General features: G+C 36.6%; 14 protein-coding genes, 1 long non-coding RNA gene and 1 pseudogene across 24 annotated transcripts; 9 read left to right on the top strand and 7 right to left on the bottom strand.

Annotated features, from left to right (window-relative positions):
* Positions 1–916: 916 nt before the first annotated feature.
* Positions 917–1,942, top strand: LOC110759324 (uncharacterized). The gene is made up of 2 exons (XM_088248665.1): positions 917–1,282; positions 1,394–1,942. Exons 1-2 carry the CDS (start codon positions 1,004–1,006, stop codon positions 1,940–1,942), a joined length of 828 nt encoding a protein of 275 aa, XP_088104791.1. The 5' UTR covers positions 917–1,003.
* A 31,287-nt stretch (positions 1,943–33,229) lies between these two features.
* On the top strand, positions 33,230–34,047 carry LOC110759351 (BON1-associated protein 2-like). The gene has a single exon (XM_021961402.2). It carries the CDS (start codon positions 33,306–33,308, stop codon positions 33,840–33,842), a length of 537 nt encoding a protein of 178 aa, XP_021817094.1. The 5' UTR covers positions 33,230–33,305; the 3' UTR covers positions 33,843–34,047.
* A 3,802-nt stretch (positions 34,048–37,849) lies between these two features.
* On the top strand, positions 37,850–38,608 carry LOC110759287 (BON1-associated protein 2 pseudogene; annotated as a pseudogene).
* Positions 38,609–44,816: 6,208 nt separating this feature from the next.
* Positions 44,817–48,821, bottom strand: LOC110759347 (E3 ubiquitin-protein ligase At4g11680). Its single transcript, XM_021961400.2, has 5 exons — positions 47,855–48,821; positions 47,018–47,137; positions 46,782–46,914; positions 45,596–45,757; positions 44,817–45,213 (listed from the first exon to the last, which is right to left on the bottom strand). Exons 1-5 carry the CDS (start codon positions 48,358–48,360, stop codon positions 45,037–45,039), a joined length of 1,098 nt encoding a protein of 365 aa, XP_021817092.1. The 5' UTR covers positions 48,361–48,821; the 3' UTR covers positions 44,817–45,036.
* A 2,394-nt stretch (positions 48,822–51,215) lies between these two features.
* On the top strand, positions 51,216–54,920 carry LOC110759325 (Tetratricopeptide repeat (TPR)-like superfamily protein). The gene is made up of 3 exons (XM_088248373.1): positions 51,216–53,898; positions 54,001–54,079; positions 54,533–54,920. The coding sequence occupies exon 1, from the start codon at positions 51,393–51,395 to the stop codon at positions 53,823–53,825; it is 2,433 nt and encodes an 810-aa protein (XP_088104499.1). The 5' UTR covers positions 51,216–51,392; the 3' UTR covers positions 53,826–53,898; positions 54,001–54,079; positions 54,533–54,920.
* Positions 54,921–55,062: 142 nt separating this feature from the next.
* Positions 55,063–59,988, bottom strand: SK32 (shaggy-like protein kinase 32). The gene is made up of 13 exons (XM_021961386.2): positions 59,650–59,988; positions 58,239–58,505; positions 58,028–58,120; positions 57,726–57,785; positions 57,340–57,612; positions 57,156–57,230; positions 56,784–56,840; positions 56,538–56,678; positions 56,230–56,280; positions 56,048–56,143; positions 55,854–55,937; positions 55,664–55,766; positions 55,063–55,576 (listed from the first exon to the last, which is right to left on the bottom strand). The coding sequence occupies exons 1-13, from the start codon at positions 59,710–59,712 to the stop codon at positions 55,515–55,517; spliced, it is 1,425 nt and encodes a 474-aa protein (XP_021817078.1). The 5' UTR covers positions 59,713–59,988; the 3' UTR covers positions 55,063–55,514.
* A 6,054-nt stretch (positions 59,989–66,042) lies between these two features.
* On the bottom strand, positions 66,043–72,424 carry ANL2 (Homeobox-leucine zipper family protein / lipid-binding START domain-containing protein). 2 transcript variants are annotated; one of them, XM_021961413.2, is made up of 9 exons: positions 71,555–72,424; positions 71,213–71,430; positions 70,982–71,099; positions 70,208–70,891; positions 69,965–70,066; positions 69,642–69,854; positions 68,001–68,175; positions 67,525–67,892; positions 66,043–67,060 (listed from the first exon to the last, which is right to left on the bottom strand). In XM_021961413.2, the coding sequence occupies exons 1-9, from the start codon at positions 71,750–71,752 to the stop codon at positions 66,650–66,652; spliced, it is 2,487 nt and encodes an 828-aa protein (XP_021817105.1). In that variant the 5' UTR covers positions 71,753–72,424; the 3' UTR covers positions 66,043–66,649. The 2 variants fall into 2 exon arrangements, with proteins under 2 accessions (XP_021817105.1, XP_021817103.1); XM_021961411.2 differs by having other exon boundaries at positions 71,213–71,433; positions 71,555–72,423.
* A 5,238-nt stretch (positions 72,425–77,662) lies between these two features.
* QUA3 (S-adenosyl-L-methionine-dependent methyltransferases superfamily protein) lies at positions 77,663–82,253 on the bottom strand. The gene is made up of 7 exons (XM_021961353.2): positions 81,412–82,253; positions 80,377–80,580; positions 80,090–80,300; positions 79,735–79,996; positions 79,107–79,481; positions 78,357–78,452; positions 77,663–78,163 (listed from the first exon to the last, which is right to left on the bottom strand). The coding sequence occupies exons 1-7, from the start codon at positions 81,838–81,840 to the stop codon at positions 77,941–77,943; spliced, it is 1,800 nt and encodes a 599-aa protein (XP_021817045.1). The 5' UTR covers positions 81,841–82,253; the 3' UTR covers positions 77,663–77,940.
* A 903-nt stretch (positions 82,254–83,156) lies between these two features.
* Positions 83,157–87,133, bottom strand: FUS6 (COP9 signalosome complex subunit 1). Its single transcript, XM_021961354.2, has 6 exons — positions 86,527–87,133; positions 85,320–85,640; positions 84,721–84,837; positions 84,532–84,617; positions 83,806–84,040; positions 83,157–83,563 (listed from the first exon to the last, which is right to left on the bottom strand). Exons 1-6 carry the CDS (start codon positions 86,926–86,928, stop codon positions 83,387–83,389), a joined length of 1,338 nt encoding a protein of 445 aa, XP_021817046.1. The 5' UTR covers positions 86,929–87,133; the 3' UTR covers positions 83,157–83,386.
* Positions 87,134–89,880: 2,747 nt separating this feature from the next.
* On the top strand, positions 89,881–94,836 carry LOC110759300 (UBX domain-containing protein). Its single transcript, XM_021961355.2, has 11 exons — positions 89,881–90,229; positions 91,124–91,185; positions 91,314–91,779; positions 91,862–91,948; positions 92,045–92,113; positions 92,497–92,619; positions 92,710–92,895; positions 92,971–93,090; positions 93,807–93,950; positions 94,029–94,085; positions 94,236–94,836. The coding sequence occupies exons 1-11, from the start codon at positions 90,146–90,148 to the stop codon at positions 94,341–94,343; spliced, it is 1,506 nt and encodes a 501-aa protein (XP_021817047.1). The 5' UTR covers positions 89,881–90,145; the 3' UTR covers positions 94,344–94,836.
* A 179-nt stretch (positions 94,837–95,015) lies between these two features.
* Positions 95,016–99,726, bottom strand: LOC110759301 (S-adenosyl-L-methionine-dependent methyltransferases superfamily protein). Its single transcript, XM_021961356.2, has 6 exons — positions 98,855–99,726; positions 96,991–97,201; positions 96,606–96,903; positions 95,833–96,225; positions 95,578–95,655; positions 95,016–95,357 (listed from the first exon to the last, which is right to left on the bottom strand). Exons 1-6 carry the CDS (start codon positions 99,518–99,520, stop codon positions 95,108–95,110), a joined length of 1,896 nt encoding a protein of 631 aa, XP_021817048.1. The 5' UTR covers positions 99,521–99,726; the 3' UTR covers positions 95,016–95,107.
* A 9,411-nt stretch (positions 99,727–109,137) lies between these two features.
* On the top strand, positions 109,138–110,545 carry LOC148296893 (uncharacterized). The gene is made up of 2 exons (XR_015833996.1): positions 109,138–109,310; positions 109,792–110,545. It is a non-coding gene; the product is annotated as an uncharacterized LOC148296893 (long non-coding RNA).
* A 4,184-nt stretch (positions 110,546–114,729) lies between these two features.
* LOC110759331 (dehydrodolichyl diphosphate synthase CPT3) lies at positions 114,730–120,214 on the top strand. Of its 6 annotated transcripts, none has more exons than XM_021961380.2 (5): positions 114,730–115,126; positions 115,223–115,284; positions 115,670–115,730; positions 116,542–117,461; positions 119,066–120,214. In XM_021961380.2, the coding sequence occupies exon 5, from the start codon at positions 119,112–119,114 to the stop codon at positions 119,982–119,984; it is 873 nt and encodes a 290-aa protein (XP_021817072.1). In that variant the 5' UTR covers positions 114,730–115,126; positions 115,223–115,284; positions 115,670–115,730; positions 116,542–117,461; positions 119,066–119,111; the 3' UTR covers positions 119,985–120,214. The 6 variants fall into 6 exon arrangements, with proteins under 6 accessions (XP_021817072.1, XP_021817075.1, XP_021817074.1 ...); XM_021961383.2 differs by having other exon boundaries at positions 115,661–115,730; XM_021961382.2 differs by having other exon boundaries at positions 115,658–115,730.
* A 6,545-nt stretch (positions 120,215–126,759) lies between these two features.
* PP2-A13 (phloem protein 2-A13) lies at positions 126,760–128,854 on the top strand. Of its 2 annotated transcripts, none has more exons than XM_021961375.2 (3): positions 126,760–127,770; positions 127,884–127,969; positions 128,202–128,854. In XM_021961375.2, exons 1-3 carry the CDS (start codon positions 127,456–127,458, stop codon positions 128,611–128,613), a joined length of 813 nt encoding a protein of 270 aa, XP_021817067.1. In that variant the 5' UTR covers positions 126,760–127,455; the 3' UTR covers positions 128,614–128,854. The 2 variants fall into 2 exon arrangements, with proteins under 2 accessions (XP_021817067.1, XP_021817066.1); XM_021961374.2 differs by having other exon boundaries at positions 126,861–127,770; positions 127,884–128,002.
* A 2,293-nt stretch (positions 128,855–131,147) lies between these two features.
* On the top strand, positions 131,148–135,855 carry LOC110759334 (F-box family protein). The gene is made up of 6 exons (XM_021961387.2): positions 131,148–131,301; positions 131,883–132,056; positions 132,526–132,939; positions 133,051–133,214; positions 133,659–133,777; positions 135,310–135,855. The coding sequence occupies exons 2-6, from the start codon at positions 131,930–131,932 to the stop codon at positions 135,593–135,595; spliced, it is 1,110 nt and encodes a 369-aa protein (XP_021817079.1). The 5' UTR covers positions 131,148–131,301; positions 131,883–131,929; the 3' UTR covers positions 135,596–135,855.
* A 529-nt stretch (positions 135,856–136,384) lies between these two features.
* On the bottom strand, positions 136,385–139,431 carry LOC110759335 (peroxisomal membrane protein 11D). 3 transcript variants are annotated; one of them, XM_021961388.2, is made up of 8 exons: positions 139,274–139,431; positions 137,890–138,096; positions 137,553–137,627; positions 137,385–137,459; positions 137,206–137,286; positions 137,030–137,104; positions 136,750–136,923; positions 136,385–136,599 (listed from the first exon to the last, which is right to left on the bottom strand). In XM_021961388.2, exons 2-8 carry the CDS (start codon positions 138,079–138,081, stop codon positions 136,564–136,566), a joined length of 708 nt encoding a protein of 235 aa, XP_021817080.1. In that variant the 5' UTR covers positions 138,082–138,096; positions 139,274–139,431; the 3' UTR covers positions 136,385–136,563. The 3 variants fall into 3 exon arrangements, with proteins under 3 accessions (XP_021817080.1, XP_088105761.1, XP_021817081.1); XM_088249635.1 differs by having other exon boundaries at positions 139,250–139,408; XM_021961389.2 differs by having other exon boundaries at positions 139,151–139,289.
* Between the last annotated feature and the right edge of the window lie 1,540 nt (positions 139,432–140,971).

Below are 140,971 nucleotides of genomic sequence, written 5' to 3'. Positions count from 1 at the left end.
AGAAGTAAGAAGCATCATAAAAAAACTGTGAGTCTCTGTTCTTCCTGTCTCTGATCTTCTGCTTCTTCCTGTCTCTGATCTTCTGCTCTTCTGCTCTTCTGCTTTCTCCGACTCTGTATGCGTCTCTGTTCTTTCAGGTTCATGCATATCCATATACTAAACAACTCTATATATGTATTTATTTGTTATAGAAGAGAAAGGGTTCTGCTTTTTGGGTTCAATTCTATGTAGTTGTTGTTTTGCGTCACTGTATGCGTCACTGTAGTTGTTTTGTGCTTTTTGGGGTCAATTCTATATATGTATACTAAACAACTCTGTATGCGTCACTGTAGTTGTTTTGTGTTTTTGTGTTTTTGTCTTCTCTGATTTCTATATCGTTTCCTGCTCTGTAGTTGTTTAATTCAGACATATAAACAGGTATGGCTACTGTTAATATTGATAACATGTTAACGAGGTTAAGACAGAAGCGTGCTATAGTGAAGAGAAGGAAAATTATTGTCTGTACAATGATCTCTTTTATGGTTACACTAGTACAATGGTATTATGATAATTTTCGTGTTAAAGAGCCTTCACTTTCGAGACACATTGGCAGTAGAGATGTTCCATAATTATCAAGTGCAACGAGGCATCATTAATTCTTGATTTATTGTTCACACTTGGACCTTTGTTTATCTTGTTTCACATACTTCATGGTTTTTTTTTTGTTTTTTTGTTTAGAAAAAGTTAATCAGAATGATCATTAATTCTTATGTTATTTGTTTCTATGAGTACTTGACTATTCTATCACATGTTGTCATGCTTACTGATGTCCAATGTTGGGATTCTCTACCTAATTTCCTTTCTAATTGTATTTTAAACGTGCAAAAGTGAACAAGCAGGGGCTAACATCATGAATGGATTTGGAGGAAAAGAGGCTTGCAAGGGAAAGTCAAGGAAAAGGAAAGACAAACAAGGAGTTGAGCCTGAAGGAGAAGACAAAAACTATTTTCGGTGGAATATAGCTATGGAACGTGAATTAGCTGATATACTTCGGGAGGAGCGCAGCTTAGGTCACAAAGGAGATGATGGATGGAAGGCAGTTGCTTGCAATACTGCTGCAAATATATTAGCTGCACAATTTAATCTCCAGATAAGTGCTGATAATATTAGAAATCGTGTTAAGTCATGGAAAAATTTCTATGGAGTAGTGAGTGATATATTAAGTCAAAGTGGATTCAGTTGGGATTCAACAAAAAAGATGATAAGCATAGATGAAGATCATGTTTGGGAAGAATACGTGAAGGTAAACATATTAATTAAAAGTTTTTTTTATTTTTATCATGTGCTCTGTTTTTTTCTGTTGTTAAAGAGTACTTATAAGATTCTTATTTGACTTTGATTATTTGTTTGGTAGTCTCATGACGATGCTAGAGGTTTTCGATTTAAAGTTATAGAAAATTGGGATGATATAGTAGATTTGTATGGCAAAGATAGAGCCACTGGAGAGGGCGCTGAAACAGGTGCAGATGCAACTGAGGTTATGACTCCTACTGATGAAGTTGATCATGTTGATTTGGATGGTGATACACAAGATTTAGAAGATATTCATGTTATTCATGATATTTCACCAACCTCAACAAATGGTCAAAAGAGAAGAAATCGTGCATCAAATTCTTCTGATATTCTTCCTACAAAGAAAAGAGGTGCTGTCAAAGATGTTATTGCTGATTCGATTGCTAGAATGGCTTTATCATTTGAAGAGTTTATCCGTGCTGATACTAAGAACCTTGATCCAGCAAAGGTATATGCTGAAGTACAAGCAGTACCAGGTCTTAGTGAAAATGAACAACTCAAAGCATGTGCTTGGCTGATAGAAAATGACACACAATTTCAGATGCTGAAGGCACTCCCAATTGAGAAAAAAAAGAGTATGTTGCTGATGTTTATTGCACGTGGGGAGTGATTTGGTTTGCTAATATATTCTATTTGTTTAAGTTGAGTTATTTAGTTCATCAAACGATATGTTATTTTATACTTCGAGGAATACCTTCTATGTCGGTTATCAGTTTTTTTTTTCTTTCGAAATATTTAATTTCTATCATTTATAATTTACATGAGATATCCAAACATTGAAATTTTCAATTTCTGTCATTTACGAAATCCGACATGCATAAATCCAAACACTGAAATCTTCAATTGCTAGAAATTGAAATGACGGAATCTAATTTCCGTCATTTTAGAATTCTATGTAATTAGCAATTCCTTCATCCAAACGGATGCTGAGGGAAACCTAAATTCTGTCATTTTAGAAGAGTGGTAATTTCCCCACTCCAATTTTATCCACTTACACTCCATTTTATAACTAAAAAACGAGTGTAAGTGGATAAAATTGGAGTGGGGAAATCATTACCCTTTTAGAATTCAATGTAATTTGCAATTCCTTCATCCAAACAGAGCGCCGGAAATTAAACTCAGGAATTTGATGCTCCAATTTCCACGATTTTTTCCATGCGTCATTTAATAAATTCCGCGCTTAATAACTTGCCAAACAAGGGAATTGCCAATTTCTCCCCTTAAATTTTCGACTTTTAGCTAAATTCCGAGTTGTTTTCCCTCATCCAAACGAAGGATAAGATTTTATTTATCTCAATTTTGTAGAATTATTTATATTATATGAACAGAACATTGAACTTTATGCTGTGAAAAGAACAAGACGATTGGTACTTTGGTTTCTCGGGCAGAAGGAAAACAAAGAAGAAAAAGGAAGAAGAGGAAGAAGAAAGAAGAATCCAACCCAACCTAACCTTCTTCACGAAGGAACACTGCGCGCAGCACCAACCACCAGGTCCAAGAACTCCAGCTTTCTTCTTCTTCTCTGCTGCTCGACAAGATACTTTTTTATTTTTAATTAACGGGTGAAATGGTCGTGTCATGTAATTCGCGAATTTTAATGGGTCGTGTTCATGTTTGATATTTTTCACCTCTTAACTAAACAGGTCATGTCGTTTCAACCCGCTTTGCTTAATGCGTTAACAAGAACACGACCCATTTGCAAAGAAGACTATTATAGTTTATTTTAAGAAGAATAATAAAGATGAAAGTAAAGAATCCATAACAGCATTAGACAATTTTACACATCACAATCCATAACAGCAAATCACTCATTAATTTCTCAATTCCAATTCCAATATGTGATTTGCTCAGTAAAAAGGAAACATAATAAAATAGGCCGGCGACAGAATTGCCACTCTATGCAGCAATCATGGGTCCCCTCCCTATGACCCTCGGGTGCTAACTGATGTCGATGATGTTCCTGTTCAAATGGAGTCGAAGATGACAGACTGATGAATGTCGTAAATGAGTCTGTCAAGCTTGTGATGGAACAGGTAGGTTATAATTTCTACAAGTTTCCAATTGAAAGAACTACTGCAAGTACTAATCTTAGGGAAAAAGGAAAATTCAATTTTAGAAGATTTCTGTGGAAAAACTATTACAATTCTGCTGTTCTGTTTCCAAACCTCTCCTTGTTCTGTTGGTAGAATAAGTTGTTGCAACTTTATTTGGGTGTTACTTTCTCCAAATCTCGACTCTCATACATCGTCGGATTTGAGGGGGAGTGACACCGCTGCTCATCTATTCTGCTGCAATTTAACCACCTATCTGTCATGGCTAATTCTGCTACATCTCAGTGTTCGTCAGTGCATGTTTCTCAAGTACCATTGATCATATGGCTCCATCGACCCCTTCTCTTCAAGGGGAGAGGGGGAGTGAAGAGAAGTTGTCTCTGCTGTTGTTGGTGCCAATGCCTTGTATTGCTGTTGATGATGCATGTTATGTCTCTGCCTTGTTGCTCTTGTTGGTGCCAGTATTGTTGCTCTTGTTGGTGCCAGTATTTTTGCTCCTGCCTGTTATGGTGCCAGTATTGTTGCTCATGCCTTTGCTGGTGTGTTTCCGCTGTGGTCATGCCCGTTGACCTTGCCTTTGCTCTTGACTTTCTTTGCCTTGCCTTACCCTATTTGTTAGGGTTTGGCTTTGCCTTGCCATGCCTTGCCTTACCCTATTTTTAGGGTAAGGCTTTACCTTTGTCGTGCCTTACCCTATGGGGGCACTGTTAAATAATTTGGTACACTTATAGTAATGCCCAGTTGACTGAAAACTGGGGGAATTTCTCCTTTTTAATCGCTTATGATTATATATCACCAGTTTTGTACTTCTCTGTTTGGTAGAGATGAATATTATGCTCAGCTAGCTTGATAACTCTGAGACCACCTTTTGCCATTTGCCTAGGTTATTTTCTAAAGTTGAAGTTTTTAATCTGAATTCACCAAATCTTGATAGATCCCTGTTCTTTTTCATTGTTTCTAAATTGTTAGTGTAACATGATGTGCTTCAAAAGCTTACCCTGGACTGAGTTTGAGCAGCAATTAGTTCAACTACAATATGTTCATTGCGCATGACATGTAGTTATATCCCTTTTATAACCTTGAAAACTTTACCATTGTGACACAATTGCTTGCAATTTTTAAATATTTTGAAACTCATTGTTTTTTAGAAGTGTACGTTGAAGCTGAGCTGGTACAATTCATAATTCTTAGATGTGTAGTACCCTGCCTGCAGTATGATGCCATTTTAGTCAAATAATATGGGTAGAATATTTTCAGATATATTTCATTCTCCGAAAAGAGGTATTTATAATACAGGTTACAAACCTAATATGGTTTTAATTAGGAAATAAGTGGAATCCTAATTACATAATATCTACACAAAAGGAAAAATAAATAAAACCCAAATAGAATAGGACTCGCCAACACTCCCCCTTAAGTTGGAGTAAAGACGTCACGCATGCCCAACTTGTCAAGCGAGTTGAGAAAGATACTTGTAGAAACAGCTTTCGTAAGAACATCAGCTAACTGATACTCTGAACGGATGAAGGGGAAGGACACAATCTTCGCATCCAACTTTTCCTTAATGAAATTTCGATCAACCTCCACATGCTTTGTACGGTCATGTTGTACAGGATTATGAGCAATTGCAATCGGAGCCGTATTGTCACAATATAACTCCATGGGTTTATTAGGCCCAAAACCAAGGTCTTTCAACAATCTTCTCAACCATAGTAACTCAGATACACTATGGGCCATTCCCCGTTACTCGGCCTCAGCACTAGATCTAGACACCACCTTTTGTTTCTTGCTCCTCCACGTAACAAGATTGCCACCCACAAACATAAAATACCCAGATGTCGAACGCCTATCTGTGGCTGAACCTGCCCAATCAGCATCTGCATACCCTTCTACATTTGAATGGCCATACTTGGAGAAAATTAACCCCTTGCCAGGAGTTACTTTCAGATACCTTAAAATACTAGTCACAGCCCCCATATGATCTACACTAGGAGAGTGCATAAACTGACTCACTATATTTACAGCATACGCAATATCTGGACGAGTATGAGCCAAATAAATCAACTTCCCCACAAGTCGTTGATAACGTTCTTTATCAGTTGGAACTTGATCGGGATATATCCCCAACTTATGATTCTGCTCACTAGGGGTATCAATCGGTTTACAATCCAACATTCCAGTTTCTGCAAGTAAATCCAAAACATACTTTCTTTGGGATAGAAAAATACCATGTTTAGATCTGGCAACTTCAATCCCAAGAAAATACTTTAAATCACCCAATGATTTCATCTCGAACTCAGAAGCCAGATACTTCTGAAGACTCTGTATCTCTACATGATCATCTCCAGTCACAATCATATCATCAACATAAATAATTAAAGCCGTCAATTTACCTTTATGACGCTTCAGAAACAAAGTATGATCAGAGTTACTTTGCACATATCCAAACTTCTTCATAGATGCAGCAAATCTTCCAAACCACGCTCTTGGAGACTGCTTTAATCCATACAAGGATTTCCGTAGCTTGCACACCACTCCCTCATTAGAAGTCACAGGGATACTGATCGGTTCATAATTGTATATCATTTTGTACCCTTCTAGCTTATGATTTGGTTATGTTTTTGAGTTAAACTTGTGCTTTTAATCCTTTTTGTGTTTATCTTTCAGTTCATTGAGCTTTAGGTAATAATGATGGCTTTGGATAGTAAATGATGCAATCCATGCATGTTAGGGCCTAATTTGGATGAATGGATGAAGAGCTTAAAGACAAACTCAATTTTGGCTACAGTCCCCTGCCAGCCCAATTTCGTAGGTCATATTGCAAGCTTTGTTTCAGCAACCTACATAGCTCGGATGAGGCCACATTCTTCATGAAAGTTGTTCCAATGGGTGTATACTATAACATATCCGAAATTCAGCCCCATTGGATAATTTTGGAGTCTGTTACCTAGCAAACACAGAGCCATGCTCAGGATGGATTTTATCAGCGCGCAAAATGAGTTAGCAATTTGTTTTGGCCTTAACTTCCTCCTCCGACCTTGGATTGGCCCAAATGATATATGGATGGAAAGAAGACATTCTGAACTTCAAGTTTGAGTGCTTAAAGTCTTAATTTGCTTAAGGGAAGCCCAATTCGTAAGCCCTTGAAGTTGCTGGTCATGCTGACCTCAGGATGAGCTATTATTTCTGGTTGGAAGCTTGGTCATGGTGACATGAAGATGAGCTAGGGCTGCTGGTGGGATTTATTAGTGAAGTGCATCAACCATTTCAGATTTTATAATGCAAGTGTTGTATGCATTAGTGAAGTGCATCAACCATTTCAGATTTTATAAAACAAGTGTTGTATGCATTAGCCATACTTAATTCAGATTTTCAGCTTCCTTAGGCCTATATATAGTGAGGTTTCCCAAGCTTGTAAACACACCCCAAGGGGGGGAGCTCTCAAACACTTCTCTAGAGCTCCCTTCCCTTCTCTCCCTCAAATTCTCTTAATTTCTCTTTCTAGTTTTCAATTGTTATAATGAGATCTTTGTGCTGAAATTCTCCTTAAGTTTTTCCAAGTTCTACTTAATTTTCATTGTTATGTAAATTCTTTTCTTTAGTTTCAAGTTTGATTCGTTTCCAAGTTTCAATTATGATTTTTGTTCTTATTCATTATGCTTATAAGTTAATATGCTAGTTTGAATGATTGATCACCATTTAGGCTTGCATGTTAGCTATCTTGGTTTGAATTAAGAGTAGACACCATGCTTTAATTCGAATTGAACTATGAATAAGAAGAGTATGTATGGACATTCGACAACAGGGATTAGATACATGCTTGGTTGTTTAAATTGTTCTTCTATGCTTAATGGGTTCCTAATGCTTAATTTTAGGTTAGACAACAAATGATCAAATTAGGGAATTAGGAACACAAGGTTATGACCACACACCATGGCTTAATCATACTTTAGCTAGAATCAATCCATTAATCTAAATTGAACTTGGGAACTTATCTACTTGAGTTAGTTATTTTCTTTCTTCCTTGTTTTATTTATTTCCTTTCTTTTTCATTTCTGTTTTGTGTAGGAGAAATGAATTGGATCATTCAATCACCAATCCTCGTGGGATCGACCTCGCACTTACATACGCTATACTACCGAACGGCTCGTGCACTTGCGAGTATCACAAGTTGAGGATGCAGCTTAATCCATTTTGGTGGAGCTGAATCTACGCAACAAGTTTTTGGCGCCGTTGCCGGGGATCGGTAACATTGTTTGATTCTATTTGGCTTTCCTACTTTATTATTATTATTTTTTTCTTAACTGGACAATTTCTTGTTTTAAAGTTAATGACGTTAATGGACAAGTTGTGTTTGTAGTCCAACAGAAAAGGACAATTGCCCAACAAGCAAGAGAACTGGGTTTAAGTCCCAGCTTACACAACCCATTGGTGCTTGTTGCTTTGAAGCATGGAATTGGATGTGTGTTGATTTTCCTTTTCATTTTAGTTTTTATTTCCTAATCCTTTTAATTCCATTTCAAGTTTGTGTGTTTGTTTTAGCAATTTATGACAGCTCAATAAAAATGGAGAGAGATGGCAACTTTAAAGATAGGAAGTGTGGAGTAGTGGGAGAAGTCGCGACCTCCAAGTGCATCCATGCTCGACCTAATCGCTTCAAGGGGGAGCATTTCAATCCTTTCTCTTCTTTGAATTCTGTTTATTTTCGTAGTTGTTTTTACCTTTTGGTCCGCGTTGAGTTCTTTGTTTTTCTATGCTGAATCCAACCATATAAAGAACGTAAAATTTGGACTTACGGTTGGAAAGTTATAGCCTAAAAACTGAACAGAGGTCGAAGCTGAAAAACATAGAAACGAATCTGTCCAAATGGTGATAAATAGGTGATAGAAAGTGCTGTTTGTTTTTTTTCTTTGGTTTCTTGGTTTGTTTCTTTTAGTACAATAATTTATATTGTTTGTTTGAGTTTGTTTAGAGTACTTAGTTCATTTTCGTTTATGGTTTGTTGTTTCATTTTATCTTAATTTGTTTTTTTTTTTTTCTATCTTAAAAAATTTTTTAAAAAGATTTTTCATATGAGCTGACTTATGGTAACCCCAGTGAGCACTTCCGTTAATACAGTGTCTAGGAGTTCTTTAGGCGACACCATCGGTGTCTAAGAAGTTTGGGTTTTAAGCGGGACCATTGTGACCCCTCCAACCTTCCCGGATCCCCTGGCTGTGTTTTTTGAGGCCCTTAACTGGTCATCCATGAGTTGCTTGTATATTCGTGTGTTTTTAAATTAAGTTTTTTTTTTTTTTTTTTTTATTTTCTTTGTTTTCTTTTCTGTTAAGTCTTTGTTTTTGTTTTGTTTTTGTTTTTGTTTTGTTAAGTTAGTTTATGTATTTATTTACGTGGTATGGTTAGTTAGTTTTTTTTTTCTCTGAGTGTTAAAAACAAACTTTATTTCAATTCAAACATTGCAAAAAAAACAAAAAAATAAAACAAAAAAATAAAAATAAAAAAACAATAAAAATAAAAAACAACATCATCATCATCTTCTTCATCATCTTCTTCATCTTCTTCATCTCCATCATCATCATGGCTTGCCTCTATTTTCTCGCACTTGTAGAATCTGCAGCAGCTCCACATGGTCCTCATTTTTTCTCTGCAGTGCTTCCATGTGCTGATTGGCACAATAGAGCCGCTTCTGCAAGTCCGCCACCATAGCCTTCAAGGAAGCTATTTCCTCGCTCATCGCGGCACACTCCCTTGTCCTCGCCAGTAATCGCATGCCCAAATTGGTAGTGGAGACCGCGTGGAGCACAGTTAAATTGTGGGACTCCTCTACCGCTGCCTTATCAGACCTCTGTGCCACATGCAGATGATCTGTCGGGGTGAGCTTGCTGCTAATCATGCCTCCTAGCCGCACTGCTCTGTTCGACAGTGCCTCAGAAAAATTCGGTATTGCCTCAGCAAAGTTTGAGGCCGTGCCGTGATGATATGTGGAGTTTGGAAAGACAGTGTTTGGAGGAGCCCTTGTCTGGGCATTCGGTGGTGCAAGTGAGAGCTCAAGGTTGAGATCATCAAGGTGAGTGCATGAGGATGCCATTTGTTTTGCTTCTGAATTTTTTGATGTTTTTCCTTGAGTTTGCAGGAAGAAATGCTGGGTATCATCCGCTTGTAGAGGCGTGCTTTAAATAGACATATGCTAATGAAGGTGCCAACACCATTTCGGATTTCCCGGGCATGCTCGACCTAATCGCTTCAAGGGGGAGCACCTTTACTTTCACTTTACTTTTCTTTTTTCCGTGTTTTCTGGTGTTTTATTGTTTTGCCCATTACTTTCATTTTCTAGAGCTTTGTGTTTTTGCCTTTCCCTTTCGGCTATCATCTTTATTTTATTTTAGTTAGGGAACTGTGCTTCCATTTCCGTTTGTCGTCTTCGTTTGATTTAAGTTTGGAAAGTGTGCTTTCTTTTCCGTTTTCTTTTTCCTTCTGCAAATTTACTCTTTTATTTCCAAAACAAAATAAAGACAAAAACAACCAAAAAAATAAAATAAATTAAAATAAAAACATCAATAATGCAGTAGAAGTCATTTCTTCATAGTGCTCGGTGTCTCGACCATTGGAGCTTTGAGTTTGGCCCTCTGGCTGTCCTCTTCCTGGGCTTCATGCACAGCCTCTTGGGGCTCACCACTTGAGCTCCCAAAGATCGCAATCTTAGCTTGAGCGTAACTACTCTCACGATCTGCTTGCTTGCGTTTACCCGGTCGGTCTAGGTCTTCCAGCTGTTTTCGCATGTCGCGAGAGTACAACTCTACCATCTTTGATAGGTTTCTATTCTCGTCCCGCAATACTTCTAGCTGGTGTCGATTCACCTCCACTATCCTTGACCTCTCCCTTTTCAAGCTTTTTATAGCAGTCTGACACTCCTCAACCATACTTCGCTCCGCCGCCAACTGACCTTTCAGCACCTCTACCTCATGGGACTTCGCAAGTAGGCGATGACCCAAACTTGCGACTGTTGCCGTACTCTGCACGCTCAGTGCCAGGGCATCGCTCACGACCCGGTTGTCATCCCTTGTCCCCAGAACACGTATATCTTTAGGAGTCACCAGATTTCTGCCCACTCCAATGGCAACATCGTTGTCCAGGAGTATTGAGTCAGTTACTGTCACAGGCCCCCGTGCGGAAGCAAAGTAGGGCATCCATACTGGTGCCGCTGCTTGGCCTCGTGTCTGAGTCGGTGGAGCTAGGTTGAGATCCAACGAAAAGGGGTAGGAAGAGGCCATTTGATTTCTCACTTCTTATCTTCTTCCTTTCTTTTCTCTTTTGTGTGTTTCTGAGTTTGTGTTTTTTACCCTTTCTTTTTTTTACCTTTTATAGACTTAGTCTGCTAAACCCTAGCCGCTGCGGTTCTGAGTTCTGTGCGGCCCTTACCGCTTATCTCTATATGTCGCCGCACCCGTTTCCCAACCCCCTTAATTGCATTTTCACCTTTCACCACCTTCTAGTAAAAGAGTCGTCCCGCTTCACCCAAGAAGCCAATAATTCTGGCTTGGGGGATGTGACAGCTGCTTCTGCGTGGCGACACGTCCCTCACCCCTTTCACCCGTGACTTCCCAGAAACCAAGGCATCAAGGACCACGCTCTTCCCTTTCAGAAATCACACTCTTTGCGCTCCCATTGCACGTTTTTTTAAAAAAAAATAATAATAAAATAAAATAAAATAATAATAATAATAATAATAATAATAATAAATAAATAAATAAAAATAATAACAAACGTGTGGGCTTCAGATTTCATTGTGGGTTAGGTTTCAAGGTGAGCTAACTTTCTTTTGGGTTGGGCTTTCAATTGTTTGGGTTTTGGTTTGCGTAAGACTGTCTGTTTAGGGCTTACTGTTTTGTCTGTTTAGGGGTTTCTGTTTCGAGTGTTTTACTGTTTCATTTTTTTTTTCTTTTTTGTTTATTTGTTTGTTTGTTTTGTAATTTTTATTTTTGTAATTATTTTATTTTATTTGTTTTTTTTTATTTTTTTTTATTTGTGGTTTATATTTACTTTAGTACCTTTCATTTCTTGTTATGACATTGCTTGTTCCTAATTTTTAAACATTGAGGACAATGTTCATTTCTAGGTTTGGGGGTATTGGAGTTTAGCATGTAAAATTGGTTTTTCCTTAATTTAATTTAAATTTTTTTTATTTGCTTGTTTTTATTTTTACTTTATTTTGTTTAAGTCTTGCTTTTATTTTTATTTTTATTTTTATTTTATTTTGATTTTGATTTTATTCACTTTCCGAACACATTTGATGAGATTGTGATAAATGTTTGCATGACTTAAATGAAAATTGAATTTTATTTTTTTTTTCCTTGTAAATTTTTATTATAAAAATATATATATATATATATATATATAATTAATTTGGCATCGTTATAGCATGATATGTTCGAAACCTTCTTTGCACTTGCCATTTGTTTCATAATTCTCCAATTAAAGGATTTGCATGACCCAAAGAATTGTATCAAGCATAAATTAGACTTATATAACCATAAATGTGAGCTTTTGAGCCTTGTGCTTCATTTCATGAGTGTTATACACATACTCTTATTTTCTTGTCATCAAAGTTGTTGTTTGATCTCATTATTCATTGATTTGGTTGAATACTTAAAAGTCATTCATTCTTTTGCAATTCGATTTCATGACATTTAAGAAATGATATTAAGGCCCTCTTTGGATCGTTTGTACCTTTCAAGCTAACCTTATGCATGCTTAAGCATGATTTTCCATTGTTAACCATTTTGAGCCTACATGTAAACCTTTTTCTTTCATTTACCAATTATATTTCCTCGCCTTAGCCTGAAAAACAAATCTTTACCTTTCTAAGGAACTCATGAGCTTTAATTGGGATGTGTTTTTCATACTAAGTTTGGGAATTTCGAAGAAAAAAAAAATCACACAATTAGTGAAAGAAAAGAAAAAGTTGTGATTAAGTGGCGGTTGTTTGAAAATTCATTTTTGGGCCTTCAAAATAATTTGGTGTTTGGAAAGGAGTTTGAATCAATGTAAATGAAGGTATAAGGAGTTTTGATCATGTAAAAGAAAAAAAAATCTAATCGTGATGATTCGAAGTCTTGTAAACAATTGTTTTATGCTCTTACATTGCGAGTTCCTTGGACTTTGTATTATCCATACCTTTCATTTCTCACTCACCTTACACCCTTGGCCCCATTACAACCTATAATAAAGACCTAAATTGATCTTAAATGTCATGTGGTTGAATTGCATTTATTTTTCTACTTTTAAGTGTTTGGCATCCTTCTTGAGATCATATTAATGCAAGTTCTTCATCTTCCTATTTTTGAGTTAAGTACCTTATGATTTAACTCTAATCCCATGTCTATAACTGAGTGTTGCATTGTAGCCCTCTTCTGAGTGATTCATTTGTGAGAGGACAACTTTGGTGAGATTTGAAGTTGCATTTGTGCTTGGTATGATTTTTGAAATTGTGTGGAAACTAAGATTGGGGAATTTGTTGCATTTGGCTATCACACTACTACACTTTGAGCATATTATGTTTTGAACTTTGCCGCTTTGTGAATAATGTCTAAAATTGAGCTTTTATTGTCAAAACGTTTAAGTCATGTGCATGAGTCATTTCTCTTCACAAAATGTTCGGAAAGATTGTTTTGAGTTTTTATTTTGATTTTGATTTTTTGTGTTTTTTTGTGTTTTGTGTTTTGTTTTTATTTTTATGTTTGTTTTTGGTTTTGGTTTTGCTTAAGAACTAACAAATCTAATAAGTTTTCTAACCATTTTGTTTTGTAGAGTTAGAAAAACGTTTGTGGGTATCGTAACTGTTAAACCCTCAGGAGACACAACTCCTCCTACTAGGGATGCCTAGAGGTTTAAAGGCTTGTTGCATTCGCTCAATGCAATCGAGTTACCTACGAAAGTGGTCTAGTTAACTTCTTGTTTTGTTTTTAACTTTGTTTTGTGTTGTTTTGCTCGAGGACTAGCAAAATCTAGGTTTGGGGGTATTTGATCGGTTCATAATTGTATATCATTTTGTACCCTTCTAGCTTATGATTTGGTTATGTTTTTGAGTTAAACTTGTGCTTTTAATCCTTTTTGTGTTTATCTTTCAGTTCATTGAGCTTTAGGTAATAATGATGGCTTTGGATAGTAAATGATGCAATCCATGCATGTTAGGGCCTAATTTGGATGAATGGATGAAGAGCTTAAAGACAAACTCAATTTTGGCTACAGTCCCCTGCCAGCCCAATTTCGTAGGTCATATTGTAAGCTTTGTTTCAGCAACCTACATAGCTCGGATGAGGCCACATTCTTCATGAAAGTTGTTCCAATGGGTGTATACTATAACATATCCGAAATTCAGCCCCATTGGATAATTGTGGAGTCTGTTACCTAGCAAACACAGAGCCATGCTCAGGATGGATTTTATCAGCGCGCAAAATGAGTTAGCAATTTGTTTTGGCCTTAACTTCCTCCTCCGACCTTGGATTGGCCCAAATGATATATGGATGGAAAGAAGACATTCTGAACTTCAAGTTTGAGTGCTTAAAGTCTTAATTTGCTTAAGGGAAGCCCAATTCGTAAGCCCTTGAAGTTGCTGGTCATGCTGACCTCAGGATGAGCTATTATTTCTGGTTGGAAGCTTGGTCATGGTGACATGAAGATGAGCTAGGGCTGCTGGTGGGATTTATTAGTGAAGTGCATCAACCATTTCAGATTTTATAATGCAAGTGTTGTATGCATTAGTGAAGTGCATCAACCATTTCAGATTTTATAAAACAAGTGTTGTATGCATTAGCCATACTTAATTCAGATTTTCAGCTTCCTTAGGCCTATATATAGTGAGGTTTCCCAAGCTTGTAAACACACCCCAAGGGGGGGAGCTCTCAAACACTTCTCTAGAGCTCCCTTCCCTTCTCTCCCTCAAATTCTCTTAGTTTCTCTTTCTAGTTTTCAATTGTTATAATGAGATCTTTGTGCTGAAATTCTCCTTAAGTTTTTCCAAGTTCTACTTAATTTTCATTGTTATGTAAATTCTTTTCTTTAGTTTCAAGTTTGATTCGTTTCCAAGTTTCAATTATGATTTTTGTTCTTATTCATTATGCTTATAAGTTAATATGCTAGTTTGAATGATTGATCACCATTTAGGCTTGCATGTTAGCTATCTTGGTTTGAATTAAGAGTAGACACCATGCTTTAATTCGAATTGAACTATGAATAGGAAGAGTATGTATGGACATTCGACAACAGGGATTAGATACATGCTTGGTTGTTTAAATTGTTCTTCTATGCTTAATGGGTTCCTAATGCTTAATTTTAGGTTAGACAACAAATGATCAAATTAGGGAATTAGGAACACAAGGTTATGACCACACACCATGGCTTAATCATACTTTAGCTAGAATCAATCCATTAATCTAAATTGAACTTGGGAACTTATCTACTTGAGTTAGTTATTTTCTTTCTTCCTTGTTTTATTTATTTCCTTTCTTTTTCATTTCTGTTTTGTGTAGGAGAAATGAATTGGATCATTCAATCACCAATCCTCGTGGGATCGACCTCGCACTTACATACGCTATACTACCGAACGGCTCGTGCACTTGCGAGTATCACAAGTTGAGGATGCAGCTTAATCCATTTTGGTGGAGCTGAATCTACGCAACAGATACCTGGCGGAGGATCCATATATATTTCTTCCTTGAGATCCCCATGGAGGAATGCATTTTTGACATCAAATTGTAGCAGCGGCCAGTCACGGTTAGCAGCTAAGGATAAGAGTACGCGTACAGTGTTGAGCTTAGCTACTAGAGCAAAAGTCTCTGTGTAATCCACTCCATATGTCTGAGTATACCCTTTTGCTATCAATCTTGCCTTGTAACGGTCAATGGAACCATCAGCCTTGTGCTTCAAAGTAAACACCCATCTGCACCCAACTGCCTTTTTTCCTTTTGGTAAAGGAACTAACTCCTAAGTAGCATTCTTGTTCAAGGCTTCCATCTCAACATGCATTGCATCTACCCAGTTTTGATCAGATAGAGCATCCTGCAACTTAGTTGGCACACATACACTAGATAATTGACACAAATATGATGCATATGACTTAGATAAACGATGAGTTGACATATAATGGTTAATGAGATATTTAGACTTGGCATGTATATCAGGAGAATATTGTACTTTAGGTTTCCCACGGGTAGTACGTGGGGGCAAAGAATAGGTAGGCATATCACTAGAAAGTACCTCATTATCACAACTTGATTGAGGCAATGGCAGGGCAGAGGGGGGTATATTATCAATTTCATCTGTACGAGAGTCGCCAATATCACTGTTATGTCCTTCTGAGAGAGGCTCGAAAACACCATAATTTTCGTCTGGCGACCGGTCGTGGCTTTCCTCGCGACCGGTCGCGTTACTCGTATCGGTACTGTTATCGCTCGTCGACGCGGGCGACCGGTCGTTTCCTATGTGCGACCGGTCGTTTTCAGGCAGATTCGTTAGCGACCGGTCGTTCACTTCTATGCGACCGGTCGTATCTAGGCAGATTCGTTCACGACCGGTCGCTTCCTCCATGCGACCGGTCGCTTCCTGTTCTTCAAAAAATCCTTCTTCATGTTCTTCAGAAATTCCTTCTTCAGGTCCAACATCTTCCATATTTTTCACTCCGAAACTCTTCAATTCACTCCCCTTCTCCCCCTGAATTGGAGAGGATGGAGATACATAATAAGGCACTTCTTCATGGAAAGTCACATCCAAAGTAACATGCACCTTCTGGGTAGGTGGATGATAACACTTATAACCCTTCTGAGTAGAAGAATAACCAATAAAGACACATCGCAGAGCACAAGGATCAAGTTTACTCCGTTGATGAGAGTAGACATGAACATAAGCAACACACCCAAAAACTTTAGGGGGCAACTTGGAAACGGAGACAGGGGAAACATGGTCACCAAACACATCATGCGGAGTCTTGAAATCAAGAACCCGACTAGGAGTACGATTAATCAAATAGGCAGCAGACAGAACAGCATGCCCCCAAAGGTGATGGGGAACAGACATATCCAACATGAGTGAGCGGGCAACTTCAAGCAAGTGTCGGTTCTTTCTTTCAGACACACCATTTTGTTGAGGAGTAAAAGGGGTTGTCGTTTGGTGAATAATCCCTTGAGTACGGAAGAAAGACGCTAAAGTATTATTCACATATTCACCTCCGTTGTCTGTCCGAAATACTTTGACCCGAGCATGAAACTGAGTAGACACCATAGTACAAAACTCTGGAAGGAGGGAAACAACATCATGTTTATTTTTCAGCAAGAAAACCCAAGTAAGTCGGGTACAATCATCAATAAATGTGACGAACCAACGAAATCCGTTCGAAGTAACGCGAGCCGGACCCCACACATCAAAATGCACTAAATCAAAAGGCTTTGCAGCTTTACTGTCACTTAAAGGAAATACAGTGCGATGGCTCTTGGCCAAAATACATGTCTCACACTTAAAACTGGACTCATCACAGGAGCGGAATAAAGATGGAAACAGACGCTTAAGGTAGCCAAATGACGGGTGTCCCAAGCGACGATGCCATAACCAAATTTGTTGTTTGTCTTTGACACTGCAACTTTGAACAGTATTAACGACACGATCACGAACTGGTGCAGAAGGCAACGTCCAATAATATAACCCCCCCTATCCGTTTACCATGCCCAATCATCTCGTGAGTCCTAAGATCCTGAAAAGAGCAATGGGTAGGATAGAAAGTAGCAGAAGCATTAAGTGTATCAAGTAAGCGACCAACAGATAACAAGTTACAATGGATATTGGGAACTAATAACGCATGAGACAAGGACAGAGTTGGGGTGAGAGAAATGGTGCCCTCGCCAATAATTGGAGAGGGCAAGCCATTAGCACTAGTTATGTATGGGTTACGGGTGTTACTAGACAACTCATCAAAAAATTTAGCATCATAAGTCATATGATCAGAAGCACCAGTGTCAATTATCCAAGTATTAGAGCCAGTACCTGGAATAGAGTCAGAAACACGCAAATTCGCAGAAGCAGCAGCACCACCAACAATGAAATTACCACCCATGATTGTAGCAGAAACCCAACAAATCACGCAGAGTATACAACAGAACACAGCACAAACACAAATCCGGCAGATGTACGAAGACAGTAGAGGCACACAGTAGGGGCACGAACACAGTAGAGGCAGATGCACACAGCGGAACACGGCAAAAACACAGGAAATATAGGCACGAACACGACAGAGCACACAGCGGAACACGACAAAGGCACAGGCACAAGAACCCTAAAGAAATTAGGGCACACAGTAGAACACGGGTGGGCACAACACACACAGGTCACCAGAAAGTCGGCTCTGATACCAAGTCAAATAATATGGGTAGAATATTTTCAGATACATTTCATTCTCCGAAAGGAGGTATTTATAATACAGGTTACAAACCCTAATAGGGTTTTAATTAGGAAATAAGTGGAATCCTAATTACATAATATCTACACAAAAGGAAAAATAAATAAAACCCAAATAGAATAGGACTCGCCAACAATTTTCTGGCCTCAGATTTGAACACTTCAGGGATCCTTTGCCATATGTGAGGATTCCTTATAGTACCTCTTTTATCATCAAATATATATATATATATATATGCTAGCCTTTATAGCTGCAATCTCAACTTTTTGTGCTTTCTTCCTGGTGCGTGGATTTTTGAAACTGGGCAAAACATTCCATCAAAGAAACATGGGCACACTAAATATCATATTGAAATTCAAACTCAAAGTGGTATACTATACTGTGATGCATTACTTTGAAGATGCCAATAAAAATGAAAACTCAGTTGCCAGTCAAGCTAGTGATGGAACAGGTAGGTTATAATTTCTAGAAGTTTCCAATTGAAAAAACTGCTGCAACTATTGATCTTAGGGAAAAAGAAAAAAGCAATTTTAGAAGATTTCTGTGGAAAAACTATTACAATTCTGCTGTTCTGTTTCCAAACCTCTCCTTGTTCTGTTGGTAGAATAAGTTGGGGGCACTGTTAAATAATTTGGTACACTTATAGTCATGCCCAATTGACTGAAAATTGTGGAAATTTCTCCTTTTTAATCGCTTATTTGCTGCAGGTTTATGGTTATATATCACCAGTTTTGCACTTCTCTGTTTTGGTAGAGATGAATATTATGCTTGGCTAGCTTGATAACTCTGAACTCTGAGACCACCTTTTGCCATTTGCCTAGGTTATTTTCTAAAGTGTTTTTTTTTTCAACCTGAATTCACCAAATTGCAATAGAACCCTATTCTTTTTCCTTGTTTCTAAATTGTTAGTGTAACTTGATGTGCTTCAAATGCTTACCCTGGACTGAGTTTGAGTAGCAATCAGTTCAACTACAATATGTTCATTGTTCATGACATGCAGTCGTATCCCTTTTATAACTTTGAAAACTTTACCAGAGTGACACAATCGCTTGCAATTTTAAAATTCTTTGAAACTCATTTTTTTAGAAGTGTACTTTGAGCTGGTACAATTCATAATGCTTAGATGTATAGTACTCTGCCTGCAGTATGATGCCATTTTCAGGCCTCAGATTTGAACACTTTAGAAAACTTCGGGGGCATTTGGTATCCTATTCAAATAGGGAACTCAAAAACTTTGATTTTTCTTAAAAACAAGGAGTTCTTAAATCTATTTTTAAGATTCAAAAACTTGTTTGGTATGCAACTTGAAAACTGTTTTCAAATCTTAAAATTTTGAGAACTTGTGAGATGTTAGAAAAAAAACTGAAAAAACAGATATTTTTTGTTTTTAATTATTGGGGTGTTTTTTAGTTGTTCTTGAGTTCGAGTTTTTAAAAATAGGGCTACCAAACACGTTTTCTTTGTTGTAGACTCAAATTCTGTTCATTGTGCATTGCTGGACTCAGAACTGAGACTCCGTTGTACTGATTATAAGTTATAACTACACTTTTCAGAAATATAAAATTCTTCTCAACAAGATTCTAAATTTGAAATGTTCATGAAATAATCATTAGTTCATTGGAATACTTTTGAGTTTGTGTCATTATTCACTGGGAATTGTCATTTTTGTGAAATGTTAAATTCAATGCAGATGGCGTTTAGCCAATATCTCATAGAGGATTACTTTGCAAAAGAGAGCGAAAAATACTTCATCCGTTAAATTGCCGAAGTTGTCAAACTAAAACCCATGATTTCCTCCTTTCTTTATTGAAGTTTTCAACTGCTATGAAAGTGGAAACTGGTTAGGAGTTACCACTTTGTTGGAGATCCTACTGCCAATTTGTTTTGTGCTTTCCTCCTGGTGCATGGATTTTTGAAACTGGGCAAAACATTCCATCAGAGAAACATGGGCACACTTAATATCATATTGAAATTCAAATCATAGTGGTATATGTTGGCGAGTCCTTACTTAGTTAGGATTTTGGTTCCCTTACTATGTTAGGATTTTAGTTACTTACCTATTTGTCTAGTCCAATTATAATTAAGATTTATTTCCTATTGTAATTTAGATTTATTTTCTATTGTAATTTAGATTTATTTTCTATTTTATTTAGGGTTGTACTTATATAAATACATCCATATTGGAGAAGAATAAAAATATGAGCGTATCTGAGCATAACTAAATATTTACCCTACGTTGTTTGACATGGTATAAGAGTCAGGTTTTCTTGTGACCTGTGTTTGCGTTCTCCTTGCAATTTAAGTGCTTTCCTCCCCTCCTCTTCAGGGGGGGAGGGGGAGTGAAAAGGATATGTTTATTGACGTATCCCCATTAGCTTGACATATTCCCATGAAGATGTTGCTTATTTCTTGACTCCGACGACCTCTTCTCTTCAGGAGGAGAGGAGGAGTTAAGAGAAGTTGTGTCTGCATGAATTAGCTAAAGTTGATATGGAAGAACTGTTGTTGTTGCCGTTGCTATTGCCTCTACTACTGTCGTTGATGTTACCGTTGCCGCTATTGTTGCCGTTCATGTTGCTGTTGTTATGGTCATTGTCGATGATGTGCTATGGTCATTGTTGATGATGTTACTGTGTTTTGATCTGTCTCTACCCTAACCCTAGAGACTACCTATTTCCGTTGCACTATACATCTAGCTTATAATCCTAGTCTGCCGCCGCCGCCATCTATCTTGCTACCGTCATCGCTGCCTACCTTGCTATTGTCACCGTTGCTCATCTATTCCGCTGCAATTTAACCACCTATCTGCCATGGCTAATTCTGCTACATCTCAGTGTTAGTCAGTGCATGATCATATGGCTCCATCGACCCCTTCTCTTTAGGGGAGATGGGGAGTGAAGAGAAGTTGTCTCTGCTGTTGCTGGTGCCAATGCCTTGTATCGATGTTGATGATGCATGTTATGTCTCTGCCTTGTTGCTCCTGCCTGTTATGGTGCCAGTATTGTTGCTCATGAGTCATGCCTTTACTGGTGTGTTTGCCTTGCCTTACCCTATTTTTTAGGATTTGGTTTCTGCCTTATCTTCTGGCGTGCTCACAGGGCTTCTGTGTTCTGTCTTATATGCTGCCGTGCTCACAGGATTTTTGTGTTCTGCTATCTGCCTTATCTTCTGCCGTGCTCACAGGGCTTCTGTGTTCTGCCTTATCTGCTGCCGTGCTCACAGGGTTTCTATGTTCTGCTATCTGCCTTATCTTCTGCCATGCTCACAGGGCTTCTGTGTTCTGCCTTATCTATTGTCGTGCTCACAAGGCTTCTGTGTTCTGCCTTATCTGCTGCCGTGCTCACAGGGTTTCTGTGTTCTACTATGTGCCCTATTTTTTAGGGTTTGCTCTTGTGTTTCCGCTGCGAACTTTGCTTTAGTTTGTCACTTGTTTCACTTGTGGTTGACGAAAAGACCTTCTCTACAATTGGTGCTTCTCAAGTATGGTGTTCTGTGACTCGCTTGTCAAGTTGGGCATGCGAAATATCTTTGCCCAACTTGAGGGGGAGTGTTGGCGAGTCCTTACTTAGTTAGGATTTTGGTTCCCTTACTATGTTAGGATTTTAGTTACTTACCTATTTGTCTAGTCCAATTATAATTAAGATTTATTTCCTATTGTAATTTAGATTTATTTTCTATTGTAATTTAGATTTATTTTCTATTTTATTTAGGGTTGTACTTATATAAATACATCCATATTGGAGAAGAATAAAAATATGAGCGTATCTGAGCATAACTAAATATATGCCCTACTTTGTTTGACAGTATACTATACTGTGATGCATTACTTTGAAGATGTCAAAGAATAATGAAACGTCGGTTGCCATCAGCGGGCAGCACGAATGTCCTGATGTCTTGAGTTATTTTGAATCTTCCATGACCCTAGCAGATATTTCGTTGAACTTCATTCTGGAAAATGATCCAGGATATGTTCTTGTTTGCACAATTCGTTTCCTGGAAAGCTTCACAGTTATATTGATGATAAATGTTGTCCTTATTTGGTCGAGACTTTTCATTCCAATGAGTATATGCATACACCGGCTACCTTTAGGATTTTTTGGAAGAACCTTTATAGGCCCTTTTCGGATCCACTGCGCCCATTCGTGTTAGGTGGCGACCACTCAATTTCTTATTGAAAGAGCTGTCTCCAAGAAGCTTGGGCTACCTGCGGATATTCTTCATCTTGATGCCCATCCTGATATCTATAACACCTTTGAAGGTAATGAATATTCACATGCTGGTAAATTCTTATCTGTAAATACACTTTCCCACTTAATTAGGAAATGAGAATTTCCCCAAATTGATGAAATGAGATTATTCACAGCCTTGTGATATCTTTTTTAGTTTCACATAACCTGTCTATCTATATGTACCATTGCTGATTTTCTGTAAAGTATCTCATAGGATTTTGACATCACTTGTGGGAAAATTTGTAAATATTCTCAGCTGATAATATTCGCAGTTTCGTCTCGGCATTCAAAGATTAGAATCTTTGTGCACCGCGGCAATGTGGCTCATGAACAGTATTCAGATGAGCACAGATAGTCCTACGCTTTGTGGATAAGATTTTAGAAGCATTTTCGGCTTTGGTATTTCTAATCTTGGCATCAAGTATGGCTTAATCACCTTAATGTGACTTTCCAAACATGAGCTTTGCCGTTAGCAGAAGTAGCATTTTTTATGTGGGCTTCTGTCTAAAGTATAGATGAAATCTTAGTTAGTACGAGTGTGCTGTCACGTACTATAACAAGTTCCATTCGACATGTATTTGTCATTCTATGACCCTTGCTAAATTTTGGTCTTCTCCTTTATATCTATTCAGCATTTAACCTAATGTGTGTCGTTCTGTTTACATGTATGTCTATATGTACATATGAGAGTACTGAGAGTAACTGTTTAAAAAAATTTGTTTGACAGAAATTAGGGGAAGGTGTGAAGGGCGTGTACATCTCGATATAATTCAACCCGGGGCGTGACACTGTTGATGGGATATGACTGCAAATGGTAGCTGCTAAGCTGGTGAGAGTGTTGACTGCAATGTGCCCTCCTTTGGTACACCTGGAGACTAAATCCTTCCAGCATAACACAGGATTTTTGCAGTTTTATCATCTGAAAGTGTTAAACATATAGCTGCAGTATTTAGCTGAGAATTCAGTTGCAGCATGATATTTCAGTCGAGGCATCGCGTTGTGCTTAATCTGATACCAAATATGATGTATTTGTTAAGCTCAGTCTTGTCACTCTATGTTTAATTAGAATAATATACAGTTTGCAGAATTTGATTACATTCAACAAGCAGTTAGAAGTTGATGGTGGATCCCATTCCCATGTGTTATTTGCTAATTTTGGTTTTCAGTATTTTTGGTTTATTTGCGGCTTATTTTCAGTAGTACCAATTGTAAATTAATATAAATTACAGTTTATGTAAAAATATGATGCAAAACATGTAATCTTTAATGAATATCTGTTCTAGAAGTTTTTTAAAACTCCTATACACATTTAGAAAAGAAGCCTACTATGAGAACTACGTCTATATTTTTCTTTATGTAGTGGACTTTCTAGTTAGATAGTGTTTTCCCATATAATGTCAACAGGCTGGGTTTAGTAGTAGCAGATGCAAAGTAAAAGAAACCACCATCCATTGGTAAAGGGAAGGATTTGGAGACCGTCCGCCTGAAGCTAAGTGCACCACCTGCATCTTCTTGGAGACCACGTTTCTTATTGTCTTGTTTATTCAATTCATTCATTAATTGTGACCAGATTAACATGAGAATTATAATCTGTTTAAGGCATAAATGCCCAAATCAATTCAACTAGTTTTTGCCTGAATCATCATCATGACCTCCCAACTAGTTTTATATTCATGAAAGGCCTACAATTCAGTGGCGCCTGACATGTAGTCATATTCCTTTCATAACCTTGAAATTTTATCAGTTTGACACAATTTCTTATAATATTCTTGTACTTTGAAACTCGCGGTGACCATTGAATAAGTTTCTTCAGCTTGAGCTTGAGTTGGGTTAAAAACACAGAATGTATTTGCACCATCACCATCTTCAAATAAAGTATTTTTTAGGGTAGCACCATGAATAGCGCATAACAAAGCAGCGCCCAACACCCCAGCAACTCCCACCATATGTTTTTAGAAGTACACTTTGAAGCTGAGCTGGTTGAATTCGTATTTAAATGCTTAGATGTCAGCAGTAAGTTTTCCACGTGTCATTGTATTTTTGGTCGAGGATAGCAAAACAGTACTATTTCTGTTAGATGTAAGTTTTTTTGCATTTTAGGCCTCAGATCCTATACTTCCTTTTCAATTAGAGACTTTACTAGTTTAGTGCGAACTATTATCCAGCCAATTTGCCTTTACCGTCAAGCAATTTAAGATTTATCCTTGATCTTTGGAGTGATTATCAATCAATGGATAATTTTCCCAATTGGAGGCATTTAAACTGGCCTGGGACCTCAATATTTACCCAGAGCCATGAGCCCAAGCCATATATTGGCCCATTTACTCCATTACTTGCGACGGGTTGAAGACAAGCCCAAACAAATGTTGACATCCTTGCGTTGGGGTGCCTTCCATTGATGCTTCGAAGACGAAATCAACAATTGCTATAGATAGAGAGTGTAGAAGAAAGTATGAAGAAGCACTAGGGTCGTATTGTGCATACCATACCATGTGAAAAACATTACATAGGTCACATTTCGGGAGAAGTTCCTAAATGATAAAGAGTCATTGGAGAGATAGATAAATAGTCTTTTAATTGTAGAAAAGGACTACTTGCCACGAATGACCTAGTCATCACTTATGTCATCAATGGCCAAGAACACTTGATGAGTTGATGATACCTTATGTAGGAAAACAACTTGCATCAAGTGTAATCTCGGTCTATACTATTTTCTTTTCTTCCTGACATAATAAGAAAACGAAACACGTGAGAAGAGAAATAGAAAGAAGAAGTATAAAACTCGTTACATGTAAGTTTCTCTGCTTATATAGACATTGCATTCTAAAGGATGTAGATATAAGATGTTATGAACTCAAAATTCAGTGAAATTAAGTTGCAGATAGATTGGAAAATGGTCTCTTTTTATAAAATAAAATAAAATTTTTGGTTGACTACTGGTTATGGTTTTCATTCTTAAATGCGATTACGCAATCAAGCTGACGACACAATGCAATTGTAATTTTTAAGGTGTGGCCAAAAGCCCAAGGTAATTGTACGTGATGTAACCCAAAAAGCTCAAGGAAATTATCCAAAGTTGACTTGGTCATCACATCAAGAGTTTGTCCACCCAACGACTACAACTACACGAGAAACGCCAATATTCACAGGTGCTCCCACAAAGAAAAGACGATGCCACGGACTTATTATTAGCTTTTTTTCCAACCTTTTCCTGCCTGCCTGCATTAATATTACTAGTAAAGAGTAGCTTTGTGCTTCAAACCTTTTTCTAAAGAGAGCAAAGGGGAGATGAATGAATCTGATGAACATACCACGCAAAACGGCTCTGAACGACAAACTTTTGGAACATTATAATGGGAAATGGGAAAAACCAAGAGGGAAATTGGACCGGGGCACCCCTTTCCCTTTTTTCTTACTTTCTTTTTTTAATTTTATATAAGGCGATATAATTTTATTAGAACAATAGGAAAAAGAGTAGATATACTGTAAAGGAGTCATCTCAATAACAATATGGCAGATATGGGTAAAAACTTCCCCAATGACATAGTTTCCCCTAATACATCGTCCTATGACATCAAACACATAACTGGCCACTAACGGACACGACTCTCCTAAAGTGTCTAGGGTTTAGGACTCATAGAGTTTTTGGACTTTATTGACAAACAAAAAAAAAACTAAATATCTAAAACAACACCTACAAAAGGAAGAACAAAAGCCACTAATCTTCCTCACAGACATGACATAGAGAGCATCAACTAATCACTTCATGGCCCCAATGCGCCAATCAACAGGAGATCTACTGTGACCAAACAACAACCCCTCAAAGAGTAGCCCTACAAAATAAGGCACATATGATCTATGCCGATATGATCTTACTTTTTAATGAGTGTAATGATAGTGGGGTGCATTAAATATTATGCAAGGAAACTGTTATGGTACTCAAAAAAAGGTCACATTGCGTCTCAAACTAAATCATATTAACATTTTCCCTTGCTGATTAGGGAAAAAAATTAAGAACCGATTGGCTTTATAGGAAAACAACCTCCAAGTATAGTCATTGTAGTGTAACGCATGTGTATACATTTTTCCTCTCGGTCTCTCTCTTTTGGCAGAGAGAAACGGACACATAAGAAAAGAGAGAAATAGCATATACAAGACGCAAATAAGTTTTTCTCCTTATAATAAAATTAGGTAAATTATGATATAAATAAACTGGAGGAGAATGGTCTTATTCTCTCTTTCTTTTTTGTTGGTTGACTGGTTATGGTTTAATTCTTAAATTTGATTACGCAATCAAGCTGACGACGCAATGCAATTGTAATTTGTAAGCTATGGCCAAAAGCTCAATGAAATTGTATGTGATGTAACCCAAAAAGCTCAAGGAAATTATCCAAAGTTGACATGGTCATCAAGAGTTTGTTCACGCAACGACTACAACGACACTTGCTTGGTGTGTAAAAGCACACAAGAAACGACATTGGACATTAACAGGTGCCAAACCCACAAAGAAAAGACGTTGCCACGTGCTTATTATTAACTCTATTTTCAACCTTTTCCGGCCTGCCACATCAGTATTACTAGTAAAAAGTAGCTTTGTGCTTCAAACCTTTTTCTAAAGAGAGCAAAGGAGATGAATGATGAATGACATGCAAGGGCTCTGACTCTGAACGACAAACTGTTTGGAATATATTATAAAATGAGAAAAGCCAAGAGGAAAATTGAAAGGAAAAAAACCTCTTCATCTATAGTTTTGATCATAGCTGAATGATAATAGCGGGGTGCATGAAATATTTTAAATTATGCAAGGAAGTTGCTACTTACAAAAAAAATCATAATACTCATATTCTGAATGCAAATAATAGCTCGAGTCTTGAAAACGTTTTTTCCGAGAGGGCCCTTAATGAATTTTTGTTCCCCCGCCCTCATATTTTGATACGAGGTGGCATTGACCAGTTGATATGCTGAGTTGGATGAGCTATTAGCTGGAAATCCTCAGCTTATGAGCTGTACCATTATATTGTAGAGGTTGTGTTGTAAGAATCTCGAACCTCCGCATTTAGAATTTACGCATTTTCTCTTATTTCATTTCATCTTAGTTGTTGTAATAATCTAACAACCTATAACATAACACGTTAACTACCATCAATTTAGTTAAATTTTAACACTCTAAAAGTCCAGTTTTACCCTTCCAATAAAATCAAAAAAATAATAATTCACTTTTAAGCAATAGCCTAATTTTCACCTCCACCGTCTCCAGCACAAACCCATTTTCCAGTGTCATGTCTGCCATATCTCCAATGGTCCAACCCCAACCCCTCCTCCCTCCTCAGTGTTGGTTCAGTGCATCATTTGCATCCAATCTCTACCCAACTCTTTGACCTTCTTTGCCTATCTGGTCCTCAAGCATCCATATTCCAGGACGTTTGATAAATTGAAAAACAACGTAAGGGACATGACAACCTGATTTGGAATTTTTGGTTTCTTATATATCTTTCTTTCATATTGTCATAGGAAAACGTGTGTTGATGTAGAAGAAAAGGCCACCAGTTACCAATGCCCACGGTGGGAGGGTGGGGTAGTGGGTCGTCAATACGGAACTTTGTGCTGGGTTTATTTATTTATTTTTTAAGTTTAAATTGGACTTTTATGGGTCATTTAATTTTATTAGAGTGTTAAAACTAAACTTAAATTCATGAGTCGTTAGATTATTACAATGACTAAGATTAAGTGAAATACGGGAAAATGCATAAATTTTAATTGCAGAGACTCGGAATTCGTGTTGTAATTGATCAGTTTCTCAATAAAGAATTGTTTAACTACCGTATGAGTAAAGGTTGAAGGGGATTCTATCAAATTTTAAGTTTTTTTCATGCTAATTTCAAACTTCTATATTTTTTTTTAAATAATGCTACTCTTACCACATTCTCATACCACCTTATATGTGACCGATGAGGTGGACAACGACAACGACATCAATTAAAATTAATTGAACATTTTCTTTTCATTTATGATTTATTGACACTTTTTAATTGATGTTATTATCTACTTCATCTGTCACATCAAATGATATGAGGATATGGTATACAAATATGGTAAGAGCAGCATTATTCTATATTTTTCCCAGCATCCAGACACACCATAAATAAATGGCATGATACTTGCATAAATTTCGTTAATGATATACATTAAACTCAGCTAGAAAATGATCCCTTAAATTTGAGATTTTTACCATTTAAATTGCATGAATTTGATATTTTAAATTTCTTTTTGTGTGTTGAGGTTTAATTTTAGAATGATAAAAGAAATTAAATATGCATAAAACTACTATTTAAAGATTGTATAAGATGTCTACATGGTCTAATTCAGTGGAAAATGACGTTGACTCGCAAACTAGTGATCTCAGGTAAGGTTTGAATTCTAATGACATCTTTGTAGTTTGTGTGAGAAACTCACCCTAGTAGTTTAACCTATCACTTGAATTTTTTTTTAAATGTATAAGAGGAATAATTAATATATTTATGTTATTTGTGTAGATTCACACAATTTTCCTCATTCGTTAATGGATTAGATTAATGGTGTGTTTACCAATTAGGAATTTGAATTCTCATCAGGAAATGAATTCCACCTATGGAGGATTCCGGCGTTTACTTCACATCAAGGAATTGAAAAGTGAGTGGAACCCACACAAAATTAGGAATTCTTGGGTGGAAGGTGATATTCTATTTTCAGGATAACTAACTCATTAGGAATTTATCTTTTTTACCCATTATATCCTCACACAATTTTCAAAATTCCAAATTTGCTATCTACTTTAATCCAACAACAAGGACATTTTAGTAATAAGGACCACTCATACCCCAATTCCATATGGTTTAGTAAACAAATTGAATAGGAATCCGGAATCTAACTCCACTCAATCCATATGATTTCGTAAACAACTTCAATAGGAATTCGGAATCTAATTTTCCTCAATCCAACTCCTCCTCAATTCAATTCCTCCTAATCCAATTACGGATTACTAAACATGCCATAAAAGGAATGTTATAACTTTTATATTTTCCGAGTCAATAACCACGTGTTGAAACCAACTATATAATAAAATAAATTTCCACAAAGACCCTTGTGGTATCGTTTCTTAACAAAATCTGGGATTCCACCAATTCCAAAGCATGACTTGGGTTGAAAACAACCCCAAACAAATGTTAACATCGTTGCGTTGGGCGCCTTCCATTGATGCTTCGACCTTCGAAGACGAAATCAACAATTTCTATAGATAGAAAATATGAAGAAGCACTAGTGTCGTATTGTGCATGCCATACCATGTGAAAAACATTACATAGGTCGCATTTCGGGAGAAGTTCCTAAATTATAAAGAGTCATTGGAGAGATAAATAATTGAAGAAAAGGACTACTTGCCACGAATGACCTAGTCATCACTTATGTCATCAATGGCTGAGAACACTTAAATCATTCACCATTCTACACTGTGCCAAGAGTAGTTCTAAGGCAATTCTATCTTGTCACACACGGCATCTTAACTGATTAGGGAAGAATTTAACAACCAATTCCCTTCATGAGGTCATGATACCTTATGTAGGAAAACAACTTTCATGAAGTGTAATCTCGGTGTATACTACTCTCTCTCTCTCTTGGCATAATAAGAAAACAAGGCACGTGAGAAGATAAAAAATATACACCCCGTTACATATAAGTTTCTCTGCTTACATAAACATTGCATTCTAAAGGATGCGTAGATATAAAATGCTATGAATTCAAAATTGCAAAATTTTTGGTTGACTGGTTATATGTTTTCATTCTTAAATGTGATTACGCAATCAAGCTGACGACACAATGCAATTGTTATTTGTAAGCTATGGCCAAAAGCTCAAGGAAATTGTATGTGATGTAACCCAAAAAACTCAAGGAAATTATCCAAAGTTGACTTGACCTGGTCATCAAGAATTTGTCCACCCAACGAGTACAATTATACTTGCTTGGTGTGTAAAAGCACACAAGAAACGACATTGGACACTCACGGGTGCCAACCCCACAAAGAAAAGACGTTGTCACAGACTGATTATTGTTAACTCTTTTTCCAACCTTTCCTGCCTGTCTACATTAATATTACTAGTAAAAAGTAGCTTTGTGCTTCAAATTGGATCCAAGAGGGAAATTGGATCGGGACTCCCTTTTCCTTTTACCTTTTTGTTTTCACCTTTTTTTTAATAGAAAATCCAGTGTGTATTCGCATAAAATTACGGAACTTGTAAAGTTTCTTATTTAGTTAACTGAACAAAATAACAAAATTTAAACATAAATTTTATACTTTCTTATTTGGATACATTAATTTATAAAAGGTAGATTCACTATTATACCCAATATAGGAGCCCAAATTATAAAAAAAAAACCCTATATTAAATGCACTTTAGAAACGCACCTGAAATCCATTTATAACATAACAAAAAGGCTTTTACTTCTTTTAAATTACAAAATTGCCATTGATTTTTTTTAAACAAACCCAACCTCAAAACCTCATAAAAAAAAGCTCAAAACACTCAATAGGGCATCAAAGTAATTTAATAATCAAAATTAAATTCAATATAGTCAGCTGTCATTTTTTGGGTGTTTTTTAGGTTTGTTTATAGAAATTAAATGGTGTAGGGTTTATTTATAGTTTTAGTATTAAGAATGGGTATATGACTAAATATCTCTTTATGTAAAATAGTGATAGTCGAGTTTGCATAACAAAAAATGTGATTGTGGTAGTGTATGTGAGTGATAAAGGGTGGTAGTGATTGTGGAAGATTGTTGGAAAAACGTATTATAGGTGATTTCGGTGGTGATAGTGATGGTGGTATATTAGATTTTGAGCATCCAACTTAAAGCCAGTTGTCAATGCGTAGTGAGATTCAAAATCTTTTTAAATATTATAATGAAAAAATTTCATCATTCAATGTGGAATACTCTAAATATGGTGACGATGGGGCAATAATGGTAGGGGTTCTGACTAGGGTTGTGGCAAGGTGGTGATGCGTTGGCAACATGGCAATCGTGGAATTTTTACAATGACCCAAACTTTTAGATATAATTTAGTTTAGTTCCCTTAACAACTGATAATATATGTTTGTGAGGAGCACTTCAAAAATCAAAATATAGAAAGAAAAAAAAAAACATCTTCACCTATAGTTTCGATCATAGATGAATGTAATAATAGGGTGCATGAAATATTTTTTTATTATGCAAGGAAGCTGCTATTGAAACTCAAAAAAGGTCATAACTCATATATATCTTATATTTTTCCAAAGAACGAGCAATACATAATGACTTTTTAAAAGTGCAAATAATAGTTCGAGCCTTTGAACTATTATTTGCGAGAGGCCTCTTAATGAATTCTTCCCCCCCTCCCTCCTCTCCCGCTTCTCTCTTTCTCTGGCATTGACTAGTTGATATGCTGAGTTGGACAAATTGGCAATTCCTCAAGGGTTAGCGCCACCAATTGTGGATGATTAGTTAGTAAGTTAGGCTATTAGCTGGAAATTAACAGCTTATAAGCTGTACCATTGTATTGTAGCCTTGTAGGGGTTGTGTTGTAATTGATCAGTTTCTCAATAAAGAATTGTTTAACTACTAGGTTTGAAGGGGATTCTATCAAATTTGAAGTTTTCCCTGCATTTACAAACTTCTATCTTTTTTTCCCTGCATCCAGACACACCATAAATGAATGGCATGATACTTGCATAAATTTCATTAATGATATACAATAAACTCGGCTAGAAAATAATCCCTTAAACTTGACATTCTTACTATTCAAATTGCATTAATTTAATATTTAAATTTCTTGTGGCATGTTGAGGTTTAATTTTAGAATGATAAAAGAAATTAAATCTTCATAAAACTAAGCTATTTAAAGCTTGTATAAGAGGCTGACGGGGTCTAGTCGAATGAAAAATGGCCTTGATTTGCAAACCAGTGATTTTAGGTTTGAACCTCAATAACATCTTGGATGTTTGTGTGAGAAACCCCCCTCATCCTTATATTTTTGTTAATTGTGTAGACTCTCGCACGATTTTCCTCATTCATTAAGGGATTAGATTTAAAAGAATGTTATAACTTTTATATTTCCCGAGTCAATAACCACATGTCCAAACCAATGTATATTGTGAATCGTATATATTTTAATGTGTTTGATAAGAGAAGGTATATTATGTTGTTAGTATAATAGGGCAAGTATACAAATTAATAAAATATGTTTAGAAAAGCGAACACGATTATCATTCCACTTTAAAATACACAATTAGGAGACTGCAGATTAATTTACTCATAGAAGCTTCAATGCCATTAGGTGCCAATTTCCATTCAATGCCTAGAAATGAAACAAACAATTTATTACTTTTCAACTATATAATAAAATAAATTTCCGCAAAGACCCTCTTGGTATCGTTTTTTAACAAAATCTGGGATTCCAATTCCAAAGCATGACTTGAGAAAATTCTACAACCACGCCACACGCCAGAATTGAATTTACTCCGCAGTTGCAAGTTTGCAATTTCTCCTCCTCCACCACATCATCACCTAATAAATCATACAAGTCACGTTATGACGGAGAAACAGAGAGTATATAGCCGTTGCAAAGAAGTTTAGGCATGTGGAGGGAATCGTCCCTATAGATATAATCCCCACCACTCTTTGTTTTCTTTCATCCAAAAAAAACTCTTTGTTTTCTAATTTTCTGTGACTTATCTCACCTATTTAATTTTAAATGTTTGAAGGTCGATAAGAGTTTGAGAGTGGATAAGTCACGCAAATACGGATGTATTCTTGGTACATGGAAGTTTTCTTACAAAAATGTCACGTAATAATAGGATTTAAAAGCGAATAAGTCACGCAAATACGGATATATTCCTACTACAGGGAAGTTTCCTTGCAAGTGAGTCACGTGATAAAAGAGAAAAAGATAAAAATATATCTGTTGCATGGAAGTTTCCCAAACACTCAAATCCTAACAGCCTAGTAAAAGCCCAAGGTCAACGCACCCACAAGTTGGTAACCTATATTAATTGGGCGCGTCTTTGTTTGAGTCCAAATTTGGAACGGAGAAAATCAGAAGCCACGTCCCTGTTTCACACTCCTTTCCTCACAACCTTCCTTCCAGATACCCTTATAAAAGCATTACCCCACCACCCTATTTCTCATCACAATAACATTAACACAAGCAATTCACCAAACACCTAACGTCCACTTTTCATAACCATGGCAACAACGTCCCGAAAGCTAGAAATCACAGTCATATCCGCCGAGAACTTGCAATTAGACCGAAAACCCATAAAGAAAAACGCCTCTGCTACCGTCCGAGCCGAAAAGGACAGCCAGTTTCGCACCACGGACATGGACACCGAAGGCGGCGCCTACCCCAAATGGAACGAGAAGCTTGTGCTCGACTTGCCATTGCATGCGAGGTCCTTGACGGTGGAGATTCATTGCAAGACTTCTTACGGAGTCAGGACGATCGGAACGGCAAAGATTCCTGTGTCGGATTTCGTGGGCGGGTTTGTGCCTGAGGGCTACCTGCATTTTTTGAGTTACAGACTGAGAAATAACAGGGGAGAGAGAAACGGGATTGTTAATATTTCGGTGAGGATGCAGGCGCCAGAGTTGCAAGCGTGTGCTACGACGTCGTCTCATTCGAGCGTGGGATTTCCAGTGGCAGTGGGAGATAGCAGCTTTGGCGGCGGTGCCGTGGCGACTGGAGTTCCCGTTTGGTACGGGGCGTATCCGAAAAATTATTGAAGAAAAAGGGTTTGATTAGTTGGTTTATTAGTCACAAATCACCAAAAAATTTGTGCGTAAATATTGGAGTAAACTTGTCGAACTACAAACTCCCAATGTTCATGAAAATTTATGCAACAATTTAATTCATTGTTACTACTTACATTCCCTGTTTTTTTATGTTATCCCATGTGCTTAAACAATCTTTGCATCGTCTTTTGAATGACATCCACACTAATCTTTGCATTGTCAATCGATTGGCATTCATATTTCCAGATGACGGGTAGGTCAAAAATTTAATTAGCTGGATGATGAATTGTTTACTGCATTTATTCTCCACGTGTATCATAATATATATTTTTTTTCCTAACTTACAATCTCTTTCAATTATGCGAAAGAGATATTTTGCCTACCATACTAGAAACACTTGAGCGAAACAAAAATAACATTTTTCGCTATCCCTGACCAATCATGTTATACCACGCGTGATAACTTTTTCACATGATAGTCTATAATTGACTGAAGATAGCCCCGGTTACACACAAGTTTTTCTGCTATTGTATGTAAACCTAGAGCTACATGGAAAAATATCATCTTCTCCCGCCGCCTTAAACCACCCCATAGAGCTTGCTCACCATGGGCACATCATTAATCAAGCAAGACCATGTTGTATGACCTATCAATCATTAGAGTATTATGATAATAATCAAGAATAATATGAGTTATATCCGTATAGTATTATTAAAAGATGTGTCAAATTTGAATTATGCATCCCTTCCAAATAAAAAAAGAAAAGAACTATTGCAAATGAATTAGAGTAATAGTCCAACATCATATTGTATTACACGAGGAAACACTCTGGTAAACCAGTCAATACATATCTCCTGCCGTCTAGTCTAGAAAATTGGCACAGAAATGTCCATCCTTTTCACTTTCTCTAACGCTTAAACAACAATTTTTTTTGTTGGAAAGAACAACACATTCACAATGTGGCATAACGTCATAGTCAAGATGAGATTCATCAAAAGAAAAAGTATGCAAAAATACTTGTAAACAATGAGGCGATAGAAAACCAACATGCATTCCAACTGCAATACAATATTTTAACCAGGAAAGTTGTGGTCGCACTTCTTCACTTTATCCCTAATTTATATATACAAAGCAAAAGAAAGAGAATGATGAAACATTCAAAATACCAAAAAAATGTCTTGGTTAATGCAAATATTAAGAATTAAAATTATTAATTAAATCTCTAATTTATCTATATATATAAAGCAAAAGGCAAAGAATAGTGAAACATTCAAAATACCAGAAAATGCCCTTGGTTAATGCAAATATTAAGAATTGAAATTATTAATTAAATGAGGATAATACGGTTAATTCACACTTTTTCATATTAAAAAAAATTAAAAATAAAAGAAAAATCAGATAATAGATCCTCTTTTTATGGAACACAACTACTCATTATCTTTTAAAATTCTAAAATAAATTTAATTTTTTTTAAAAAAAGCCTCTTGCATGCGCGGAAGCGCATGCAGAGAGGCTAGTATATACAAAGCAAAAGAAAAAAAATGATGAAACATTCAAAATACCAAAAAAAATGCCTTGGTTAATGCAAATATTAAGAATTGAAATTATTAATTAAATGATAATAATATAGTAAATTCACACTTTTTCATATTAAAAAAAATTAAATTTAAAAAAAATCAGATAATGGATCCTATTTTTATGGAACACAACTACCCATTATCTTTATAGTTCTAAAATTTAAAAAAAAGCCTCTCGCATGCACAGATGCGTAGAGGCCAGTAATATAACAACCAATGACGTGAAATTTGGGGAAACTGTGGGGTTAACGTCATTGAAACCGCAGCCGCAACGGTCGAATAAGGCAGACCACAATTGACTTAATTATCCAATGACTTTGAGAACGTCATTCTTTGTGTCACTATTAACTATAGAAAGGGAGAGAGCTTTCGTAGAAGCACAAGTGATTCAGTATCAAAGCCGCCACATGGCCGAGTGGCTATCCCACGTTAATGCAAGTGAATCCTAAGTGCGCAACACGTGACGTTCACCCATATGCATACGGGGGACCCAACTCAGCTAAATCAATTGATTTTATGCCTACTGCCGGATGATACTTGAAATTGGTCGCCAAGAATCTCAATCCTTCACATAATGACCTTTTTTTTTTCTTCTTAATTCACAAAATGACCATTGTAACCATCTACTATATTTTGTTTTTCAGCATTACAACATTTTCCCAACACACTACCAAATCCTTACAGTTAAGCAATTGTTCTCTATGTTTTGTGTTTCGAGGACAATGTTGCGGTCCATCATTTAGCTCGATTTATTTTATTCTTAATTGAGACTATCATTTGGTATGGAACTCTCTTTTCAACCGAAAAAAGGGTAAATTTCACTTTATTACCCGGAAGCAAGGTCTAAAATATCGATGGTATCAGATATATCGGTAGTCCAAAAACACAGAAATTTTGATGGAAATATCGGGATATTATTGATATCGATAAAAATTGAATAAAAACCATAGAAATTGTGATAAAAACTTGAATTTTTTTATTAAAACTTTGGAGGATATTTATTTAGTCAATTATCTACTAGTTTATCACAAAAAATTGAAAGGAAATGCATTGCATGATGGGTTTAACTTATTTAAGTTGATTATATAGCGAGCTGACAAACACTATGAGTGTAGAAAATATGTAGTAATTAATGAAAGAAGATTAACCACACCATAATCATTTATATACAATGATTTTGTACAATATTTTACACTGTATACATTGCATGGTAAGATATATGAGAGACTTAGTACCACATAGAGTTTCCCTTTGCATATTACGGTATTATCACAAAAACATAAGCAACATGGTGGTTAAGGCGTTGGAGGAGTGAAATGGCAGGGGTTCAAATCCCCTTTGTATGTGTGCTTTGTGTTTTTTTTCCCCTTTTTTTCCATTCCATCGATATTTTCAATATTATAACGATATTTTGACAAAATATTGCTAAAGTGTGAGCGAAATTATCGACATCAATATTTTCCGATATTATTGATATTTATACGATATGTGTGTGGATACATTCCGAAATATCTGTGACCTGAAAAAACAATAATATCCTCGATATTTTAGACTATGCCGGAAGTTGCCCAAAATTCTGACTTTGCTACCTAAAGTTTTTTTCGTATCACCTTTGTACCCAACATTTGATTTTTTTTACCACTTTCATACATCTGTTAGTCAAACTGTTAAGTTATTCGTTAAATGATGATGTGGCAATCAATGGCCCACTAAAAAGCAGACATATTGTGTCACGTCAGTTGATAAAAAAAATATTTAAAAATATTTTTAAAAAAATTAAAACGATAGATTAACAATTAAAATTTTGAAAAAAAAACCTGAAAATTGAAAATAATTTTTTTTTAAACTCTCTTTCTTCTCTTGGCCAAGGATCTAGGGGAGGGTGGTTCTATCTGGGTCAGGGAGGTAGGGTAGGAGGGGGTTGGTTAGGTTTTTTTTCAATGCTTTTCAATTGATGTTTTGGTAATTGAGAGAGGGGGAATGATAGAGAAAGAGATGGAGAGAGTTTTTTTTTTCAATTTTAAATTTTTTTATAAATATTTATCATGTTTTATAAATGTATTTATTATTTTAAAATAATTTGTGGGTCTCTTTATTGCCACGTCATTTACCACGTCATGAGTTAACAGAGTTTTTGACGGCTGATTGACTGTTGGTATGAAAATAAAAGGAAATTAAACTTTATGTACGAAGTTGATAAGAAAAAAGTTTAGGTTGCAAAGTCAAAATTTTAGAAAACTTCCAAGCAATAAAATGAAATTTACCCAGAAAAATAAAAATAAAAGAATTAGGCGCGTCTTTGTTTGGGCGCGTCTTTGTTTGAGTCCAAATTTGGAATTTTAAGAAACTCAGAAACCACGTCCCTGTTTCACTCTCCTTTCCTCACAACCTTCCTCCAAACACCCTTATAAAAGCATTCCCCCACTACACTATTTCTCATCACAATGACCATTAACACAAGCAATTCATCAAACACCTAACGTGCACTTTTCATAACCATGGCAGCAACGTCCCGGACGCTAGAAATCACGGTCATATCCGCCGAGAACTTGCAATTAGATCGAAAACCCATCAAGAAAAACGCCTCTGCGACCGTCCGCGCCGAGAATGACGGCCAATTTCGCACCACGGACATGGACACCGAAGGCGGCGCCTACCCCAAGTGGAACGAGAAGCTTGTGCTAGACTTGCCAATGCAGGCGAGGTCCTTGACGGTGGAGGTTCAATGCAAGACTTCATACGGCGTCAGGACCATCGGAACGGCGAAGATTCCGGTGTCGGATTTCGTGGGCGGGTTTGTGCCTGAGGGCTACCTGCATTTTTTGAGTTACAGACTGAGAAACCACAGGGGAGAGAGGAACGGGATTGTGAATATTTCGGTGAGGATGAAGGTGCCGGAGTTGAAAGCGTGTGCTACGACGTCGTCTCTTTCGAGCATGGGATTTCCGATGGGAGATAGCAGCTTTGGCTGCGGTGGCGTGCCGACGGGAATTCCGGTTTGGTGCGGGCCGTATCCGAAAAGTTATTGAAGAAAAAGATTGGTCTATTTGTCACAAATCACAAATTATTGTCCGTACATATTGGAGTAAACTTTGTCCAACTACAAACTCACAATGTTCTTGACATTTTATGCAACAATTTTATTCATTGTTACATTACCTGATTTGATTTTTGGTGTTATACTCGTGCTTAACCAATTTTTATATTATGGGTTGAATGACATTCATACTAATCTTTGTATTGTTCGGTGAATTGACATTCTTCATCGGCAAGACTAAAATTTAATTAGCCGAATGAGAAATTGTGGAATTCTTTACCACATTTATTTTGCACATGTATCATGTAATTTCCTTTTGTTTTTAATGAAAGAATATTCAAACTTTGAATCTCTTTTAATTATGTGAAAGAGATGTTTTGCCTAACCTAAGTGAAAAACCAGAGCTACATTGAAAACTATCATCTACTCCCGCCGGCTTTAACCAGCCCACAGAGCTTGCTCACCATGGGCACATCACCAATCAAGGAAGACCATGTTCTATGACCTATCAATCACTTTCATCTGAAAGTATAGTTTTTATTTATCTATGTAGCTTTAAACTATTCTAAGTTATCAGAAGATGTCTCAAATTTGAATTTCTGCAAACCCAAAATCCACCATAGGAGTTCGAGAACTTGACCCCTGCAAATTGCCCAGAAGGTGTTTGATAAAATGCCTCAAAGAGGAAGCAGCCACAGCCCACAGCCCACAGCCAGAGGAGAGAACCTTGCTGCGCGCACGCAGTGCTCAGTGCCAATCGCTGTTTTGTTTTTTTTTTTCTGACGCCAAAATGACGTCGTTCCACTTAAGTTTTTTTTTTTTTTTAAACCTGGCCAAAAAGAAGTCGTTTTGGCTCAGATTTTCTTTTTTTTTTTGAAAAAAAATCTCTTCTGCTGCCCAATAAAACAAAGGGGTGAATGGGATTTTAACAAAATTCTCTCATTCAAACAGAGGGGGAATGTATATAGAAAGTAAATTTCTTTGTACTTTTACTTTCATTTATTTTTATATTACTCAATTTACTTAATTTTACAATGTAAATAAGGAAGTACCCCCCATTTGGATTCAAATAAAAATACTAGAAAATCATATTCTCACCCAATCAAAATATGAAAAATCGGTTTTAGTACAAAATACGATTTATGCTAAAAATGATGGCTCATTAAGTCAATATATACGTCATACTAAAATCCCTTCAAATCAAGTTTTCTTATTTGATGTGTAAGGAATAAAAGCAGCCAAAAATTATCTTGAGAAAATGATTATTCCGAAAAACTATTTTTCATACTTAGCCAATACTTAGCCTTGCTTGTAGGATCTGCACCAGCTCTACATAGTTTGCTCTAGCAATTTCGGAGCAGAAGATGCCCATTATAACTCGTTTAATAAAGTGGGTCGAGATAGAAAACCAGAAAATATGGGTGTGTAGCTCGAGGTGGAAAGCTGGAAAATATGGAGCGGAAAGGAAACAAGGGGAGAAAAAAATCATGATTCTTTTCTTTTAATTGTAACGACACAAATTAATGTGCTAATCACCCAACTATAAATACTCACAAGTGCATGAAAATGTTTGGAAAGATTGTTTTGAGTCTTGTTTTAGTTTTAGTTTTACTCAAGGACTAAGAAAAGATTGACCCCTAGAATGAAAATTCCTAAATCCACCTCTACGCAAATGAATTAGAAGTAATAGTCCAACATTGTATTGTAGTAAACACTACGGCAAACCAGTCAATACAAATCTTCTGTGGTCTAATCTTGTAAATTGGCGTAGAATTGTCCACCTTCTTTTTCTCTCTTTCTCAAGGAGATTTGAGAAAACCAACACGCATTCCTAATGCGATGTGATGGCATATTTTAACCATGAAAGTTGTGGGAGAACCTTCACTTTTTCCCTAGGACACTGTAGTCATTGAAATATGACCATCTGCCTCTCCTTCCAATTCCCCTACCCCTCATAATCCATATAAATAACTCTTTCTCACAAATATCCTAAAAGCCCAACGTAATATTTATGCTTTTAAATAGTTAGGGTTAATGACTGAAATGGTCCCCCAACTATTGCTCCAATATCATTTTGCTCCATCAACTAAAATTTTCATTTGAACCATCCTTAAACTCTTTATTTTGTATCAAATTGGTCCTACCATCAAAGTTTGTCAATTTTGCCATTAAATTGAAGGATAAAATTGTCCATATGAATTAAAATATTAATAAAAAATAAAAAATTAAAGGAAACTATTATAAAACTTAGAAATTTTTTTTAAAATTTAAAAACTTGTGGACCGCGACCAAGTATCCCACATTGAGACCAATAATACCATACGGACAGACTTCTTTGAGCAATTCAATGGAAGGATTAATGTCTCAAGAGTTGTCATTGACTAGAGTCGGCAGCCGGCTTTGGCTAGAATACAAATGCATGGGGTTAATTTTTTTCAAGCGATTCTCATTTAAGATGACTTGGAAGATGTTAATGATGGACAGGAGGTTAGAATTTTACAAATTTCATTTGCTATATATTTATTTAGATATTTTTTGGCTTGTCCTAATATACAATATGAATACCTACAGGTAGTATCATACTTGAGAAATATTCTTGGTTATAGAGGTTCAATCTTCAAGTTGGCCTGGACCAGTGAGATTTTTGCATTGCCAAGCTTCCTCGCAGCAGGGGCAGATGGTTATTTCCTGAAGGGCATCACCAATCAAAGCCTTCAATCTAAACTGCACGTATAGATTAGAAACTAGTCAATTAGGTTGGTTGAGACAGTTACTAATGAGCATGCTATGTTAGTGAGAGGTTGATGTAATTAGAATTGTAACTAATGATAGCAAGAAACTGCAAGTACAGATAAGAAATTGTAACCCATGAAACAAAATTTACACAAGTTTCCTTGATGCCTGTTAGTTTATGTGAGATGGTGAAGGGGTTGAAAGAAGTATTGGTGGCAATACTTCATATGTTATGTCACAATTAATGATAAAACCTGAAGAACTTCATGTACTGGGGGCAATAAAGAGAATATATTAACAAAATGCTACATGCCTTAAAACTTAAAGGCTTTTTATCACAAATGGTCCTTCACATTTACGAAATTATCACGAATGGTCCTTGAGGTTTTTTTGTGACACTAATAGTCCTTAACGTTTGGGCTTTTTATCACAAATGGTCCCTGCCGTTATAAATTCTGTTAAGTGTGACGTGAAAAATAAGTGAAGCCCACCTGTCCAATTACATTGTGACATGTGGATAAAAAATAATTTTTTAATTTTTTAATGAAAATTCCATATTTATTTTTTTTTTTCTGCAGGAGAGAGAGACGGAGTAAGAAAGCGGGATGAAAAATTGCAGAAAAATAAAAGGAATTTTCATTAAAAATTTATTTAATTATTTTTTTAATCCATATGTCACAATGTAATTGGACAGGTGGGCTCCACTTATCATCCACGTCACACTTAACAGAATGTTTTAACGGCAGGGACCATTTGTGATAAAAAACCTAAACGTTAGGGACTATTAGTGTCACAAAAAAACCTCAAGGACCATTCGTGATAATTTCATAAACGTGAAGGACCATTTGTGATAAAAAGCCAAACTTAAAAGATACTTTCCCCAGGTACAAACCAATACAGATTATGTCACAAATAATGATAATCATGTTCACTATGCAGTCATAACATCCAGAAATCTAACTTTCAGTCCGATGCGCAACGATTGATCATTTCCAACAATTAAGGATTTGTTCTTATCAAAAGCAAAAAAATTACACATACTTGAGTAGGAAGCCTACGATAGTTTTGCTTTTTTAACACAGAAGTTATACATCCAAATTATGATGGACCTCGCAAATTTTCATCTGAAGTATGTTTGTTTGAGCCACCATCTCCATTTTGATCAATTTCCAGCCATGCTCTGTTAACCTTACACTAGCATTATACGTAGAGTGTAAATAAGAACAAACTTTCGGAACTTGTATTTTATTTTTTCTGCAAAACAAGCTTGTTCACATGCCCCATTATTCCGTACAACAAAATTTAAAAGAGAGGGAGAGACAGAAAGGAAAGTATTTTCTGGCAAGACAAACAGAACCAACTTTAAAAGGAGCAAATTTTTTATGGTTTCATAAGAAATGGAGTTAGAACCAATTAATCAGCTTTTTCCTGAGAAAATACTCGGAAAGTGATGGAAAAAAAAGAGTGAGAAGATGATTAAGTTACCTGCTGGTGGGATGAGAAGAGGGTTTCGGGTTCCATGGGAAATGGAGGGCTTTGCGAGGCGGAGGCCGGACGTATCCTTGGGCTGTGATGACGGTGGCGGAGAGATTAAGAAAAGGAGCGTGATTGTCGGCTTCGGGTCCATTGTCTCCCTCCTTGTCTGCGATCAATTTTATGTTTATACCTCATAACATCCGTGCCCAATTGAGATGTCCCCTGTCTGTCCCTTGGCTATTCTCTTGCGATCTGCTCGTCTCCTATGATTTTCTCCACAACGCATATTTATTAAATGAAAAAACTGAAAAAAAATAAAAATTAAGTACATTACTTTTATAAATAAATAAATAAAAATAAATAAAATAGGTGCATTATTTTAAAATTACTTAACTCATAATATTCAGAGGTGGTAATATTTAAATAGTATAGCCGCGCGGCTATACTATTAAAATATTCCAATATATTTAAAGAGTATAGCCCCGCGGATGTACTATTAAAATATTTACGGCTATACTATTAAAATATTCAAAAATATTTAAACAGTATAGCCGCGCGGCTATACGTTTTAAATATACAGCTATACTCTTTAAATATATTGGAATATTTTAATAGTATAGCCGCGCGGCTATACACTTTAAATACTGGAAATGACGATTTCAGGCCTGATTGAGGCCAACTAGTTATTGTCGACAGAAGAGTAATCGATTTCAGGCCAGGTTTCGAGGATGGATTTTGAATCCGCGAAGTTGGCGCGCCCTGCAGCCTCATTTTATATTGCCGATGAGGATTGCCTATATTTTGTTGATTCAGAGGTATGCATTGACTTGTAAGTTGTGATATGTGATTATGATGCTGGGGCTATTTTGCTTAGATTTGTAACTTGCCAGTTTACGTGTGTGGGTCTCTATCTACTAAGAATCATGCCATCAGGAAAGCTGATATGGGGAGGCGGGTTTTAGAAACCCTATCCAGTGGGCGATACTAAAAAGAAGAGTAGTCGATTTTGGACTTGGATCATGCTCAGTCTAGGTTTGAGAAGTAATGCTGATACAAGGTCTGAAGAATTTGATTGACAATCACTAATGTTTCCTTGGCATCTGATCAAATCCATTGACGATCATCTCTTCATTATAAACCGAAGGTAGAACAAACCCTTCATCCGTGGTCACTTGTCTTTAACTTTTAAGTTGTATTCCATTTGAGTGAACTTCTAAGTCATTAGGAATGAAATTTTAGTGCTTATGAGTGGTACCTTGGAGATGGATTATTTTGAAATTAATTTACCATGTGAAACCCTAAGGTATGAGTGGTGAATGAAGCCATGCCTTATTTCAACTTTATATAAGCGTGGTAAATTCCTGTGGATACAGTTAAATGTAGATATACAGGTAGAGTTAGCATACAGTTAAGTGTAGATATCCCTGTGGATACTGAGCTTGTAGAACAATTACAAGAAGGTTGTATATGGCGCCAGGTAAGAGGATCTGCTACCGTAGTGTCAGGCATAGATGATGTACGAGGGTCTTCACTTCAGAGAAGGTTCTTACCTGGCAGAGCTTATTTTCTTTGATTCATTTTTTTGCCAGATTAAGTTCCATTATCCTACAGTAGAAAATATTCTACTCCATGCTTTAAGTAGCTTAGGATTTCAGCTCTTTGGAGTTGGCAGGTTGGTGTTGCTCAACAAGGGTATGATGAATTGGATAATCTTGCCCCTTTGATATCACCACCTGAATCAGAGTTGAATGCGGAAGATGATAGTACAACTTCAGAAGTAGGATTTCAAGATGGGAAAGTTTGCATCAATTGTGCTGTCAATACTTAGGGGTGGGCACGGTCCGGTTCGGCCCCATTTTGAGTCAATACTAGTCCTGGGACATGTGAGGCGTGCACCTTTAGTTTATATATTTACTAGTTTTGTTTTGGGTCGTTTGAAAGCAACTGAATCTCTGGCCATGGTTCCAATTTTGCCTTTACATCTTCATTCTTGGCATTGTGCAGGTTATTTTTTATGCGGCACTATATTTAATACAACTCTTCGTCAAAATTTATGTCTCCTATTACCCATTCTGCTAAACCATTTGATTTTATGCCTTGTACCAGATGAAACTTGAAATTGGTCGCCAAGAATCTCAATCCTTCACGTAATGACCATTGTAACCATCTACTATATTTTTGTTTTTCAGCATTACAAGAAGTTGGTTTACATTAGCATATACATATACATATATATGTTAACGGATATATTAACACCGAATAAAAAGAAAAATATTAAAATAGAGATACACTTGCAGCACCACTGAAGATTTTCATTTGCTGATGAACAGCATGCCATGATCAGAGAGAAATTTGATCCCTTCTACACTACGCTGGTACCAATTTGGTTACTAGGCTTTAAAATGTTGAACTTGCACAGAGGGCAGGTAGCATTGATGTATAACCATTTGTCTATGCAGCTGCAGTGAAAATGATGATGGCAAGGAAGTCCGCGTAATTCTGCTCCATTGTCGTAGACAGAAAGACAGATGCAACATTCCTGCAATTTATCAAAAAAAATTCATGTGATACGGGCAGTCTGTGAGAAGGCTTCTTCGCAGTAATGTATTGCAAAACCAGCACTTGCGCACATACTAGATATACAGACAAAAGATTGTATGGTTTCATCCTACGACTTTCAAATGATATGAATATTGGGAAATCTAAGAACTCCAAACCACCTAATCTTAGGATTCATATCAGACCTTGGTTTTCATAAAAGAACTTGGAAAACGAAAGGGGGTTGTAAGGGAAGGAACGCTGACAAAAAACAAAAGATCAAAAGCTACGGTACTTGAGCTGCCAAAAATACACAACATTATACAAGTATAAAGCAGCTAGGAAAGGGATAGGACCATATTGAAAGGCACATGGAAACTTACAGCATCATCCTGGGAAATAACATGCTCAGTTGGTGCATGAGTGTTACATTCGGTCATTAATCCTTCAGAAGCTTGGGCCTCACCGTTAAGTTTCTCAAAATTACCTGTCCTGCGAAATTTGAACTTCGGTAATCTATCAATTTCTTCCTCTGTTGCCCCCTCCTGTTTTCATGCAGAAGTGATATGAAGGCAGGTAAGTCATATATTGACATATATGATTGAATAGAAAGGAATTATTTCATAAGTGCAAGATAACCAAATTAAAACAAGAAGCCAAACAATTCTTTCATTCTTTTCCCCTTTCATAACCTACTACGTCATGCAAGGTAAAGGATCCTCTCAATTCATATGGATCCTCTCTGTTCGTATAGTGAATGGAAAGGATCGATTCTTCAATCGCAACTGTCACATGGAATGGGCCACCCTGAATTACGGTGGCACGTATAAATCTAGAACTTTGGCATAATCTTCAGGCCAACAATGTCAGCAACTGGTAAATCAGTCATGGTGTTTTCATGTTTCTTTTCAATCAAAGAAAATTTAACTATATAATACTCTTCTATCCAAAATCCAACAGAAAAATGCACCAGAAAAATTCAATATTTTAAGAAACTCTAAGAGGAGTTTTCATATGGTCGCCCATAAAATTCTAAGAAAGAACTCAAATTGCCAACAGCTTAAGAGAGCTCTTCAGCAATATACATTTACTAACAATAACGATGCACAAATATTGTGAAAGTTAGGCTCTTCCTTCAGAATCAACATGCAAAACAAAAATGACTATTTGATACAGAATTGATCTCTTTTGATTCGAGGGACTCAGGCTGGTGCCAATTACTTAAGGAAAGGGAGGAGAGATGAGAGGGGTGAGACAGTACAAAAGGTTTTTAGAATCCATTATAAATTTCAGCATGAGATAAAATGAGCCAGTAAAAGTTTGCACGTGTATCACACTTTGTATAACAATATAAGAAATCATAACATGCAAAACACAACTATGAACAACAAGCTATTAGCCTATTGCCACTTATCACGGTTTCTTATTCATATATTGCCATAATTTCAGCTTCATGTGCACGTATCAAGAGATTATTAACTTGCCTATTATTCCTAAATATGCTATATCAAGTTAACTCTTTCTACAAAATAACACTAAATATTGCATACATTCCTTGTGGTTGTCTACCTGATCTGTTACAGCATATAAGATTGCAATTATGCATGGCAGACAGCAGCAGACGGCAATTCCAACAAGACATGCAACGGCAACACATATAACGACGAAGAGCATATCAAAAGCTAGAAATGTAACACAAAGCCTGCAAAATAGAACCGCACGTAAGTAGTTAAAACACACACACACACATTCAAGTCAATCACTCAGAAGAAACCACTTAAGAATAAACTCTATTCAATCCTAACCAGTATAGATGGGATGAATCACATAGCAAAGTCTGGCCACCATCAGTCACCCAGTAGAATCCAATGACCCACCAAATAAATGAAAACATGGTATTGGCTGACTCCAGATGCTTTGTGACACTGTTGCAGTAAAAAAAAAAAAAAAGCATAGTTATATGTACTTTCATGGCATACAGCCACACAAAGATTAGCCACATGTAAAGATAATCACATTCAAAACAAATGGCAACCATAACTAACATTAACCAACTTATTGCATTTTAAATTTTGCATTACATATATGATGTGAAAAAAGGGTAAAATCCCATGTGGGGATTCAATCAATGAGGCCCCATTTCCATTAAACATCACCATCTAGATTCATCCCACTTCAAATTAACCACAAACGGACGGAACTTAAATAATAGTAGGTCTGTCCTGCTCATTTTTACATATCTAAAAAAGGAAAAGAATTACACTGAGAAATAAAAATTTCAAAGCTTGACAAATGTGCAACAATAGATGAACAGCATACCGATTCCAGAATACAAAAAACGCTTACTTACACTGAGCTTTAGAAACCATGTTTTTTATGTCACTTTTACTAGAACCACAGACAAAAATATTCATATCCACCATTCTATATAACATATACGCAAACTAAACATAAATACATACTTACAAACCAATTGAATATACAGGCAAGATTTCCTTTTTCCAGAAATGCAACATTTAAATCAATATCCACACATTTATACTATTAACATATATGAATTTATATTCCTAAGTCCTAAAAACAATCGAGAATAATACGCATAATTGCACAAGGAGCCTAAAAACAAAAGCAAAAAACTCTACCTTGTCTCATCATCAGCCATACCCTGCTCACTCCCATAATCTTCAACATCACTTCCAGACCCCAAACTGCCACTCCCACCACTTCCCCAACCTACCTCACCAAAACCCACCTCACGTCTCCTCCTATACTCCACAACCACACACCCAACATGAACAACACACTGCAAAATATACCCAACAACCCAAATCCTCAAAGGCACCACAGGCTTCTCCTCCATGCTCAACCCCATCACAGTGAACCCAACACACACAAAAGCCAAGTTCCACAGCAGGTCCAGAACTATGACGGGCTTCGAGTAAGCCCAGTAGCTCTGGCGCTCTTCCAGCTCCTCCGCCGCGTTCTCTCGGACCCGAAACGAGGGCTCACGAAGCCTCATTCGGCGCCCGCTGGCTCGTCGAAGGAGCCGCGCCGCGCCGCGCAATGGTGGCGGGGTATGGCGCACGAGCCGCCGGCTTCGGAGGAGGTCATCGGCCATTGAATAGCCGAGGAGTGGTGAAGTGTCCATGGCCTACTAGAAAATTCTTTTGAATTGGGTTCGATTTTCTGGGAATCGTGTTGTATTTGGATTTTGGGTTTGTGACTTTCGAATGATCAGAGTGGAATTTGTGTGGGTTGCTGTGATTCACTTGAAACAGAGATTTGAAGGTTGAAGATGAAGATGAAGCATTTTGGAGCTAAAATGGGGTTTTTGGAAATCAAATTGGGGGATGAATAGAAACTTTTGAAGGTTTAAATTGAAACATTTGGGATGAGAGAGAAGATTTGAAAGGTGAGTGAGCTGGTGTAGAGTGGGAGCTTTTCTGAATTTTGGGTTTGGGATTTTTCAGTGATTTGATGGGAAGTTTGGTTTGGGACTAAACTGCTTTTGTTTTTTTCTTGGTATTTTGAATTTGAAGTCGGTGAACTTCATTTTCACCAGAAGAAAGAGTATGTGTACTTTACGGTTTGATTCAAATTTCTCACTTTTCACATGGGAAATTGCAATTGTGCTTCTACTTGTTTGGCTTTGTGTGTTTGAAATTGAATTCAAATTCCCAAAGCAATATTTTTTCTGGTAAATAAGATTTTATACAATGTTATTTGGGGAAACAAAGAAATTAGGACTCACCATTGTATTCATTACAAACAATAGGTAAACTTCTTTTAAAAAAATTAACAGAGAGCCGAAATCGAATTTTAGACCTCTTACAATATTAAAATGAGAAGTATCCTCAGACTAAAAATTAGTTAATAACAGTTCAAGCTTAGTATATTCGAATTTTCGACTACCTTCAGGTTTCATTATCACTGAGTTTATCTTATATTTGAAGTGTTTAAGGTATACTCAAATGATAAATACATATGAAAAAATATGTCATAATTATGTTACATCTAGAGTTCGATTCTGATTAGTTTCTGTTTTTGCTTGATGAACTCATAGAAACAAAGGGGATGTTGGGAACATAGTTTATGTCGGAAAGTGGAAACACTAGCGATTGTGGAGGATGTGTGAAATGAGAGTGGATGATGATGTATTTGTCGGAAGAAAATTTCCGAATGCTTTTGAAAGCTGAAAGCTTCAGTTGGGATAAAGATGTACAACACCCACCCGCGCGCCCACTGGCTCCTTCTGCTGGGCTCCCGCCACGTATCCGATGCAAAGTTGCCGCCGAATGTTTTCGATTCGCTGGCGCTACATTATCATCAGTGCTCATCTGTTCTGAACACTGTTTTTATAAAATAAAACGGAAAAAAAATATATAATATTTTAAAAAGTCCATTTTCATATTCTTATAAATTTACTTTGCTGAGTTAAAACATTGTAAAACATTATTTATTTATATAATTATTTTATTTCAAAATAATAATAATATTATTATTATTATTTAAATAAAATAAAAACCATTCCCTACTTTAAGAGCATTTCCATCCATTTGCTATGACAAAGTCAATGGTAGACAATGACTTTTACTATTCACATAACTAGTATCTGCCCTAACAATTTTTTTTGTTGGTTTTCCACTCATTGTCTTGACAACCCAAGAGCAACTATTATTCATATGAGATATGAGGAGACGAATTTATATACAGTTTTGGTGTGGGTAGTGAAGAATATGACTAGGTATTTATAAAAAATAAAAGTAAAAACTGAAATTTTTGGTCCTTTTTCCCTTTTTTTATTCAATTTTTTTTGTTATTTGAATTGAATGTTGACATCACAATGACATAAGCTTGTCCAGGCAATAGTCCAAACAAGTCTTTTCTTTGGGCTTGTCCATGTTGATAGAGCCCAACTCTTGGCCTAGCAAGACTTGGGCACTGGAAACACATTTGGAGGCCTTAGGTGCCTCTTACCCTAGTTTGGGCCTCCCAATGGAAATGCTCTAAGGCCTTCTCCAACCCATGAGGGGCTAAACCCAAATTTTCCCCCTCTAAAAAGTAACTATTTAGGTTTTGTCCGGACTCAAATCGTTTTTTTTTCAAACCCTCCGGACTCAAATTTTAAGTTCGCAACTTTATTAAATTGTTTAAGAATAGTTTAAGTCTAATTTTTTTCTTATGGATAACTTTTCTTCATTCAATCTTTTTAAATAACTTCATAATTAAATTTTTTGAACAATTTGACCTAAAAAAATTAAAATTCCACAAAAATAATTTTATTCCAAAAGAAAACACACAACATATTATTTTGAGTGAGTATTTATAGAGTTTGGAGTGAGTTTTGGGGTTGGATCTTATCTAGATTAATTTAAAATATTATTTTGACCGTTTGATTTAAATTTTAGCCGTTGGATTTTTTTTTACCATTAAAATAGCTTAGATTTAATGTAGATCGTTGATTTAAGTTATATGTATATACCCAAAAAAAAAAGGAGCAACTTATTCAAATGTTGCTGATGGCAACTACATAGGAGAGCGACACGTGGCCTAGTAGAAGAAGACAAAAACAATAGCAATTCTAGCGCTAGGGCCCACGTTAGAATCTTTTCACATGTGGTCTTTTTCAGATGTAGGTGGGCTCCATGAAAAGTTTTGGGTCCAGGCAATACTTGAACTGGTATTTGGGTCTAAGTTTGAGTTTTTCCAAATTTTGGCCCCTTCATTTTCTTGGGTTGGGAGAGATTTTGGGCAATAATTTAGGATGTTTTGGGTTTAGCCCCTTGGGTTGGAGATGGCCTAAGAGCCCTGTTTCTCTTAGAAGAAAAACAAAACCTTCAGCTTTTTTTTTCTTCCAAAATACTGTTTGGCATGAGAACATCATAAAATTGGAATTTTGTATGGACTATATAGAATCAAATGGGCCCATATTAAGTTTTCTTGGGCCAAATCAGATAAATATTCTTCCATTGTTTTAAATAGGCCTTCTACAATAAGATAATTTATGAGATGCTTATAGAATCCAAATAACATTTCTTTCTGCAATTTGTCACTTGGGATAGTCTTGGTTTTTTGTCTGAACACTTGGGATGGTCTTGAGCTCAGCTGTATTTGTGAAATTTGGAAGCTTCATGACCTCTGTAATAGACAAGCACAAGCATTGAGAAGTTAAAACTGGCTATGAACAAATTAAATTCAAGAGTTTTGAATTTTTCCCACAAGGCTAATCAATTCAAGCACAAAGAGTTAGCCCATCTCATCCACAGCATTGTGGATTCAACCCAGTCTAACTTCCAGGCGAATTTACTTCTGAATGATTTGTCTAAGTCTGGTCGACTCGATGAAGCCCGCCAGCTGTTCGATAAAATGCCGAGTAGGGATGAGTTTTCTTGGAACACCATGATAGCTGCTTATGCCAATTCAGGAAGGCTAAATGAAGCTAAACAACTATTTGATGCGACCCCAAGTAAAACCTCTATCACTTGGTCTTCACTCATATCTGGGTATTGTCGAAATGAGTGTGAAAGTGAAGCTTTTGTATTGTTTTGGCAAATGCAGCTTGAGGGACAAAGGCCGAGCCAGTACACGTTGGGCAGTGTCCTAAGGTTGTGCTCAACGTTGGTTTTGCTCCGAAGTGGTGAACTTGTTCATGGGTATGTGATAAAGACCCAGTTTCACACTAATGCCTTTGTCGTCACGGGTCTGGTTGACATGTATGCAAAGTGCAAGCGCATTTCGGAAGCTGAATATCTCTTTGAGACTCTGCCAGACAGAAAAAATCACGTGCTGTGGACTGTTATGCTTACAGGGTACTCTCAAAATGGTGATGGTTTTAAGGCAATGAAGTGTTTTCGGGACATGCGAGCTGAAGGGGTTGAATCCAATCAGTTTACATTCCCTAGCATATTGACAGCTGCTGCCTCAATTTTGGCGAATAGTTTCGGGGCTCAGGTGCATGGATGCATTGTTCATAGTGGTTTTGGGGCAAATGTGTTTGTCCAAAGTGCATTGGTTGATATGTATGTGAAATGTGGAGATCATAATAGCGCAAAGAAGGCACTAAAAAGCATGGAGGTTGACGATGTCGTTTCTTGGAACTCCATGATTGTTGGGTGTGTAAGGCAAGGGTTTACAGAAGAAGCTTTGTCCTTGTTTAAAGAAATGCATTCGAGAGAACTGAAGATTGATCACTTTACTTATCCATCTGTTCTAAACTCCCTTGCTGCACTGAAGGACATGAAAAATGCAATGGCGATTCATTGCCTGATTGTGAAGACTGGATTTGAGGTTTATCAACTTGTGGGCAACGCTCTTGTTGATATGTATGCTAAACAGGGAAATATAGATTGCGCACTTGAGGTGTTTAAGAATATGTCAGACAAGGATGTTATCTCATGGACCTCCCTGGTAACCGGCTATGCACATAATGGCTCTCATGAAAAAGCACTTAGATTGTTCTGTGAGATGAGAACAGCAGGGATCTATCCAGACCAATTCATAATTGCCAGCGTTTTGATTGCCTGTGCAGAGCTGACAGTTTTGGAGTTTGGCCAGCAAATTCATGCAAACTTTATTAAGTCCGGCCTTAAAGCATCCTTATCAGTAGATAATTCATTTGTGACTATGTATGCAAAATGTGGGTGCATAGAAGACGCCAATAGAGTTTTTGACTCTATGCAAGTTCAAAATGTGATTACTTGGACAGCTTTAATAGTTGGTTATGCCCAGAACGGTAGAGGAAAGGAGTCCCTAAAATTTTACGATCAAATGATTGCAACTGGCACACAACCGGACTTCATTACTTTTATTGGCTTATTATTTGCTTGTAGCCATGCTGGTCTTCTGGAAAAAGGTCAATACTACTTCGAATCGATGAATAGGGTTTATGGAATACAACCAGGTCCTGAGCACTATGCATGTATGATTGACCTCTTGGGGCGCTCAGGGAAGCTTAAGGAGGCTGAGGCATTAGTTAATCAAATGGTTGTGGAACCAGATGGAACTGTATGGAAGGCACTACTTGCTGCATGCAGATTACATGGGAACATAGAACTGGGAGAGAGGGCAGCAACAAACCTATTTAAAATGGAGCCTTTAAATGCTGTGCCTTATGTTCAGTTATCTAACATGTATTCTGCAGCTGCTAGATGGGAAGATGCTGCAAGAATCAGAAGATTGATGAAATCAAAGGGAATTCTTAAGGAGCCTGGATGCAGCTGGATTGAGATGAACAGCCAAGTGCATACATTTATGTCTGAAGATAGAAGCCATTCAAGGACAGCTGAAATTTATTCCAAAATCGATGAGATCATGATGTTGATCAAGGAAGCTGGATACGTCGCAGATATGAATTTCGCACTTCATGACATGGAAAAAGAGGGTAAGGAGCTTGGCCTAGCGTATCACAGTGAGAAGTTGGCTGTTGCTTTTGGGCTCCTCACCACACCACCAGGAGCACCAATCCGAATTTTTAAGAATCTCCGGGTTTGTGGAGATTGCCATAATGCAATGAAATATATATCAAAGGTTTTTCTCCGGCATATTATACTAAGGGATTCAAACTGTTTTCATCATTTCAAAGAAGGGAACTGTTCTTGTGACGACTATTGGTAGAAGGTTCATTAGTTAACATCAAATGGCTGGTTTGTCGTGCTCTTCTTGAAGACCGTCAAGTTGCACTTCAAAGGTTGAGACCATCAACTCCGTCTCTCTTTTTCTTTCCCTTCTTTGATATCTTTGGATTATGTAGATCTGGATGAGAAACCTAAAACTTAGATGTTTGATGCAGATGAAACTTGAAGCTGCTGAAACCCGGATAAGCAATAGGCCCCAAACCTATGACAGTCAAGTGAACAGTGATTTAAATGGTAATATATGAACTTTCCCATCTCATACTCTTATGTGATGTGTTTTCTGTAAGCGCCTAACTTCTGCATCTACAAGTGTGGCTTGCATACTATAGGGAATTATGTTCGTCAGTCATGTATGAGAATTCGAACTCTCATGTACTGCATAAAGAGATCTCCTCCTCATCCAATTGTCTTAGATAATGCAAACCATTTTCTACCTCCATCAAATCAGCTCATCAGGATTCTGAATCACTACACCTTGAGTACAGGATTTCTTGAAAATACAGGATCAGATATTCTAATAAGACTATGAACGTGCGGAAATATATTGTTTGTTGTATGTAATATTCCATCCAGAAAGCGGAGCTCTTAACATTTTCGAATTCAAAAACCATTTTGTAGTTCTATGTCTATCTGAGATTTAAGCCTCTTCAGAAACCTCTTACATCATTAGTTGTGTTTATGTGGCAGTGTATGTCGGCGTTCGATTCAAAATTCGCGTACCTTGAAAGTGACTGGCGGCTGCTAATCTCAAAGCTTAAAGAACCCCAATGTGACCTTCCTAGCAAGATCAGGCTATTTTGGAAGAGCAGGCTATGAAGGTAAATGCCCAGAAAAATCAGTTGCGGCCCAGCTGCAGAGCTGCAAATAGCCTTTGTTGATCTCTATTTTTGTGGTGCACTCAGGTAGGGGACGAAAAATATTTATTTGTTTCACTCTAAATTCAATGACCTATAATATATAGAGGTAATCTGGCACTAAAATATCTGTATTATTTCAGTCCAGTTTTGACCATGAACGCATTCTTGATTGTCATGGTAGATTCGATTCAACCACGATAATGTTTAACTTTGGTCGAAATTCATCCCAAACTAGACAAAATTATTGTCTGGATGCAATCAGTGGTACGGTAAACTGAACACATAATTCAAATGTAGAGGATTGCCTGTTGTTTCACTTAAGGCCACTAAAAGGGAAAAAGCAAAAGATAAAAGAAGAAATTGGGGAATCAACTCGAATATTTGAATTTCTCTGTAAATAGTGGGGAACAGTATACAATGAGAACCTAATTTTATCTAATGATCCCATTTTAAGTTAGTCTCCACAATATTCATAGAACACTATATGACAACATGATTAACATATATGTAAGAAGAACTCATCTTTCACAGTCAAGGCATACAACATTACATTGTAAAAATTTTAATCTTGGAATCTCTGTGCCAAGCAGTCCCACTCCACCCCCACCTGAAAATTCCACCCGCAAGATCCATTTGTACAAACAGCCTGCCAGAAACTCATCTCCGGTGCATAGTTCTGCCATGACTGATCTGAAAGGATCAAGAGACAGCAGACCCTTTGGGTGCGCAAGGCAGCATGGCTCATGTGAGCATCCAAGCAATCAAAACTGCATTTACATCGTGTACATTTGTGACCCCCTCAGTTTCAATAATTAATTCCTAGCATGCTCAGGGATTAGACGATGTCGGAGTTCAGTGGAAGCGCCCGCCAATTCTGCATGTGTTAGACGTCAAGATTAACACAACAACTAACAGAAAAAAGCAAATAAAAACAAGGCCATAGAATAGTGCAAAATCTTACCTTGAGCCGTGAAATCGAACAAAGGAGGTAATGCTCGTCCATTGGGCAAGCTTACATTTGGGTCTCTCAAATCATCAAAGAAGGGGTGAGCACATGCCTCCAACTACAAACCAGGAAAGAATTTAGTATTATACTTTTACCATTCACAAGTTCCAATAAAAATTTATCAAGAGCAATTTTATTTTCTTACAGCTGTGCAACGTAGATTTGGTGAGTACTGGAGCAGCCTTGACACAAGATCCACTGCTTCAGGGGGCATTCGCTTGTGAAATATCTGAAGATTAAAAGCACATTAAGATTTTCTGCTGACACAAATATAGATCCGATAATCCAATTGATGAAGAGCTGATCATAAATACTCAAAAATTAAAATATTGAACAGACCTTGTGCCATGGGTGAGCTTTGATCTGAGGGAACTTAAACTCAGTGTAATTCGGATTCATGCACTTTATTTCTTCTCTGGTTGGTGTCCCAAGAATCTAGTATGATACCCAAAAGAGAAAATCAGAATGCAAATAGCAAAAGAATCACCATAACAAGCAAAAAGTGGGTACATCTACCATACCTTTATAATCTCCACCAGCTGATCAACACCACTCTCCCCGGGAAACAGTGGCTGCAATGATACCAAAAATAGCCATGACTTACTAGAAAATATAAATAAGGAAAGAAAATAATATGAAAGACAACAAGGTGCACATTCTCCCAGCTGTAAAATAACAAATAAATAAATAATATAAAAATCATGCCCAACCGCCAACACAAGCAAACCTTTTGGTAAAGTGCTTTTTTTTTTTTTTGGTGGCATTTTTTTCCGATTTAGTAACCAAATTCCTACAAGTTAGATAGAAATCTGACATGCTATACGCATACCTGTCCAAGAAGAAGCTCAGCAAATACGCAACCAACAGACCACATATCAATTGCAGTGGTATATTCTGTAGCCCCAAATATAAGTTCTGGAGCCCTATAATATCGTGAACAAATGTATGATATGTTGGATTCACCTGGCACCTAAAAATGAGAAAATAAAAGAATTCATAAGTTCCAAGACCTTCATGAATTCCAAGATATCATCAAAGCACTGTGACCTCCAGATTCACAAACTACGAAACATACCAACATCTTTGCACTCCCAAAATCACATATCTTTAGCTGATGCGTGTGGGGATTCACCTGCAATATACATCACAACCTCAACCTCAGTATGATGACAGAAGATACAATGTCATATCAATTTGAACACAAAACATAGTAAACATATCAAAGGGCTGACATGCAGGCTTTAGTCTTTATTTAAATAATTTAAACTATCAAAACTTAGTGCTCATATCATATGCAAAGTGGAGTGGGTAGTTGAACCCCAATATAATTGTTGTCAATTTTATCTATATAAGTAAAGTCAGACTGCTGTGAATGAGAAAACTTATTCTGGTTCATTACATGATCAACACTAAAATCAAACTGATAAAAGTTAAAAGAAAATCTTACCAGCAAATTTTGTGGCTTAATGTCACGATGACACACACCAATAACATGGTGTAAATAATTTAATGCGCGACAAATCTACAAAAGATAAAACAACAGAATTTATTATCCAGAATAGGCGTCAAAAAAGACAAACCACTAAACAAAAGGCAGGAAATAAAAATCAGCAGCAGGATTCCAAAATCACCTGGTATGTATACAACTGCACATAAATAATGGGAATATGTTGGTTCATCCTGATATAATGCTTTGAAACTCGGTAAACAGTTTCAGATATATACTCGAGGACAAGGTTAAGGTACAGCTCGTCTTTGTCAGTAGTAGAAAAGAAGCAATGCTTCAACTGGACAACGTTAGGATGGTCAAGTAAACGCATAATTTGAAGTTCTCTATTTTTATATCTTTTATCCTGCAGCACCTTTTTTATTGCAACTGCGTCACTTGTTTCCAGACATTTAGCCTGCAGCATAGAGTACAGTGAGCGAGGGAAAAAAATTGACGTCGAAATCTGTATCAGTGGAAAAGGAACCAACAAAACCTAAATAGTGAGCAAATCCAAATAATCTAATGTACCTGAAAGACAACTCCAAATGAACCAGTGCCAACTACACGCTCTGCCATATATGAAATTGTCTGTAACCAAATAAGAAAATTGATTAAAACATTATGAACAATTTATCTCAAATATAATACATCATGTACGTATAGAGTGTAAATCAACCAAAGGCTCCAGCAGAAAAAGAGATCATACACAAAGAAGTTAAAAATCATTGAACATAAAGACTTTCTAGTATGGTATTACTAATTATTCAAGACAGTGAAATTAAGAGACAACTTGAGAAATGCAGAAGCACAAAGCAGATAAATGAAATCACCTGTTTAGGTTGTCCATTCCGGCCTCCTACTGTTGTTGCAATTATATGACCAGTTTCTGTTCCATTACCATTTATAACAGTTTCTTCCATATCCTGCGCAGGGAAAATTTGCAACCATTTACTCGGTAACTGATATTTGCTAGCAGAGTGATAATATATTCACATATCTGAAGGAAAAAATTACATGAAAAGAATTAACAACAAAAGTTACCTTTTCATCATGGTTGTTGGCCTTCTCATCTCTAATTTTCATTTCATTCATTTCTTTGGGAAGCTGATCATAACTTGACTTTTCTACTTTGGCCTCTGTCTTAGCTATTGAAGATACATCAGATGTGCTTGCAACAGTTTCCAGTGATGTTGGAGCCGTATGCTGCTCTAGACTGGTGGCACTTTTCTCAACAGTATTTGACTGTTTATTAGCCTTCTTCTCAGTTTCTTGGTCGACCTTTGCTCTCTTTGTAATAGAATCAACGCCCTGGAAATAAAAAATGAAACTTAGCTATAAATGATCAACAAATAAAAAGGTTGTGCAAAATATCTTAAACAATGACAAAAATAACCCACATAGCCTTCATTATCTCCTATTAAAAGAAACCCAAACATATAGATCTAAAATGGCATTTTAACTCATTGCTGTAAACAACCACACCAGTAATGAGCTAGTAGCACACATTCTTGTAACTTTATACACACAAACGCATATTTAACATTCACACACATAATGGCATTTTAACTCATTGCTGTAAACAACCAAGCCAGTCATGAGCTAATTGCACATATTCTTGTATTTTTATACACAAAAACACATATTAAACATTCACACACAAAGTTGGCATTGCATGTAAACCATAAAAGAACCAAAAACAGTCATTTGATGTATCAGCAATCCCAACAAAGGCTGCTCTTGTTACATAAACTAACATTTTAAAACATCATTATCTGTAGTGACATAAAACTTCCTTTGCTCACAAGTAATTGCAATTGCAATGCATCATGAACATACTAGACCAATCAAAAGTAGGAACAACTTAGTCTTGGGCAACATTGATCAGCTACCCACGCATAAAACGTAACAGCACAACAATTAAAATCCCATTTAGGCTCGGGACAGATGTGTAAATACGATTGAAAACCCATAATTACCACCCCAGCCCCCACCCAATAAAAATGGAATAATACATACATACTAATCTAATAAAACCATATGGTCCTTCAAATCCATACACGAAAAAACCGAACTTTTTCTAATATGCACAGAAAATAGGGAAGAAAAATCATCAAAATGCTCAGATTTGCTAGTGGAAGAAAATCTAACATCTCTGTCTGAAATATAAACAAAAATGAATACATACATGTACCCCAAAAGAATATAATTATATATTTAAATATCCACTAGATAAACCCAAATCATAACAGTAAACAAAAAAAAATCATCAACTGTATTTTGAATATCCAGATGCCAGCTTCTGAAATTCCAAATATCAGAAACCCAAAGCTCCATAAATCACGACATATAACTTTTTGCTTCATTTTTTGATCCATTTTCTGAGCTAGCTAAACAAGCTCTAACGCTCTAAGCCAACAATAAATGAACAAATATAAATATAAATCACACTTACAGGCTCCGATGAAACAGAGGTCCGACCCGAGGCAATGCTCTTGAGCCTTCGCATCATATTCATCTTCGTTTCTTCTATTTGATTCAACCAAACCCTAAATTCCTCCCAGAAAATGAGAAAAATCACAGAAGAGAGAGAAAGAATGCCAAGCTTTCTCTCTCCTCCTCCTCCTCCTCGTCTCTCTGTTTCTCTCTCTCCCTTTGATTCAATTCCAGAAACCACAGAGACCCAAAAGAATCAAAGGAAAAGAAAGAAGAAAACCCACAGCCTCCCTTTCTCTTTCTCTCCCCCGCTCTCTCTCTCTCTTTAAGATTTTTCAGGATTTCTCTCACTAAAATTGTATTTGTATTTTTCTCTCTCTAGAATTTATCTCTCTGTCTGTTAGCTGTTTTTTTTCTTTTTCTCTTTTTTTTTTTTTTTTTTTGGATCCTCGGTCAAACTTGGACCAAAGAAAATCATTCATTCCAGCCTTACACCATTTCTTTATCGTACCTTGGTCAAACGTGAAACTCCGTCCGTTGATGGGATATGATGGGGGATCCAACGGTGAGCATTTGCGGATTTTCCTGGTAAAGAGGACCTGTGGATTTACAAAGATATCCCCGGACTGAATATTCGGTGGGGGTGCTTTTTGACTGGTCATTGGACGGTTTGTTTCTGCGGTCAAGTTTTTAGGGCTTTGAATTTTATTTGCTTAGGAGTTAATTAATTGTGCTGGCCATCAAACCGTACGAATCGGTCTATTTTTATTTTCTTTAATGTTGAAATTTCTGACCAAAAATATATATAGCTGTTAAATCTAAAAATTTCATGTGACAACCACAAGGTGTGGTACAGTTGGCAAACTGTCACCTCCAGTTGGCGAGCTACCTGGTGCTTCAATGACAGGGATTCAAAACTCGTTGGAAGCACTTTGTGGCCAAAAACAAATCGAACCCCAAGCAGAATTGAAAAAAACATATATATATAATTATGTTTTCAGGAAATGACAAATGGATAATGGGTGTTGTGAATTGTTATTTTTTATTTTTTATTACAAATACAGGCATTGCCTAAAAACCAATGGGCAAAAACTAGAGTCATTGGAATTGTGTAGTTTTGTTGCAAACCGATTCATGAAAGGGAGTGACGATGTTGTGGACAACAATGATGATCGTTTGAAGGGGTGTTTGTTGGTGTAATGATGAGTGAGCACTTGATTAAACTAAATTAGTTTTTATCATCGAATCCTATATTACTCCAAGTTTACGAAGCTAATTTGCAAGTTAATTAGCTTCTCGAAAAGCATGTGTGCAAATCCTGCATTGCGGGATCTCGTTTAAGAAATTATTTAGTTTAGCTTTGATTAAAACTCGTCATGATCGATTTTAAAGGGTTTTAACTTAAATTTAATTTGCGTTTGAGTTGTCCAAATTAATCAATCAGCATGTTTCGCAAATATAGCATAATTATAGTTTTTCTATAAATTTCTATGATGACTCAAGATATCATTATATTGATTCTAACTGTAGTTTTTTCTAAATTTTTACAATGACTCGAGATATCATTCTATTAATTCTAACATCGGGACCCAAAATACTGCTAGACCAAGGACAAATACAATGCTTTTTATTATTTATATAAGTGATATTGAGGGAGTGAAAATCAAACTTAGAATCTCATGTGTACGAGTAAATACTTCTACAAACTCCATGCACGTTACTTATTAATATACTACATTTTCGACTTAAAAATTCAAATCTTATTGAACTTAGGCGTGCCAACCCTCTGCCAAAATGTGATCGTGGTTGGTCACTTCTCAACCGAAACCCAACTTGTAGTATTTCTAACCCACCATCGACACACTGGCTTTCAAGTTGTAATAAAAAAAAAGTTCCCAGAATATGATAATAGAAAACTCAACTTGTAGTGTAGCATCCATTCGACACACCAAGGATTACATCATCAAGTAGGTAGAATTCTATAGGCCTTATTTCTTAACTGTTTGATCAAATTGGTTAGTTTGATCCAACGATTAAGAGATGGCATATTATGAAGTTGGGTTGTGGGTCTAGTTAGTACTAGTTATGCCCTTATCTTTGTTCGGGTCGGGCTATTTTTTGTTGTTCTTATGGGTCTATTTTTATATTAAAGTGTGCCTTGGGCATTGCCCATTCTTTTATGTGGAAAAGAAAACGCGTAATCGGCCCACTTTCGTTGCAGTTCATGCCCAGTCCTCCCCATCATGACAAAGCTCAAGTCTCAAAATTGGAAAGCTCAATGAATTTTCTTTGCAATAAGTTGTTGGGTTTGGTTATCGAATTTTTAGGTGTGAATTTACTCATCCCTACCAGACCATGAGCCTAGTTCACAAGACATGGCTAATGGGCTTCAAAGGATTTTGTTTTTGCCTTTTTGCTTTACCTCAAATGGAGGAAGACCATGGGCTGGGAAAAGCCTTGTTAGTTACAGATTAATCAAGCACTACCTTATGAACCTAGGGAAAAATCACATGTTGTGCCAACGAACAAAAGAAGCTCCATTTCTTTTATGTTTTTATACAAGAGGTGGAGAGAGGAATTGAAACTAGGACCTCGAGTGCAAAGGTAAATACTTATAAATACTTGAGTTACAAGTCCTTAACTGCAAGTCTTTGCTTTTCCGTTTAAGTAAACAGTAAAATAGCGACTCCACAAAGCATGGCATGCACATGCTAGTGCTAATCAGAACTCAGAAAATAATAATTGGGTTTTCAATCAAAATGGTCCCTCAATTATTGTTTTAGTATCATTTTGGTCAATTAACTAAAATTTTCATTTCAATAGTCCTCCAACTCTTTATTTGATATCACAACGGTCCTACCGTCAAATTCTGTCAACTATTCTGTGAAATCAAGGGGTGAAATTGTCTTTTTAGGACTCAAAACCAATCAAATTCCAAATTAGTCTTCGTTTTCGTCTTCTTTGTTACTCCGTGAAGCCATTTTTGAGAGCTTGAGAACCAAACAGAACTCTCGGAAAAGAGGGAGAGGTTGGAATGCCCTGAAAATTAGTTTTGCCCCTTGATTTCACGGAATAGTTGACAGACTTTGACGATTGAATCATTTTGATACCAAATAAAGAGTTAAAGGACTATTTTTAATTGGTGAACCAACATGATACTAGAGTAATTAGTCGAAAAACCATAATAATTCAAATGTTTGGCACATGAACCCAAAAGCACAACTCAAAGACAAAGTAACATCAAAACGTCACCCTTGACCTCCTCTTGTTTCCATGCAATTTAATTAAGGGGATATTGATTCTCTAAAGTTCTCTGTTGAAACTTGAGACTTTGAGAGACTTATGATCAGTGGAGGCTTCGATGCTTTTGAAAATATATATTCTTAGTCACTATAGCGTATGCAGCAGCCTACATTTGCATGCTTAATTAATTGACGTATTATAGAGAAAAGTGTGGCCTTTTATTTCTAAGAGAATTAATTAAACTCAAAGACTTTGGCTGGCAAATGGTCCTACATATTCAATGCACCAAAGTTAGAGTGTGCTTAAAATGGGTTAATCATTTTATTAGTCCCTGAACTTAGATCCGATTTGCATTTGAGTTCCTCAATTTCCAAAATCGTTACCATGGTCCTTTAACTTTACTTTCGTTAGGACAAATGGTCCCGGGGTCAATTTTGTTAACCTTTTCTATTAAATGCAGGGGCAAAATGATATTTTTATATGAAAACAAAAAGATTGAATAAAAATTCATATCTTTAAAATAACAATAAAATCAAATCAAATAAAAAACCCACAAAAAAAAAAAATCAAGTTTGAGGGGAGTAGAAATCGGGATAGAGGGGGAGAGAGGGAGTTTAATTTTAATTTTTTATTCATATTTTAATCAATTTTGATACAAATATACCATTTTACCCATGCATTTAACAGAAAAGTTAACAAAATTGATAGCATGACCATTTGTCCTAACGAAACTGAAGTTGAAGGACCACACGGGAATGATTTTGGAAATTAAGAAACTCAAATGCAAATCGAATCTAAATTCAGGGACTAATAAAACGATTAACCCGCTTAAAATTGCAGAATCTCCCATCCTCTATGCACAAAATGATGTCTAGGACCTCCCGCAACACACCAACCTCACCCTTTTCATTGAAAGCCGAAGAGGATTCGGAAAAAGGGTTTTCTTGTATTATTATCATCCATATGTCAAACTATGCCTTAAATGTTACGTGCAATTTCAACAAAGACTACATACACCGCACAAAGAAAAACAACAATCATAAAGACAATGTTCATCTATCTCTCTTTTTCTAAAATTAAACAACGACATATCTCACAAATCCTCACTTTACCATATTTTTTTTCGAGAAGGACCACTTTGACAATCATCATTTGATTTAGTAACGTTTAGTCTCCAATTTGTTGAAAGAGGTTATGACGTCTGAGTTTATATTTCATGGACATCGAAGTGTTATATCATTGGAAAAAAAAAAAGAAAAAAAAAAGGATGTAATTTTGAATATGAATCGTATGGAATACATGCCTATATGATTTGGTTGAGTATTGGCAACAGCCAGCCCCATCTGATGCGGCGCCAATGATGGAGTGGAGTGAATTTGTATATTATAGGCAATCAATTTCTTCAATGTGAGTTGGCCTGCGTGCTCTAATTAGGGTAAATGAGCAGCTAAGGAAAATTGCGTGTATCTCAAGACATAACATGCTTCCATGACTAAGAGAAAAGACAACTATATATCTAACCCCCCAACCCTAACACTTTTGAGCTGGAATTTTATTAGGGTTGCCTTGTACATACAACCTAGGGTTGTAGGTATATGACTTAAGAATTATGCTTGTTTCGCATAATCGGGTTTGGATGGGTTGGGGAGAAATCTGTAGAAAAACATTCCTACTTTGATGTTTAGAAATGATGGAAATGAGGTATGTTTTGACAATGAGATGTTTACATACAGAGTGGAATCAAACTCGGGTGCAAGGAGATGAACACACTATTTCGACCAATTGGCCAAATTATGACAACAGTAAACCTATTTTTTACTTTGAGAATAACTTCTAACCTTGCGAATTTAGGATAAAATAGTCACGAATAAAGGAAAACTGGAAGAAATTTACATTTACCAAACTTGTGAAGATAATTTCATAGGATATTGGTAAATGGTAACTTTTTGAGACACAGTAAAAGTCGTTTTCCACTGTTGTTTTTTTAGAGGACGTCTTGTGTGAGGATTTACTATTATGGTAAATGGGGGTAAATGGTCCCCCCTCCCACACAGCGATCCATGGCATATTTCATGGCCCCTCATGGCCACAAATAATGCATTGGGACTTCACTGTGGAAGATTGACATAGCCCATCATCAACGGGACCCACTCTGCATGTGATGGGTTGGGACAGGGAGGGGATGATGTGTATATCTAACACAACAGTAAGTATATCTATATATATGTATACATGCATCTGATCATGAAGGAACTGCTGTGCAGTGCAGGGGAGAGTTTGTATTGTAAGGGAGGACTTTGGAGAAACAGGACAAGATCAAAAAGGCAATGTCCAAAGCAAAAAGCCATGAGCAATTGAAATTGACTATGAGGGCCAAATGCCATTTCTCCCTCTTTTGGATAGCCTTTCGTTTTCTTGACTTTATTGCCTTTGTCCACACCTATTTAGCTAGCTAGCTACCAAGTAATGCCTCTCTACGACTTGCTTGTGAATGCATCCTAACATGTACCAACAATTGCACTTTTGCATGATCAAATTGCAGAACGAGTTGAAAATAAAATTACACAAGTTCATATCAACATCGATATTCGTCCTAGCTTAGGACATTGAGTAAAATAAAGTTCAACGAACCCATTCAAGTGTGGAGTTTTAACTCAAAATGCGTAATTGGTAGTAAACCACCCACTCATAACTTATAGCCTATTTTGATACTTTTTAGATGTGAGATTATCCATTTCTACATCCATAACTTGTCTCGAGCAACACAACCTCTTCGTAAAAAAGCTTATTCCAAGTTAAATTCCCTTCGTTAAAAAGCTACAAGTTTAGTCTGACTATCACAAGATGTTAATACGATCACGTAATATATAATCAGTTCACGTGTTGTAATATGAGACAATTGTGAATTATAATTCTTTTGACTCTAAATTTGAACAAGTCAGCCTTATGTTCCCCTAGCAGTACATATGACATAACTATTAAAGCTTCACCGTCCAACTTCCAACCGACCAAACGGAACAGGCTTAACTATTACCTCATCCAATTCCAGTCCAATCACACAACACAGTTAATTCACACTCAGCCTTCCTGTGACGAACGACGCTTTTCACACAGTACGTGTCACCATTTCCCATTTAATTGGCTCCAGCAAATTAACCGACACACCGTCTAAACCAATTATAATAAATAAATAAAAAGAGAGAAAGGTATTTGCATTTTGTAAATACAAGAGAGAATTTTCACTCATTAAACATTTCCAGAGTCATTCTCGAGTCAACCACATAATAAATAAATAACACAGAAAATGAAATTCACAATAATTTAAATGAAAATTAATAATTATAAAAAGAGAGAGACCCTTTCTCTCAATTTTTTTCATTCATAATTTTTTTTTCTGTCCGCTTCATAATTTACGCTTGTTGCCTCTTAATCCAAAAGCGTTTACTCAAATTTAGGGGTCCTCCGAGTCAATACCCGAACCACCACCAGCCTTTGCCTTGTGCCGCTGCTGCTGCTGCTGCTGACAACACCACACACTCTCACACACGTGCGGTTCGTTCTTGACTCAACACCCCAACCGCATTACTCTTCATACCCACCACTCCCAGTCTTCAGCTCACTCACTCACACACAACCACCTAAAATAACTACAAACCGCCACCGCCACCTTCATGCACATGCACAACACGACGTCAATATTGTCAACAAAAAATGATAAAAAGAAGCTAAGGTGAGGTTGGATCACGTGACCCACACAACAGGACCAGATCAGATAATCAGCTTTCACAGTGTAGGGCGGCCTTGATCTTCTGGACTGTGCACGAGATGAGGTTGTTGACGGTCTCCACCGACTCTACCGTCAGCTTGGCTGAGGGCAGGCTGTTCACCAGGATCTGAAACGTCATTGTCAGTAGGGACCCACTCACTCTATGCGTGGCGTCCTCACCTCCTCCCCCATTGCTACTCCCGTGACCGCCACCTTTGACGGTCATGGCCCCACGCGAGCCCGGCCCATCCGGAACAATCGCGAACCCGGATGGGAGGAGCGCCACGTAGGCAGAATCCCCGCCGTTCATGACAACGTGCATGGCCGGAATGTCAACAGGCGCGTACACCACAAGGCCTCCCGCAGCGTCTATGCATGTCTCTTGCAAGATCAGCATGCTGCTTTGGTTTGCGTTCATTGCCTGCACCACCGCAAACATGACCCTCAGTTTCCCCATATTTACACCACATGCCATTCCATAATTTTAAGAGTCAAACCCCTGACCTCACCACCAGTTTGTTTTTTTATAATTTGTTTTTTTCTCTTTTCTGATTGAATGAATAAATAAATAGAAAAAGTTAAAGGTGAGAAAGTAACAACTCAAGGAAGTTGACAATCGTCCTTGAATTTTGACTTTTTTTGGAGATTACCGAAACAAACACTGTCCCTAATGTCTGCCCCCTCTGCACCCCAAAACCGTCCCTATGGATACTTCCAAATTCCAAACTTGTCCGTTCCACATTCACCTTTTTCTTTTCACCCTCCCACACACACAACGACACTCTGATTTGAAACTTATCCGCCCCCAAGGACACATTCGTCATTATAAAATAAACAATAAAACAATGAAAAAATTATGACGAGAGACAGAGGAAGAAACAATACTCTGGCGCGAAGGAGGGAGACGCAGTTGCCTGGATCCTGGCCCTTGGCGATGTGCGCCATCTCCTGCATGGGCCCACCGTTGGAGAGTATGTCCCACTCGCTTCTGAGTCGTTCGTCACGCAGGAAATCAAAGAGCCTCTGTGGGGAGACGGGCAGCCAGACTGAGGTGGCAGCGCTGAGCACGATCCCAGGCGGCTCGCCCGGGTCGTCGAGGCTCTCCCGGGTCATGACCCGGACGTCCTCGTCCACGTTCCTCGCATTCAGCTTGTTCCATTTGTGCACTGTGGACGCACACACGCCAGCACAGAAGTTGTCCGTCATCCGCTGCGCCAGCTTCAGCATGCTCCTCCGCCCGCTCGCCGTGATCGCTAGTATAAAAAATACACAAACACATATTACATACATTCGAAGCAGGTACATTGTTTGTATGGGAATGGATACTCGAGAAAATTTCAAATGATCGAGTGATAACGTACCAGTGTGGTCGCGGGAGGGGACAGAGGAGGACATGAGAATGGCGAGGCACTCGCATTGGCGTTGGAGGGTAGCGACCCACCGTTGCGCGCCGAAGCCCATGCCGGAGCTCAACATGGGTCGGTAGAGCTGGTGGACTTGGCTCTCATCGTACTCTGCATGCTCAACCCATGTTACCTGCAAAATGTTAAATCATGTCATCACAATTACTTAGTAACATGTTACATTACTAATTAGGCTTAGATTAACATAATCATTAACATATATACAGTGTGGTATGACAAGGCACAGTTGCACCCACCTAACAAAAGAAGCAAAATTGTGGAGATTTAATTACAAAGCAATAATAGTTTATAGCCAAAGGTAGGCTGAAGCCAGCTAACCAAAATTTAAGTTTTTTTTTCCGTAGTTGTTGAAGTAGCCTTTGTGGGGTCAGTGACACATGTCACATATGGTAACATCTCTAAATCTAATGGAAGAAATAGAAAATTAACAATAATAATGAGCGACATGGAATCATACTGCCATCGAGCAAAAAGAGTAAAATATTTGGGTGTAGATAAAGTTGCGCAACATTTAAAGGAGAGCATAGGGTGGCATCGAGATTTGGAAGTGGTGTCTACATCAATTATTTATATATACACCCTAGACCTAGAGAGAGAGAGAGAGAGAGAGAGAGAGAGAGAGAGAGAGAGAAAATTAGGCAGTCTTGGAGTTTGACAACAAGGTCTTCGATAATACAAGGCAGCAAGCATCAAAGATTGGAATAGAAACATCAGAGGCAAGGAATAGTTTATGAAATTTGACCCGAGTTGAAGATTACAAGGCAGTTTGGGGTTACGGAGGATATGAAATTAATGTGTTCAAGGTACAGGAATTTGGGGTTTGGAGGCTTCTGATAATAAACTATTTGGGTTTAGGGTTTAGGGTTTGAAAGATTAGAATATGATTTGGAGAGACCAGATGATAAGATTTGAGGAAGGTTCCGATTCTTTGAGAGACATAAAATATTGGGTTGGTAAGGCCAATCTAAGTAATGGGACAGTGTGGTGATGTAGTGAGTAATCACTAGACTAGACAAACAAAGTTCTTTGATGCATGAGCTCTTTTAATTAATTAATTAATTAATTAATTATTAATTAAGTGGTGGCTTGGGGAATGTAAATAATGCTAAAAACTATATATGTTAAGCAGAAATAAACTCAATAATATTGACTTGGGTTTTTGGCTCACTTAAATGTTCTCAACTAAGCTCCAATGTTGCTGCAGTTACTTCAACAGACTCATTAAAGGCCAAAGGGGAAGAACACCCACTTGGGAAAGCACAATAAATGTTAAAGCAAACAAATATGAACCATGTAACTGAACCTGTACTTGCCTTCTGGGACAATGCATTCCAGATAAGCATTTTGAATTCAAACAAATAAATTAAAGCTTTATGTCAACTGTTATCTGAGTTGTGTTACGGTCAGTTGCTCAGACGAAAGCCGGTGATTCCTAAGTTAGATGCACGTTGGAACAAGTGACCGTAAGTAAATATGTTTTTTTATTTTACCAGAAGAGAAAATCATTTAACTCTCAAGGCATATATGTAAAGAACCAAATAAGCTATGATATACTTGAATGTAAAGTGTATAACTTACCTTAGAGTACCCATTAGGCATATCTTGCACAACACAACCAGAAGGGAGCCTCCTGCAGTTCATAAATGTAGGTGCACCGGAGGTGTCACGGATGGTGTCGACCGACACATCGACCACAGCCCACACGCCCTCTGCGTGCTGCTTGCAGAAGCGGAGGAAATTTACCTCGCGAACCGGGACCAAAGGGGATAGTACTTGTAGCTCAGCATGCATCTGAAATTTGATTATTACCCCAAAAAAAAAATGAAAATGCTTTAGGTGACACTAAAATGGGCAGGTACATATTTTCATTTTATTTCTCTTTAGGACTATCAAGTACTAACCAGTTGAAGTGCACCGTTTCTAGTTCCTCCCATTCCACTAGAAATGACATCAGTGGTAGAGGTTCTAGCAACCAAACAAGGAAACATCTCCAACCACCGGTTCTGTATCGAGCAAAATGAGATTTGATTTTGAACATAAAATAAGCAAAAAAATATTTGAACAAGCATTGAAAACCAAAAAATACACAAAAAGGCCAAAATCTCAAATGGCATCAAATTTCAATACAAAGTGTTCGCTCTTACCGATTCCATCAAAGTCTCAACAAGGGCCAAGCTGTTGATAATGACCATGCCAGTCTCCCTAGAAGCCTCGGTAACAAAACCATTTGGCTTCAACCCAATGCAAGGAGTGAAACTTCTCATGTATTCTTCATGGTTCAAAACCTCTCTTCCACCCTCCAAGCTCCTCAGCCAAAGTGGCTCATCTGTCTGAGCCAGCTTCACCAATTCATCCATGGCAGCCAAGGCAAGCTCTAGAAACATCGATCTCTCCATCGACCGGTCCAGGCCGGTCACACTAGGCCTAGAGTGAGGCACAACTGACATGGCGCTCCCAATCCCACCTCCAAAATCAGGCCCCACTGGCATTGACGTAGCCACAGAGCTCAACCCACCAAAGCCATTGCTCCCAACTCCGAGCTCCAAGGTTGAGCTCGGTAGTGGAGGCCCCATTGATGTGGCCAGGGACGAAATGGGGCGGCCTAGAAACTTCCCAGCGAGTGCACAAACTCGATCCAACTCGTCCTTCAATCGCGCATTTTCGATCCTAAGGTGTTGCTCTTCGAGTGATATCTCTCCTATAATTGCAGGACCACCACAGTTTGAGCAAATTGGGTTCCTCATTGCGTCCCGAATCGACATGTTCTCCGCTCGAAGTTTGTCATTCTCTTGCCTCAGCAGTGAGTTCTCATGGCGTTCCAGTTGAGTCTAATAAGTCCCAAAACGATCAAAACTTCATAAACCCTCAAGAAAAGAAAAGAAATGGAAACTAAAAAATGTCTGTGTAGAGTAATTTACCTTCATCTGGGTTCGGCGATTTTGGAACCAGAATTTGACTTGTCTGGTCTCCAAGCAAAGCCTTCTGCTGAGCTCCAATCTTTGCTTCTCATCAGGATGAGGACACTCCTTGAACAGCCTAAAACCAAACCCAAATGATTAAAAAAATACAAATTAACAACCAAACACTGAAAAAGTCAATAATTTTATGCAAAAACAGTAACATAAAAGATGGGATTTTTATTATCATACGCTTCAAGTTCTTGGATTTGCTGAGGGGTGTGTCGGTGGTATCGTTTTTTCTTACGAGGATTGGTATTATCAGCAGCATCTTGATCGTCCCCAGAACCACCATCCATATTATCACTCCCAGATCTGCTCTCGTGCTCTTCCTCTCGGCTCCTCCTCCCAACGTTGGTCTCAAAATTCTCAGCCATTCTCGTCACATCGCCTTGCCCATCCGCATTTGTCTGCTGATAGCAAAGTAATTTTTTTAAAACAAAACCAAAAAATAACAAAAACCCAGATCAGTTTCAAGACCATACTTTCAGAAACAAAAGGAGAGAGAGAGAGAGAGAGAGATGAGAGCTTTACAAGGGCGAGTGAGAGTCCTGGAGAGTTGAACATGGACTTAGTGAGAGACTGAGTTACAAGACGTGGCTGAGCAAGTGCACTGGAGGGCATATTGTTGCTGTGGGTGCTGCTTGAAGTGTTGTTGTAAGAGATATCAGCCACAATTCTTGCACCGCCACCACTGCCGGTACTGTTGTCAAGAAAACCCCCAAAACTCATCAAATAGAAAAAGCCCAACTCTCTTTTCTTTGCTTGCTTCTTCTTAACTCCTCCTCACACACCAGATTCTCCTCCTATTTCTTTACAAATTTACACCCCCTTCGCTTAATGACCACGTAATTTGCTCTCTCCACACAAAATGAGGAGAAAAAATATAAATATTTGGACAGAAAAAATGATCTCTTTTTTGTAAGAGAAAGAGAAAGCACAGAGAGGCAGAGGAGACAGACGGTTCAGAGTTAACCCAAATGTCTCCAACTCCCTCTCTAGCGAAGGAAATGTTTAAGGGGTTCTTTTGGAGAGAAAGAAAGAGAAAGAAGGCAAGCAAACCCTTTTTTGGTACACTCCAGCTGCTTAGCTCTTCGTTCTCTATCCCTCTCTCTCTCTCTTCCTTGATTTTCTCTCTCTAACTCGCCTAAACAGCTAAAAGCACCAGAAGAGGCTTAAATGACTGCTGTTTGGTTTGGAGGAAAACCAAATAAGGGCAACCCTAGTTTGTTGGGTGAGTGATATCTCTGGTTCACTGCATGCTTGACTCCACTCTAAAAAGGCTTGAGAGAGTTGAGAAAAATAAAAAAAATGAGAGAGAGGAAAAGGCTTTTCCTTTTCCAAGATTTGCACAGAGAAAGGCAAAAAAAACAGGTGAGAGAAACAGTAAGAGAGAGAGAGAGAGAGAGAGAGAGAGAGAGGTGAAGATAAAACGCACTATGTGGACTCTTCGAAGCCTTACAAATACAAAGCTCCAAAAAGGGCCGGTTGACTCCCTCACTCTCTCTGAAAGTCTGTGAAGACAGTGAAAAAATTGTAACCTTTTCACACCTTTTTCTTCTGGAGGTTCAGATCTATGACACACTCTTTCTATTTCTCCCTGCTTTTTTTTTCAACTTGGTACTGGTAATGGGATTTTTTTGTACCTAAAGTTTATAACTTTGCTTTGCTAGAGGTCTGAATTTTCCACCAAAGATCTAGATTTGCAGAATTTAACTTTCTTACTGTCCCTTCTTCAGACAATGTAAATATGACAGTTCCTTAAAAACATTATAATAGTTTCATTTGATAATGGTATGTAATTTTGGTAAAAGTAAACATGGTATGCAATTAAATTGGACAATTAAGAAATCCAATATTAATACTAAATATGGAAAAATATCCTCACAATTCAGTCCATTTCAGATTTAGTCTTATCTAAAATAACAATTCAGTTCACACTTCCTAAAAGAGGCCTAATTAGTTTTCATGCTAAAAAAAAAAAATACTTTACAGTTGGTCACATCATGAATTTTGAGCATGCAGTTGAACGTTTACATTATTTAGGTCATTCGGTCGAATCTAATTATTCCTTATTAACAGTTAATGTGAGTCATTGAAAATAATTTTCCCGTCAAAAATCACTCATTTCCGTTTAAAAAATGATGCGTAACTAAGGAATACAATTTTTGGGTAATGAGTAATGGATGAAGAAAAATCTTTTCAAATGTTTTATTAGGTGAAAAAGCAAATCCAATTAACAAACTATTTTGATTCAATTTTTTCTTAAATATTTTGGCTAGAGTACTTACTCAGATAAAGAGCTTTTTTAGGTTGAGCACTATGTTGTTCTTAAACGTTTTATGCATTCATGTGGGTGAATCCACACACGACATGATTATAAAACAGTCGGATTATGATTAACTAGCTCTACACGAAGCTAACCAAATGTTAAATCATTGGCAAAGAAATAGCACGAACCGCCGCCCTTTGTTAGTCACCGCAAACCATAGCTAACCGTGGTGGTAGGTCTTAATTTTGCTTAATAATGTAAAGAATTTCTGATTAATATTAATCTCAAGGTTTAAAGAAAGTTTCCATTTCCTCAGTTTTTTTTTTTTCTTGTCTTAAGTTTCTTCGTGTAGAGAGTTACTATCGTTCTTCTTTATCTCTTTCCCTTCAAATGCCAGTTCCACTTTCTTTTCGGAGGGCAAATAAAATTCTAGTTGTCTTCTCTTTGCGTCTCTTTCTCCTTAAATTCTTATCTTTATGGGGTTTGGTCACCTTATAATTACACTATTATTTCTCAATCACAGTTGTTGTTATATTTTGAAACCCTCATTCCCCACAAACCATTTTTACAAATAAACCCATTTACCTCCACAATCCACAAAAGCATCCCAAATCCACAAACAACTACCAGTCAAGGAAAAAAAAAAACCCACAATCACCATTTCAAGGGTGCAGTTGTGAACCTTTTTTTTCTCCAATTGAAACTTCAATGTCTGAAACATTAATTCATTGACTTGTTCCTCACTTGCCATAATAATTATTTGACAAACAAACTTGGGGTCTCCACCTATTTGTTGCACCTTGCATGTGATGATTTTTTTTTTGCATGGGTTTTGTAGAAAAATATATAATCACAATACCTTTTTAACCCCTCTCTCTATTTCATATCTTACTCATTTTCACAATAAAAACAAATAAAATTTACAATGAATTTGACCAAGACTTGATTTGTGGGTAGCAAAGGAGACACATGATGTCTAAAAAGACTTGGTCTAAGAGGTTTCATTGATGGGTCTTGTGGAAATCTCCCAGCTTTAACTAATTACATTGAACTCCATTGGTATTTTTGGATGTTTTTCTTTGATTATGCTGAGATTGTGCCCATCTCCTTAGATCATGCTTGGTCTTTCTAGATTCTGATTGTTTGATGTTCGCTTTTCCTGCATTTATGAATACAATTATCGTCTTTCTCTCAAAAGCACAAGCGAAATATATGACATTTGCCTCTTTTCTTTTATTTTCACCCCAAGCAATGAAACTTTAATAACAATAGAAAAAGAAAAAAAAGGGATGAGTTTAATAGTAAATGAATATCATCTGTTGTGAGTAAAAGAATTGTGTTAGCCATTAATAATATTGTTTATGTGATGTATTATATGGTTGAATTATTATTTGATATTTAAGCCTCATAATTGATGCGAGTTTAAATATATGCTCCAAACCTTTTGGAGATTAATGACTAACAATTCTTAAACACACCCAAAAAAAAAAAAAAACAGAGAGAGAGAAAGAAAGAAGAAAAAATAAAAAGTTATTTCACCTCCCATGCCGTGCCCATGAATTGCTCTAAAGTTCTTCACATTTCAACGATATATATTTGGGAGTTAGATAATCACATCCGTTAAAATAAAAATCCTTTTTATTTAATTTCCATAACTGATAAAAGAAAATAAAAAGTAGGTGTATGACACATCACTTTCTTTTTAAAAAAATGAGCAAAAAGGTTTGAACAAATGTTGCCAACCAAACATCTTCATGATATATTTTCCCAAGTAGTTTTTCAGAAACAATTATAAAAGGTATTTTACAGACAGCACAAAAACAAAAAAAAAAACAAAAAAAAAAATCTGTGATTTTTTTAGGTTGTTTGATTTCAGGAAAATATGTGGCAGAAGTAAAGGACACGCAGTTAACTATTTCTTGGTTGGTTTTCAATCGATCTTCTTGTTTGAAAACCAAGAGAGATGAAAAAGGGTCCTTTTTTGAGGTTGCTCTCAAATGGTCTTTGCTGCTTAATAGATATAACAAAAAAATGAGTAGATTTACAGCTCAATGGTTGAAAACTAATCACTCTATTATGTTGACATGTACTGTATCTATGCATTACAATTTTGAGCCTCAGTTTTAGGCCTTCTCCAATCATGTACACAAACGGGCCATAATACCAATCTAGGCAAAAACACAGATGAAATAGCGTCACATATATTGCCTGGATCGAACATGATTGGAGATGGCCTTAATGTGTAAGGATTAAATTCTGTATCTATATGTAAACCCTGCTTCAATTTTTTTTAATTAAAAAAAAAACCCTGGTTGAAAAATCACATTCATGTTGAGCCATGTTGCTCTCATCTATATACTTGTCATGGACTTAGCTCTGTCTAAAAGGGCATGCACAGCACATGCTATGTTTTCCTGACAGACAAAACCTATATATGCACAGCCCATACACACACACACACACATACGTATGTATATATGTATATGCCCAATCCAGGATCAATCATTTCACTTTTCTTTCTAAATTCCCTTTCAGCAATCCAAAAGTGTGCATGCATTTCATCTTCTGACTTGTTTGGATCAATTAATAATGGATGTTGAACTTGAGATGCCTTCTTAATCATGCATCACTTACTTTGACTGAGTGCTTGCTTATTATAATAATTACTGTTATCTGTCAACTTCTGGTAAGTAATGTGGTCTCTTCTCCTTTGCAGCATGTAATCTCATTGTAAGCTTTGCATTGTGATACAGCTTTGACCTTCCTTAATTCTTCAAGGTGTGAAAGGAAAGCAACAAGGATGGGATAATAGCAAAAACTAGGTTCACAGAAAGTCAATAATAGTATTCTGCGAAGTTGCCAACTACACTACAGACAACCAACCCTTTACAAATTTCATGTACCCTTTGATCATTTTCTTGGTTCCCTTCCTCGTATGAACACAAGGCAAAGCATAACTCTAACTTTGTTGTTCAGCCTCCCAGCCAGATTAACAGTAATCAGACCATAATAGAGTGCTAATTGTGATGTCCATGATCATTTTTACAATACTTAAGTGTTTAATTTTTGTTTCCTTCTGAAAATTGAAAGGGCTATATTTGTATGAAAGTGGTGAAAATGTCTGAGAAAACTCATACAAATACTATCAAAACGGTAATTTTTTTTTTCCTGAAAACGTTAATATAATTTATTGTTGATCCATTTTGAGTGCAAATCATTTTCTTCACATGTCGTAGTTATTAAATAAGAGAAGTGTTACGATACCAATAAGTCTATGCGAGAGTAGATGGTTTCTGATTGTAAACGCATGTGAGTTTCATATCAGTAGTTAGAAATCAATCACGCGTACACATACGACTAAACTATAGCGTCTAGAAGTGCTTTGCGTTACCACTTCGAAATAAAATAAACCAATTCATTGATTTTATTTTGACCCCAAATTATTCCTTATTGTAACAAAAAACAACTACTTCCTCTTCTACTTATTCCCCAAGCATTCATTTTATGCACTTCCTTTCACACCTGGCCTTGAAAAAACCCAGTTGGAGCAGTTCAAGTACTGATTGGGTGAGAGTTTGAAGACGAATTTTCTTAGTTTGAACCTGCATCACCATCTTAATTATGAAAAGTCTTTTCTGCAATTTCTTGGTTTTGATGGGGTCCATCTGTGGGGGAAGATGCCCTCAAAGTAAAAGCAGAAATAAAATCCTGGGTGTTGTCAGTTGTAGCTATCATCTGAAGGAAACAGCCCAACTCTGAGCTTGCGTTCTACGTTTACTTGCATTTATCTAATCTACTACCGCCTATCTAATCTATCCGGGCCTCCTACTCTTTCTTTTCTCTCTTTCTCACCATTCAATGAAAGGACCCAATGGGAATGGAATGAATACTTAAGACGCCGGTGGGAGTTTGGCACCTACTTCTACTCATCTACTTGCATAGTTACTCTCCCACATGAGAAGGAAAAATGAATTTCCTTTGTTTGGATAGCAAGAAAAGTCATAAGAAAAAGAAGGAAAGGAAATTTTTTTGTTTAAATTGTTTTTTTTTTATACCATTTTTTACCCTTTAGCTCATTTCAAGAAAATATCTTATTGATTGTATCCATTATATTTATCAACACTCAAATTCTTCTCGTACCCTCTGAGAATTTTAAAAATCTTAATTCTGCACTCTTACAGAAAAAATCCTTCATTTTGCTCACTGGGGTTATAATTCCCGACATACCCTTCGGCATAAAACAATCAGTAGAATGTGATGACATCTTGACTTTGGGAGCAATTGTCATTTTCATTAGCACACTGTGAACAGGGCACGAACACTGAATCTATCGAACGATCTGCTACCATTCTCTCCCTGAAACGACAATGTTTTGAGGACAAATGCAATAATGCAAAGCATCATCAAATTGATGGGCAATAAATAATATCAAATTACATTTATCCTTGGAAACTGAACATATGATTGCCACTTTTTTTTTTTTTACTTTCTTCTGTTTTTTCTTCTTTTTTGGGTGTAATCTAACAAAAAAGCTGCATGTCTTCCCATCTTTCGGGCCCTCCCTATTCTAACCCTATTATCTCCTTACATAATAGGGTGTGGTGGATAAGAAAGAAACTGCATCCATGCATGGAGATGAACCTTCACATCAGTTGGATGCTGAAGGCAAAGTCCAAAATGTTTTCGTTGCAACAAGAATTTTCTCTCTCCCTTGTGATTCTGGTTCTTTCTCGTGTATGCTTGCAGTCCACCTTACGGCATGAGCTATGCGAGCTACTTTTTCTATTACTTCAGGGGAGTCTCTAACCAGAACCGTTCCTTCAGGACGCAACATTCGATCCATCTCCACCATCAAATCCACAAGGTTACAGCTGCAGAAAAATCAAGAGACGTGAGCATAGGTTGTTTAAGAACAATCATGCACTTCATCAAGTATCTTGCCAAATATATGTAAATGTCACTTTAGGATTACACTGAACCATGTGCAATGGTTTAATACTGCTGTAAGAATGTAGGAATCGGTAGATTCAAGAAACAGAATAGGAACTAGAACTGTAGAAGTACCTGTTCTTGGTGGAACCTGGATGCTTTATGAGTGATTCAATTCCGGTTACATGGATGAAGTCATAAGAACGAGGGTACGTTGAGAAAGGCTCACACCTGAGACCATCAAGCAAAAATATTAGCTCATCAGTAGAAGTTCCATAAAACTATCCATAATACTATCACAATTCCAGAGCACTGCATAACATGATCAAATGAGGACTCTAATCTAGGAAAAGAATGCATACAAACGAGACAGGGACTAACATCTAAGATAGTTACAGTAATATTGATTAAAAGTTTTTGCTCCCTTTTGTACAGAAAATTATCACTGCTTTGATCAATAATTTACAGATTACGGAATTCAAACTGTGTTATGGGGCAGGTTCACTGTTTTCTAAAACGTAACCCGACTGGAAAAAAATAATATAAGAAAGATTTGCGGATATAGTACTAAAGCAGGCATAAGAGCAGGATAGCATAAAAAGTGCACTATTCGCAGCAGCTTGAACTATAAACCTTTTTTATTGTGCCATCAACTGGTTCCCAATGGTTACTGGGAGCAATGTTACTTAAGTATGTGGCATTAAAATATACACAATGGGACCTGTAAGATGCATACTCTCACCCGAGAATTCAAAACCACATTTAATCCTGGATTGACACAGCATATTGGAGGAAAAATGTGACTTGACTTGGACTGGGAAAAAAGGGCTCCATCAAAGGACTTATGTGTGGAACACATTGGAGGAAAAATAATACAACACTCACCAGTCATGGTATACTCCAATAAGACCTCTGTCAAAGATTACAGAAAGAGTTGAGGGCTTGCGGGCAGGAACAACATTCATCACCCACACAGCGTCAGATTTTAGTGCAGCAGCAAAACCTCCAAAAAATGCATTCATGTCCATGACATTGCGTACAGCTGGAGTTCCAAGCTTCAGGTTTAGGGAGTTCTTATAGTAAGCAACTCTTCTCGCCCAACGTCGCGTGTCAGCCTCAAACACATCGATGCCATTTCTCATGAGTGTGGCCCTTGCAGGAGCTTTTATCAGCCTCTCTGGCCACTTTGGAATCATCCCAACAGCATATTCTCCCTTGACAGAAGATGTCCTACTCATACATTTCTTTAAATTGTAATACCTGCATAAAAAAATTGAGTTTATTGGTACCAATTCCATAAATTTTTTGAATATGACCTTTGATAATAAAATTGTATCCAACATGCTGCAATGGTTAGACGGCAAGAGTTTGTACTTTTATTTTTTCCAGACTTATAAAAGGACATAGCAATGGAAAACAATCACTTCATACCAAAATAAAGGTTCCATTTGGGGGAAGGGGAAGAAAAACTAAGAAAAACTAAGAAACTAAGAATGGATTCTGAGACAGTTACCACGCATCACTTGGGTCATCTGATTCATCACACAATTCAAGGCCAAATTCATTTTGGTTAGGAAGGCATGAATCTCCAGCAGGCTTTTTCCAGACAGCCGTGTTTCCATCCACAGCAATCAGCTCATAACACGATGCTCTTGCAACACCCTGGAGATCCGCCCATTCCTTGTCTTGATTTGTCCACTGCACAGGAGGACCGGAGATTACTAGGTATCCTCCAGGGCGAAGTAAACGATCCACTTCAAGGAAATATGTGGCATCTGCAAAATTCCAGATTCCTTTATGATAAGAGCAAGTAGCAGGGGTAGAAAAACTGTAACAATATGAGAGGTTACAGGTGACAAAGAACTCACTATAGGCAGTAAAAGGGATCAAACATCGAGAGCAGTGCACCAAATCAAATGAGAAAGCAGGAAATGGAAGCCTGCGAGTGCCAAGCATGGCAACAAATGCTGGAATTCCTCTTTCCAATGCAAATTGTATCTGTGACTTGTGGGAATCTCTTGGAGCAAATGACATTGCCAAAATATCTTTGGATAGAAGATACCCTCCAAAACTGGCAACCTGTACAGCATCAAAATTTTGTGAAATTCGAAAAGAAAATTAGTACGGTCTCAAGAAAAAGGAACATTGCTCTTACCCCACAACCCATATCGAGAGCAGTTCGCAGGACGCCATCACTGATAGGGATGTACTGTCCAAGTTTTTCAATATATTGTACAGCTCCATCTGGAAACATGGTGCCACCACCAGGGAAAATGAAGTGTGGGCCTTCCAGTTTCATCCACCCCTGATGACCTTTCCTGTCTGCGATTTTGTTGTGTGGCATGTTGCTGTGCCATATCTATACACAGATTACAATACTTTAAGACACATAAAAAAAGAAATATGGGGTGGTGCTTTATGACTTTGATATAGAACATCAAATGAAACTCATTCTATCTCTGATTACAAAACACTGGGCAAATATTCCAAAACAAGAAGAGGACTTGAAAGACAATCACATTTTTGAGCCATCAGTAATTATAAAAGAAAAGGCCCCTCATAAGCAGTCTAGATTTCACTTATATAGTTAGCTGTATACAGTTATTTCTGGCCCATCAAATCCTATATGGATCTTAAATTCAAAATTCAAGAACATAAAACCAAAAATGAGTAACACAAGGCTGTCAAAGGTTCTTGAGCAGCTGTGGTAGCCAGGGAGAGAATGAAGAGTGTGCTAGCAGGAGAAAAGTACAGCACTAAGATTTATCAACAAGCTACTACAATCTCTTTTCTTTTTGGCCTGAACAAGTAGCTAAAAGTAGCATGGCGAGATTTGTAATTTCTAACATATTACAAAGTTCCTTAACTACAATGCACAGATCCTCCTATTCAATAATTCTATTTGTTCTACACAACTTTATATTTTGAGACTTGCATTCTTGTTCCCAGTGTAACAGTCGTGCATAGAAAAACTTAACAAACAAGCTCGATTGCAAACATCAAAAGCTTAAACTTGCTATACCACCAACACCATTAGTCTCGGAGAAACCACCTCTCATTCATAGATCCTCAAACATTCACCGAAAAGCTCAATCATAAAACAGCCTCAAGTGCTAATTCAACGACAAAATATGCAATTAACCCAAAAAAGCAAATTGAAGAATTGAAATGAACCCAAAACCACACACACCTTGTGCAAGCTGTCGGGCCACTGAACCGGAATCTTGTAGCCATTGGGAGGTGGGATCAAGCAGAGAGGGGTCTCCTCAGGCAGAGGGCAATGCCTCTCTCTGTAAAAGTTCATCTCCCGACTTAATTGGCTGTTGCGCCTGGGGTCCTCGCACGGCATGTGGTCGACGGCATCGACCGGGCAGGCCTCAATGGGCTGCTGGTGCTGCCCGAGCTCCACCAACGCCACTAAACGGTGTCGTTGCCTCGGATCGGCATTTTTCGATAAGAGAAGAGCCTGGCGACCCGAGGCAGCAAGCGAGTCACCCAAGGGAGTGAAGACTAGGAGGAAGAAGACAATCACTATGCCGAAGAAGGCCGCTGAGACAAGGTCCAAGAGGCGCCATTGCCTCGGGCTCCGCTTCGATGCGGGCAGGTTCAGGTGACCCATTTGGGCTCGGATCAAGTGGGAGTCGGATCCGATCAAATCGGCATTCGGGTCGGGAGAAATGGATGGAATTGGCTTCTGGGTTTTGAAAAAGACGGGATTTTGAGTTGGTTTGGGCAGAATTGGTGGGTTGTTGGGGTTTATGTGTTTAGAGGTGAGAGAGAGGAGAGAGAGTGTGTGAGCGGTGGAGGAGTGTGGGACTGTAGATGATGAATATGGAGTCTAGAGAGCTCTTCTTCTCTGTCGCTTACCGGTGGCTCTCCATTTTAATTTAATTTTTTAAACCAATAAATCTAGTAATACTAATATATTATAGAGATGAGAAATTATTCCTTTGATAGATTTCCTTTCTCCTTTTTTTATTGTTGAAAAAAAAGGGGTGGGGGGCTACAATTACAGATGTGGTGAGGAAAATTTGGGTGAAATCCCAAAGAGTTGAAAGCCTTGAATTTGAACTTGAAAGCAAGTAGCATGTGATGGACAGCTGTGAGGAAGGTGATGGGAAAATTTCAGGAGGTCACAAAAATTATAATATCCAGGAGTTGTCTGCTTCCCAATATTGAATAGAAAAGGAAAGTTTTTGAGAGTAATTATTAAAACAGTATATATAATTTGAGGGGAACAAGATGGGAATTAAAATTTTCAGGCCAAAAAAGAAAAGAAAAGAAAAGGATGGGTATTAATTTCAGCCAACATAAGTAGACTAGCAAGTCAAGTAGCAGGTCAACCTAAGTTGAACTTTGTAATCCTTAATCTCTTTCACAACAAGAAAATAATTTATTATTAATGGCATCCAAGACAGGGTTTTTATTTTTGTGCTTACAATTATGAGATGATGTTGATCAATAATCTGTAGTAATTAGTAATTAAAACTTAGATTAAATTCTAATCACTAAATGATGTAAAAATAAATAAGGTAAATAAGATATTGATGTTCTTTATATTCCAAAAATAAAATAAAATTGGAAGTGTAGTAAAAAAATGTGTAGGGGGTTATTTTTCCATGTAAAAAAGAAAAATCTTTGAAAATGTTAGGGAGATCTCCATTCTGGACCTGCCTAACATTTTCTTTCAAACGTTTGGAAAATGTTAGACAATTGTTACGACCAAACTGCCCACAATCTCAAACTTGGCCGGACTTTTGAGTGTTGAAATTTGAGATTTAGACACTTGAAGGCGCATCTCAATTTCGATTTCGATTTTTTATTTGAGTATTTGACTTTGGCATTTGACATGGTCATTCAGAGGGATCATACGTATTAAACAACCAAACGGAGAGAAGAAACCTAGAGACTGAAGAAATAGCAGCACGCAATGGATGAGAGAATATAATCTGAATAAATACTGCAACTGAATCAAGATGAAAACTAAAAATCTGTGAATATACAAGACAGCAACCATCTAACATTGGTAATTGTCGCATATATTTGCATCCTGGTCTCCTAGATTTGTCAAATCCTCCGCCGTGCTAGTTGACCAAGCAGATGAATGTCAAAAATAAAAGAGCACAAGCAAACCCTGGCCAGACTAACACTGTCTAAAAATAAATTCAGGATTTCCTTGATCCCTTGAGATTGTATTCGTGCTTGATAAGATTCACCCTAAGCAGCATTGACTTAACATCCCGATCAAACTCATCGCCCGTCTGAAGCACCCGTTGGAAAGTTGCATTCCTTTGATCCGCATGTCGTGCATATAGAATCTTGTTGTGTGAGTCAATTCGAGCCTGCAGTGGCATCATGAGTTAGGTCAATAAAGAACAAAAATGTACACATGCAAAACAACTAGATCTGAAGTTTCACATCATCCCCACCCCAAACCCTAGCACAAAAACTGATTCAGCATTGGGATTCAAGAACAGAATATGTAGGTAAACCAATATATAGCATATATGGGGTCCATTCGACAAACGACCGTGGAGTGAGTTATCTAGTCAAATACAAAAGCAGATGGCATTGCAAAACCCACCTGAACTTGGTTGTCAGTGATCAAAGCTTCAAGTTCTTTCTCTAGCCCTGAAACATCAGTTTTGAAAGCACTGGCCATCATGTGTAAATCTACAGACACAAAGGGGTGCGTATACTGGATGAGAGCCTTGTGGCGGATTTGACCATAGAGTGTCTCGAGGTGGTCATGCAAATGGATGTCAAGCAACAGATTTGCTTTGAGATTCCCAAGGTAATCCAGACATGAAGCATAATGGCTACAACAGAATAGAAAACACATGTTACTGAAACTGAAATATCTGAACATAAATCAGACAACAGACCATCACCACTGTCAACTGATTAAAACAATTGCACATGCATGCCAACTAATCCTTCAATTTATCATACTCACTCCCAACAACGAATTGAAAAATGTTAACTCATTGGAAATGAGTTAACAAGGTCTAATATCATTTCAACTTGATACATATAAAGCTAAAATTCCCTTGTACTTTCTTTCATTACCTACAGGATGCATTATGTCAAGAATAAGCAAGGTCTAATGTAACTTGATAATAATGTTCGAAAAGAAAAACTCATGTTAAGATCCTTGCATGATTGAGACCTATAAATTTTCACACTATTTCTTAATAGGACTTGACACTTTTCTACCATATGGCATTGTGCACATTGCAGCAACATTGCCAATATTGACACATAGATACAGCAATTAGACAACTAAAAAGATTACATCACAATAGATTACCTTGAGTAGAAGTCATTGATAAGCTCCCTTACTTCAGGTACTAACTCTAAAAAATTCCGGAAGTTCAGGTTGTCTATAACTTTGTTCTGTCAAATAAAATCGCTTACTGAGAAAGTGTACTCTACTTCTAAACAAGAAATCATAAAAAAACAACGGAAAAGATAGTCCAAGGAAAGAAAGAATATATGCCTTCAGTTCCATTCGGTCAAAACTTGCAAGTGCACAAAGCCCACCATATGTTGCAACATCTTGAGGTGCAATCACTTCATTGTAGTGGTTTCCCAATTCATGCCCGGTTTCCAAGAACTGTAATTTCACAGTGAATAAGATAGATTAAAACCATAGAAGTCTTACAAGAACTATAGATAATGGAACTGATCTTTCTAAATAATGGGCCACAAGGGCAAAATTTAGGGAACCAGGACCATCTTAAAACTTAGATACCAGGCAACACTAAATCAGCTATAATTAATTCCCAACTGGTTCTTTTGATTTTGAAGGCATAAATTTAATATCATCTGAAAATCTCCAAAAATACTGCCCAACAAGAGCAGAGAGATTACAACTGAAAATAAGAGAACAAAATCAGCTCATCACTAAATATTTGTAAAGGCTTTAAAAATGTAAATAATATCACCATACCAAGCACAATATGACTAACCAATAGAAAAAAGCAGATATCATAAACTCACAACTTCTTATCTTAAAGCACAAAAATACAAGTATTCATATGTATCTAAAAAACGACCTTAAGATTAAATGAAACAATAATATAATTTCAAACAAACCTTACGAGCAGCAAGCTTGTATTTTTTAGCTTCCAAGTGAGCCAATCCAGCAGCACAACGAAGTTTTGCAACAGTAACTGGGTCAAGGGCTTCTGGTGATTGTTCTGCTTTGCTAACATAGCTTGAGACATGAGCAAATTGACTCATCTCAATGCTGACCAGAATTGAACTCATGCACATATGAACAATATGCTTTGCTGTAGTGCAATAATCACGAGTACGAACATAATTTTTAAAGGCATCCCCAAGTTGACCATGAGCATAATAAAAATCTCCAAAATCATTGTAACCCATTCTTATGCTTTCTTTGATAAGATTTGTCTGCACAAAATCATTCAAAGCCAGAATGAGAGATCAAAGAAAGAGACAATGGGAATCAAAGAGGCTTCAATCAGAGAAATTGCACTTATTCCATGATTTAGGAACAAACCAGCAACAAAAACACACATAACAACCCCTCAGACAGAAAGCTCCCAAGTGCATTTTCCCGCAATTAAAAATAGAAAATAAGCATCGAGACTCTACAATCCAGCAGAAAAGCTTGATGTTGCATATTAGAACTCATTAAATCCTGATAAAATTTATCCTAAAAAATAAGTTCTAACAGGATCATCAGATGGGAAACATACAACACATAAACCTAACTGACTCTGCAACACTGATTCATGCCTTAAAACAAGGATAATGTTGCATTTGAAAACCTCCATTTTGGGCCTGAAGCTGATTATTAGCTGACAGCTTGACTCGGTTGACGAGACCACAAATTTTCATTTATAACATCTTCCCACTATTCCACCAAAACAACTGCAATCAAGCTAACCTCGAGTAGTGAACAAGTTGTTCGTTTAGTACCCAACATTGCCTAAGAGACAAACCAATGACTCTCCCGTATCCTGATTAGAACAGCTCATCTACAACCATATTCCTAGACATAACCTAAACCGAAAACAAAATATTATGACAAGACGAAGAAAACACAAAGGCATTGCCATTAACTCCTCTCATATTAACATCTCTTTCCTACACACAGGAGAATTATAGGATACAATAACAGATAAACAATTAAACAATAACTTGTAATAAATCCAACAAAACCCAAATACACAGTGTAGAACCACCCATAGGCAACCTATACACTATTTAATCATAAAAACCCTAGACATTCCAGAGATAACCACAAAGAAAACAGAGTAACAGAACCGCATACCCTATAGGCATTGAGCTCGTTCTCGAGCTTCTCCTTCTTCTGGTCGGCCCTCCTATCCACCATCTCACACCAAGCCAAGTCCATCGCATAGTCGGGTCCCAATCTCCCACCGATCATCTGCACGACGTCTCTGAACAACTGGGTGTTTTCTCCCTTCTTGATTTCGTCGTAGGCCATGCGAAGAGCCTCCAACTCCATTGCCTGGTTGCTCTTGCTCTTGTTGGCGATGAAAATCAGCCGCATGATCTTGGTGCGGCCGCTGTAGAGGCTCGCGTAGGCCTCGACGTCGAGTTGTTCGCTGCTGATGATTGGTCTGCTGCGCTTCTCGTCGTCACCGCCAACGCCGTTGGCGTAGATCTCGTCGTCAATCATTGGGCCTGACGTCTCGTCGTCGCCTTCCATTTTGGGAAAGTGTGAAGCCCTAGAGCACAAGTTTGGGAGATTTTAGGTTTTAGGGTATTGCTGTGGACCTTCTTCAGGTGGTGCTAAACTGCTTCTTTTCTTCTCTCTCGCTTCTTTCGCTCTCTCTCTCTCTCTCACTAGACGCAGCGAGGGAGGGAGATGGGTTCTTGGGCGAACAGAACGACGCCGTGTAACGACAGACTATCTGACTATCATTTATTTTTTTTATATAAAATTTTTTTGATTATTTTTTATAAACTTTAGATCCTGGACTCTCGGATTTGGGCAAATTATTATGGGCTTTTAGCCTTTCGAAGCTCAGTTTGAAGGAAAAAATGGAAAACCCTTTGTATGCAAAGAAAATTTAGATGCACCCTAAAATCTAATCAATACACCCATCAATTTTACTTTTATGGTTTAGGACTGAAAAATTAAATTCAAAATCAAAATAAATTAAAGTGTATGTTTTACTACTAATTATGGAAAATAGAAAATAAAAAATGTGATTTTGGTGAATAATTGTGTTGGTGGATTCACCCAATAAAATTTTAAATTGAAACTTTAAAAGATATTTCGACATTCAAATAGAAAACCTCATTTCAAAGATCAACCCAAGACAAGCTAAGCCCATTGGCCCAAAAAAAAAAATCACGGTGAAAGTGGTCTGTCTTGCAGCACTAGACCATATTAAGAAGATGACACCGTAGAAGAGGGCCCATAAAACACATTCTACCCATAGAAACGACCATATTATTATTATTATTTTTCAATATTATACTCGTAACAAGTTCATTAATAAATGAGCAATATAAGAAGATAGCCTCACAAGAGACCCTTAAAAACAATAAACACAACTATTGCAGGACAATAAGTAAAAATAATTTTACATCTTCAAGACCCATTTCACCAGGAACTTAAAGACATAAGAAGATCCATAACGCCACTGCATCCAATTATGCAAGAAAATCATATGAGATATGAGAACTCTCTACCTGTTTAGGAGTTGGGGATTGGAAACACCTATAAGTGGAAAAGCAAATCATGCTCAACTTCCACCTTGATAGATGGTCACAACGTCTCCCACACACCCCTAAAACCAAAGCACCAATCAAAATAAATCCACAAAATCAACAACTCCACCCTTCAAGGACAACACAGTACATGCCAAAAAAAATAGGTGAACAACTAGGGGAGAAAAACCTTGCAATACACAAGGGAGACAAAAGCCTAGCACAAAATTGGCTAGGAAAAAAAGCCCTCCACAAGTATGGGGTAGATAACTCGTGTATGTGGCTAGGTTTTTTCTTTAGGGAGGAAGGGTGTTTCATGACTGTATCACAAATGTTTTATCCAGAAACAACCACAATTAAACTTTTACTCGACCTCATTCTTCCCGAAATCCTGTAAGAATTTAATTATTTTCATACAAGAATAGAACCTAGTTGCGAGGGACTTGTAACTCAAGTGGTTAAGAGCATTTACTCATGCATATGAGGTCTTATGTTCGATTTCTCCCTTCACCAATACTGCTTGTATAAAATTTATATATAAAAAAAAAAACTTAGTCATTTCATCTTTTTAAAATATAGAAAAAACTATATATATATATATATCTCAAGCCATTACTAGATTTAAAGAATTTTCGTTATAATGCTATTTTCGCTTGATATCTTGATTTTTTTTTTCAAATTATATTGCAGACTTAATTAGTTAGTTGAAAATATGCTCTCCTCCTTGTATTCAAGTTCGATCTCCCTCTTTGTGTCAAAATCACAAAAACGTATGTAGCTAATGATTTGCACTCCTGTTCATTGAATAAATAAAATAGGATAGTGATTTTTCCACTCTATTTTTGTCCACTTGCACTTAGTGGCAGATCCAAGATTCTCAAGTCATAGGGTCACAATGTAAAAGTATCGAAATTTTTTTAGTCTAAACTATTTAGGCATTTTTTTAAGACAAATGAGTCATTTCCTATCCAATTATTCAATAAAAATGTATAAATAATAATAATAATAATAAAATAGACGCACACACTAATACTCTACCATCAACCCCAACCTACCGTAGAAACCCTCTGTCTAATACTCGGAAGAAGAAGGGTTTTTGAAAATCTCAAGTGCAACAATGTCTATTTCAATATCTCTCACACACATCTTATAGACACTTTTTTTTTAAAGATTTTTTTTTTGGAGAACCCCATTATATATAAATTCATCACTAAAATTATAAGTTTTTTTAATGTTCACTGCTTAGGACATGTTCATTTTTTTAGATTTTCCGCTTTCAGCTGATTTTTTTTTTTGGTTGGACTTTAATAGAATTCAAGGCAAATAAACGTATAAATAATAAAACCCAACAACAAATACATAATTTAAACCAAATGAAAGAGAGCATATCTTCTTGTTTGTCCTACCCTGCGTCAACTACATCTACATTTTCAAGTGAAGCAGAACTTCGTTTTGATGCCAGGTCATTAGAAAAAAAAATTGAAACGGCCTGGACCAAAATAACGTCGTTTTGGCTAGACAATTTAAAAAAAAAAATACACACTACGCACAGGCTTTGCTATGGCCTTTTGTCGAGCACCTTGCGTGCATTTTGGGGTCGTTGTGCCGCTCTTCATGAGGTCTGCCCAGATCTCCACAGGCTGTCCACAACCATAATTCCGACCATTTTATGGGGCCGTTCGACCCTTTTTGTTCTTTAATGCATATGTCCCTGCTTATACTTCCTTAAAAATAAAAAAAATAAAAATTTATTATAATATATAAGAGAGTGTAAATGAATAATAGAGGAGTGAGAACATACAATTTTCAACAAAAGGACTGTAATTAAACAAAATAGGGGTGAGAAAATCAGCTGGATTAACTTCTAATAACTCTTATGCAAAATGTCCTATATTTTTCTTTGCTTTGGGTCGGAACATATACAAACGGTCTCAGAAAAGCATAAGAATTCAACATCAAGCGACTCTGGTCTCAATAATTTCGGCGCACGCTACGTGATGAGGCAATCATTGCAATTGCTTTAGACACGTGTCCTGTGGAGAAAAAAAGGCGCGCAAAAGCCGTTGCTGTGTTCCCTTTGCTTCTCGTTCTGCCTCGCCCCCCCCTCACTCTTCACTAATCTTTTTCACCCACTCAAGACAATAGCATTGGATTCCGCACCGCAACTCTCTCCCTCTCTGCAAATTTTCGCTGAAAGCAAAACGGCAATGGCGAGCCCAACGCAGGACATGATCGACACGTACATGAGCCTCACCGGCGCCTCTCACTCACTCGCGCTGCGAAAGCTTGAGGTTCGATTCTCTCTCTCTCTCTCTCTCGCTCTTAATTTCTTATAATTTTCAGTAATTAAGCATATATTCTCGCCGTGTTTCGTTCTCTGAATCTTTGTAGATCATCATTATTACCTTGTAGTTTTATTTATCTCAAAATGAGCTAAACGGTGTCCCTTTGCTGCCTAGGGTTTCCTGTTCCATTTTCTTATGGCAAGATTGTGCAATTTCATGAGTTCTTGGTAAAATGTAGCTAATCATGCTTCAGTTCTACGCAAAATTGAGGGTGATATATTTAAAGAAGATCTTTAGTAATTTTCTGAAAAGAAAGAATATCAACTTTTCTTTTCTTTCATGTAGAAGTTATACATTTATTTACGGATATTGGTCTAAGATTCAGTTGTTGTTTGTGCAAATTTAATAGGCTGAATGGAATGTAATTTCCTCATTTTGTTTTTTAAGTAGCTTGAATGGGAATGTAGAAGTATTACATAGAGTAAAGACTCTGTGGATAGATCTTAACTGAATTGGCTCTGCCATTGCAGCATTTGATGAGTGCGCTAAGATTTTGTATTATTATTTTATTATCACTTGAAAATCCATTCATCAACACTATATATAGGTGGCATATCTTGATATTTATTGTTCACACAGTACCATGGGCCTTGTACGCCATTGGTATCATTAAGGCTTCCCATGCGTCCTTGGTTGGTTGTGAGCTTGGGAGCCGTGCCCCTGAGGTGGCTAGTTGATCAAGATTTCTTGAATGATAATTATCTATAGTCACCATTCTATCCTGTTGAAAACTGAAATTTAAATGTTTTGCATCGTGTAGGTGAGTTGTATTTTCTCTATGTGTCGTTCTGTCTTGGCTATCTTTTCTGAGTTGTCTGGTATGTCTTGGCTGGTAAACAGGAATATGGAGGCAATCTCAATGAAGCTGTGAATGCACATTTTAGTGGTGGAGATAGAGACTTGTATCGCATCTTGACTTCATCTCACTCATTATCTTCTTGCTCACCTTAGCAGTAAATATACTTAACATTCTGTTCTAGTGTCTCATCTCTCTTTGACACTTGTTTTACTTTTGGTCTTTCTGGTTCAGTACAAATCCGGGGTCTGCTGCTACCCCACAATACAGTTTCACTCATATGAGTGATCAGAATCAAGTTGCATCTCATGCTGCCCCCCCATACAATTTCCCTCATATGAGTTCTCGGAATCAAGTTGCACCGCAAGGAGTTGTACCACTTCTCTCTGCTGCTAGGAGTTTCAGGCCTTCATTACTATTTGATCCTAATTACAGTAGGGATCTCTTTAACCGGATCGGTTCTGCATTTACTGGTCGTGCTCCAGTAAGTTCACATCCAGGAGTTGTAGGGGGATATCCTGTAGATTTAAACAGAGGGATTGATCATCCTCATCTCTCAGGACAGAGGCCTACCATTCAGAACATGACAGGAAATCCACATGGCAATGATGTGGAGGAAGAAATGATTCGAGCTGCTATTGAGGCTTCAAAACGAGAGGCTGAAATGGCTTATCTGAATACGCAAACCAGGGCTCTCAATGTGTGCTACTGCTAATTTAACTGTTTTGGTCAATATCTTGTGGCTCCTGAAGTTATGACTCTTGTCAGATTTTTCCACGCAGGTTTCTCCTGTTAATGGACTTCCAGGAAATCAAACTCACCAAGACGATGATGATGATTTTGATCGTGCACTTTCATTGTCCCTGAAGGTTCCTAGCCTTGAATTACTTTTTCCTTTTTGTTGGGAGTTGGGTGCTTCCTTATCTTTGAGGTTCTTGATTTATTTTAAAATGAATTGAGTTCAGACAGCAGAACAAGAGAAAGCAATACGTGAGGAGAAAGGGAAAGACAGGAATCCCGAACTGGCATGGAAGGTATGACTTCTATTCATGGTATAGTTAGTTAGTTACATGTGGATACATGAGTGTGCATGAACTGACAAAATTTACAGTGAAGAAGAAAAAGTCAGTTTTAACAAGAACTGTATAGGAATTCCCGTTGAAACAATTTCTCTACAGGTTGTGGGAACGGAAACTGTTGGCTTTATGCTGCACATGTAAGGAACAAATGTTCTCTATCTATTGGCTGAAATCGTTCCAGATAAATTTTAGGCATTTTTTGATTGAGCAGGCCAGACAGAAGTTCTGTTTACTTACAAAGTCAAAACTGAGAAATTAGACAATCAAAAATCTCATTATCTTTCCCTGGAAAAGGAAAACATTTTATTTGTTCTAAAAATTATCTTTCTAAATTATAGCGAGGAAGGTCACTGCACCAAAATGGAGCTGAATTTGTAGAACAGAAACAAGTGAGTCAAGAGTTGAAGCGTGATGCTGGTAAAAATCTTCAGCAGGGTAGCCTGGACATTCATTGTGAAGTGGTATGAACTTCTTCTTGTAAAATTTTTAATTTAGCCCATTAAAAGAAACTTGACTGCTATACTAATCAAATTGTGCACATATCCTTGTAGTTAGGCAGCATTTCTTCCAGAGAGCTCGACGAAGCAATAATGCTTGAGACTGCACATTTTGGCCAATCTTCATATGCAACTAATTTGCCAAGTCGTCCAAATATAAATTTGGGTCCTAATATGCAGCCTGTACATTGCCCTTCATCATCTGCTCTAACAACAAGACAATTGCTAAGAGAACAACAGGTTTTAACATCCTGCTCCCAATCACTATCGTGAGAGTGTTGTCCAGCACTTGATTACTAGAAATATTACTTGCAGGATGATGAGTATCTTGCATCCATCTTGGCTGATAAAGAAAAGGAAATGCATGGTGTCACTGTTGCTGGAACTTGTCACTTAAAGGGAGTTGAACCTGACAACAAAAAGATCGATACATTGGTAAGCGTATCTAGTAGGTTTTTTTGAATTCTTTTTATCCTATCGTTTTCTTAGTAATAATCTATTTACAATTGATTTTTGATTCACCTTTCCACATATTACTTGAAATTGTGACGTTTTCCTCATATTTGATGCATTGACAGTGATACAAGGAAATCCTTAATTATCTCTTTTATTCTTGATCTCGTACATGGTTGAAGAAGTTTTTGGGTTTAACTCTATAAAAGTGATTCTAGATAACATGTTTTTTTCAGTGCTTAAGCTCCATGTAGTCAGTACTCATGGTGGAATCCTTGATAAGCAGAACCAGCGATTTCGAATAAGCCAAATGTATTATAAAAGACCCCAAGCCATTTAGACTTCGCCGTAGAGTACCTTACTGCATATGATAACTCAAAGTTATAGTGTGGTCTGTATTTGCAGATACAAAGCTGTAACTTTTCGTGCATAGGCTTTGATTACCTTGAGTACTCGTATTCCTTTGTTTAACCTTGCAGTGGTTCTGTAGTGGGGGCTTGCATGGCTACTGGAATATGTCTGTTAATGTATGAAGGAATAGAATTAGAGTCCAATAACCTCCCTTGACTGGTTTGGCATCCTCAATTTACACAGCATGCCCCTTTCCCTTGTTTGTTTGGTTTATGGTGGAATGAATCACCATTTCTATATTTCAATGGCTAGATGTTTTATTCAATCTATTGTCTCACTGATGACAGGAAGGTGAGCGAATGCTAGCTGCAAAAAGTGCTTCACTTCCTTGCGAACCAGCATCAGATGATGAGAATTCTGTGACTCTTCTGGTTAAGGTGCCAAATGGCAGCCGCCTTAGCCGCCGCTTTCACAAATTTGACAAGCTTCAGGTAAAATTTCAAAATGTTACAGAAATTTAATAGCATTTCTCTTTGTCCCAACTGACCAAACTTTTTGTTCCTATTTAGATTCTTTTTGACTTCATAGATGTTGGTGGAGTGGTGAAGCCTGGAACTTACAGAGTGGTAATTACTCTTCTCTGTACTTTTTATTTCCTTCTTTTCTTTTCTTTTTTTTTTAAAAAAAACTTTGAGAAGATTGCAGTCGGTAGTACCACTCTGGGAACGAGATAGCTTTTGTATGTCCTGATTATGTTGCTTGATTTCTATGAACAGGTGAGGTCATATCCTCGGCGTGCTTTTACTCTTGATGACAGCTTATTAACATTGAGCGAAGTTGGACTGACGAATAAACAAGAAGCCTTGTTTCTGGAATTGATTTAGATTATAGAGCTCTTCCTTGTAAGTTTCGTGGCTGATCATACAACTTGACACAAGATGAAAAGGTTGATAGTGTAAGTCTAGTCTACAGTTGATTCTTTTTTGCTAGGGAACTAAGGTACATGACCTGGGCTTGGAACCTAGCTCATGCCTTTGGAAGGTAGTGGATGTTAGATCTGGCTGATCCTAACGTTGCTGGAAACCAATTCTCATAGGAGGTTAAAATTTCAAAATCCCTGCTGTATGACGACAAACCTCGCAAACTAAACGAAACTAACGTGTTTTCATCAGGATGGCCGCCCTTTGTATATACTCTAAGTTCTGCTTTTCGCACGTCTTACAGGATCAAACTCGCATAAAACGAGTTATACAACCTGTTCTATTAAAGTCAAGTAGATGAGCAGTTCTATATGTCATTGTTCATCTTGTGGTGTGTTTTGTTGGTGAACTTCGTTTCTGGTACATGAATGAGAACATGTTTTGTGGCATTTGACTTTGGGAGCTGTCTCTTCTCTTTTGTTATAGTTTCCTTTGGCTCTTTGGCTACATTTTTCTTTTTTAATGCAATGTCAATAGATCAAGCATGTTCTTGGTTGTAAAATATTGCATTAAAATTTCTTCTTTTTCGTTGTTGTGTAGAATTGAATCAAGTGTCACACCACAATTCACGGGTGCTAGCCAAAACAAACAAAAAAATCATTTTCATTATCAAATTATCGACATAAAAATTGAACAATTTGAATCAAGAAAGAAGAGAAGCCCAATGTCTATGAATCTGTTTGGCTTTCTCCTTGATCTTGGCTAGGAGCTGGTGCTGTCCAGTACTGCTTGGCCGCCAATAATATCTTTTCTCTATGTATGGGACCATTTTCATGGTCAACGATTCTGGCATCGTATTGCATTGCATCCATGATGCTCTTGACTTTCACCAACACATCCACATCATCCCGGAAAATTATACTACCTTCTGGCCTTAAAATCCTATCCATTTCTAAAAGAATATCTTCCACTTCGCATCTGCAACACAAATAAATATATGTGCAAGTTAGTAAATTATGTCCCGTCACTATAATAATTTGAGAATGCTACTATCAGTCGCGTGTCGGCCATTCGTGGGACTCATACTAATGAATAACTTGAAAGCCTTCACATGCCCACACTCGACTGATGATCGCATTTATCAATATTATATCCAGATAAGTCAATGTTCAAGATTGCAAGGCTGATGAATAATCACCTGTCCTTGTAGAGACTAAAAACTGAATCAGAGTGGATGAAGTCATAGGTTCTTGGGTAAGTAGACATGGCCTCACACCTGCCATGAAACAAGTCATTAGCAACACTAACAGCGTAATTAATATAATGAAATGTTATTTCGTATCGTATAAGCTGGTTCCACTTCAATTAGTTATGTGGTTTACTATATGATTTGTAAATATGGTACAAATAGTTTTATTGTTACGGTATTTTAGGTAGGCATAAAAAAGCATACCAATTCTGATAAGTTCCAATCAATCCTCGTTCGTAAATGACTCCAAGGGTGTTAACCTCAGCCTCAACAGGGACAATGTTCATAACCCACACAGGGTCCTGAACTAGGGCAGCTGCAAAGCCTCCCAAGTAAGCGCTCATGTCGAGCAAATTCCGATACCTCCCGGGCTCTGCCAACTGATAATCCAAGGTCTTGTAGTATGCCACTCTTTTCTTCCACAGCTCTGTATTGTCTCTGAACATCTCAGCTGTAATTCCTGTCACACTCCCACTACTGATTCTTGGAGGGACTGAAGTTAGCCTCTCTGGCCATTTTGCCAATTCCCCTCCTGCAATTTCTTTAATGTTGTTCACTCCAGGCAGTGGGGTCAAACAATCCTCCATTGTAGTATACCTAACCAAAAAAAAACAACAGTGTTGAGTAAAACTTAAATAATAAATAAAATAAAAGCTCATTTGAGGCCAATCAAGTCGCTCTTTCCTTTTTTTCAGAACTGTTTCTTCATTCTTGGCAGCTAAACAAACATTGAGTAAAGAACAAAAAAGGTACATAAGGGTATGGGCAATGGAAGGTTGGACTTGGACAGTTTAACTAACACCATGTGTGATTGTCAGAAGAACTTCATGTACAGGATTTTATTTCCTATCTATTTAGAGATCCCACAAAGGTAAAACAAAATTCCTCAAAAACCCACAAAAGAAAAATTGAAACTGAGACTTGTATTTTAAGAAAGGAAAAGAAAGTAACATGTTAATTTTAGAAAAGCACATTACCATGCTTTGTCTGGATCTTGAGCTTGGCAGAAGGATGGTTTCTTGAAGACCTTTCTATTGACCTTACAATGAACATGGTTGGTGGGTTTTTGCCAAACTGCAAGATCATCCTTCTGCTTCAATTTCTTCCAGCACAAGCTTTTTGCTACATTCTCAATCATAGTCTGTTCAGCTTCAAGGTCCTCAGCTGTTCTATCCCAGCCTTTCCAGTGCTTCTCCCAATTAATTGGTGGTCCAGACAGAATCCAGTATCCACCGGGACGCAGAACACGATCAACTTCAATTAAGTAAAGCCCATCTGCATAATAAAAACCCCAAATTTTAAACAAGAACTTGAGGAGCAGAGATAATGTGATTATAAATGGCAGTGTCATAGTGGTTTTACCATATTGGCCCCAAGGAATGAGGCAACGAGAGCAATGAGCCATGTCAAAAGCTCTTGAGGGGTAAGGAAGTCTCTTGGAAGCAAGAATGCCAATCAATGCAGGAACTCCTCTCTCAAGAGCAAATTGAACTTGTGCTTCATGGGTGTCTCTTGGTGCAAACGACATTGGTAGGATGTCCCTGGACAAAAGGTAAGCTCCCCAACTTGCAACCTGAGTCAAAATATTAAGAACAATTGTCACCTTACTAAAATTACACATAAAACATATCAAATGTTAACATTGGTGCCATGAGGGTTTGAACCTAAAACCACTGGTTTTCAAGTCAATACCCTTTCGCACTGGGCTAGACTCGGTTGGCCAAATATTTTTGTTCTTTAAATAATTCTCATTACAATTTCATTAAATAAAAGTTATTGACAAATTTTTTTTTTGAACAATGAGAACAAAGCAATATGAGTAAATTTGAAGATGCTATAATTGAGGAAGGTTGGCAAGTAACTAACATATTCTTTAACATTAGTTTAAAATAATTAAAGCACATTAACTACTAACACTATAAAGAAAAAGAAGTACATTGCAAGAATTGCTTTCTCCCTTCTGCCAATGCTAATTAATAATAATATAAAGGTCTTCTTCATCGATTTCTTTTATGGACCACTTTACTTCAATGCCAAGACTACACATAATGGAAGGTTGTAGGGTTTGTAGCCAACCAGTAATTCAGTGTCAATTACAATTTACAACCCCATAATAAATAAATAAAACTATTTTGAGGTGATTTTCATTGTCTAATTCCCACTAAAAAAATTGTATCAGAAATGTAGATCCTGAAACAAATTATTTAAAAATTTAATTAAAATTGGAAACCTGGAGAAGACCTACTTACTATAGAAGAAATTTTTATATATTCCGGAACCCGGCTGATATATTAAAACTAAATTTAATTAAGACAAGCCGGAGTACATGGTTTTCAAAAACCATGTCCTGTTTCATTGTTAATTCCCAATATAATGTGGAATCTCACCATCATACCAACCCTGATTTTTTGTCTTGCTAATCTCCTATATCAAATTATGCCAAAGAGGAAACATATTTAAAAATTCTCTTAATTTCTACATATTGCCTTTCTGGGTCCACCAAGATAATGATAAAAAACAATTGTTAAAACGGTCATTTAAAAAAAATTATATTTATAAGGTGAGTATTGTGCTTTCTGCTCATATGTGGATCACAAAGGGAAGTTTCCTTGAGTTACTTTCTTTGGCAAATTGGTATTTCCTTGAATTACTCAAATTGTTATGTATAAACATGTCAAAACAAAGGGAAACAAATAAAAATAAAATCCCATCAGACCCGATCACCCTTTTCAAGCTTTACTTTCCCATTACTCAAACTTTAAAAAAAAGAAAGTAAAAAAGAAAGAACCAATTGAGAAATAAAATTCTCCCATTGGGTGTTAACAGACATGTAAATGATAATGTTTTCTTATCAGACAATCGAAAATATTGGTTACGCGTTCAGACAAGAGTTTTTCTTATGAATGTGCCAAATTTTCATTATGACACCGTAACAGAAAATAATCATGTAATAAATTTTCGATTTATAACATGTCAGACTGTCTAATAAAAACAAACAAACGTCCAAACAAATAACGGATTAGGCATATATACACACACATAAGCATGCACATACATATTGATGCCCATATACACCCAAAACATAACATCAACAATAACCAATTCAACATGGCAGCCACAACCGAACCACCAATCACCAAACTTAGAACAACAAATCACAATTTATTTCTCTTTTTTTTAAATAATTATTATTATAAAGAAAATAAAGAGAAGAGCGTTTACTTACCCCACAACCGGTATCAATGGCGGTCCGTACAGACCCATCTCTGAGATTGATCAGTTTCCCGATTTCATCAATATACGCATCCGCACCACGAGGAAACATGGTCCCGCCACCAGGGAATCTAAACCGGTCCCCTTCGTAATGAACCCAATTCTGCTTCTTCTTCTCCACGGTCAACTCCTTGTGCGGCACATTCGCGTACCAAACAGAGTCTCTGCTCTCCGGCCACCGAAACGGCACCGTATACCCGTGGGGCGCAGGAATCCGACACTTGAGAAGCTCCTCCTTCTCCGGGCAATGCCTCTCCCTGTAAACCAACCTCTCCCTGTCGAATTTCAGCGACCTCGTGACGTCCTGGCACGGCGTGTACTCGCTGAGCTTTGCATCGCAGGGAGGCAAGTGAGGCACACGCGCCGCCAGAGGTAGGGGGAGGTCCTCGGCGCGGTGGTGGGCCTCGAAGTCGAGGTGGATTGTTGTGTTCCTGGGGATTGGGGGACAGGAGGAGTCGGAGGTGGATATGGCGGCGGTGATGGCGGTGGTGCCGGTGGAGTGCTGCCAAATTCCGACGAGGTAGCAGAGCGTGCAGAGGACGGCGACTAACGTCATGTAGTACAGGTTGGCTCTCTTGGGTTTCAGTGAAAAGTGGTGAAGTGGACTTGGCGAAGCCATTGTTTCAGTGGGAGAGAGAGAGAAAGAGAGAGAAAGAAAGAGAAGGTTTTGTTTATATATATAGGAGTGGGGGAGACTAGAGAGTTCGATGAAAAATGAGGACTTCAAGGTTGATATTATAATTTTTTTGGGGGGATTTTACTTCTTTTGGCTTTTGGGGGGAAATAAGAGGAAACAATTTCCATATTGCGAAAAACAAAAATAATATACATCTCATTACATATAAATTTTAATTAGATTGTGTGAAAACGCAATTCGGGTTTGACAAATGAAGAGCCTCTGTTTGAATTGAAGACCAAAGTTGGCTCTTGCACACGAGATTGTCTGGATTTATTGAATGCGTGTATTAAGAGAGAAAGTGCATAGTGTGTAGTTAGTTGTATGGGAGTGTGTAATTACGTCTGCATCTTTTACACCCATTTGTTTTGGAAATTTATTATTTACTTACCATATTGGGATTATTCACTGTAATTTCTTTTTCTTATTTTCCTCCATAAATATTAAGGTTTTGTGATTCCCAAGATCATTAAATCCCTTGGAAGTAATCAATTCCTTTGACTATGGTAATTAAGAGTGAAACTACACAAATCACGTATTAACTTCAAGAAGTTTTATTTTTATTTTGTGTAAAATTGTGTAATAAAATTTCTTATATTTTAATAAGAGTATTACTAGAGACACTAATTTATTATATAAACTTTTAGATATTAATTGATAAGATGAATTTTATTTATTCAAAATAAATAAGAAATTACCACATCATTTATTCTTAGAAAAGTCTTTGTCTCTAGAATTATTGTTTTAATAAACATGTGCCTTCATGGATGACAAACTCATTTCTGTATTTGCTTAATTAATAAGCATTTTCATTTATTGTTGCATTTTGTTGCTTGTGATATGAAACAACTTAATTAGTTTTTAGTTTAGTGGTACAACTCTTCTTTTCGCAGTATTTTTTTCAATGTTAAAAGAGATCTCAAGTCAGAAATTCCATTGTCCAATTCGTTTTTAAGTACATGTATCATGAATAAGTTGAACAATAGTGGTTGTGAATATTCTCGTCAACACAAAAACCGTTTCTAATACCGTACAAATACAATACAATCCAATCAACTTAAGTCTATCTCTCATTGATAATGTTAAATAATAACAATAAACTTTTGGAATATAGTAGTTTACTATTTGATTAGGCAACTCATAATCAATCGATCATTTAATTAATTAGACATTGAAATGACATCTTTTGTCACAACCCTTTTAAGAACAAACAAAAAAAGAAAAGGTGATTATCTCTTAAGCAAATTACAAAGAAGTTGAATGTTTGCTTGCGTAGAAAGTTTTAGAGGATGTTGTTGATCGTGTTGTGCTTGGTTGATAATGGCATTTGCCACTCTCAACGCGCGTGAGATAAGGAAAGGCCCCTCAGAATTTGGAGGTTCTTATAATCTTATTGGGTGCTTGCACGAACCAACAAGCAATCCAAAAGGGGCTTCTACAAAAAGTCATAAAAAAGTGCTTCTGATTCCTTCTTCTGACATACAAAATTACAAACAAACAAAAGCTCCTAACAGAAGAACTTTTCCTGCATGCAATGATATTTTAACTCCAACGACGGGAATATTACGATATTTGAATAAGGGCCACGAATATTGCGTTTCTTGTGCGCTGCTGAAATCAATGGGACCAACAATTATTTTTATTTTTATTTTTGTGTACTGCAAGGATTTATAGTCACCGGTGAATTTATAAATTTTTCCTTTAAAAAAAATATATACATTTAAAATACCAGAAAATGCTCTTGGTTAATGCAAACATTAAGAATTGAAATTATTAATTAAATGAGGATAATATGGTAAATTCACACTTTTTCATATTAACAAAATTTAAAATTAAAAGAAAATTAAGATAATAGATCATCTTTTTATGGAACACAACTGCCCACCGTTGAATTACAAATTACTTTCTTGCCTAGCCTTTGGTGCATTTCAACAAACACTTGCTCTCCTCCCCAAAACTTAGTTGTTTAGCCTTCCACCTTAGATGAGTTTTGGGGCAAAAATAAACAGAGTCAACTTGTTGAGTGTGGGGCAGTAGCCCCTTCCAGCGCCTCAATAGATATGTGTCCTCCTTGTAGCTCAAATGGTTAATAATGTTGTCACTACACATATGATCTTGTATTCGATCAATATTCATATGTTAATTGAGAAGTAAAATGCTAAACTTAAAATCATCAAAATTAGTTTCGAGGTTAAAATATATATTTAGTTATATTTTTTTTCTCAAGCATTTGAAGGAATCTCAAGTTTGAAATTGTTGTTGTCATTCCCCTTTCGCACGCAGCATGGGTTTCACGATTTGCAAGTACCCATAACAAGAGAATGATGGATGGGTAAACTGATAATGCCAAGCAACGAGTGGGACGATTTAGCCTCCACCCGTCTTTGTAACCATTCACTTTCTTTAATTTCATTGGATGCTAAACTGGTGTATTTTCTGGTATACCTTCTAACTTCTCTAGCCTCCAGTCTCTGATAATGCCAAAAACCCAAAAGGAGCAACAAGCCTGAATTGATGTATATATATAGAGATCCTCAAATATTGTAGGATCCACTCCGCATTGTATTTCATTAATTCAAATCGTCTATTTTTTAGATAATCATTCAAAGATCATCTCTACAAAAAATCACTTGAATCCAATATCATTTGACCACTCAATTGAGTTATTGAAATTTTAGTACTTTTTTGAAGCACCGTGTTCATTAATTTTGTATGACACAATTGGATGTCAAAACGGTTTCCAATTTGTCTAATTTTTTGCAAAGATGATCTATGAATGTAAAAAAAATCATAAGTAACCCTAAAAGATGCCCCTCATCCTAGTCACATCTTCAACTTCATTGGACCATAATTTCTTCAAATTTTGGACAAACCCACATAATTTTATAAAAAAACTTGACTGAAAAGCAGAAATTCTGCTTTACGCTGGAAACTATAAGTGCTTTTTATTGCTTAAGGGGTTAAAATTTCTTGATTCAATTGGTATTTGGAGTGGTCTGAAATTTGTAGAGTTGCATACGGTAGCAGGTTAGGGTTTAGGCAAAAATAAACAGAGTCAACATGTTGAGTGTGGGGCAGTAAGCCCTTCTAGCGCCTCAATAGATATGCATCATCCTTATAGCTCAAATGGTTAATAATGTTTTCACTACACATAAGATCTTGTATTCGATCAGTATTCATATGTTAATTGAGAAGTAGAAGGCTAAACTTAATATCATCAAAATTAGTTTCGAGGTTTAAAAATATATTTAGTTGTTATAGCTCCCTATGATAAAATAGTTTTTGATTTAGTTATATTTTTTTTCTCAAGTATTTGAAGGAATCTCAAGTTTGAAATTGTTGTTGTCATTCCCCTTTCGCCCGCAGCATGGGTTTCACGATTTGCAAGTACCCATAACAAGAGAATGATGGATGGGTAAACTGATAATGCCAAGCAACGAGTGGACGATTTAGCCCCCACCTGTCTTTGTAACCACTCACTTTCTTTAATTTCATTGGATGCTAAACTGGTGTATTTTATGGTATACCTTCTAACTTCTCTAGCCTCTAGTCTCTCTGATAATGCCAAAAACCCAAAAGGAGAAACAAGCCTGAATTGATGTATATATACAGGGATCCTCAAATATCGTAGGATCCACTCCGCATTGTATTTCATTAATTCAAACCGTCTATTTTTTAGATAATCATTCAAAGATCATCTCTACAAAAAATCACTTGAATCCAATATCATTTGACCACTCAATTGAGTTATTGAAATCTTAGTACTTTTTTAAAGCACCGTGTTCATTAATTTTGTAAGACACAATTAGATGTCAAAACGGTTTCCAATTTATCTAATTTGTTGTAAGGATTATCTATAAATGCAGACTTAAAAAATAGATGGTTTGGATCATTGAAAAAAAAAATCGTAAGTAACCCTAAAAGATGCCCCTCATCCTAGTCACATCTTCAACTTCATTGGCCCATAATTTCTTCAAATGTTGGACAAACCCACATAATTTTATAAAAAAAGCTTGACTGAAAAGCAGAAATTCTGCTTTAAGCTGGAAACTATAAGTGCTTTTTATTGCTTAAGGGGTTAAAATTTCTCGATTCAATTGGTATTTGGAGTGGTCTGAAATTTGTAGAGTTGCATAGGGTAGCAGGTTAGGTAGTAGGTCCTATATATCCTAATCAGATGGCACAAAATCTCAAAAGAGTAGTTACAACTTACAACTTACTAAATATTGGTGAAATTTGACTTTAAACCTCAGTGTTTTAAAAAGGCATCTTTGTCTCCCAATTATGACTTTCTCATATATACCCATGTGCCAAGTTTACATAATATAGATGCATTCACCAAGTTTCTGTCTTCATAGTACGAATCCTTGCTTACCAAAATTAGAGACTTCCTTGCCAGTTGGCATAGGTCTTCAAGTTGTTTCCTATTTCATTGTTAGGAATAAAAAATTACGTAGAAGAGAAAAGGTAACTGGCATTTCTCATAAACTAATACGGGTAGAGATTTTCTTGCCAATTGGCATAGCTCTCAAATCCGAGATGATGGAGAATATTTGTCACCAGCAAAAACAGAAATGTATTATTTTTTCTAATGTAATTTTGTCAACGCTCAGTCATGTGCATATGGGTATAAAATTACGTGCATAAAGCCACAACTAAGGGAGGGAAGATTGGAAAGCATAAGCAAGGAGACTTCAATTAAAATATGTTTGATAAGTAAAGAATTAAGATGTTGTTTTCTCCGTTCTGCAACGTGGTTTGATGATTGAGATTATACATTACAAAATGACAAAAAGAATAAATAAGGTAATATGAGATGGAAGGTAACTAGCATTCTTCATAAACTAATACGATTATGGGTGCTCAATACTTACCTAGGTAAGCTTTGATCCATTGTCCGTATTATTTGATAGCGGAGCTATATCTGGGGAGAAACATACATGTCCCAGTCTCATGAATCGTAATGGTATTTTTAATATATAGTCACAGTAATCAAATGTTCATGTACCAGCTGTATATATAGTTTCTTTCTGGCATAAATAATCATACGATTAGCGGCAGGAGAAGCAGCATCTAGGGGAGGGTTATAGGCTAGCTTGGGGTGTATTTCCATAAATTAATCTTATGTTTACAGTGATCTACTTACTTTTTAAATTATTAGTTTATTAATCCATGATTAAGACTGCAACCTTTCGACAACTTTCTAGCTTCCATTTTAGATGCAATTTCTGCTTTGGTGTACTACCAACATCACTATATTATATCAAAACAGCTAGCTAGAAGAGTTCATAGTAAGCAATATATAGACAGTTGCTAAGTTCAATCGCTCGTACACACGTGTGTGAATGACTCTGTCGATATATTGTAAGTCCAAAATTAAGAAATATATCGATCACTCTCAACATTTTAAAAACATGGAGACAGATAGGAGATGATAACCCGATATTTGTTGGCAATAACTCAAGAGATTTATGTGTGCGATCGTAGGCTGTACAGTCATTTTCATTGATGTATCTCTTATTTTCCTCATACCACCTAACCTACTCTATCTATAACATAGATTTATTTTTGGGCTATAGACCATAGTCTATTATCTATTCTAGTAGTATGGCCCATTTTAAGGTACCATTTAGGTTCAGCTTGGGCCCTGGACTTACCAACCTCTAATCTGACAATAATCATATGCTAATATATAAAGTTCTGGAATTTAATTTCTTCTTTTTTTTCCAACAGAGTCACAAGGACCAACGAGATCTGGCCGAGTGGAAAAGGGTTTGTGTGTACCCCTTTCCCTTATAATTTAAACTATCACTTATGCAAGAGAAAGATTAGTAAGATCAAAATATTATTGCTCCATAACGTAGTATTTTCTGACTGTAATTTAACTAAAACGAATTTAGTGAGCAACATTTGCTTAGAATAGCATATATAACCTATACATCAGGAAAGAAGTAGTATTCTCAATCCCAAATCTTTGTGGATTTCTGTTTATTTGCATTTTTTTTGGCCATTAACCTACCCAATATTGTCTTAACCCAAGCCACACCAACACTTTGGAAAGTAGCACAAGCTAGAAAGTCTCACAGAGGACAAGTTTCTTGAGTGCGGCTGTCGTATAACAACACACTTAAAAGGGTGGTGCCTATATATGTTTTTTCATGGAAATATTAGTGGATTTGCGTGTTCAATGTTTTCGAACTCTAGCTTCAAACTTTTTCTGTACAAGTCTCAGCCATCCCATCCATGGTGAGTTGGATTTCATGGTAACAGCCATGGCAGCAGGTGACCCACTCCTAATGGAGCTGGTTACCAAATTTCCCTCTTAAGTAAATAACGGTTGGAAATTCCATTTCAACTAATATACAGCTTGCAGGCCATGTGACTGCATACTTGAAAATGAAAATACAACATTCATTTGCCCGTTGCAATAATTCTATAGTTAGGGTCATATTTCAAGCCTTTAGATGAGGCTCTATTTCTTAGCTATTGGATCAAATTGATGAACCGTTACGATTAAGAGATTAAAACCTTAAAATGACTCATGCATGTTGTTGCTGTGTTGCACTACATTAGCATATTGAAAGGTAGGCAAGTCCATGTCCCAATCCAAATTCAAATGGGCCGGGACTTTAAATGGGCCAAAGAATTCCTAACTTTGATAAATATACCATACAATTTTGACAAAAAAAAAGAAGAAAAATCATGTCTTACAATCCTCATGCCAAGAAAAGTAAGCTCCTCGTAAGTAAGAAATTCTTTGTGCAAGAAGTTCGTGTTTTGTTAAATGACACATTTTGTATCTGTAACACATCGGTACATTTTGTTATGAACATGTTATCAACAATGATATTGCTTTTAATAAAGAAAGAATGTTTCTATGCACTAAAGAGCTACATCATAAGTGGTTAACTTCGTGTGAGTAAATAACTTAACTTCATGTGCATACACAGACTACAATAGGTGGGCATAGACACGAGTGAGTAAATCTCTTATAATTTTGGGACTTCGACATAAGAGCATCACCAAGAAGGTGTAAAAGGGGATGTAAAGCTCTTTTACATCTTGTGTTGCCGGAATTGACTGCAATGAAGGGATGTAAAAGTAGAACATCGCCTCCAAATGATAAAAAAAAATGCTACATTTACATCCATTTTTACATCTTCCGATGACATTTCTTCAGGAAAGTTCTAATCCGGCAAATATAAGTTCATATTTTTATTGTTGGTTCAATGTGGAAAATATCTTTAAAGCATAGAATTTTTCAAACGTATCTGCTCGGCTAATAAATAGAATGTTTTAACAGTATAGCCGTGCGGCTCTACTCTAGAATTAGAATATTTTAATAGTACCGCCGCGCGGCCGTACCTTGTAAGCAGAATTTTATGAACGGATAGCCGCGCGGCTATACGTTGTAAATGTGTAGCCGGGCGGCTATACCTTATAAATATCATAATGTGATTTTCTCTTTTTCAATTACTTTAATTAGTAGTTATATTTTAATTATTATTTACCTAGAGAATAATTATTTTGTAAATATTTTATTAAATAAAAATATTTAAAAAATTAAACACTATGTGTTAAGTAATATACTTTGTGAAGTTAATTAAAATATTAAGTACTAATTATTCATTAAAGAAATAATAATTAATGAAAGTAATTAAATAAGGCTAAGATATGATTTAATTAATAAAAAGAAAGTTTTTCTTAAAAAAAACTATTGGTATAAGGATACTAAGTTTATATTTTTTTTTTAAAAGAAAACTCTTCTGATGAAATTTCTTCAGAAAAGGTCTAATCCAGCAAATATAAATCCATATTTTTATTGTTGGTTCAATGTGGAAAATATCTTTAAAGTATAAAATATTTCAATAGTATAGCCGCGAGGCTATACGCCATAAATAGAATGTTTTAAAAGTATGGCCGGACGGCTATACTCTACAAATAGAATATTTCAATAGTACAGACGCGCGGCTGTACTCTGTAAGCAGAATTTTATGAAAGTATAGCCGTCCTATACTCTGTAAATTGCATATTTCAAAAGTATAGCCGTGGGGCCATTCCCTATAAATATCATAATGTGGTTTTTTTTTTTTTTTAATTGCTTTAATTAGTAGTTATTCTTTAATTATTATTTACCTAGAGAATAATAATTAAAACATAACAACTAATTAAAGTAATTAAAAAAGAGAAATCTGGATTATGCTATTTAAAGAGTATAGCCGCTCAACTATAATTTTAAAATATTCTATTTATAGAGCTACATCATAAGTGGTTAACTTGTTATGTATACACAGACTTCAGTAGGTGCCCATAGATGATGAGCACATAATTATTACATGTAATATCCCTTAAATGATATTTGTTAGTATCTTAGTTGTTTAATTTTGGACTAATTGCTTTGATACATGGGTATGTCACATGTGAGGTGTTGTTGTTACAAGGATGGCTTAATCAACTTGGACAATAAACATGTGATCGGTTCATAATTGTATATCATTTTGTACCCTTTTAGCTTATGATTTGGTTATGTTATTGAGTTAAACTTGTGCTTTTAATCCATTTTCTGTTTTGATAAGTCCATAATTTCATACACTTGCTTGCCTTCTTTACTTAGTGATTTTGCTTAGTTTCTCTTTATTTTGAGTCACTTACCTCTATTTGTGTGTTTTGTAGGTTAAGATAGCAAGAGATCACATTTGATGCAATCCATGCATGTTAAGGGCTGATTGGCAAAGAGCAAGAGCTTAAAGACAAAACCAAAGTTGGGCCACACTTCTTGTCAGTCCAGTTTCGTAAGTCACCTTGCAGGTCTCATTTCAGCAATCTGCACAACTCGGATGAGGAGACATTCTTCATAGAAGTTGTTCAATTGGGTGTCTAGTATAACATATCCAAACTTCAGCCCAATTGAACATATGTGGAGTCCTTAGCCCGTCCAACACTGAACCATGCTCAGGAGGATTTGCAGCTGCCAGCTTTGAGCCTTGTCTCCTCCTTTAAGCCATGTGCCTCACCCATGCTGCAACTGACTTTGGATCCAACATAATGAGTGATGTGGGGAGGCATTCCAGCTATGAAATTCTAAAGGAGCAAGTTGGTACATGCTGGAGCTATTATAGAGAAAGCATGTGCATGCATGTAAAGCAAAGAAATGAAATGAAGTCAATTCCAGTCTATGTTCGGCTGCCAACTTGCAAGGCCCAAAACGCACACTTCTACTGCTCCGATGGGAATACTTTCTTCATAGAAGTTGTTCCAATGGGTGTCTAGTATAACATATCCAAATTTGAGCACCATTGGATACGTTTTGAAACCTCTGGCCTTCCTACACCAAGACTGGTTCAGAAAACTCGTTTTTCAGCAACCAAAAGGCAACCACATGGGTTGGCAACCAAAAGGCAACCACATGGGTTGGCAGCAAAGGCAGCCACAACTGATCACCTTTGAACCCATGTGAAGATGCTTGAGGTGCAGCAAAAGATGAAGGATGGTGTGGGAGTTCATCATGATGGGAGTTCATCATGATGTTCCTCCCTCTTAGCCCTATAAATAGAGAAGCCTTCAAGCTTCAAAACACACCCCAAGGGGGGGAGCTCTCAAACACTTCTCTAGAGCTCCCTTCCCTTCTCTCCCTCAAATTCTCTTAGTTTCCTTTCTAGTTTTCAATTGTTGTAATGAAATATTTGTGCTGAAATTCAACTTAAGTTTTTCAAGTTCTACTTTACTTTTATTTGTAATGTACATTCTTTCTTAAGTATTCAAGTTTAATTAGTTTCCAAGTTTCAATTATGATTTTTGTTCTTATTCATTATGCTTATAAGTTAATATGCTAGTTTGAATTATTGATCACCATTTAGGCTTGCATGTTAGCTATCTTGGTTTGAATTAAGAGTAGACACCATGCTTTAATTCGAATTGAACTATGAATAGGAAGAGTATGTATGGACATTCGACAACAGGGATTAGATACATGCTTGGTTGTTTAAATTGTTCTTCTATGCTTAATGGGTTCCTAATGCTTAGTTTTAGGTTAGACAACAAATGATCAAATTAGGGAATTAGGAACACAAGGTTATGACCAAACACCATGGCTTAATCATACTTTAGCTAGAATCAATCCGTTAATCTAATTGAACTTGGGAACTTATTTGCTTGAGTTATTTCATTCTTTCTTGTTTTATTTATTTTCTTTTTTTCATTTCTATTTTGTGTAGGGGAAACAAATTGGATCATTCAATCACCAATCCTCGTGGGATCGACCTCGCACTTACATATGCTATACTACCAAACGGCTCGTGCACTTGCGAGTATCACAAGTTGAGGATGCAGTTGAAACCATTTTGGTGCAGCTGAATCGAAGCAACAAGTTTTTGAACATGTCATGGGCATTCACGTGGGTTGGTAACAAGATGATGAAAGGCTACCTTTTGGAGGTTTGCACATGCCAAAGGAATGCAAAGAGAGAGATGGTTGGCCACCAAAGGAAAAGAATAGCAAAGGAAAATTAGGTATTGCCCAGCCAACCAAAAGGAAATATAAAGAATGAGAAAGTGAGGAATAAAAGGAATGAGATAAGGAAATGGAATCATGATGGCAATAAACAATGGAAGTGGAGCATCAATTGAAGAATTAAAGAAGAAGAAAGCTGCGGGAATGGCTGATGGGATAATAATTTATTCAAGACATATTGCAAGGTTGCAACATGAGCTTCTCCTATAAATAGAGAGATCCTCCACAGCATTCAACACACACCAAGCTCCACAACTCTTGAGCTCTCTCTCCTTCCTCCAATTCTTCTAGTTCTAAATTTCTGTTTTAGTTTTATTTTATGGGGAACTAACTCCCTAGCTAAGGCTAGGGGGAAAGCTTTTAATATGAGTGTGTAATTTTTATTAGTTTGATCCAAACTTAAGCTTTAATGTGAATTTGTAGTTTTTGTTCAAATGGAATTTGTAGTTTTCTTTTTAATTAATTGATGAATGTTTGATAATCTATTTCATGGGTTCAATCATGTTTTTCCCATTGTGTAGTAAAAACTTTTATGCTTTTAAAAGAGAAGAGAATTACTTAGATTCCTAGAATTTTGATGAAGATTATTTTTTGATAGTTTGTTGCCAATGGTACAAGTTATGCTTAGAATACTTCTAAAGGAAATTAAAAAGAGTTTTAATTATTTTGAACAACTACAATGGAAAATATTATGTGGATCAAATTAATAAGAGTTGCATGCTTATGTTAAAAGTGGAACCCCAATACCTTAGTGTTTTAATCAATTAAATTTTCTCTAAATCAAATCTTGCATAAATCTACCTCTCAATCACACTTGTTCTTTTTCATCTCTGTTATTTTCTTTACCCTGCTCTCTGTGGATACGACACTCGGACTTCCGAGCTACACTACTATACGATACCTTCCCTTGGGTTTTGCAAAGTGGTACAAACAATAGACACGAGTGAGTAAATAAATCTTATAATTTTGGGACTTCGACATAAGTGTCCAAAGAAATTAGGTGGCCATAGATGCAATACAATTGTACACTGAGGTTAGAATGAAAGGTTATTGTGAGAGGTTATAATGAGAGGGTCTTTAATAGCCGTTCGATCCAATGCATAGTTATTATTGAAATGTTGGATTGAACCCCCTCATTGTAACCCCTCAACATAACTCCTCATTATAAAAGCTTCCCACAATCATATAGAGAGGGACAAAAAGGCCGTATGACTCTTTTCATGGGCTCAAAATAGCAACAATCCCTTATTATTTATAAAGGCTTAACTGAAAAAATAGACCTTGGTAGAGAGATGCAGCTTGAAGGCTTGCTCAAGGACCGATCCACTCAGGGTTGCTTTCGTCTTGGGCCTCTCATATATAATATCACACGAGCAAATACCCATAATTTATTTGAACAAAAATTCTCTGTGCATGGAGTGGAGTATAGCTTTAGTTGAGCTCTTACACCTCCATTTAAGTGGGTAGAGGTTTGAAATCCTTAGACACCCAATTAATATTTGTGTAAAACCCCTCCTCAAATCGCTTGTGCTAAAAAGAGTAAAAAATTTCTCCATGCAGAATGTATGTTCTTTACATTTACTATTAAAAAAAATGTATCGATAATATGTATGTAGTACGATTTATTAGTTACAATGATTACATTGATGACATATTGAATAAATAAGCTATTTTATAACTTGATTCTTCGATTAAATGTATTGAAATATACATAAATTGACATAGTAGTGATGGAAAATGATCCCATCATCACCCTATGCCCCCTTGGTTGGTTGTATATGCAAGAAGCTTCAATCAATCCCATCACCCTTGGCCCCAAACACTATCATGAAATGGGTTTAAAATGACCTTGGACATTCATGCACGCTTAATTTATAATTAGGGGGCTTGCAAAAACATAATTAGGGTGCTCCACATTTGGAAGCCAACTTGTTCCTCCTAAGTTAACCAAACCCTGGTCTTGATTTGTGATCATCAGTTCCCCACCACCTTTTGGTTTTTCTTTTCAGTTCTCTTATGGGGTTGGCTGGTGTTTGTTGTTGTTCCCTTGTATTTTATGGCCAAAATGACAAAACGCAAAAAGATACGATGGTTCACCAACAAAATCATATTTTTCATGCCAAGCATATACCTCCTACAATGATATACGAGTCACACCCTTCTAGCTGTAACCCAAAGTTCCATGGGCTAAATTTACCTTACGTACACAGGAAATTTCAACAGTAAGGGCCATATTGCACCAAGTTGGACTTTACAACACATGTGAGAGAAAAAAAGAGATACGTAGAATAAAAAAGGAGAAACGAAGGGAAAAAAAACAGGAGAAAAGCAAAAAACAAATATAGAAAGAAGAAACTGTGGAAAAAGCTCAATTCGTAGTAGATCCAAACCATAAAAAAAATTGAGAAACAAAGGAAAAAAAAAGAGAAAGGTGGGAAAACAAAAAGAAATAGGAAGAAGAGAGAAAGGTGGAAAAGAAGAAAGCAAGACAGAAATGAAGAAAATACGAAAAAGAGAGAACATAGGTATTGAATTTTTTTTTTTTTAAATGCATGTGCTAGAGAGAGTGACTACATGGATCTTGAAAACTACAAAAAAGGCATGGGCTATAGCCCATACAGCCCAATAGCTGGATTCGTCCCTGCCTCCTACAATGATATATGAGTCACACCCTTCTAGCTGTAACCCAAAGTTGTACCTTTGGATCGAATAATATCTCCAATACAGTAGTTATGCATTCAAGTTCCATTTCTAATCAAGCTCACCCACTAAAATCGAATAATATCTCCAATACAGTAGTTATGCATTCAAGTTCCATTTCTAATCAAGCTCGCCCCTTTTAGTGGATTAGATTATACAACTGAATATGATTCACAATCATAATCAGATGTTTAGTAGCTTAAAAACAACTTAAAATAAGTTATGTCTAATCACAATCATAGTTATGCATGAATTTATATTGCTTTTTCAGTGTTTTATCATCAGCGACTGAAATATTGACTAACACACACACATAATCTTCATTTTGACTACTTCGACAGAGAAAGCCAATGTTAATGGATAAGATCTTCTTCTTCTTCTTAGGGGTGGGCATTGGAACCTCAAAACCACAAAACCGAACCGAATTGAATCGAAAAAATTCAAAACAAAACCGTGTTGACTGAAAAAGTCAAAAACTAGAAAAAAATCCAAACCAAACTGGTTTAGACGGGTTCCGGTTCTGGTTTTTCAACACACATAACCAGTCCAGCATAATTAATTTATATATATATATATATATATATATATATATTTTATTATATATATTTATAATATATTTTTTTACACATGGCTCTTGTTATTGGTTGTATATGGTGTTACCATAGGAGTGAATGCACATGATCAGCACAAAACTTGTACCCTCCGTTTGGATGCGGGAAAATAACTCGGAATTTAGCTAAAAGTCAGGAATTTAAGAGAAGAAATTGACAAGTCCCTTGTTTGGCAACTTAAGCGCGGAATTTATTAAATGACGCGCGGAAAAAATCATGGAAATTGAGTCATCAAATTCCTGAGTTTAATTTTCACAAAAATAGATGTCATTTCACAATTTCCATAGTGCGGGAATTCATATTTTCCATGGAGCCAAAACTTAAATAAATAAAAAAAGCCAAACCTTTCATAAAAAAAAAGTCATTAATCACTATGTAGTTGTTTGCTAGCTTTATCACTTTGTGTTATCGCCTTGCTCTGTAGTTGTTAGCTTCATCTAAAACAAGTCATTAATACCCTCATAATCTTAATCGTTTATTCCTATACTTTTGTCTGCAACTTTTTAATCGAAGCCCTTTTAATTTCTTTGGTCATTGGTCTTTTGGCAAGTGAAAAAGAAGTATCAGGGTCTTGATTGCTTCTAGTTCTAATTCCATAGGTACCAGAGAAGTGTTTGCACATGAAAATATTGAATTAAAGCTGATTGATGATATTAATTCAGCAATACCTTGTGTATCAAATTCTAATGATGAAGTTGATTATGTTGATTTGGATGGTGATACACAAGATTTAGAAGATATTCATGTTATTGATGATATTTCACCAACATCAACAAATGGTCAAAAGAGAAGAAATCATGCACCAAATTCTTCTGATATTCTTCCTACAAAGAAAAGAGCTGCTGTCAAAGATGTTATTGCTGATTTGATTGCTAGAATGGCTTTATCATTTGAAGAGTTTATCCGTGCTGATACTAAGAACCTTGATCCAGCAGAGGTATATGTTGAAGTACAAGCAGTACCAGGTCTTAGTGAAAATGAACAACTCAAAGCATGAGCCTGGCCGATAGAAAATGACAAATAATTTCATATGCTGAAGGCACTCCCAATTGAGAAAAAAAAGAGAGAGTATGTTGCTGATGCTTATTGCACGTGGGGAGTGATTTGGTTTGCTAATATGCTCTGTTTGTTTAAGTTGAGTTATTTAGTTCATCAAACGATATGTTATTTTATACTTCGAGGAATACCTTCTATGTCGGTTATCAGTTTTTTTTTTTTCTTTCAAAATATTTAATTTATGTCATTTATAATTTACATGAGATATCCAAACATTGAATATTTTCAATTTTCGTCATTTACAAAATCCGACATACATAAATTCAAACATTGAAATCTTCAATTGCCAGAAATTGAAATGACGGAAATCTAAATTCCGTCATTTTAGAATTCTATGTGATTGGCAATTCCTTCATCCAAACGAAGAAGGTTTTTCCTTCAGCCGATTAGGTTTTCAGCGATTAGTTTTTTGGTTTTTCCCGTCTTTCCTCCCTCCAATTTCGTTCCTCCCCCCTTCAGCCGCGCCGAAACCTCTTTGACAGATCTCTCAGCCAAACCTCTTCTCCCTCAGCCTTCCTCTCTCTCTCTCTCTCTCTCTCTCTCTGACAGAGGCTGTCTGCGCCAATCCTCTCTGCGCAAAACCTCATCTCCGGCAAACCTCTCTGTCAACAGCGCCTCTCTCAGCCTCCGTTTCTCTCTAAAGCGCCACCTCTCTCAGTCGCCGCCATCACAGGTCAGATTGTCTCCCTCTTTTTTTTTTTTCTTTTTCTTTTTCTTTTCTGTTCCCCCTTCTAATCTCTGACTAACTCTATCTGTCTGCAATTCGCAGATTCAGCACAGCAGTTCGCAGCCACATCTTCATTTTATGTAGCTGTCTTTCTCTCTGTCAGGGTATGATTCGCAATTCGCAGATTTTTTTTTTCTTTTCCCCCTTCGAATCTTTGTTATGCTGTCAAGTTTAGATTATTTCTTCACCTAGCTGGCTTGTGGTTCTTAGCTTTGTTATTGTCTGTTGTTTGCGCAGGGTGTTTTTCAAATTGATTTTGGGTTGTGATTCAAATTGATTTAGGGTGTTTTTCAAATTGATATAGGTTTGATTAAAATAAAATGGCAGCCCTAGTAATTTATCAAATTGATTCAAATTGATTGAGGTTTGATTAAAATAAAATGGCAGCCCTAGAAATTTATCAAATTGATTGAGGTTTGATTAAAATAAAATGACAGCGCTAGAAATTTATCAAATTGATTTAGGTTTGATTAGCAGCAGTTCATGCAGATTAGCAGGAAATTTCTGGAGCAGGTTGCAGCTTCCAGCATCAGTTCTGCCACTCTTTGAGGTATTCTTCATTTCTCTCTCTCTTTCTCTCTCTCTCTCTCTCTCTCTCTCTCTCTCTCTCTCTCTCTCAGATTTTGATGTTCTGCTGAAATTCTGCAGATTTTTTAATTGTTTTTTGTGGATAAATTTCCTCTGTTTTTAATTGTTTTCATCTGCCAAATTCATGTTATAACGAAGAGTTCTTGTTTGTATACACTTCTGGTCAGATTTCAGGGTCTTCATTTGCTAATATTTGCCTTGTGTTATGAAATCAAACTGCCTTTTTAAACAATGCTGCTGCCACTTGTGTTTCCATGAACCAAAACTAATCATGAAAATGAACTATACAGAGGGATGCTCTATTTGAATCTGTAGAGAATTATGAATTTGGGTTCTGCCACTTGAGGATGTATATATACAGCTTTTAACTCATACACTGTTTTGTTCTTATAATTTAGAAGAATACAAGTTGAAGAGAATATTGACTTTGACAACAATTTATTAAGCTATACATGTGTAAGGACCTTATTTTAATACATGTCTCTCACTCTTAGATTATGAGCTTTATTATGTTTAAGGACCTAATTGGGAAATGAATATAAATATGTACATAGTTATTTTTGAGGTTTGGCAAAATCCTGCCTACGTGACTACATTACTATGAGAACAATAACAGTACAAGACAAATCAGCAGTGTATGCACATAATTAACTACATCTTATCATTTCCATTTATGTAAAAAAGTTTCCAAATTGATCCCCGTTTCCACAACAAATTACATATTAAACTATATTAGCAAAGAAAAAAAGAACTGAGGCTTATATACCGTGCAGGCGACGAAGGCCAAGAGGAAGAAAGCCTGGTCGCTCAAGCTCAATTTGGCCACCGACGAAGACGGAACGCTAGGTTTTTCGACTTCCACATTCCATGGACTTTGCAAAGTGTCGTTTTGAACCTGAAAAGAAGCCTCCTTTATGCCCTCTGCTGCTGCCAATTCGAACTGGGACAATGACGATGACGTCGCTTTGGTGGAATTGGGAGCACAAAGCGTGATTGAGCGGGAGGGCCTGGAAGTGGAGGTGAGAGAAACAGAGCTGAATTTACAGCGCTGGAGAAGAGTGATTGAAGAAGAAGAAAGAGATGATGATGAAGTATGATTATTAGGGTTGGAGGCACAAATTGGAGGTGAGAAGTGTGAGAAATGAACAGATTTCATTTCTGCCACCAAAATTGGGAGCTCAGGAGCTTACTCCTAAGCCACTCCTAAGCTCCACAGTCAACTTGCCGCAATTTCGGATAAATCAAGAAGGAAGAAGAAGGAAACACACGTGTGAAAAAAAATAAATCTGAAAACCACACGTGAAAACGCAGAGGAAATGAGATGCGAAGATCCAAAACTACCCCCGCTGTTTCTGTAATGTGTAGACTAAAAGCGACATTATCTATTTACCGTTATTCATAGTTTGACCCCAAGGTCGTTTGTTGTGTGTGTTTGCCCTATTTTGGTGTATTCACGAGTTGGCCTCAATAGTCTGTTGTCTTATTCTCATTGGTCCTTCAGTTGCAAAATTGCAAAATAGCCACACTGAAGGAACACGGGAAGAACTGTCGGTAAACGTGTGCAAATTCCAACTTCAAAGGGGGGCCCGAAGGAGCCAAATCAACTCTCTCGCTCTTACACTGGGACTGGTCTACTCTACTTCCCTTCCCTCCCCTGCTGCTATTTTGATCCTACTCTGCATTTGGTTAACTGGTAACTCTCTCTCTCTCTCTCTCTCTCTCTCTCTGATTTTCCAAGCCTCTGTTTGGTCTCCGAGAAATCGAAAAGGAAAAATAAATCAACTTTCGTCTAAAAGATGGGACCTTCCTTCCTGGTAACCAGAAAAGTTTGTATCTTGGGTTCAGTGGAGGGAGGCTATTTGGTTTCTGTCATTTCCAATTTATCTCAAATTCAGAACTTTGCTTTCTTTTTATATGTTTGCGGCTTGTAATCAGTAGTTACAGCTCTAAGCATATTAAACGCGGTCGTTTATTCTGATTGGTTTTACCATTTTGGTCATAGAAGCCTATACGCCAAATTGACTATATGCATGAGATAGAATACACAAGTAACACAACAAGATGTTCAATGTATTGTTCTACTTGTACAAATTTAGGTAACTGTCAATGTCTTTTTGATGTTCACAATACCAAGTTTATTGAAATTGGTAAAAATGGGACCATGTAGTAAATGGTGCAGCATCCTATGTCCTTGTAGATCTAACTAGAGGATTGGCTTTTAGAGGAAGCCATGTTGCATGAAATGATGGTTGAAAAATTGAAGACAATTGTAAAAGCTTTGTTTTTCACATCGAACCAACTGCCTATTAATGGGCAGAATGTGATTCATTTGATGAGACCAAGTTTATTGAAATTGGTAAAAATGGGACCATGTAGTAAATGGTGCAGCAGCCTATGCCCTTGTAGATCTAACTAGAGGATTGGATTTTAGAGGAAGGCATGTTGCATGAAATGGTGGTTGAAAAATTGAAGATAATTGTAAAAGCTTTGTTTTTCACATTGAACCAACTGCCTATTAATGGGTAGAATGTGATTCATTGGATGAGTGCATGTAATAGTTGAAACATGGGTGTTTGAGAGAAAAGGAACTCTTGGGAAATACTGTGAGCCGCACAGGTTATGGTTTGGGTTATGTTGATTTAACTCTAAGTGTGTCTTGTACGGTTATTGTTCTCATAGTAATGTAGTCACGTAGGCAGGATTTTGCCAAACCTCATAAATCTCTTGTGCACTATCTTTATTCCTTGGTTTATTTTATTCTGCTCAAGTGTTGTTTGCATTGTGGTGTGATTATTTCTGAATCTTGATTTACCACGGTTAAAAAGCACCAAAGTATTGTGATTTTCTAATATTCAAGCATTGGTTTCTTGACTATTTGCCTTCTTTTTTTGTTGTAATTTTCGAACTGCCGTGTGTGCACTGTATGCATTTTGTTTATGACTAATATCTGCCAGACAAGTGATTATTCAATTTCGAGGGTTTGGTTTTAGATGTTAATGCGTGATACCATAATAAATTTAGTCTTGATCCTTTGCATAGTTGTTCCTATTGCATTGGATCAAAATTTTACAATGCTAAGTTGGGTTTCGACGGAAGGAAATGTAACTCTGTCAATGGAGATCATTCTAAAAAGTAGAAAAGCCACACCTGCTGTTAAGCATACTATGCTGGAACTCAATCTTTATATGATTGTGGTTATAGGTTAATAGGCTGAACTACATTTTAAGGCATGATTTTTCAGTGGTTCTGTGTTTTAACTTCAGGAGTTTGAACTAAAGTTTGTTTATTAATTAACAGGTCAAATAGGTTTTAGCAGAACTCGGCAGTTGTACATGGTTCTAGGATGGAAAAAAGCAATGGCAATAAAGCAACCCAGATTTTTTGGAGCATAGTTAGTTTCTTGAGGAGATGTCTTTTTCTTGTAATTTCTGTTCGTCCTATACCTCATCACATTGCATTCATCATGGATGGAAATAGAAGATATGCTAAAAAGCGTAAGTTGAAGGAAGGGGATGGACATAGGGTTGGGTTTTTGGCTCTGATGTCCATGCTCAAGTATTGTTATGAGTTGGGAGTTAGATATGTGACTATATATGCCTTTAGTATTGATAATTTCAAAATGGACCCTGAAGAAGTTCAATCCTTGATGGACCTGATACAGGAGAAAATTGAAGGGTTAATCAAGGAAGAAAGCATAGTTAACCGCTATGGAATTAAGGTACACTTTATAGGGAACCTAAAACTCTTGAGTGAACCTGTTAGGTTGGCAGCTGAGAGGGCTATGGAGGCCACTGCCAACAACTCCAGAGGAGTTCTGTCAATATGTATTGCCTACACTTCCACTGATGAGATTGTGCATGCTGTTCAAGAATCGTGCGAAGAAAAATCAGATGAAATCAGTGTGATGAATGCAAGTGGAGCTGGGTATGGTCTACTTCAACTTGGAGGGAATGAAAAGGAAGAAAGGGAGAACATTGTAAAATTGACAGATATTGAAAAGCATATGTACATGGCTGTTGCACCTGACCCTGATATTCTAATCCGTACTTCTGGCGAAACCCGGTTGAGCAATTTTCTTTTGTGGCAGAGTGCACACTGTTATTTGTACTCTCCGTCTGTGCTCTGGCCAGAGATTGGTTTCCGGCATTTCGCTTGGGCGATCTTGAGCTTTCAGCGTAGCTACTTTTATCTGGACAGAAAAAGGAAACAGTCATAATTTTGTTTATTGATGTATTTTCACGTTTGGTCTACTTGTTTCTGAATTTCTATCCTCTCTAACAAATACAGATTAGATGCAGGCTTGAAGCGTTTTTCAGTGCCCCAGCCTGTAGTTCTTACATTGTAAACATTAGTCTGCTGTATTGTAAGAATAATTTGCTTCCCTGTGTGGTTGCTTTGCATTATTAGATATTAGCATCGGTCAATGAAAGCTATCAATTTTTAGAATTTTCGGCTATTTCTACATGTACTAGATTATGCAAAAGAATCAACCTGACATTTCTTTTGCTTTATTTAAAGAAACCTTTAGTGTTGCATTTTATTTGTTTAACTTTAATCTAACAAAAGTAGTGGTCCAGAGAACAATTTTTTGTTGGGAAGCTAATTCTAATTGGATCAAAGAAAAACTCTCACATTTTTCAGTTGAGGGGACGGCATAAAGTTCACAGGCAAAATGGTTGCCACATGTGTTCATATCTAAAAGTTGGGATTTAAGTTAGTGCTGTAGCATTAAAATGACATGATTAATTAGTTAGTTCATATTTTTCACACAAGCACCGTCGGTGTTTATTTATTTATTTTTATAGATGGGTAATTACAGGTTAGATTTGGTGGGAATATTTATAGGACTTATATTCTTCAACAACACGCCCTTTCATATGGGGCTATTACATAGTTGCACACATGTGGAGCCAAGATCACATCAAAGTCACGGATATTTATTTGCTCAATTATATGCCTTCTAGTGTTTTGGACTTCCGTACTCTGATCCAAGCGCTCAACATGGGCTCCTGTCCTCTTTCTTGATGCTCATACCACGAGTATTTGGCTGAGTGGCGTATGTTCATTTGCCACGGATATTTAATTATTATTTAACTAGAGAATAATTAGTTTGTAAATATTTAAAAAAATTAAACACTATGTGTTAAGTAATATAATTTGTGAAGTTAATTAAAATATTAAGTACTAATTATTCATTAAATAAATAATAATTAAAATATAATAACTAATGAAAGTAATTAAATAAGGCTAAGATATGATTTAATTAATAAAAATAAAGTTTTTTTATAAAAAAAAATATTGGTATAAGGATACTAAGTTTATATTTATTTTTAAAAGAAAACTCTTCTGATGAAATTTCTTCGGAAAAGGTCTAATCCGGGAAATATAAATCCATATTTTTATTGTCGGTTCAATGTGGAAAATATCTTTAAAGTATAGAATATTTCAAAAGTATAGCCGTGAGGCTATACTCCATAAATAGAATGTTTAAACAGTATAGCCGGATGGCTATACTCTACAAATAGAATATTTCAATAGTACAGACGCGCGGCTGTATTTTGTAAGCAGAATTTTACGAAAGTATAGCCGTCCGGCTAGACTCTGTAAATTGCTTGCCGGGCGGCTATTCCCTAGGCCTGGAAAATGGGCCGGGCCGGGCCGGGCCAGCCCGGCCCTAAGAGGTGTGAGCCCAGGCCCTAATTAGTAACGGGCCTTTTTAGCCCTAATGAGTAATCAGGCCGGGCCGGGCCAGCCCTATGTCAAATATACAAAGCCCAGGCCCTACCCATGGGCTTAATATTTTCGGGCTTATGATCGGGCTAATGATTCGTGCTTATTTAGCCCTATGAAATGGGCCATTATTTTATGCTTGATTCAACTTCATTTGTTTTTTTATGTTTGAAAACTTCATCCATAATTATATAATAACAACAATACATTGAAAATTGAAATAGACTACAAAACTGAAGTTGACTACAAAACAATAAAAATGAGAATATTTATTCTACATCTTGGACAAACCACTCCGGCAATTCTTGTTCATCTTGTACAATCATTTTCTTCTTGACTTTCTTTTTTTCTTGTTTAATCCAATCACTTCCACAAATGCACGCTTCAACACTATTTGGAGCCAAACTTGCTCGATGGTCACTTATAACACGTCCACCTTTGCTAAAAGCTGATTCAGAAGCAACTGAAGACACTGGAATGGTTAAAATATCACGGGCTATGGTGGAAAGCACAGGGTAATTTTTTTGCTATGATTTCCACCATACCAAAATATTTAAAGGATTATTTTCATCATCATCCTTTTCTGTGTGTGAATCAAGATAGCGTGATAATTCATTAGATGAAAAATTGCTTGTGTTTAACCTTTTAGAATCACAAAGGTCATCCACACGACTTCTTTTTCTACTAAATGTTGAAGTGTAAGATGTAGATGATGTAGGTGCCTACTTTTCCAGAAAGTTGTACATTTAACTGCATTTGCCTAATATCCAAGTTTGTTCTTTTGATACATGAATCTTTATGTCTTTTTAAGTGACTAGTACCACCTGTGGATGCACAAGATAATAACTTTTTACAATAATTGCATTCGACTTTTATTTCTTTTTTACCATCTTTTTCAGTTTCAATTTTCTTAAAATGTAACCATGCATCAGAAGTTTGTTTATGTTTTTTACTAGAGGGAATAGCTTGAGAGGGGTCAGCAACAACAGGGATCTCAATAGGTTGACTTTGAGTAGAGTCCATTTTAAATTTTCTAATTAACAAGGAAATTCAAACAACACAAGCACAAGTTGAAAGCAGATATTTAAACAAAGATCAATATACCAAAGGAAAATCAACTAATATGCTTTAATAAATTGTATATAAAATACCGCAAACTTGAGGAACACAAGCTCGAAGTTGAAAGCAATTTGAGAGCAAAGCTGCTGCTGAGATGATTTAACTCCAGAAGTGTGAGAGAAGAAAGGAACTGCAGTAGTTTATTTATGTTGATGGATGGAGACTACACAACGGCCTTCTATCTTCTGTCTTCATTTTACCTGGAAATTTTTTGAATATCGTGTGCACGCACGCATTCTGTCTTCTGGGTAGAAAAACTCATTTGCACTTCCTTATCTACAGTTGCCCACTCTCCGTTGTCTGCCTTTGGAATGAGTAAAAGTCTTTCATTTCAACTTTCAACAAAGAAAAGTTGGTAAAGCAACTTTCTTTCGTTCAAAACAAAGTTACTTTAAGACAAAATATAACTTCCTTATCTACAGGCTACAGCTGCCCACTCTCCGTTGTCTGCCTCTGGAATGAGTAAAAGTATTGTTCATTTCAACTTTCAACAAAGGAATATAAATATAAAAATACACTATGCCACACAATGCAATAATACATATAATATAATTAAAATTAAATAAATTAAATAATTAATTATAATCGGGCCGGGCCGGGCTTTTAAAGGGCTTATAAATAAGGCCCAAGCCCTATATATTAGACTTCGGGCCGGGCTAAGCCCGCCCATTAGGTCGGGCCGGATAAGCCCACACATCAAAAAATCGGGCCGGGTTCGGGCTAGCCCATCGGGCCTGGGCTTTATTTCCAGGCCTATTCCCTATAAATATCATAATGTGGTTTTCTCTTTTTTTAATTGCTTTAATTAGTACTTATTCTTTAATTATTATTTACCTAGAGAATAATAATTAAAACATAACAATTAATTAAAGTAATTAAAAAAGAGAAATCCGAATTATGCTATTTAAAGAATATAACCGCTTGATTATACCTTTAAAATATTCTATTTATAGAGCTACATCATAAGTGGTTAACTTGTTATGTATACACAGACTGCAGTAGGTGGCCATAGACGCAATACAATTGTACATTGAGGTTAGAATGAGAGGTTATTGTGAGAGGTTATAATGAGAGGGTCTTAAGAATCCAATGTAGAGTTATTATTGGACTGTTGGATTGAACTTCCTTGTTGTAACCCCTCAACATAGGTCCTCATTATAGAAGCTTCCCACAATCGGATAGAGAGGGACAAAAGGCCGTATGACTCTTTTCATGGGCTCAAAATAGCAACAATCCCTTATTATTCAGAGAGGCTGAACTGAAAAAATAGACCTTGGGAGATATATGCAGCTTGAAGGCTTGCTCAAGGACCGATCGACCCAGGTTTGCTTTGGTCTTGGGCCTCTCATATATAGTATCACATGAGCAAATACCTGTAATTTATATGAACAAAAATTCTATGTGCATGGAGTGGGGTATAGCTCAGTTGATTAAGCTCTTACACCTTCATTTATGTGGATAGAGGTTCGAAACCCCTAGACACCCAATTAATATTAGTGTAAACTGCTTTCCCCAATCGCTTGTGCTAAAAAAAGTTAAAAATTTCTCCATGCAGAATGTATGTTCTTTACATTTACTATAATAAAAAAAACTGTATCGATAATATGTAGTACTATTTATTAGTGACAATGATTACATCGACGACATATTGAATAAATAATCTATTTTATAACTTGATTCTTCTATTAAATGTATCGAAATATACATAAATTGACATTGTAGTGATGGAAAATGATCCCATCATCACCCTATACCCCCTTGGTTGTATATATATGCAAGAAGCTTCAATCAATCCCATCACCCATTGGCCCCAAACTCTATCATGAATTGGGTTTAAAATGACCTTGGACATTCATGCACGCTTAATTTATAATTAGGGGGCTTGCAAAAACATAATTAGGGTGCTCCACATTTGGAAGCCAACTTGTTCCTCCTAAGTTAACCTAATTCGGTCTTGATATGTGATCATCAGTTCCCCACCACCTTTTGGTTTTTCATTTTCAGTTCTCTTGTGGGGTTGGCTAGTGTTTGTTGTTGTTCCCTTGTATTTTATGGCCAAATTGACAAAACGCAAAAAGATACGATGGTTCACCAACAAAATCATATTTTTCATGCCAAACATATACCTCATGCAATTATATACGAGTCACATCCTTCTAGCTGTAACCCAAAGTTGTACCTTTCGATCGAATAATATCTCCAATACAGTACTCCCTGATTATGAAGTGCAAAGAAAATGAGCGGCCTAAATTCATTTACCCTAACATAGTTATGCATTCAAGTTTCATTTCTAATCAATCCCTGCTCGTTTAGTGGATTAGATTATACGACTGAATATGATTCACAATCATAATCAGATGTTTAGTAGCTTAAGAACAACTTAAAATGAGTTATGTCTAATCACAATCATAGTCATACATGAATTTATATTGCTTTTGCAGTTTCTTTTCATCCACGACTGAAATATTGCCTATAACACACACACATAATCTTCATTTTGACTACTTCGACAGATAGAGCCAATGTTAATGGATAAGATCTTCTTTCTCCTTCTTCTCTCTCTCCCCTGCTGCGTGCATGATAATGAGTACCACCAGATCCACAAGGTTTTGCTGACTCAGCTCCACATATTTATCCTATATAATATATATATATCATTATTAGCATCGGTCAATGAAAGCTATCATTTTTTAGAATTTTCGGTTATTTCTAAAAAAAAAAATTATTGGGAAGGAATAAAGTTCACAGGCACAATAGTTGCCACATGTGTTCATATCTAAAAGTTGGGATTTAAGTCTCTCAAAAACCAAAAAAAAAAGTTGGGATTTAAGTTAGTGCTGTAGCATTAAAATGACATGATTAATTAGTTAGTTCATCTTTTTCAACAAGCATGGTCAGTGTTAGTTTTTTTTTATAGATGGATAATTACAGGTTAGATTTGGTGGAAATATTTGTGAGACTTATATTCTTCAACACGTCCCTTCATGTGGGGCCACATGTGGAGCCAATATTACATCAGAGTCATGAGTGTTTATTTGACTGAGTGGCGTATGTTCATCTGCATAAAAACCAGCGAAGCAAACTTGACCTTTATGCGCTTCGCTACGTTTTTGTGGGGTATGCCACTCATAAAAAAGTTTATAGGTGTTATCATCCTCATTCCTAACGCACGTATGTCACATTTTTGGAGCTTCAGAATGTTTAATGGCAAATCATGATTATCTCATGTAAACATATTTGAATTAACAAATTGAATGCTTCAAAATTTCAAAACCTACCAAAATAATAGAAACACTTCTAATTCAAATCCAAACAACTGGAGAATGACAACATACAGTTCATCATAGCCTGATCATATTTTATGCTGGCAAGAGTTGTCAAAAGTTCCTTATTGATAATGCCAGCAATTGTTCTTTCACTTGGCATTAAAATAAAAATTAAAGAAATAAAAAGAAATAAGAGAAACATGTGAATGGATAATTCAGAAAACTCACAGGCACATAGCTTGGCTTACACCTGTCACTTCATGTGTTTAAGAAATTACAAAAGGCAGCAGATTAGGTTAAAGCCACAGCACTTTTCATTTGTCTTAAGTGCATTAACACAAACCAATTGAGATTATATATTGAAAAATATTGAAACCAATTGATAATAAGATAAAATGTTGAGTGCTACTTCTTACCAAGAAGGTGAAAAATATTGAAAGTGGAGAGACTAGTGGACACAACACAAGTTGATTTCACAAAATTTAAGGATTAATGTGAGACCGCTAATCATGTAAATTTTTCATGAGTTTCACTTTTGTCCATATATTTTCAATTGCATCGAATTTGATCTTTATGATTTGCGAACTCTCAAATTTGATCAATTACAACGAATTTTATAAACTTGTCAAATTTATTCAAGTTTCTTATTACGTTCTCGATTTCTTAAAAACAGTTTAATTAAATGTTAATGTGCAATTTAAATAGAAAAAAAGATAGATAATTGCATGATTAGACAAAATGGAGCATTATCTATTCATTGTTATCCATAACATCTTTAACAAATCTTCTGAGTCATTGAGACACACAAAAAACATCATTAACAAACATCCCGAAAAAAAAGTAGGAGAAAGAAGAAAAATCCTCCAAAAATCAAGAAGAAAAAAGAGGAAAAGCAATCCAAGAATGCAAGTGGGCAGTTCTTTAATCAAACTAAATTCCACCACGCGCCGACGACAGCGTGGCATAAAACATCCAACACCAATTTGACCGCGGTAAACTCGGAAAACAGAGCGCGCGTACGAGGTTTCACTGTTTTAAGAAGCTGCTGCTTTGTTTATTCGTCGACCTCAGAAATCCAAATCAGAATCCCGAGAAATTCGTCTCCGGGAGAACAAAGAAAAAGAAAAAGAAAAAGAAGAAGAAGAAATTGGACCGTACGTGTCCGTACAATCCCTGATCTTTGATCCTCAAGGTACAGGGCGTTGCTATTTATGTCTCCCTCTATAACCGCCCACGAAATATTTGATCTTTCAAAGATTCAGCTTATTTTCTTACTTTTTTCCTTCTGGGATTTTAGCTTAGATTAGAATTAGATTGCAGAGTTTTACAATTTCAGATTTTAGTTTCTGGGTTTCGAAAAGCCCATGTATTTGAATCTGAACTCAGGGGTGGAGTCTGTTTGCTTCACATTTCTCTCTCTAAATCTCTCCCAAAAGATTTACAAATTCAGGTTCAAACTCAAGGATTAGACCAAAAACAGCTTCTGGGTTTTGTGTCTTTTGGTATATATAGTCTAATATCGGATTCGGGTTCTGGGATTTCGGTTTCGTTTCGGGTGGGGTTTGGTGGGGGATGGGTGCTAATTTATCGGGTAGAGTTTCGGATAAGGAGGGTTTGGTGCAGCCAAGGCTTGGGGATTTACCAGAGAGCTGTGTGGCAATGGTTTTGATGAACATGGACCCTCCTGAGATCTGCAAATTGGCCCGGTTGAACCGGGCTTTTCGCGGTGCTTCATCGGCTGATTTCATCTGGGAATCGAAGTTGCCACCGAATTATCGGTTTATTGTAGACAGGGTGTTTGATGAAACTACAAAGTTGAAGATTTCAGGGAAGAGGGATATCTATGCGAGGCTTTGCAGGTCTAAGTCCTTTGATGGTGGCACAAAGGTAACTCTCTTAGTCTACACTGCTTTTGTTTTTCCTCTCTCTCTAGGAAGGTTCATTTTGCATTTAAGTAAATTTAGTTTATTTAATTTGGGTGCTTTTCTTGTTTTGTGAAGGAAATTTGGCTAGATAAAAACAAGGGTGGTATCTGTTTGTCGATTTCTTCGAAGGCGTTATCGATTACAGGGATAGATGATAGGAGGTATTGGAATTTCATAGCAATTGATGAATCTAGGTGAGTATTTAAAGTACTTATGTTAGAAATTTGATGAGCCAGGAACCAGCCAGAGCTTCAATTGTCACCTTTGCCCGATAATTGCAAAGCTACGTACCTTGTTGATTTGTGATCTTTCTATAATGATCATATTTCTTGTGCCATAAAATCTGAATGACGGAAGAACTTTCTCTGTTGTGTTTTCTGTTCCATTGTGTAGATTCCAGACAGTCGCCTATCTCCAACAAACCTGGTGGTTTGAAGTCAGTGGAGAGTTTGAGTTTCAATTTCCATTAGGTAGATACAGCCTGTTCTTTAGGCTCCACCTTGGCAGATCCTCAAAGAGATTGGGTCGCAGAGTATGCAATTCTGAGCATGTTCATGGCTGGAACAAAAAACCAGTGAGGTTTGAGCTATCAACTTCTAATGGTCACCGTGCTGTATCCCAATGTTACTTGGATAATCCTGGAAACTGGGTCGATTACCATGTGGGAGATTTTGTTGTTGACAATCCTCATGCTTTGATCAAGATCAAATATTCGATGACCCAGATCGATTGCACTCACACCAAAGGCGGTGTCTGCGTAGACTCTGTGTTTATATACCCTAGTGGTGTAGCAAAAGAGCCTTAGCTTGTTTTTGTAGGCAGGTAGAGCTGCAAATTACTAGTTATAGGAAGTGTGCGACCCCTTGGATGTGCGGCAGCTCTAAGAAATAAAAGATTGAAATCAGTGGTTGTGTTTAGGGGCATCTGGTGTCTTTTAGAAGTAAAATGTGTATATGTAATCTTCTATTTGAAGTGTTGGTTTGCAGAGAATGCTTTATGTATTGTGAGTTGTGATCACTAGTAATCGATGAATTTCATTCCACAAAGAGCTTCCTTCTTGTTTCTTGTTCCCTTCTCATCTAGTTTGGTTTTCTTTAACACAATCCCTCAAGACACTGAATGAGAAGCCCTTTGACTGGTTTGGGCGCCAAGGGAATGGAAGCGACGGGATCTTCTTTTGCCTACAACCGAAGAATTGAATTGTGCATGCATGATGCATCTGGGAAATTGACTAGCAGATTGTCCATTACTTTCATAACTTTGTTTGTCCATTATTTTTGCTTCTCTATTTTGTTTCTAGATAGAGCCATTGGCTGATTGGATGCGTATAAATGAGATTGAACTATGGTGAAGAATGTTGCAAAATTGGCAGGTTATTGCAGAGGTAACAGCTGAAGGGTTTTTGGCTTGAAATATGAGGAAACAGAAAGCAGGACAAGGCTTTAGCTAAGAGTGATGCAGACAATAAATCATGTATGGAAATGTTATAACAAAAATCTTAAAGCTCTGAAATTTGAGGTTGTACACATTGAATTTTGTGTTCCTTTACTTTGTTAATTACGTTCATTAAGCTTTTGCCATTGCCTCATTCAAGCAACTAGGCTTATTTTTATGCAAAGCGAAAACAACTACATTCTTGGTACTGGATTATGTAAGGCCAAATTAAACCTATCTATTTTGCACTGCAATATTAATTGCAATGCAAAATTATGCTTTGCCAGTTTGGTGGCTTCCTAACCATTTCTGAGTTTTTCCATTTGAGTTTGAGCTTTTGACTTTGCTTTCACATAAATAACACTAATTCATCCCTACTTTTGTTGGACCTTGAATGGGCATTTGGGGGCATGCCATCTCGCTAACCCCTAACTGCGCTTTACCTTTACATATCACCAAAAGAAGGTGGCAATTTTCTAGAATATGAGTTTAGAGGTGGAAGGGGTTTATAATTCAAGTGGTTAAGAACATATACTCCTATACGCGATGTTTTAGTCTTGATTTCCCCGCCCCCACCAATATCGATTGTAGGAAAAAAAATATGGAGGTTGATCTAGCCTCTAGCAAAAGTTAGTATTACATTTAATTACTAACTAGAACGGTCATGCAGCATACACATTGTATAATAGAGCATCTGGAGAAATGTCTTAGTCAAATTTAACATCAAATGCCACAAAAGTTTTATAGTTAATCATATTATAATGCCACTCATGTAATGCTCTTTATTTTTTACTAATTTAAAACTTTAATCATTTTATAATTTTGTAAAGTGATAACCAAAAGGACCATAGGAATACACGAAAGTAATTTTTGAGAGTTGAAAACTACACATGACAAGTGATATTTAAGATGAGTTGGTTGGAGTAAGAAAAAAGCTCTTTATTTTATTTTTAGAATTTTTTTTTTTGAGAGGGCAATACCATACTAAATTCACACATGACTTTTCTTATTACGACGGACAATCCCATATTAAACTCACACACATTATACAGATGCTAAAACTTAAACCAACAACCTTTCCTGAAAAAGCATTTGCTTCAACCACTATTTTAACCAATGTCTATACGATGAAAAGTTGAAAACTATAGAATATTATGAATATACTAAGTGAGTGGACCTTCACGCACCAAGCAATCGTGTCCAGAGAACAAAGAATTATATTCCTTTTCATAAAGCAGAATCCACTGTAGAATCAGTGGAACTTGTTTTCTCAAATACATTTTGAATAAATAAGTAAGCAATGCTTGGGGTTAAAGGTGTCCCTTCAGATGGAGCAAAACCAAAGTAATGTTGTAGGGTATACCAAATATCAAATGATAAAAGTAAAAAAAGATAAAAATAATAATTTGTAACGAATTGACACCGAAGTTCGAATCTCTCTTTTTCACAAATTAGATTAATCTCTAGACCAACAAGCACATACACAAGCTCATGAAACATTTACATGATTAGTGATCTCGCGTTCTTATTCTTTTATAACATCTTAGAAGCGTGCGGTGAGAAAGTCCCCCTCTTTTTTCTAACTTTGGCAACAACAAAAATTTCTGTTACCGATACTGTTAACGAACTCGTTAACTTGTTAGGTGGCAAGAGCGCATCTCATTTTCTCTACCGCTCACTCCAAGACATCGAAGAAATAACAAAAAATTATTATCTTTTAAAATAATTTATAAACCATAAAATAACACAAAAAATAAAAACTACCCTTTTGAGACACCCGGAAATGCTAAACTCGCTGCTAAACTTTTTATTTTTATTTTTACGGCGAATGAATTTAGACAATACAAATATCAAATTACAAAACGATTTAATTGGGTAATTATACGCCACCTTTCTCTGTTGTGCTTATCACTAACATCTCTCCCCTCCCTCCCTCCCTCTCTCTCTCTCTCCAATATCTCTCTCTCTCTCTCTCTCTCTCTCTCTCTCTCTCTCTCTCTCCAATCTTTTCCTTTTAGGGTTTGAGCATTTCAGAGACACTTTTGCTCGTGAACAAAAGGTAAAAATTCGATGCTTTCTTGTAAGATTTCTCTACTTGTCCTCTTGTATTTTCTTTTGAAAAAAGATTTGTTCCAATTTATCTTTTTTCCACTGACGGTTCGCTTCAATTTCCTCGATTTGCTGCATTTTTGTTAAAGAACATATAAGTTTACAGTTTTGAATTTTGTTTTATGATTTAATGTTTTCTAAACATAGATAATGTGAAAAACTTGTGGTTTTCCCTATACCCACCAATATCGTTATCATCGCCGTCGATCTTCGACACAAAAGTACTGTACTTGATGTCATGCATGACAGCAATGTGATCAATTTGATTGTTTTTGGAGTGGCTATTTCTTTGTTTTTCTTAATTCTGCTTGTGAGGAATTCGGATGCTTTCAGCTCTTATAATTTTGGCTTTTACAGTGTTCTTATGATGGGTTTCAGTGGTTTTGGGAGGAATTGTAATTCGTGTCAAGTTTGACAGCACTCTATACATGGAGGGAATTTGCATTGCATATAATATTTTTTTAATACATATTTTTGTCTCCAATTTTCATTTTAAACTGTATTGAGGGGTCTCTTACAATGTGAAATCAGGCTTTGAGGCTCGACGAGGCACCCGAGTTTTGTTGAAGTCACTTGATATGGGTCCCTGTATGGATTTCTTGAACTGGCTTGATCCTGACATGTCATTACAGGTCCTAACTTGTTTGGACGATCCAACTGATCTTGTTCGCATTAGTTCTGTTTCCCGATCTTGGCGTCATTTTGGTGAGCTGAAGCAGTTTTATATATTTTAGTTCAATTGCTTTCTTAAGTTTCCTTAGGTATAACTCTACTTTTGATTGTGTCTGATATACACAATGCATGTTGCTCAATACTTAAATCAATGTAGGAAAGATAGAAAGTTTTATGTTTTTTGAAAAATAAGTGGTTCCATTTTAGTTGTTTGTAGCTGGTAAGTAGTATGTGCTGTCTCTGCTCTCCCTTGAATATTCTATTACTGGCTTGATTCTCCAATTAATATCTTTTCTTCTGGTTGTCTTTGTGATTGCATCAATTTCTTAGTTTGCGGATTTTGGAAGAGATGATAATTAAGGTTCACTCCTGTTTTGGGTTGATATTTTGAATGATGGAAACCCATGTTGGTATTTTTTAGAAAATTTATATCCCTTTAGTCCAAAGACATCTTGTCTTACCAAATGAGACTGAAGAGTTTGGAACTTTTAATGTTTTGCAGTGATAGAAAATGGTCTTTGTAAGAAGCTGTGCTTGAGAATGTTCCCTCAGTTATCCAGAGTTGCTCAAGTGATTGAAATCAACAACCCTGACACAAAAGCAGAAGTTGGATCTAGCAATTCAAAGGAATTGGAAACCTTGGAAAGGGAGCATAGGGTCTATGCATTTTTAGCTTGTGGTTTTACATCTTTCAATGTTGGGGATTCCATTAAGAGGGCATTGAGCGCTTCCAGCACTGACAATTTTCCAGAAGAAAGCATTCACAATACTCTAGAACCAAGAGATGTGGTGGGACGGAGAGCTTCGTACTGGTCGAGTAAAGGCCAAAGTGACCCTGCAGTGCCTGAGATGCTGATATACAAGCTGGTGTCTGATTTTGTTGTAATTAATGAAATCAACATACAGCCTTTCAAAGGCAAGTGTTTGAATTTCCGAAATTATGGACATTTCCAATTTGTTTTCACATTTTAAACTTACCTCTGACTCCTCTCTCTCTCAATCAATCTCTCTTTCTTCCTGTTGACAGCTTATTTCCAGCTCGGTGAACCCATATATTCAGCCAAGGCTGTGCGTTTCCGAATTGGGCATGCCAAGTCCCCCATGGATGTAGAGAGTGATCCAATGGGTGAATCATTTCCTGAAGACAAGTTTATATGGACCTACAGTTCACAAGTGTTCCCAATGACTCAGGTGTGTACTACCTGTTCTATAACTCTCCCCCGGCTTTCTGCATTTGTATCTTATTTGTTGTGAAATGGTTCCGTTTATACATAATATCCTTTTTGGACAAAGCAACCTCCTGTTTCCATTGAGAAGGATCTTCAAATATGATAAAATGGGTGAAATGCACACTAGACAAGTTTTCAGATTATGGATCTTGTAGACGTTCATTACTGTTTTGAAACCAGAAACCTTGGGTTTGCAGTTTTAGATTGTGATACATGTTTGACGCATCCCTGGAATGTTAGGATCACAAGTTTATGATTGACTATAGACTCAATTTACCCTTTTTTACATCGATTTTAAATCTTCCATCCCTTGAAAAATTTATTTAGCATTTTTTTGAATGTTAAAGCACCTATTTGATCTTCCAATTAACTTACATTTGCTAACCAATGACTTCCTTACAAACAGGAAAATATCTTGCAGACATTCAAGCTTCCGGAACCAGTTCTTTGCATAGGTGGATTTTTGCAGATTGAGCTTCTGGGTAGAGTTCAGAGACAAGAAATGGATGGCTTGTTTTATATATGGTTGGTTCCACTCTTTTTTTCTTTTTGGTGAAGTCACGTACTCATTTTTCTTGAGTGCAATTATCATTCTCAAAATTCTCACCCCACCTCCTTTTGAGAATTTTTTAAATATAATTTTATTCCTTGCTGAAGTTAGTTGAAAGGACAAACTTAAAAAAAAAAAAATGAGCGCAATAATTCTAAAATTATACCATTATTTTAATTACAATATTATGCTGGTGGGTATCGCCCCAGCCAAGGGGTTTTACGATTCACACCTGGCAATATGAGTGAGTGGGTTAAGTAGTGAGGGTTTTTTGGCAACTGGTAGCCTGGCTCTTTTTATATGGTTGGTTTAATACTTCTTTTACATTACGATCAGGAGTCATGTTGGCCCCTTCCGGTACTGTTTCTCATGATTTGATATTTGATTATGGTAGAACAATGCTATTACATACAGGGGGTGATGTGGTTCAAACCGATATAAAAAGGGTAGGGTTTGCATTTAGGAATATTGTGGAAGTACTGGTGAGTTGGTTAAGTAATATGTTTTAACAGAATGAAAACTCGTGCTCATAATCTTTTTCCAAAAAAATAAAATAAAATTCGTGCTCATAAAAAAGATGAAAAAATTGCAGGACGGGAACAGTGGGCTGTTGGGTGATAATAGCTCCACTCTTCTTCTTTACTCATTTCAATACTTAGTCTTTAAAGATTATTATGGCTGACACCTTAAGCCCTCAAAATTAATTCTCATGATTCATTGTGTATGTTTATGTCATCTGAAGAAACATGTTTTATTTATTTATAAATTTCTCCTAATATATTCCATTGGTCTGTGTATCTTCTCTTTGGCGTTTAAGAAATAGAAGTGTACTATGTCTGCCTATTATCATGTTATGGTCTTTGATATTTCTGTTAATAAGAGAGAAAAATCTTACCAGCTGACAGTATCATAAGATATAGGCTCGAACAACCCTCTTTCTTATGTTCCTGTATGTTGATGTAATGAAAATGGACAAACATTGCATAATGCAAAGGAAAAGAAAAGGGCATCTTTTAGGTTTTAGGTTCTAGAGCAGGTAAATGTTATTGCTGACACATGGGTTTCTGGATGGAAACAAGACAATGTAATAGATGAGCAGACAGAAATATTACACCCCAGGAGGAGTGCAGAATATTGCTCAATGGAATAGATGAGCAGGAAGTGTCAGTTTTGCATTTTAACTAGCTGATTCAATAACCCACTTTACTACTTGGTTGTTTCCTGCCATTTGATGCCCCTCACATGGGGAAATTTTGCTACTTTGTTCCTTCACATGTTTGGATTATACAGAAAGTCTCATGTGATAGTGGAAAAAACCTCTTTTTTCTCATCTGAATGTAACTCAACTGTTTATGAGAATGACGGGACACTGGGTAGCTAAACTGAATTTCAGTTTTGTTTGTTTCTTAAAATTGCAATTTTTTGTTATGACCGGTGTTGCAGGTATGTGGCAGAGTATTTTTTGCATGTTTTCTAATTTTGTGTTCATTGTCTTTGCATACTACAGCGTGTCTCATGTTCAAGTTAAGGGGAAGTCGTTATCACCCGCATTTGGTGTTGAAATTCATGAACCATCTGGGCAGTTTGTGTTGAAGAACAACATGCAAGCCAAGGGCAACATCCAACCGAGCTTACCTGAGAATGACTCCAATGTAAACGCGGATTTGGACATGGAGAGAGATATTAGAGACATGCTGCCATTTGTAAATATGTTGCAAGGAAATGTAGCGGATTTTGATGAATTTGAATGGAATGACGTGGAAGAGGGAATGGATGAAGAGTTCGTGGTTTAACTGTACGTATGTATCAAGTTGCTGTAATTTTCTTATGTATCAAGTTACGGTATTTTTCTTTTTCTGTTTTAAACCTCGGCTCCTATCCTCCTGCTTTGAATTGGACATCCGGGGCCTAGTTTTTTGAGTGCTATATAGCCACTCAAAGTGAGAGTGATAATGTGATAGTGTCATAAACTGTTATTGTAGCTCTTTCTTTAATGTGCTGAAAAACATTAATCCTATGCAATACAAAGTAATTATTAGTTCTTGTTGTAGTATGGTATGGGGTGTGAATATTTAAGATCTGTTTCATGGCGTTTTCCTTTTCCGTTGTATTGTTAATTAAAAATAATTAAAGGAGATAGCGGTGGAGAAACAAACAGAATTAGGATTTAAGTCATTTGAACTGGTGAATCTGAATCACTATTTATCGTGTTGATGGTAATAGTTTCCCCAAATTTTCCCAAATTTACACGTGAAACAAATTCAGAAACAAGGAAATGATGATCACACAAGTTTCTGTCTTGCATTCAGAAACACGGTGAAATTAGCTTCAATTTCGAAATCAATCACTCTCAAAATATTTTGGCTTACTAATTTTACTTTTACCGTGGCTTGTAATATTAATTTTGATTTACCGTCTTAGGGATCTTTAGAGGACCCTCCTTGTAATTTTAGTTTTCGTCTTCAAAAGATACCCAAAAAAAAAAAGGGTCGGCATAGAATTCACATCTGCATACAAAGCCTCCCAGACGTTCAATATACAATTGTCAAATGATCATTTTCCTATTCATGCGAGAGGGAGCATCATCATATATTATTTCTATTGAACAGGAAATTGTAGTGACAGTAAAAAGGTCAAATTTTAGGTTCACCCTCCTAGTTTGCAAATTGCTCAAACGTTTGCACTAACAAAGATTCATACTGCAATTCTAAACAATTATTAAAAGGAGACTGAAGCACATTGAGGAAGCAGACTTCGTTCTTTAGGCTGTCTTGGACTTCGCTGGAGCTGGAAGCAACTGCATCACACAAACAAATGTGGACTATCAGTTTAAACAATCTGAAACCGTACGAAGACCAAGGCCAATCATACATTGTCAGAAAGGTGGCACCAGATTTATTAAGCTTTCACAAAGACAGACACTAATAGAATTTGGTAGCATAAAAACCTGATAACAGGATATCAGAGAGGTAGTAAATCCCAAGGCTCCAGTAACACGAGGAGTAATTTTCTTAGGTGCCAACTGAAGCAACCCAGCTGCTACCACTGTATCCATGGCTGCTTTAACCAGGGCTAGTGACCTCTCATTTGATTTTTTGAGTTTAGCACGGTATTGTTCATTCTGCAGTCAGAAAAACCACATGAAAAATGTTAAAAGAATACAGTAATCTACACCAAGACAATTATTTTAAGGTCAATGCATTGTACAAGGTGACGGGTCAACATACTTGATACTTATCACTATTCTTCAGATCCTTCTCCAACTTTTTAAGCTGTCCAGAAAGCCTTCCTATCTCCCCAATCTGATTTAGGAACCAATAGGAACACATTGTTCATGCCATGCACATCTCAAAACAAGAGTACATGCTAGTAAATGAGAGGCATAAGTTGGGAAGCAACAAACCTCAACCAAAGTAGTGCAAACTGAGGAACCCATCCAACAGAAAAGAGAGATCCGGCCAATTAGATCAGCACGTTCTTTGTTCTACAAAAAAAACATTAGTTTCTAAGCATTTATTCCAATAAGTGTCACAGAATCCAGTAAAGAACAACTGAACTGGAAAAGTATGTGATAATACATACCTTATAGATACCTGTTCTACCAAGCCAGACAATTTGATCAAGAAATAGAAAAGTTGACAGCAATGCGTTCTTGGACTGTGAAGCATCAGATTAAATGTCATCAATAAGACAAAGAAGAAGAATCTAGATTTTAGAATAAGAAGACAAAGAATTAGATTATTATAATACCTTTCCGAGCAGAACAAGTGGGAGAGGAGTTCCTGGAGGAGTTGGACTAATAAGACCATGCAGATCGTTGACAAACTGAAACCAAGCAGACAATTCATAAAATGCTCAAGAATATAAATGCTTGAAAATCAAGATCAATGTCATATTTCGTTTGGCCATTTGCTTCCTTTTAATAAGTGCACGAGAGGATCAGAAAACACTTCAAGGAGACACCATTTGGTAAGCACTATCCTTCTTCCCTCAGGTTTTTCCACAAGAAATTTTTTAAAGGACCACAACAGTCGTAAAGCATGTTTTTACCACATATTCTACATAATTATATCACACAGATCCTAACCTTGAAAAGGCGAAAAACTTTTCGTGCCAAACTAGTTGATTTGTCAACATTTTGGGCTGTTCCAGGTTCTCCATTACTCAAGAATTTTGAGCCATATTGTATTGCCCTGCATATCTTGTCCCTGGCCTCAGCCTTGTTCAGATACAGAACTGCAAGAGCAAGTTCTGCTCTAGTTGCATCCAGTGTACTCATCTCTTATCCCGGAACCTAATGAAGTAAAGTAACTTATAACTTTGGGAAGCAACTGATAGCATGAAAATAAACTCAGGAAAATGATATATAAAGAACCTGTAAATATGAATAAAATAACTTTCCAGAAATATAGCATATAGTCATCAGTCAAGAAACAACCAACTATTGATCCTTAGTGATGACATATTAACTAAGTAAGAAACCAACTATTGGTTGATATACTTATATTTCAACTTGTATTAACCCTGAATCTCATCTGGTCAATATATCTCTACGAAAGGAAGTCTTTATCCACACCATCTCAAAAATTTACGGACCAAAACTTTCACTGTGTTTGCACAAACTTTTCAATTCACATCTAACAACTGTAGTTTTGTATTGTCCAACTTTGTTAATCTCACAGAAGCAAATGATATCCATTATAAAGAAAGCAAAAAACGATATTAATCATATACAAATTACAATACTTAGCTTTTCTGCTTGGCAATTTGAAATTAGAAGTTTATCTTTTGCAATCTAGTCTACCCTTCATGAATATGCAATATTGGGCAAAACCCTTTCCGATGAACTCCAGACACACACACAAACACAAATTTTTCAATTTGCATCTGACTACTGTAACTTTCTATGGTCGAATCCGTATCATCTTAAGAAGCAAACAATTTATATGCAAAGGCAAGTGAAACACCACATTAATCATACACAACAATTAGCTGTTTTGCTTGGCAATCTGAAATTAGTAAGCATGAACATACGTACGGTCCACACCAATTTAAGCTGAACTCCAGCTCCAACATATATACACATAATTTCAACAATTAGTCAACTATAACAGCAATCATGTCATCACTTTCCAAGAAACCAAACAGAGACCAGATAAACTCATGAGCAATCAATATCATCATCAAATCAACAAGATGACCCAAAACAAGAAATACCAAATAACCCAAATCAAAATTTGACCAAACAAATCAAGAAACAAAACCCAGCAGCCAATTCCTCAAAATCAGAAAGAACATAACAAAAAAATAAAAGCTTTAAGCTTGAGATTAGATCAAAGTCTGTGTACCTAAACGTATGTTCTTTCTGGTTCCTAAACTACAGGACAACAATCAACGGTATAGAATTTGTGATATCCCATCTATAAATCCACAGAGAGAGAGAGTACCGAAGAGTGTGCCAAGGAACTAACCTCGAAAACAGCAAAGAAGGAAAGGGGTGGCTTTGGTCTGGTTCTTTAGAGCGTCAGCTCCGTCAGTTCGTTTTCTTCTCTTTGATAGGCTCTGATAATGGCTTGTTTGGTCCTCTCTTTTCCCATACAAACAAACAAAAACCAAAATATTAAATAAATTGTTCATTCATATAACAAAAAGACGCAACGAGAGCTGATTCACTTACCTTCAGGGACACATGTCATGATACAATGCACCATATTTTCTTTCTTGTATTTTTTTTTAAACAAATCTTTGTTTTTTTTTTGGTGTGCATACATATCTTGTAATTTTTTTAGTGTCTCCTTCCATCACAAGATTTTCTGTTTCTGGTCAAATATGATTTTTCGTCAATTCTCTCTTTTATTTATATACTTTGTAAAATAGACCGTTCAAATTATTATATTATGTTATATGGTGAGTCTCAACGTTGAACAATATTATCAAACAAAAAAATAATAATCTCAAACTTCAATATCTCATGTTCATTGATAAGAAAGAAAATTAAAGGTTGGTTCCAGATTTATTGGTTTTGTGATAAAACTAAGGTTTTAGGTTCGGGAATTGGCACCGTCTGGTTCGAGGATTTGCATGCTTACACTTTTTTTTTTTTTTTAAAGAACCGAACTTATTAGGTACTTACAAGACTGAAGATTGCATTCTCCTTTCTTTATCATCATTGGATATATAAAGAAAAATAGTTTCTTGTTTTTGAAGAATTATATGACTGCAAATGATTAAGGCAGACTATGTATTTACTTGTGTTATTCAAGGCATCTGAATCAATTTAAATATTTGAGTTTAGTGCAAAGAATCTCTCTATCCAACATTTATATTGGATAAATTCATTGGAGGATCTCAAAGTTCCGGTGTGCTATCAACTCAAAAATCATTAATATATAGTCCCCTTCTACTAAGAGATCTCTCAAATAATTTTATTTGAGGGACACCTTTTAAGGTCTTCTACAAAAAGTTTTTCAATGATCCAAACAATATATTTTTTAAATATACATTCATCCTTGCAAAAAATTAGACAAATTGGAAACCATTTCGACATCCAATTTTATCATACAAAATCAATAAACACGGTACTTTAAGAAAGTACTAAAATTCAATAATTCAATTGAGTGGTCAAATGATATCTGATTCAAGTGATTTTTTATGGATATGATCTTTGAATGAATATATACAAATAAACGGTTTGGATTAGTGAAATACAATAGAGAGTAAGCCCTACTAACTCTCACCATCCGTGTTATAAAAGCAAGATTGCATCTTGTTTGCTGCTATACACTAATATTAGAAGTAACAAGATGGTTCACCTCTACTTTGTAACTTTGGTTGTATTTTATTTTATTTTATTTTTGGATGAGCTTGGTTGTATTAATTTCAGTTGACTGAAAGTTATCCATCGCCAAAAAAAAAATGAAGAAAATGAATAAGATAAGGGTACCCTGTTAGTTTTTTATTTTTTCTTGGCCGAACTTATTTGTTATTTGTTTGTTTAAATTTTTTTAATCACTTATCCAATTTTCTGTTCTCGTTCGTGGTGACGGACTGAGATGGAGCAAATATTGGATGTTAGTGGCAGGCATTAGATCTGAATATCGACTGTTTTCCGTTATTATATATGCATTAATTGATTATTATAATGATTCTAATGATAAGTAAAAAATTTC

The sequence above is a fragment of the Prunus avium genome, chromosome 2 (genome assembly GCF_965620075.1).
Source record: "Prunus avium chromosome 2, drPruAviu1.hap1.1, whole genome shotgun sequence".
Classification (NCBI taxonomy): Eukaryota; Viridiplantae; Streptophyta; class Magnoliopsida; order Rosales; family Rosaceae; genus Prunus; species Prunus avium.
This window is presented reverse-complemented; position numbering and strand designations above follow the sequence as displayed.

Excerpts from the sequence above, each read along its gene's own strand:
- LOC110759335 (XM_021961388.2), bottom strand. The coding sequence starts at position 138,081 with ATGAGTACACTGGATGCAACTAGAGCAGAACTTGCTCTTGCAGTTCTG. Across the intron at positions 137,628-137,889 it reads AAGTTTTTCGCCTTTTCAAG|TTTGTCAACGATCTGCATGG; the intron begins GTTAGGATCTGT and ends GCTTGGTTTCAG. Across the intron at positions 137,460-137,552 it reads CACTTGTTCTGCTCGGAAAG|TCCAAGAACGCATTGCTGTC; the intron begins GTATTATAATAA and ends GATGCTTCACAG.
- LOC110759334 (XM_021961387.2), top strand. The coding sequence starts at position 131,930 with ATGGGTCCCTGTATGGATTTCTTGAACTGGCTTGATCCTGACATGTCA. Across the intron at positions 132,940-133,050 it reads CAACATACAGCCTTTCAAAG|CTTATTTCCAGCTCGGTGAA; the intron begins GCAAGTGTTTGA and ends TCCTGTTGACAG. Across the intron at positions 133,778-135,309 it reads GATGGCTTGTTTTATATATG|CGTGTCTCATGTTCAAGTTA; the intron begins GTTGGTTCCACT and ends TGCATACTACAG.
- LOC110759347 (XM_021961400.2), bottom strand. The coding sequence starts at position 48,360 with ATGGACACTTCACCACTCCTCGGCTATTCAATGGCCGATGACCTCCTC. Across the intron at positions 46,915-47,017 it reads GATTCATCCCATCTATACTG|GCTTTGTGTTACATTTCTAG; the intron begins GTTAGGATTGAA and ends TCTATTTTGCAG. Across the intron at positions 45,214-45,595 it reads TTATTTCCCAGGATGATGCT|GAATGTTGCATCTGTCTTTC; the intron begins GTAAGTTTCCAT and ends GATAAATTGCAG.
- LOC110759331 (XM_088249025.1), top strand. The coding sequence starts at position 119,112 with ATGGAAAAAAGCAATGGCAATAAAGCAACCCAGATTTTTTGGAGCATA.
- QUA3 (XM_021961353.2), bottom strand. The coding sequence starts at position 81,840 with ATGGGTCACCTGAACCTGCCCGCATCGAAGCGGAGCCCGAGGCAATGG. Across the intron at positions 80,581-81,411 it reads GGCCCGACAGCTTGCACAAG|ATATGGCACAGCAACATGCC; the intron begins GTGTGTGTGGTT and ends ATCTGTGTATAG. Across the intron at positions 80,301-80,376 it reads CTCTCGATATGGGTTGTGGG|GTTGCCAGTTTTGGAGGGTA; the intron begins GTAAGAGCAATG and ends GATGCTGTACAG.
- ANL2 (XM_021961411.2), bottom strand. The coding sequence starts at position 71,752 with ATGAGTTTTGGGGGTTTTCTTGACAACAGTACCGGCAGTGGTGGCGGT. Across the intron at positions 71,100-71,212 it reads CAAATCCAAGAACTTGAAGC|GCTGTTCAAGGAGTGTCCTC; the intron begins GTATGATAATAA and ends GTTTGGTTTTAG. Across the intron at positions 69,855-69,964 it reads GAAACGGTGCACTTCAACTG|ATGCATGCTGAGCTACAAGT; the intron begins GTTAGTACTTGA and ends ATCAAATTTCAG.
- FUS6 (XM_021961354.2), bottom strand. The coding sequence starts at position 86,928 with ATGGAAGGCGACGACGAGACGTCAGGCCCAATGATTGACGACGAGATC. Across the intron at positions 84,838-85,319 it reads ACAAGCTTGCTGCTCGTAAG|TTCTTGGAAACCGGGCATGA; the intron begins GTTTGTTTGAAA and ends GTGAAATTACAG. Across the intron at positions 84,618-84,720 it reads TTGACCGAATGGAACTGAAG|AACAAAGTTATAGACAACCT; the intron begins GCATATATTCTT and ends TTTATTTGACAG.
- LOC110759325 (XM_088248373.1), top strand. The coding sequence starts at position 51,393 with ATGAACAAATTAAATTCAAGAGTTTTGAATTTTTCCCACAAGGCTAAT.
- SK32 (XM_021961386.2), bottom strand. The coding sequence starts at position 59,712 with ATGAATATGATGCGAAGGCTCAAGAGCATTGCCTCGGGTCGGACCTCT. Across the intron at positions 57,786-58,027 it reads GGAATGGACAACCTAAACAG|ACAATTTCATATATGGCAGA; the intron begins GTGATTTCATTT and ends ATTTGGTTACAG. Across the intron at positions 56,841-57,155 it reads TTAAGCCACAAAATTTGCTG|GTGAATCCCCACACGCATCA; the intron begins GTAAGATTTTCT and ends TGTATATTGCAG.
- LOC110759301 (XM_021961356.2), bottom strand. The coding sequence starts at position 99,520 with ATGGCTTCGCCAAGTCCACTTCACCACTTTTCACTGAAACCCAAGAGA. Across the intron at positions 96,226-96,605 it reads CAAGATCCAGACAAAGCATG|GTATACTACAATGGAGGATT; the intron begins GTAATGTGCTTT and ends TTTTTTGGTTAG. Across the intron at positions 95,656-95,832 it reads ATTGGAACTTATCAGAATTG|GTGTGAGGCCATGTCTACTT; the intron begins GTATGCTTTTTT and ends GTTTCATGGCAG.
- LOC110759324 (XM_088248665.1), top strand. The coding sequence starts at position 1,004 with ATGGAACGTGAATTAGCTGATATACTTCGGGAGGAGCGCAGCTTAGGT. Across the intron at positions 1,283-1,393 it reads TTTGGGAAGAATACGTGAAG|TCTCATGACGATGCTAGAGG; the intron begins GTAAACATATTA and ends TTTGTTTGGTAG.
- LOC110759351 (XM_021961402.2), top strand. The coding sequence starts at position 33,306 with ATGGCAACAACGTCCCGAAAGCTAGAAATCACAGTCATATCCGCCGAG.
- LOC110759300 (XM_021961355.2), top strand. The coding sequence starts at position 90,146 with ATGGCGAGCCCAACGCAGGACATGATCGACACGTACATGAGCCTCACC. Across the intron at positions 92,896-92,970 it reads AATTGCTAAGAGAACAACAG|GATGATGAGTATCTTGCATC; the intron begins GTTTTAACATCC and ends TATTACTTGCAG. Across the intron at positions 93,091-93,806 it reads ACAAAAAGATCGATACATTG|GAAGGTGAGCGAATGCTAGC; the intron begins GTAAGCGTATCT and ends CACTGATGACAG.
- PP2-A13 (XM_021961374.2), top strand. The coding sequence starts at position 127,456 with ATGGGTGCTAATTTATCGGGTAGAGTTTCGGATAAGGAGGGTTTGGTG. Across the intron at positions 127,771-127,883 it reads CCTTTGATGGTGGCACAAAG|GAAATTTGGCTAGATAAAAA; the intron begins GTAACTCTCTTA and ends TGTTTTGTGAAG. Across the intron at positions 128,003-128,201 it reads ATAGCAATTGATGAATCTAG|ATTCCAGACAGTCGCCTATC; the intron begins GTGAGTATTTAA and ends TCCATTGTGTAG.